At 37.7% G+C, this 126957-nt stretch overlaps 9 protein-coding genes across 15 annotated transcripts; 4 read left to right on the forward strand and 5 right to left on the reverse strand.

Annotated features, from left to right (window-relative positions):
- Window positions 1-904: 904 nt before the first annotated feature.
- On the forward strand, window positions 905-5627 carry LOC306874399 (actin, cytoplasmic 1). The gene is made up of 6 exons (XM_079424417.1): window positions 905-2097; window positions 3016-3140; window positions 3614-3853; window positions 4180-4618; window positions 4711-4892; window positions 4989-5627. The coding sequence occupies exons 2-6, from the start codon at window positions 3018-3020 to the stop codon at window positions 5130-5132; spliced, it is 1128 nt and encodes a 375-aa protein (XP_079280543.1). The 5' UTR covers window positions 905-2097; window positions 3016-3017; the 3' UTR covers window positions 5133-5627.
- A 902-nt stretch (window positions 5628-6529) lies between these two features.
- On the forward strand, window positions 6530-13201 carry LOC306873813 (F-box/LRR-repeat protein 18-like). Of its 3 annotated transcripts, XM_079423305.1 has the most exons (6): window positions 6584-6757; window positions 7061-7258; window positions 7848-9424; window positions 10175-10393; window positions 10508-10705; window positions 12537-13201. In XM_079423305.1, exons 1-5 carry the CDS (start codon window positions 6737-6739, stop codon window positions 10656-10658), a joined length of 2166 nt encoding a protein of 721 aa, XP_079279431.1. In that variant the 5' UTR covers window positions 6584-6736; the 3' UTR covers window positions 10659-10705; window positions 12537-13201. The 3 variants fall into 3 exon arrangements, 2 of the variants coding, with proteins under 2 accessions (XP_079279430.1, XP_079279431.1); XM_079423304.1 differs by lacking the exon at window positions 12537-13201 and having other exon boundaries at window positions 6530-6757; window positions 10508-10986; XR_013784528.1 differs by lacking the exon at window positions 12537-13201 and having other exon boundaries at window positions 10219-10393; window positions 10508-10986.
- Window positions 13202-20914: 7713 nt separating this feature from the next.
- Window positions 20915-31226, reverse strand: LOC306874007 (equilibrative nucleoside transporter 4-like). Of its 2 annotated transcripts, none has more exons than XM_079423664.1 (11): window positions 31070-31226; window positions 29693-29818; window positions 28965-29096; window positions 28732-28845; window positions 28472-28600; window positions 28310-28384; window positions 27229-27392; window positions 26187-26319; window positions 25027-25214; window positions 24698-24938; window positions 20915-22191 (listed from the first exon to the last, which is right to left on the reverse strand). In XM_079423664.1, exons 2-11 carry the CDS (start codon window positions 29814-29816, stop codon window positions 22040-22042), a joined length of 1452 nt encoding a protein of 483 aa, XP_079279790.1. In that variant the 5' UTR covers window positions 29817-29818; window positions 31070-31226; the 3' UTR covers window positions 20915-22039. The 2 variants fall into 2 exon arrangements, with proteins under 2 accessions (XP_079279790.1, XP_079279789.1); XM_079423663.1 differs by having other exon boundaries at window positions 27229-27497.
- Window positions 31227-33626: 2400 nt separating this feature from the next.
- Window positions 33627-38535, forward strand: LOC306873644 (pentatricopeptide repeat-containing protein 1, mitochondrial-like). The gene is made up of 8 exons (XM_079423081.1): window positions 33627-34204; window positions 34838-34978; window positions 35092-35310; window positions 35439-35540; window positions 36298-36996; window positions 37416-37532; window positions 37687-37869; window positions 38242-38535. The coding sequence occupies exons 1-8, from the start codon at window positions 33758-33760 to the stop codon at window positions 38413-38415; spliced, it is 2082 nt and encodes a 693-aa protein (XP_079279207.1). The 5' UTR covers window positions 33627-33757; the 3' UTR covers window positions 38416-38535.
- A 2092-nt stretch (window positions 38536-40627) lies between these two features.
- Window positions 40628-52237, forward strand: LOC306873808 (uncharacterized protein). The gene is made up of 21 exons (XM_079423296.1): window positions 40628-41114; window positions 41212-41333; window positions 41663-41768; window positions 41850-41943; window positions 43288-43444; window positions 43537-43726; window positions 44259-44381; window positions 44472-44525; window positions 44601-44720; window positions 44893-45051; window positions 45441-45494; window positions 45598-45640; window positions 47152-47365; window positions 48058-48137; window positions 48533-48640; window positions 48742-48822; window positions 50411-50515; window positions 50819-50940; window positions 51020-51142; window positions 51479-51527; window positions 51644-52237. Coding segments are annotated over exons 1-21 (2169 nt in total). The 5' UTR covers window positions 40628-41112; the 3' UTR covers window positions 51707-52237.
- On the reverse strand, window positions 51728-56773 carry LOC306873807 (guanine nucleotide exchange protein smcr8b-like). The gene is made up of 2 exons (XM_079423295.1): window positions 54062-56773; window positions 51728-52689 (listed from the first exon to the last, which is right to left on the reverse strand). The coding sequence occupies exons 1-2, from the start codon at window positions 56620-56622 to the stop codon at window positions 52272-52274; spliced, it is 2979 nt and encodes a 992-aa protein (XP_079279421.1). The 5' UTR covers window positions 56623-56773; the 3' UTR covers window positions 51728-52271.
- Window positions 56774-58176: 1403 nt separating this feature from the next.
- Window positions 58177-69556, reverse strand: mief2 (mitochondrial elongation factor 2). Of its 4 annotated transcripts, none has more exons than XM_079423297.1 (6): window positions 69427-69556; window positions 68889-68996; window positions 67377-67531; window positions 64736-64892; window positions 60539-60864; window positions 58177-59859 (listed from the first exon to the last, which is right to left on the reverse strand). In XM_079423297.1, exons 3-6 carry the CDS (start codon window positions 67509-67511, stop codon window positions 59080-59082), a joined length of 1398 nt encoding a protein of 465 aa, XP_079279423.1. In that variant the 5' UTR covers window positions 67512-67531; window positions 68889-68996; window positions 69427-69556; the 3' UTR covers window positions 58177-59079. The 4 variants fall into 4 exon arrangements, with proteins under 4 accessions (XP_079279423.1, XP_079279425.1, XP_079279426.1 ...); XM_079423299.1 differs by having other exon boundaries at window positions 68889-69012; window positions 69427-69542; XM_079423300.1 differs by having other exon boundaries at window positions 69510-69540.
- Window positions 69557-70778: 1222 nt separating this feature from the next.
- LOC306873810 (RNA demethylase ALKBH5) lies at window positions 70779-77203 on the reverse strand. The gene is made up of 4 exons (XM_079423301.1): window positions 76019-77203; window positions 74698-74778; window positions 74474-74599; window positions 70779-72348 (listed from the first exon to the last, which is right to left on the reverse strand). The coding sequence occupies exons 1-4, from the start codon at window positions 76678-76680 to the stop codon at window positions 72171-72173; spliced, it is 1047 nt and encodes a 348-aa protein (XP_079279427.1). The 5' UTR covers window positions 76681-77203; the 3' UTR covers window positions 70779-72170.
- Window positions 77204-78513: 1310 nt separating this feature from the next.
- Window positions 78514-120845, reverse strand: myo15ab (myosin XVAb; the record flags this gene model as incomplete). The annotated part of the gene is made up of 66 exons (XM_079424304.1): window positions 78514-78615; window positions 78692-78832; window positions 79524-79657; window positions 79756-79889; window positions 81040-81173; window positions 81979-82139; window positions 83338-83434; window positions 83529-83606; window positions 84052-84146; window positions 84250-84380; window positions 84475-84557; window positions 84688-84761; window positions 84870-84942; window positions 85371-85443; window positions 85559-85677; window positions 85923-86128; window positions 86462-86536; window positions 87313-87424; window positions 87534-87675; window positions 87756-87874; window positions 87949-88064; window positions 88168-88243; window positions 88904-88963; window positions 89073-89188; window positions 91271-91376; window positions 91713-91806; window positions 91904-92069; window positions 92190-92274; window positions 93182-93529; window positions 94288-94352; window positions 94446-94517; window positions 95794-95905; window positions 96403-96491; window positions 97618-97733; window positions 97817-98011; window positions 98217-98289; window positions 99762-99940; window positions 100625-100860; window positions 100948-101043; window positions 101148-101278; window positions 102332-102413; window positions 102632-102685; window positions 102781-102865; window positions 103335-103510; window positions 104145-104262; window positions 104400-104524; window positions 104666-104711; window positions 104855-105009; window positions 105612-105689; window positions 105849-105974; window positions 106057-106188; window positions 106722-106817; window positions 107018-107141; window positions 107256-107314; window positions 108392-108505; window positions 108623-108784; window positions 109267-109380; window positions 109486-109549; window positions 109863-109966; window positions 111910-112006; window positions 112104-112178; window positions 113291-113400; window positions 113772-113835; window positions 113928-114010; window positions 114579-120409; window positions 120497-120845. The coding sequence occupies 66 exons, from the start codon at window positions 120843-120845 to the stop codon at window positions 78514-78516; spliced, it is 13437 nt and encodes a 4478-aa protein (XP_079280430.1).
- Between the last annotated feature and the right edge of the window lie 6112 nt (window positions 120846-126957).

Consider the following 126957-nt stretch of genomic DNA (forward strand, 5'->3'; position numbering starts at 1 on the left):
AGAGATTGAAAGCTGTACCTATTCCATACATTAGGAATGTGAAGCACTTTGTGATGTAGCAATAGACTGTAACAATGACTCATTCACCTCTGTGACTAAGCTTCTGGCTCATTGAGCTATAGGTATAATATTAAGATTACACTGTTGAGTTCACTGTGGAAACCGGTACATGGATAGTCAAAACTCAATATTAATACCGTTGCATGCCTAGGCACATGTTTGGTTTGGGGTGCGGGTGTATGGGTGTCACTACTGTTAGAAAAATCATTCCAAAATCTTGATGACAAGCCGCTTTTATCACTAGATAAATCACACACTAGACGGTTGACCAAACACTATACTGCGGTGACACACCGTAAATATAACTAGCTCCTGAATAGTTCATTAACATAAAACACATTTTTGTTGTCTTTTCAATTCCACACTGATAAGCCATAAAATGCAGAGCACCCCAGCCAAGACATGTTGCCACGCGTCTCAGATTGCCCATGCACACATATAATACTGATTATCACAACAAAATATGGCCTATAAACTCATAGAGGATTAACATGGTTTCCACTGTAACATCATAATAAATGAATATGGGGTCTCATTTAAGTAGTATAAGAAGATTTTAGAATGGCATTTAATTTCTATTCTGATGACATTTGGGGCTAATACCACATTATCAATTTTACTTTAAATGCCAAATGGTAACTATAGTTATGGGGAAATTTGGGCTTCAAGGCGGCCGCATTTAATATTTAGGAAACACTTAAGATGCATACTGCTATTTGAAATATGAATAGCCTATGTTTTTAATGCAAAGTAACAAAGCATGTAACATGTGAGCACTCCCACTCCCAAGATTTTTCTAATGCATGGCAATGCAGCAGCGTGAAACGGTTATGACGTATTACGCAAAAGCCGGGTTGACAGGAAGTGTCCGGTTCAGGCGAGCAGCATACTATTGTTTTGTATCCCCTGCTTTGTAGAAAACCCGATTAGCTCAAATATTTCAAAATGAGTTGATTTTATACACTTCCGAGCCACGATGTATACAGGACACATAGGTCTGAATAAGAAATCGTCTACATTTTATTCATTTCTGAATGACTGCTGAAGCATCCGCAGCCTGCAAGCTTTTACATTCACAGCATTGCAAAAGACAAACTGATGCAAAGCATTGTGCACAAAAGCGACCTGTGATTCCGTGAAGCAGTGCAACAGATGACAGATTAATACGGTTTAATACTGATTTACATGTTCATGAGATATATCTGTACTTTAAATGGGAGCCACGCCCACGTCATCTAATACAAACTAATAAAATGAGTTACTTGCATAGACGAACAATAAATGTCCTTTTATGAATCGCTTTGAACTAGATTATGTCAAAAATAATTGTAATGTAATCAGCTCAGGCTATGTGGTCAAATAATGCTCCTCTGTTGCCAATAATGAATGTGACACCCATATAGACTACTACACTATTGTCATTAATAGTGACATGCATTAAAATACTAATCATGCATTAAAATATAATGATTAAAAAATGTATTAAAACAAGAACAGTATGTCGCAGTAGGCTGCAGCGTTCTGTCTGTGGTCTCTGCAACCTGATTAAAGGCTTATTTAAATGTGTTTGATGCATTGCTGGAGGTTCAGTGAACTAGTAAGTGATTTATTCAGTCGCTGTATAAAATGTATTACAATCTAAGCAGTCCAGCTCTCTACACTGAATCACAACATAATGTCACTGCGTCCCATGCCAAATTATAATATTTTACTCAGTATAATAATATATGTGGCTATGTGGAATGAAATGACTTTTCCTGCCTTTGTTTTTCAAATAAATTTGCCTGCTTGATTAGCTCGCCATACATTATTTCAATTCAGAACTTGAATCTCAAGCAACTAGCTTGAAACTCGCCAAGTGGACGACGGCTGGCCAATCAGATCGCTCGATGCCGAAAGTTTACCTTATATGGAAGGAGCCGGCCGCAGCGCCGGGTATAAAAGCTGCGACCCACCTCAGGCACAGTATTGTGAGTTTTCAGTGCACGCTGAGAAGATCTTCACTTCCCTTGTTAACAATAACCTACTAATACACAGGTGAGACTGGCCTTTTATCACTAATAAATGCTGTTCAGTATTATAGTAAGCATTCTAATGACGCTGGTTTAACGTTAGTTTATTACTGCTGAAGTTACGCAGAGTATAATATATTGGTATGTGACTTGAGTTTTAATTCTGGATGGAGTAACGATAAACGGTGTAATTTACTGCGGGTTTTACAGCTCTAACTTTGAAGGCTAACGTTAAATTGCGTTAAATTATTTATTTTTTTTCACCTCTCGGTGGTATCAACCGGTAGCTTTTTAGCAGGACGGATTTAACGTTTAAGCTTCTTTCTGTAGCCGAAGGGGTTTAATCTATTCCTTTGGGTCTAAGGTGTTTTAATTGACTGTTAATGCAGTTAAATGTGGATTTAGTGGTGTTCGCAGTCTGAATGGTGGGTGTGGCTACGCAGTAACCGGCATCTCCTGCATCTGATCCGTTCAAGAGAGGTCTAGCTGTTAAACGATTAACGTTAAAGTTTATTATTCAGGACTGTTAAAGTTAAGCTGTAGCTAATGGTATTTCACAGGCTTGTCGTTCACCGCCACTAAATAAGATTGCAGCAGTCATGTGCTGAAACCTCTGCGCTTCACATCCTCTTTATAAAGGTTAATTTAGCAAGCATCAGGATTATAATGGTGTTCGTCTGGTAAAGCGCTTATCTCGGCCTTTGAAACTGGGAGTGGTCGCGTCCGTTGCTCTGACTCCACGCGCTGAATCTGCAGCATTGAGCTGCTCGATTATTGCCATATAAGGCAATAGTGAGTCTGCCTGACCACTTCCTTTGTCTCAAACCGCTTGGTTTAATCTCTGCGCCGCCTACTGGCCGTCGTCAAAAGCGCTACACACCACCGCCTACAAGAGATACTGGCGATTGATTTAAGAATTTCGCTGTTTTTATTCTTTTTACAGCCATGGATGAGGAAATCGCTGCCCTGGTCGTTGACAACGGCTCCGGTATGTGCAAAGCCGGTTTTGCTGGAGATGATGCCCCTCGTGCTGTCTTCCCCTCCATTGTTGGCCGACCCAGGCATCAGGTATATAACATTAATTCCCTGACGACAGTTTAAGTGTTAAGATGTGTCATCAAAAGCCTAGAAGAGATTTTACTATTACGGGTTATTCTTTTGAATGTCAAGTTATATTTACATAGTATCTTATACAATACAGATTTGCAAAACTGCTTTACTATGAGATGCAGCAAAGTGTTAATTTTGAAAAACCTAAACCACAGCTTCTCTACAGCTAAATGTAGTTCAATGTTGACTTTAATTCGGTTCAATAAGTGTCAGTTTTGCAAGTTCATCAATTATAAAATTGCTTTAAAGAAGCCTCTACAGAAGGCTGTAGCATCACTATTCAGTTCAAGTTTTCATCGAATACTGTTAATGCAGTGCTAACTCAAGTTTTCTGAAGCCATGGCCTTTTAAACCTATTTTACATATAGATTCTGAATATTCCTCCTTTGCATGGGCTTGGTGCCTAATCTTTAAACTCTTCTTTCCTCCAGGGAGTGATGGTTGGCATGGGACAGAAGGACTCCTATGTTGGAGATGAGGCTCAGAGCAAGAGAGGTATCCTGACCCTTAAATATCCCATTGAGCACGGTATTGTGACCAACTGGGATGATATGGAGAAGATCTGGCATCACACTTTCTACAACGAGCTGCGTGTTGCCCCTGAGGAGCACCCTGTCCTGCTGACAGAGGCTCCCCTCAATCCCAAAGCCAATAGGGAGAAGATGACACAGGTGCGTCTTAATCAAATCATCGTACAACTCCTACAGCTCTTGTCTCTTTCCTCTTTGTTCACTTCCTTTCTATCCATTTCCTCTCAGGCTCTCTGTCCTCTGCCATGATCTCCTGATAGGAGGTTCAAAAGGTTTATCCCTCTTTGAAATGTATTTCCTGCATGGTAGCTTCTAACACTTTACTTTTCTAACACCATCTTGAGTGTGAGAAGTTATAGCATGGTGTGCCAAGGAGGCTTTGCTCCCTTAACCATGCAGTGCCTTTTGGTTTAGATGTGTTCACTGGAAACGTCAAGAGATCTGACTCTATACACTTGTTTCTACAGATCATGTTTGAGACCTTCAATACCCCTGCCATGTATGTGGCCATCCAGGCTGTGCTGTCCCTGTACGCTTCTGGTCGTACTACTGGTATCGTGATGGACTCCGGTGATGGTGTGACCCACACCGTACCCATCTACGAGGGTTATGCTCTTCCCCATGCCATCCTGCGTTTGGATCTGGCTGGTCGTGACCTGACAGACTACCTGATGAAGATCCTGACCGAGCGTGGCTACAGCTTCACCACCACGGCTGAGAGAGAAATTGTCCGTGACATCAAGGAGAAGCTGTGCTACGTGGCCCTGGACTTCGAGCAGGAGATGGGAACCGCTGCCTCCTCTTCCTCCCTGGAGAAGAGCTACGAGTTGCCTGATGGGCAGGTCATCACCATTGGCAATGAGCGTTTCCGTTGCCCTGAGGCTCTCTTCCAGCCTTCCTTCCTTGGTGAGTTTATACTGTTCATTAAAATGCAAAGGTTTTGTGCTCCGTACTGCTGAATTTACGGAGACTAACTTATTTTTGTTTCTATCATGCAGGTATGGAATCTTGCGGTATCCATGAGACTACCTTCAACTCCATTATGAAGTGTGATGTGGACATCCGTAAGGACCTGTATGCCAACACAGTGCTGTCTGGAGGTACCACCATGTACCCTGGCATTGCTGACCGTATGCAGAAGGAGATCACCTCCCTTGCTCCTTCCACCATGAAGATCAAGGTGATGCACCGTGGCTTTTTTTTTTTTTTATTTTATTGTGGGTCTCATATTAGCTTGCGGTTAGTAAGGTGAGCTAACATGTCTCTTCTCTTGTAGATCATTGCTCCCCCTGAGCGCAAATACTCTGTCTGGATCGGTGGCTCCATCCTGGCCTCCCTGTCCACCTTCCAGCAGATGTGGATCAGCAAGCAGGAGTACGATGAGTCTGGCCCTTCCATCGTCCACAGGAAGTGCTTCTAAACAGAACTGTTGCCACCATAAATGGCCATGCAGTAGGATTCAATCGACCAACCTAAACCTCTCAAACAAGATGACATCAGCATGGCTTCTGCTCTGTATGGCGCACTGACTCAGGATGCGGAAACTGGAAAGGGAGGTAGTTGTCTTGCAGGGGGAGGAGCTTTCCCCGAGAGGACTTCAATGTACATTTCTTCTTTTTAGTCATTCCAGAAGCGTCTACCACTTCGCCCTCATCACTGTGGGCATACATGACCTTTGTTATAGTGTTTATGTAAATTATGTACTTGCTGTTTTTTGTTTTTCTTTTTTGTACTTCAGCCTTAAACCTGGCCCAGTTTGTTGCAATGATGGGGAAAGCTTTACCTTTTAAACGTGAAGATCTTGCAGGACTCCCTTAGGGTATGTGAATGAGGGACGTCCCTTGCGTATGTAAGCCAGGGTGTCTCTGTACACTGACAAGTAAACCCAAATAAAACGTGCACATATAAAACCACACACTGTCTCTGTCTTCAGTTGCCTAAACACTTTCTCAGGTTTTAATCTCGTTAAAGTCAATCATTTTAATAGGATAGTATTAGTATAGATAACTGAGGATCTTAACCTCAGTTACCAGCTGGTGTCTATGGGAGCAAATTGATGACACAATGGCCTTTTGTTCAAACCTGCATCAGCAGATGCCAAGTCTATTTATTAGCATGTTAATGCCACAATTCCTTTTATAACCAGACTCTTAGAAACTTGAGGCATGATCTGGGTTGCTACAAGTGGGCATTAAAGTCCTAAATTTAGGTTTCATAGAATTAAGTCAAATGGCTTGACTATACAAGAACTATTAGTAAAGTTAAACGTTACATTCTTTGCACTTTAAGTGGTCCTAGTTTTTTCACTCGAGTAAAGTGCCATTATCTAGTTTAATGTTTTGCCTTTTTGAAGTTACTCCACACTGCAAGAAATCATGAGTTAAATTGGGTTATAACGGTTTGTTTTTCTCTCCTGAGGTGAAAGAAAAATGCACCTTATGTACTACAGACTGATCTACTCACAAAAGCATGAAGATTAGTGTCCATTAATAACCAAGTGAGCAAATCTTTAATTTTGTTCCATATGGTGAACAAACGTACATCACGTTAATGTTCACTACTGCGGTATTCAAATAGATTCCAATTCAATTTGTGATTGTTCAATTTATGAGATACCGCGTCTATTATGCTCCTATATGCTCATTATTCATATACTTTCTAATCAGCTCCATGAATTTAATTTTCATAATTATAAGATTAAATACGAAACTATAAGTGTATTTGTCTACTCGGTGTTTCAAGTTTAGACACTAGTGTTTGACTTGTTTGATGTTAACTGACATTTAATGCTCTGAAAGTTAAACCAAAATAAAGGCCACATCCGGGGACCTTTTAACTAGTTGCATCGTACCGGAAGTAGGTACGTCTTTCAAACGTTCCGGTGGTGCTACTTCTGGCTGCCGCTATATGTCTGCCTACAGTGGCAGTCACAGTTTCAATGGATAAATTATATATTTGTTGAGATGGCAACAATTTTTTGTTTATCACTGAAGTACATATCCAAACAGATTTCCCTAAAGCGTCATGGATAATCAAATTGAAACGGTAAGTTACATCTCAGAGCTGACCATTCATTAGTTTGCTTCTGCAAAAATTTTATTTAACGTTTTGAAAAGATTAGGATATTTATTTTTAAATATCTGGACACGAAGATATGCAGTCTTCGTTAGGAACAGATTAGCAGAGCATGATAATTATAATTCCTGTCCTAATACTATATTACTGACGTTTTTACTTCTGTAAAATAGTTTTAAATACTGTACGCGCTACTAACAGGCGTTTAGATGGAAGAATAAACTGACTTGTGTTCAGAAAGCTGAATAACTGTTTCTTCTTGCTGCTCTCCAGGCTCTGTGCTGCTCAGACAGCATTTCCCAGACCTCTGTCACTATCTCAGACTTCTCAGATGAGATTTTACTCAATATCCTGCGATTCATTCCAAGCCATGACCTGATGCTCAGTGTGAGTCAAGTGTGCCGGAAACTTCAAACTCTCTGTCAGGACAAGAGCTTGAGAGCCCATGTACACCTGCAGAAAGAATACACAGTAAGCTTGAAACACACACACACACACTTGTACTGTCTCTCATGAACTTCTGACAAACAACGGTTTGATTAGGGTGAAGGGGTACATTTTTCCCAAAAACCTTATATTCCATTTGAGGTTCCAGAACCTCTGAACAGTTATCCATCTTGTCTCTTGTGCATTATAATGTTTTGATGCCTGATCAGGGTTCAACAGTTCTTGCATGTTTGGACCAGTATTTTTTAGCTTGTATTGCCAGCATTTGTATTGTTAAATCAAAATCATACATTGATTGCATCATAAATGTATATTTTTGGTGAATTTAAATGTACACATTTATGTTTACATTTATAATATTGCTTTGCTGATTTTTAAATGTATAATTTGTATGTTTGTTATTTAATATATATTTCAACAATTAATATATTATAATAATTAATAAGTTATCAGTTATTGTACAATTGATAACATTTGCTATACAGTTTATAAACATGTTAATTATTTTTGTACATAGCTAGTTAGATAATTTTACCTTTCTGACAGGTTTTAAAAGGTTGACAAACAGAATTGGACCTGAAAATCTTACCTTTGTATTGCTTCCTATTCACAGGCAAACGACGATGCTGTGAAGCAGCTCCTGAAGAACCTTTCCAGCGACATCCAGACTTTAAACCTGAGCGGCTGCTACTGGCTGTCCGGCTCTATGGTGGATCAGGTCACCCGCTGTAAGGCTCTGGTCAGCCTGGACCTTTCAGGCTGTCGATTGACTTCAGTTCGCCTCTCGCATCTGCTGACCTCTCTTCGTTCTCTACGCTCATTGGCATTGGATGTGGGGCCGGGGTTTGACCTCCATCAGCTGAGCGGAGAGGGCAAGTCTGCTTTGGCACGACTGCAGGAGCTCAAGCAGACGTTGTTGACTCCCTCGTACGGAGTGGTGCCATGCTGCAGTGCCCTACGCCGCCTGCACCTCTATCTAGAGGCCAGCGAGGGCTGGAGGGAAGCGGGTGGTTGCGCACAGCTGATGGTGGGCCAGAGCAGCGTGCCGCACTATCAGAACCTGCGTTGGTTCTCTGCACACCTAGCACCTGGTGAAGTCAATCGCACTCTGTTGGCGCTCTACTTGGCTGTTTTCAGTATGAGAGTCCCGGAGGGTCTTACAGTACTGGTATTGTCTGTGCCAGGCCCCGCGCCGCCAAGGCCGGTTGCAATGACGGCGCTAATGGAGAGCATGGCGTCGACGATGGGAAACACCGTTAGTGCTCTCCAGCTTCCACGTACGTGGTTGGATGGTGCTATACTTGCGCGGGTCTTGGCTCATGGCTGCCCCTCTTACCTAAATGTCTCACGCTGTTCATCTCCAGGGTTCAACCCTCTACATGTGCTCCTTAGTGCGGGTCGTGACCTCAAACCCTTAAAGAGTCTCAACTTGCGTGGATGTGGCCGAGGGCCTCTCGCCGAGAGCTGTGGGAAGGGTGAAGAGGAGATGGATGCAGAGAGTGTCAAAGCGCTTACTGAATGTTGCCCGCATCTTATTCACCTTAATTTATCTGCCACGCACTACCACCATGCTCTTCCCGCTGGGCAAGATGGACACTTGTGTGGTGCTTTAGGGCATCTCGCTACCTTGTGCTCTTTGGCACTTCCGGTGTGTGCCTTGGCACAGTCCCCTCCAGCACCTGTGAACATTCAAGACTCCACCACAGACCACTCCTCAAGATCACTACTTCTCGGGCTTAAAAAGAGCAGCCGCATCGGTGTACCCACATATCGACCCGCAACCGAGGTCAACGTGGGTCAGGGAGAAGAGCGGCAGGATAGAGGCTTGTGCATTCAGTCTCTGCTTCAAGGTTGCCCGCATCTAGTGGAGCTGGAGCTGATTGGCGCAGGGTTTTCCTCTGCCATGCCACGCAATGAGCCAGCCATCCGCAAGGATCCCGCTGCATGCCCCTGGTCCTACAATGTCGGAGATGGTGAGTTAGCTGCTTTGGGAGGGATGACATTTTTGCGCAAGCTTACCCTCGCTCACTTGCCGGGAGTTCTGAAGGGGACAGGACTGATCGAGCTGGTTCAGGGGTGCAAGGACCTTTGTTCGTTATCATTGGCAAATCTTGGATCTTTAAAGACCATGAACTACACGCAGGCACTGCTGGAGGCTCTTTCCTACTGTACACAACTCAGGGACTTAAGGTGAACACATATGCCACTACACACTCCATGCACAAAATGTAGTCAACAATCTAATCGTAGACTTGTTGCAATATATATATAATTTTTTTCACTAACCATGCCACAAATAATTTCATGTTAAAACTGTAACTCACCAGTAGAGAGCAGCATCATAATGACAGAATTGCTGTACATCCTGTATGTTTAAGTGGTTACATTTAATTCTTACATTAATGTATGCTAAACATTAAACATAAATATACATAAACATAAATGTATTGCTAAATAAAAGTATTAATTTCTTTTTTTTCTTCCCACCCGCCCAAAAATATTTTGAATGGTATAGTGTATAATGTTACAAAAGCTTTTTATTTCAGATAAATGCTTATCTTTGGATCTTTCTATTCATCAAAGAATCCTGAAAAAAATTTACTCAGCTGTTTTAAATATTTAAAAAATCAGCCAATCAGAATGAGTTCTGAAGGATCATGTGACACTGAAGACTGAAACGGGAAGCAGTTATTTTAAATAGTAAAAATATTCCACAATATTACTGTTTTGGTTGTATTTTGGATCAAATAAAAGCAGGCTTGGTGAACAGAAGAGAATTAGTTAAAAAACAATACAAACCTTACTGTTCAAAAACTTTTGACTGTTAGTGTAAGTAATAATAATAATACATTTATTATTAATCATTTTTAGCAGACTATTTTAGCCCTATAACTCCTGCTTTTATTTACTGTTTGTATGTGTGCGTGTGTGAAACTGCAGGCTGGAGCAGCCCTATTTTAATGCGAACGCTGCATTTTTTGAAGCACTCAGTCAGTGTCACCAGCTGCGGCGTCTGTGTTTGGTTTCTCGACATGGGACCTTCCAGCCCGCCGCTGTGGCGGCCTTCATGCAGAGCTGCACTGACGTCATCATGTGTCACATGTTCATGGGTGGTACCCTGGTGGCCTGTAAAACACTGCAGAAAACCCTGCTGGACAGGTTAGTTGCTTTAATGAATTCTTAATAATAAAGACTTTCTTAATGAGTGAATAATTTCAGGAAGTAACCTGTTGTATGTCAAATATTTACCGGTCCTTTCTCTTCCTCCTGCAGTTTTTCAATATCTCGTCCAGCCCTCAGTGTGGTGATTTACCCTTTACTGCACGAGGATCTGGCCCATGTGATCAGAGGTATGCCACTTTGCCATCTGGACGAGATCACACTTTTCAAAAGCCGCGTCGCTGAAGAGCCCATGAAACAGTGACGTGAGGTGAAATCAGAAAATGGAAATCATGTGTTGGATTAACCTGGGTAATGCTCGACCTGTGCTATTTTGTGTGAGAGTGGTCAGAATTATGCATTGTAGGGATTCTCCTTTTGTTTATTTAATAAAAAAAATATATTAGCAATCTGGTGAAAGGATTCCAGGAAAACCATTTGTTTGGACTTAAAAGATCATTGAGCTAAATGGACAATCACAACTTTAAATAAGGTCATTGTTTCCCAGTAAAGATGCAGTGTAAACAAACTCTTTACCAGGTTGAACTGCCATCTTTGTATATGTGCCAAAATAAAACCTTGTTCATATCTTCATTCTTTGTGTTCACTGAGATATTCTCTGTCTCTTAGTTTGAGATGCTATAGCCACAGTTTAAACTCAGGCCATCTGAACCTAATGAGCAGTTCAGCTTTTACGACCACATTGTTGGGCCTTTAGATTATCAGACATCTGTTGTTTCTCACAGGTAAGAAGAGTGAGAGTTCATTAGAGAATTTGAGATGTCTGATTGGTGAGCATAATGTTCTTTTGAGTCATCTTTACAGTGAATAGGTTAATACGGTTCACAAAACTGCTTTCAATGTGTTGCTTCTTCTCTCATGAGCACATCAAGGAACGACAAACGATAGTGAGTTGTAATTTGCTGACAGGAGTCTGATTGTTTAGAGTTTCAAACAAACTTTTGATATAAAGCCTTTAAGTCTTACAAATAAAGCATTCACAGATTAATATTGTTAAATATCGTGAAATTGTATATATGCCATTAATTACTCACCCTCATGTCGTTCCAAACCCGTGAGACCTTCATTTATTTTCAGAACACAAATTAAGATATTTTTGATTCAATCCGAGAGCTTTCTGACCCTGCATAGACAGCAACACAACTACCACGTTCAAGGCCCAAAAAGGTTGTAAAGACATCGTCAAAATAGTGTATGTGACATCAGTGGTTCAACCGTCATTTTATGAAGCCATGACAAAGAAAACAAAAATAAAAATCTTCTCTTCCGTGTCATTCTTCAATGCAAATTCATGAGAGTACCACGACGCAAAAAATTGACTAAATGTTCGTTTTTGGGTGAACTAACTACTTTAAAGCCATTCACCTTATCATTTCTCAGTAACATTAGTTTTTCTTGGTTGCTAACACGCAATTCATGAAAGATTGATAATTTTCTCACAACTTTAAACAATCTTAAAACAACAAACCTCTAACTTCAAAGTCAAAATCAAATATTTTAGTCGAAAAACATATTCTCTTTTAACTTAAACTTTCAAATACTTCTACTAAATGAAAATGGTGGGAAACGTTTTCTTCTTCTTGCAAGACCATAACTCTGATCAATCTTGGATGTTGACTAATGCTTGTGTCTCCAGCTGTTGGGATGGTCTCAGCTGATCAGTTTGAGGTTGTCTCATTACAGTGAAGTGAGATCATGAGTAGTGTAACAGACCTTCTCATTGGTTGAAGACCAGACGCAGTGCCACGTTGTGGCTCGTCTGCGAAGGCCTAGTCATGCTGGCCAAAAGAGCACTGCAGTTTTCCAACCTTCAAATGATAGGAAGGAGCAGATTTTCCTGTTGCTGTTGTGCAAACCTCCATGACCATGAATTTTATTCTTTATTGTTTAGTGGTTTAAGATAAGACTCCAGTATTATATTAGTTCCAGTGTTTAATGTCTAAACTGAAGGTGTTATGTTATTTACATTGTCACATTATTTTCTCTTCATTGAATAGGTTTATAGCTACTTGCTCTTGCTCGAAATTTTGAGGTAAATACAGTTATGCTATTTATATGTGATTTAAATGTTATAAAATATATGCTATATGTAAAATATGTATTGTGTCTCTTGATCTTGCAGAGAACTTGATCCAGCATCTCCTCCTCTTCATCATGCTGCTGCTTCTTCATGTGCTGATGCTGTCGCTTCTCTCCGGTGGTTCAGCCAGGGTTCAATCACAGGGATGGTACCCGGTAATAATAACATAAACGATAACGTGACAGTGCCTAGTCATTTCTGGACTGCATACTGCTGCTTAGACAACAATACCAAATGTAAGATCTCAAAAGGGTTTGTTGGAGAGAAGGAGAACATTCCTCCCAAAGAAAAAACTGTGAATAATTTAAAGACTGAGTTGGCAATGCTTTATAATGTTACAGCATTTGAATTGTTTGATAAATCTACACATCCCCCAACGAAAAAAACTAAGCGATTCAGAAAATGAATTTAAGCTAAAGCACCAGTGAGCTATTGTCTGCAAAGGAAACTTTATCAAATGTTTTCTTTGGTTTTATTGTTATTTCTGACTAAATTATTATAATTGTTAGCGGAATCATGAAGAAAATCCTGCTCATGCTTCAAAACGGTGTACTAACATGTCTGTGAAAACCCTTAAGAACTCCAGTTTTCCAAAAAATATTTCAATTCTTAGATGTTCGACTGTAATTAATAATTGAAACAATTACAATATGTATAAATGGAGTGCATCATGTATTAAACTAATATGAAATAAAGATTGATTTTTTTATTTATAAAATTTTTTGACTAGTTGTGAAAAAAAAACTTTTTTGGCCCCTTTGCCTAATCAATGTAAATATATTGAAATACACAAACAAACATTAGATACTCAACAAGTAATAAAGAGTAAGATGTAAAAGGCCAAAGTCAACTCTACAAAAGGCAAGGATACACTGGTGTTGCAGAGAGATGGGCGAGTATTTCTAACCTCCTGCTTTGTCATTCAGCAGTGCTTTAAGTCACTGAAATTTACGACTTGACAAGAAACTCTAAAAATAAATAAATAAAAAGACTACTTAATTTAGAAACCACACACATAAGCAGTTAATTTAATAAACAGCATATTAAACACAGAGAAATAGATTAATGTATACTCAAAGGGAGATTGCTAGTCTGTTCTCACACAAATAAATGTGTTGTGTAGCAGGAAAAACTGAAAGATAAATTCTGCATGTGAATATAGATGCACATTTGTTTTTGTTTTTTCTTCTATCCAGCACTCAAGTTTATCTTTTTTCTTATGTTTAATATTATATTTCAGATTGATGACGATAATAATAAAGGACCACATGTGAGGGGACTGTGAATATGCAAATACGTGGAGGCCGTCAAGCTCTAAATGGAGACAGTAACCGCTCTGGATACCACAAAAGTCTCCTGCACCAGTCTACCAGGCAAACTCACAGAGGTGTGCTGATGCCACCTTCACTCTCACCAATGCTGCTCCACAAGACAGTTATTTTAACAGTGTTTTATGGTGGGATTCTTTCACATACATTGCTAGCATACATTTCAGAGTAATTGATTATCCAAACACTGTAAAAATAGTTCGATATATTATTTGTTGCACTGCCCTTTTATACCTTTCATGTTATAAATATTTGTTCTGCAATCTGAGAAACAAAAATATTGAGTGAATGTGGTCAATTTTTTTGCAAAATAATGGAAAATCACCAACAAGATTTTTCTGAATCAGTTCTGAATCAATTTTTCTGAATCTTATTTGTATGCATGTGGCACCCTATGTTTTAATACTTTGTGCAACCTTCTTTGATAACAGGAGGTGAGATGCTGTGAGATACTGTATAGTGCAAAGCTGAAGGAGCTGTAAAGAAGAATGGTAGTAATGAGTTAGTAATGTATTTTGCTGGGATTAAGAACAACAATGGATTCGGTCTAAAAGTGTTTGCTGTACTTAAAACTTCATCCTACAGAAAATCCTTAAGAAGTCTTTAATTTTAATCAAGATTTAATTCTCTAACTCTTTCAATTCTTAGATCAGATGTTTGACTGTTATAATAATTGAAACAATTATAATTGGGATAAATGGAGCGCATCATATATTACACTAATATGAAATAAAGTTTTTTTTTCGGTCTTATTCAAAATATGTTTGGCCCCTTTGCCACTTTATTGAACAGAGATTAATTAGATTATATCTTGTTTCACACATTTCCGTTATGGCTAACTGCTAAGCCACAACCCTGACACAGATTGTATCTCGATTTACCCAAAGTTTGAGATCATTTTCAAATCATAAAGTTATATTATTACAAAAATGTTCACTGAAAAAACAATATATGCCAGACACGTGACACAAGTGAAAACTTTTACACACATTTGGTGTTTATAAATTTGTCCCACCCAGTCAATGTGAGTTTAATGTAAAATATTGACAACTGAAAACATTGTAAACACATAACAAAAACTCTGGAAACATTGTATCACAATTCAAAATCTGATGTTGATTTTTCCGTCAGGTGACAGAAAACAACGCACCACAGATTGACAGCTGTGAACTTGGTAAACCTCCAAATTTAAACTTTTTAAATATCATAAATGCAGCAAGATAAAATGAGACACAGCAGAGAGAAATATTACAAATTCTGTTCATTTATTTGCATTGATTCCTTTAGGAAAACTGCCAGTAGATCTCATTGGAGTGAAAAACTAAATTAGGCACAATTTCAACCAAGACTACCAGAAAGAAAATATGATACTAACAGTGTGCTTGTTTAACCTTTACTTCATGAGATATAGTATATTACCAGATACAGTATAAGGAGGAGACAAATAACTCATAGAAAAATGAATAAAAAAACACAACAGTCAGTATATGGCAGATGTAGAAAAGTCGAAAAGTTGTCAGGAGCATCACCATCTTATCTGGACTAACTGGAAAACTTTTAGCCTGATGTGTCATTAAATCCTAAACTTGGAAAACACCTGTGAAGAATTTTTGTCTTTCCTCATTCAAGCAGACTTACATTTACATTTAGTCATTTAGCAAACGCTTTTGTCCAAAATGACTTACAAATTAAGACAATGGAAGCAATCAAAATCAACCAAAGACCAATGATATGCAAGTGCTACAAGTCTCAGTTAGCTTAACGCAGTACACATAGCAAGGTTTTGGGTTTTTTATTATATAAAAAGATTGAATAGAAAGCCAGTGTTTGTAGTTTTTTTTTTTTTATGAATTAGAGAGTGCTAGATTTAGAGGGTCAAATAAAGATGGAAGAGATTTTAGCCGATTCTTGGACTTTTAGGACTCAGCTGCTCGGATTGAGTTGGGCAGGTCATTCCACCAGGAGGGAACATTTAATTTAAAAGTCTGTGAAAGTGATTTTGTGCCTCTTTGGGATGGTACAATAAAGCGACGTTCACTTGCAGAACACAAGTTTCTAGAGGGCACATACAGTAAGTCTGAAGTAATGAAAGGGGTGCAGAGCCAGAGGTGGTTTTGTAGGCGAACATTAGTGCCTTGAATTTTATGTGAGCAGCTATTGGTAGCCAGTGCAAATTGATGAACAGAGGTGTGACATGCATTCTTTTCGGCTCATAAAAATGAATCTTGCTGCCGCGTTCTGGATTAATTGTAAAGGTCTGATAGAACTGTCTGGAAGACCTGCCAACAGAGCATTGCAATAGTCCAGCCTGGACAGAACAAGAGCCTGAACAAGGAGTTGTGAAGCGTGTGCCGAAAGAAAGGGCCTGATCTTCTTGATGTTGAATAAAGCAAATCTGCAGGATCGGGCAGTTTTAGCAATGTGGTCTGAGAAAGTCAGCTGATCATCAATCATAACTCCAAGGTTTCTGGCTGTTTTTGAAGGAGTTATGGTTGATGTGCCTAACTGGAAGGTGAAATTTTGATGAAACGATGGGTTGGAACCACAAGCAGTTCTATCTATTTACTGTACATAGAATAGTGAAAGTTCTCTCATATAAAGTACTGCTGTTCTTTACTGTATACTGTATGTGTGGGTATATAAAAGCCCTGTAGATGACCAAGTAGGCCAACATCCCTCATGGTCATTTCATGCACAAGAACATGGTCAACTAGTGCTTTGTATTTTATCAGGAGCTTTTGACCTTTGTCCTCTTCATATTTCTTTTCCCCTGCTCTTCCTTTTTCCTCTTTGTCTCCCACCACTAGGATTCATTTTCCAAAGCACATAATCACCTATGGGCCTATTTATATTATCCTGCGATTCGGACTGGTGTGTCATCAGTTTTGCTACTTAATGTTTACACGTGGATAAATGTGTGCTAATTGAGTTCACATTGTGATGACTTCAGTAACAGTTAATTACATTTTGTAAAATGTGGACATTTTGTGTAGAGTTTTGCAGAAAGCATTGAGAAAATTGGAATGTGTGGGAAAAAAGTGTTTATAGAATGAATGAATAAATAAATGGTTTGGGAAACTGGGCCAACTGACTCAGTTATAGTGTGTTAGCAAGAAAAACTGTAACATGTTTTGATATATGACCATTTTTAGAATCAATGCCATATCATACAATTTTATGAATTAAAAAATTAACTGGATCACTGGCTGTGGCATTCAGCTTATAAAATACTGAACTTCTGCTGACAAAACTTGAAGTGAAATTGGTGGGAAAAGGTTTTCTTCTAATTGCAAGACTGGAACTCTGAAAAAATATTGGATGTTGAGTAATGTTTGTGTCTTCAGCAGTTTTTTGAATGTAGTGATGGTCTCAGCAGATCAATTGGAGGTTGTCTCATTACGAGACTGAGTAGTGTAGACCTGCTCATTGGTTGAAGACCAGACGCAGTGCTACGTTGTGGCTCATCTGCAAAAGCCTAGTCATGCTGTGTGAACGCTGGCCAAAAGAGCACTGCAGTTGTCCAGCCTTTAAATGGCATGATAGGAAGGTGCGGATTTTCCTGTTGCTGGTAAGCGCAAACCTGCATGACCAGATATTTTATTCTTTATTGTTTAGTGGTTTACTATTAGACTCCAGTATTATATTTGATTACGAAACTGAAGGTGTTATGTTATTTACATTGTCACATTATTTTCTCTTCAATGAATATGTTAATAGTTACTTGCTCTTTGATTGTACGGCTATAAATTTTGAGATACATACAGTTATGCTAGTTATATGTGATTTAAACATTACAAAATATATGCTATATGTACACTATGAATTGTGGCTCTTGATCTTTCAGAGAACTTGATCCATCATCTCTCATCTTTTTCATCATGATGGTCCTTCTTCATGTGCTGATGCTGTTGCTTCTCTCCGGTGGTTCGGCCAGAGTTGTGCAGAATTTTGAGAGTGAATGTGGTAAATTTTTTGCAAATGGAAAATCGCCAACGAGATTTCCTGATCCACAATACAGGCAGATCTGCCAAACTCTAAATAATGTTTTTTATTATGCCACATTCTATGGCACTACCAAGAAGATTCCCGTGTTCTCAGCCTACAAGTTTGAAGGACTACACAACTGCACAAGACAAAATGCGTGGTACATTGAACCTCAAGTAAGTGAAATATTACTCTAAATGGTAAGTAATTGTACTATATTACAGTGTAGGGATTTATTATTTTTGGTTGGAGTCATTACAAATTTACTAGTAACAGTAACATATTTGCTGTTTATCCTTTTAGACTAAAATTATTCACAGCTAACCTTTAAAGTAAAATAATGTAAAAAATATTATAAGCTGCAGTCCCTAACTTTTTTTGGTTAAAAATGATCTGAAATCAATATTTGAGCAAGTACATAACCAGCCAGTGTTTAAAACTATAGCCTTACTTTAGCCCGATTCACAATGGTTAGCTTATAATAATGTTTTCTAATTTGAGTGGTACGGGTAGGTTTTCGCGGGAAATTCGAACATGGCACTATGGCAAGCCGTTTTGACTTTTATTCCTTCTGAGGATATGAATTCTTGATATCAACAATTCAATTTTTACTAGTAACAATGTTAATTCTTGATATCAACAATGACATCATCACTCGTAGAAATTGAATTCTTGATATCAGCAATTAAATTTCTACTAGTAAAGTCGCTGGATTTTATTTATTTTTGAATATAATTGTATTTAGGCTACATGGACGAGTTATCATATTGCGTGCCCAAATTCGTGCCGGCGTTTCTCTTTGTTTAAAAGCGGGTGCGGATTTTTTTTTTTTACTGTACATTTTGATGTAGTATAACACCGCCACGTTTGATGAGCCGACATATTTGCACTCTCTGCCCAATTCGGCTCGGATTTTTTTGACCATTGGTACCAAACGTGATACACACTGGGCCATTCCACCAAATGGGTGCCATTTGTGTCCCCAGGACATTATAGGTACAAAGATACATAAAAATTAACTATAATATACATTTTATTATTAAGCAAAGTGTCCTGCACATTAATCTAACTGCAAATTTAAAATATATAATTAAAAAAATTATTAAAAACTACCTAAAAAATATAGCATTTGTTCATGTCCCCAGTGTCTAACGCTACAATTTAACATGAAATATAATGTTTAAAATCCTTCAGAAATAATTTATATTTTGCATTTTTGTGTACCTCCATATCCCATCTGTGCTTTAAATACATTTATTTCAAAACAAATGTATAATATTTTGGATAAAATACACATTTTAGTCAAGTCCCCGGGTTTTCACTCAGTCCTGTTACCCTAACACATTTCCCCCTCAAAAAAACTGGGGAAAATCCACAAGACACATTTTCAAGATAATATTGCAACATCTGGATCTTCTGAATGCAATGAAATGATCGGAAGCATGTGCTCTTATTTTCTTTTCTGTATATATGATGATTTTGTAACGCTGGCTGGGAGCGTCATTATAAATATACTTTCCTGTTACCTAAATTATTTATTATGTTACTTGTTTATTTTAAAAATACAAATCTTTGGTGAATCACTATAATTTGCTGAGTATTCTCATAATATTAGCATGTACTCCATGTGGCTAGATTATATGTATTTGCTAAATTCTCAATCCTGTTACTTTCAGTCCTGTTACTCATATACTCATATATCCTATACGTATATATAGTAACTGAGTAATAATAACAGGAGTGAGTAGTCCTCAGATTTATTCATGTAAATATTAGGCTACATCCATATTAATCTAGATAAATTTGAAAATGCATCTTTTTCTCAAAGTTTTGGTCTTCTATCCACACTGAGACAATGCTTCAGAGAAAACCTATGGTTGCTCCTGCATTGTTTTATATTACATTCCTGCAAGTATGACAGAAAATGTACTTGAAATTTCTGTCCTGTGGCAATTATGTATTAGACTCATATATGGAATGGCGTTAAATATTACAATGATTCAGAGTCGACTCTTTCTTTTGAGAGACAATAACTTTATACATGGGGCACTTTCAGATTTAAAACTTTGCAGGATGTTTTCATTCACTTAGATCTGTGTTACACACTGCATGAAAGGTCATTTTCAAAAATCCATAATAGGGGCACTTTAACACTTCAGTCTACAGAGTCTGCGCCACATATTAGTATGATTTTGTTTTCTCCACTGAGGTGAACTGTCCTTAAGCTAATGTTTTTTATTGATTTACTATTGCAGCTTGATGACAATAATGCATCACCAGCCATGAAACTAGAGAAAGATGTGAAAATACAAGGACTTGGAGTACATCAAGCTCTCAATGAAGACTATGCAAAGTCTAGCTATGACAGAGGTCATCTGGCGCCAGTCTACCAGGTACAGTCACAGAGCTGTGCTGATGCCACCTTCACTCTCACCAATGCTGCTCCACAAAACCTCTCTTTCAACCGAGGTCAGTGGAAGGTACTAGAAAAAAAGATTGCCAAAGAGCTGTCCGATCAATGTCTACCAAATAGGTATTCTGTGTACATTGTGACAGGGGTGGTACCAGGTACTAAAAACATAAGCAGTAACGTGACAGTGCCTAGTCATTTCTGGACTGCATACTGCTGCTTAGACAACAATACCAAATGTCAGATCTCAAAAGGGTTTATTGGAGAGAATGAGAACATTCCTCCCAAAGAAAAAACTGTGAATAATTTAAAGACTGAGTTGGCAATGCTTTATAATGTTACAGCATTTGAATTGTTTGATAAATCTACACATCCATCCATTTGAGACCATTTAAGTTTGTTGGATAGATCAGAAAACAATGAAAATAAGCTCTTAAATAAAGCGCCAGTGAGCTATTGTCTGAAAGAGAAACTTTATCAAATGTCTTCTTTGGTGTTCTTGTTATTTCTGACTAAATAATTAGCTGAATCATAAAGAAAATCCTTAAGAACTCCAGTTTTAATTCTCAAATTATTTAAATACTTCGATGTTTGACTGTAATTAATAATTTAAACAATTATATTGTGTATAAATGGAGTGCATCAAATGTTGGAATAAAATGATGAAATAAATTTTCATTGAAATTGATTTGTTTTTTGACTCTTTATTGAATAGACATCCATTACATTATAACTCATGTTTCGTACATTTCCATTATGGCTAGCTAAGCCACCACATTTTGACATGGATTAAATCTCGATTTACCCAAAGTTTGAGATCACTGTGAGATCATAAAGTTACATTATTACAAAAAGTCCATTCAAAGTATGCCAGACACATGTAAAAACATTTACATTTAGTGTTTAGAAACTTGTCCCATTCAGTCAATATGAGTTTGATTCAAAATTAATATATTTAGACTGAAATCATTCTAAATACATTTAAAAAATCACTGCAAGATCCGTGGCATCAAATCTTAGACTCTTAGGTGCCATTCGTACAGAATTTGTTTTACCATTACACTGCTTGTTTTTTTTTAATGTAAACTCTCTAGACCGATGTATTTGACTACTGCACTTGCGTTCTAAAAACATGCAGCTAAAGATAGAAAAGTTAAAGTTTTAAAAAACGTGATTTTCCCCATTCCACTGCCCAAGTCTGACATGATCTGTGTGAACTGTAAATCTTTCCACCTTCAGATTTACCTGCTCATAATATCAAAAAGCAAACAGTATAGTATAGTCAATTTCACATGTCAGTCAAACAACACTATTTGTTAACTTGGTTTTAGGTGAAAGTGGAGAGTCATAATTTGAAACAAGACACCAACACGACTATATCAACCAGTCAGAACTATAACGCATACCTTACAGTAAATTACACATGGTGGCCGTACATTTAAACATGACAGGAACAGTCTTACATCGATTTATTTAACAAGGTGATGGTGATTCAGACAGTCTTGAATAATACTCTAATGGATATCTCAACACATTTTATATGAGCCAACACCCCTGGTGAACAAATAAGCATATGTAGCTGCTCACCAACATATGTTATGTTTTGGATGCTGGTCCCCACAATGAAATTCTAAAATGCTGGTGTCCCAAACTGGGATTCTTCACTTGCTTAAACAGCAGACTTTCCTCGCAAAAACCAGACTGGACCAGTCTGCAAACTCCGGTCTAAGCTGGTGTTTTCAGCAGGGATAGTCTCTGGAAATGTTCTTTATTTTTACATTAACAACTACATTACCAAAACAGTGTGCATGTGAGACAGACACTCAGTGGCCGGGCATATAGCTCTGTAATGTGAGTGTGTTGTTGAGTTTCAGCGTATGAGTCGAATGTGCCTGTGAGGTCAGGCTGTATGTTGAGTAAGACACAGCAGAGCCGAGCATCAATCCCGCCATATATGATACGGTCATAGTGTTCCCTGTTAAAAAAAAAAATCAAATTTCTATATATCAGTTGCTTCTCCTAGACAGAAATGAGATTATACAGAAATAAAGTTATGTATGCATTATAAAATTATATTTTAAAGTTACAGTGCATCTGGAAAGTATTTACAGCGCTTCATTTTTTACACATTTTATGTTACAGCCTTATTCCAAAATGGATTAAATACATTATTTTCCTTAACATTCTACAAACAATACCCCATAATGACAACATGAAAGAAGTTTGTTTGAAATCTTTGCAAATTTATTTAAAAAAAAAAAAAAGTATTTAAAGCCTATGCTCAATACTTTGTTGAAGCACCTTTGGCACCAATTACAGCCTAAAGTCTTTTGGGGTATGATGCGACTAGCGTTGATCATCATCATTTGGCAATTATCTGCCATTCTTCTCCTCGCCTCTTCACCTCTCAAGCTCTGTCAGGTTGGATCGGGGCCACTCAAGGACATTCACCGAGTTGTCTATAAGCCACTCTTGATGTGCGTTTAGGTTCATTGTCCTGTTAGAAGGTAAACCTTCTGCCTTGTCTGAGGTTCTGAATGCTCTGGACTAGGTTTTCATTAAGGCTCTCTCAATATTTTGGTGCATTGAACTTTTCTTCTATTCTGACGAGTCCCTCAGTCCTTGCTGCTGAAAAACAGTCCCATAGCATGAGGCTGCTACCAGCATACTTTACTTTTGGGATGGTAGTCTGCAGGTGATGAGCAGAGCCTGGTTTCCTTCAAACATGATGCTTAGAATTGAGGTTCATCAGACCAGAGAATCGTGTCTCTCACAGTCTAAGGGTCCTTTAGGTGCAGTTGCACAAATTCTAAGGGGGTTTTCATGGGTCTTCACTGAGGAGAGGACTGTTGGCCACAGTGCCATAAAGCCCAGATTGGTGGAGTGTTGCAGTGATGTTTGTCCTTAGGTTTCTCCTATCTCCACGTATGATCATGGAGCTCAACTAGAGGGACCATCAGCTTCTTGGTCACCAGTCTAGACAAGGCCCTTCTCCATCAATTGCTCAGTTTGGCCAGGAGGCCAGCTCTATGAAGAGTTGATCGTAGCTCCATTTGTTTCAATGGGTCTACGATGTACTTAAGCTTACGATGCTTGTGGGAATCGCAGCACTGGTTGTTTCAAACTTCTTCCATTAAGGGTAACAGAGACTACTTACTTCTGTGAACCTTCAATGCTGCATACATTTTTCTGTACCCTTCCCCAGATCTGTGCCTCGATACAATACAGTCTCGGAGGTCTACAGACAATTCCTTGGACTTCATGGCTTGGTTTGTGTTCTGACATGCAATGTTAACTGTGGGACCTTATATAGACAAGTGTGTGCCTTTCCAAATCATGTCCAATCAACTGAATTTACCACAGGTGAACTCCAATCAAGTTGTAGAAATGTCTCAAGGATGATCAGTGAAAACAGAATGTACTGTGAATACTTATTATTTTTTTGTTTTTTATTTTTAATAAATTTGCAAATATTTCAAACAAACTTATTTCACATTGTCATTATGGGGTATTGTTTGTAGAATTTTGAGGAAAATAATGAATTTGATCCATTTTGGAATAAGGCTGCAACGGAACAAAATGTGGAAAAACTGTGAATACTTTCCGGATGCACTGTAGGCCTACACTATGTGTAATTGTCCTCTAGCGGTTGAAACATAAAACTGTCAGTTGCTTGCAGAGGATGGGCTTTCGGCTCTGCTCTACAGTGTGGATGGATCTGATGATATGAGACGTACACATCTACCCAGGTAATCATCTTATCACAGGGAATGTCACTAATGATATCAAAACTCTCCCCTATGCAAATAAATGTATAAATTAACAACGAAAAAAGGTGGATATTTTAACAATAGGCCAAGTCTTGAATTACCACACCGCATGACAAGCGCTATTAGCTGGACCTCTTTATTTGAGGACATGAGTCAGGATGTAAGGTTTTTTTTGGTGATGAGGGACTTAAAATAAGGGGAAATATCTAAAACCATAATTTTGATTTGCTTTTCATTTGAAACTTTGTTGACTTTTGTGGTGATTGTGACAGAAAATACAGGCACAATTTCTTAAAATTATTAAAAACTAAAACTAAAAAATACAATACAAAGCTCATCAGAGTAACAGGTGAAATATGAATACAGGACCTTTAGGAAACTGACTTTAAATTTAAATTTCTGACAGTGTTACCAAAATATTAGGTATTTATTTATGATCTGAGAACAGGTGGTTTTTAACTTTGATAAGGTAAAGAAAGCATCAAAAGAAATAGAGTATTTGTATTAAGAAAATTCTAGTGATTATCTCAAACTAATTTCAGAGTGTTTGATGTTTAGAAAATTTTAAACTAAACAAATCTTTACTACAGGAATTCAGCACTTGCATTCATATATTTTTCTCAAAGCATAACTGATAACACTTACAGCCCTAAATCTCCTGAATAACAAATGTTTTGTCTAGATAATAACTTGTCTGTCAGCCATACTCACCTGCAACTTCTCGCTGCTGAAGTGGCACCTTGCCGGCTGCCTGTATCATTGGTACAGAGCCAAGGTATCCGTTACTGATTCCCAGCATCAAGGACAGGCCGCAGGGCCAGACTGGGTGAGCCAGCAGGGGGTGCTGCACGGGTGACACGCACATCACAAACAGGGGCAGGAAGAGAACGCGCAAACATGAACACACCAGCAGCTGCACACTACCCCACTCATACGGACATGCTGCCAAGATCTAAAGAGAGAAATAAAGAGCTTTGAACATTTGCCATTTTTAAATCATAATATGTGCTTGTACATGAAATCAAACTATTTGATTTCACCTTGCCCACAAAGTCTGCCATGTTGAACAGAGCCATGGTGAGAATAGGCAGCCATTCTCCCAGTGTATCGTTGCGTAACTCTGACTCCAAACCAGGGAACAGACACAGGGTGATGAAATATGTCACCAAAATTGAGAGCATATAGGGCCAGATCACCCGCGCAACAGCACACCTTCGACCCAGCAGCTCTGTAAAAAAAGGCATCATATATGTCAAAAACACTTAAAATGTCCTAAAATTAAATGTTCATTGAACTTAAAGCAACAGTTCGCCAAAAATGGACATTTGCTTACCTTTTGGCCTCCCAAAACGTAAATGATTTTGTTTCTTCATCAGAACAGATTTGGAGAAATGTAGCATTGCATCACTTGCTCACCAATGGATGTGAATGGATGCTGTCAGAATGAGTCCAAACAGCTGATTAAAACATCACAATAATCCACACAACTCCAGTCCATAAATTAATGTCTTAAGTGAAAAGCTGCATATTTGTAAGAAACAATAAAACTATTGAGGTGTTAACTTTGAACCGTCACCTCTGAAAATATTTAGTCCATAATTGATAATAATCATAACTTATAATCATTGCTTGTAAACGGTGCTTGATCTTTTTCCTATATAGATCGCAGAGGAGAATGACACTATTTCGACAAACTATTTCCCCGTCTAAATACTGTAAAGCTGATATAAAGCCACCCAGCTTTATATCAAGCCGATGTAAAGCTGCTTTGACACAATTTGCATTGTTAAAAGCCCTATACAAATAATATTGACTTGACTTGATCTGTGCATTTTTCTCTCTGATTCTTTTCACTGGAGACAGCAGTATTATAGAGGACTCAAAGTTAAAAATGCCTTTCTTTTTCAACAAACATGCAGCTTTTCACAGTATGTTAATTAATGGACTGGAGTGGTGTGGATTACTTGTGGATTGTGATGTTTTTATCAGCTCTTTGGACTCTCATTCTGACGGCACCCATTCACTGCAGAGGATCCATTGATCCAAGTGATATAATGCAAAATTTCTCTAAAATTTCTTGGATGCCCAGAGGGTGAGAAAATTCTCAGTATATTTTTTTGATTTTTGTGTGAACTATAACTTTATTTTGTAGTATGTTCACTGCGGGCTACACGCGTTTGTGATTAAACCTATAGCTTACCCTTCACGCTCATCCAACTCCTTTTGGTGTCTGGTTTGGGCACATCAAATCTGATGTATATTCCGTCTCCATGGGAACTGCTACCCAGATTAACTGCATCAGCTTCGTCAACTGTGCTTGACGCCACTCCATCCTAATTTGTGGAAAAGCCATGAGTCAATGTCAATTTTATCTTTGAGCAAATCATCCTAAACAGTGGCTGTCTAAAAATCAGTTTGAGCTGTCTACTGCTTACAACAAATTTGGGGGAAATTTTAAATTTTATATTGATATGGAACCATTTTCTACCAAAATGTTTTAGAAATTAATAAAAAATATTAATAATTAGCATTTCCCTTGGCTACGCTTGATGAAAAGAAGTACACTTTAGCATATATATTTTTAAAAGAATACTTAAAATAAAATACTTAAAGGTATTGCAATTTTCCATTTTTTAATTTTTCATTTACTTCAGATGTGCTTTAGTAGTTTAGCAGATTTAGTCACACATGACAAAAAGTTATTAAAACATAATGTTTTAAAATATACTTTAGAGTAAAACTTTTAATTTGACATTATTACACAGTGCACTTTTTAAATGTACCTACGTGTGTTAAGAAACATACCCAATAAAGTGTACTGGTTTTATTTAATTAATAATATATTCTCTCCGAGTGCCGAAATTTACTTTTAAGATGTCCAGTACACTACAAGTGTACATTCAGTACAATTAAGAACAATTCTTTTTCACAAGGGTATGTCTATGACCTTGGATAAAGTGTTTTTGCTAAGGTTTGTAATCCTGTGCCTTGTGTCAGAAGTGTGTATACACATCCAAAAGTGCTATTTAAGTAGGAAGCTTATTAAGTTTTGAAAATCAAATTATCACACCCATTTTGTTGCCATGGTTAACAGACACCTTTTCCTACAACATAAGAGGGAAAATAGTTAGCCACAGACCCACAGAAACCTTTCAAAACCTGTCAGTAACATATGGATAAAGAACCCAAACCCAAAAAGTCCCAAAAGTCAAGTGGAAACCTTTATTTCTATGTGAAATTACCTCCTCCTCTGCACTGCTGTCGTAATGTATCTGATAGCCACTGTGCTTTTTGGTCATAACATTATTAATCTGTCCTTTGAGCCAGCTGTGGCGAGCTCTGTCGGTGTGATAACGGACAAAGTGAGTCCGTCGCACCACCACGTGTAACAGGAAACAGAGCGTCTCTATTGAGACAGAGAACAGGAAGAAGATTATGGTGTTGTTCTTCTCGTCTTCCACCAGCAGCTTTGTAAAAATGCGACTCAGAGAGACAATAACTCCGGCAGTGCCTGAAACAACCATAATTGACAGAAAAACAACATCAAACAAACATTACATATGATGAATAAAAACTGGGGGAATTCATATTTTGGAAAAAAAAAAATCACTAATTACCTTATTACCACATATAACCATAATGCAAAAATACAATTCTCATTACTGTAATGTAAAAATGTTACTTAAATTATATCTATAATTTATTAATAAAATAGAATCTGTATTTGTTGTACTGCCATTAATTTTGACCCAAAAATGAAAATTTGCCCTCTATTCATAATATTGCTTTCTCCAGTGATAAAATAGTGTAATCTGAATCAGTAGAGAAATATGCACCGATCAAGCACAGTTTAGAAGTCAAAACAGTCCTAAGCAAATTTGTTATTGGATTTTGATGTGGAAAGACAACAGGGGACGCCACTGTTAACTTTATAACTTTATTTTGTAGATACTTGTGGATTATTGTGATCTTTTTATCAGCTGTTTATTCTCTCATTCTGACGGCACCCATTCACTGCAGAGGATCCATTAGTGAGTAAGTGATGTAATGCTAAATTTCTCCAAATCTGTTCCGATGAAGAAATAAACTCATCTACATCTTAGATGTCCTGTGGATAAGGACATTTTTAGCAAACTTTAATTTTTGGGTGAACTGTTCCTTTAATTACTATATTAATTACTATTACTAAATTACTGAGAAGCTTCTATGAATTAAAAAAATGCATTACGGTAATGAGAATGGGATACAATAATGTGAAGTGAAGATTACATTTATTCTAATATAATGGTTATAATTTCAGTCATGTGGTGAAGTTTGGCTCACTCTCTCCAGTCATCACGCCCTGTGTGTACCTCTTGGGCAGCATCCCAGTGTAACCATAGAAACTGGACTGCTGCACTGTAAAGGTCAAAAGGACAATGTTAACAGATCACAAAAGCACAATGTAGGCCAATGAAAAGAGCATGATTGCTTGTATATATTCACCTGTGCATCCAAATGCAACAATAGCAATTGCAACCAGAGTAAGAGCATAGGACTGCTGAGTGTCAAACAGCTCCAACCAGACATCAAATACACTCACAAACACCAAAGGTCCCAATGCAAATAGATATCCTATTAATGCAACACAGGATATTTAGTGATTTTGCAATTGAATAATAACATGTGTGCGTATACATAGAAAATGGTGCGAAAGAGCTTGTGAATTTTATTATTATTTTGAACCAGTTTTTGCATGTTCTCACCCACACAGATGCGAGTGTTTAAGCTCAGTCTCTCCACAAGTGCGTTGTTCACAATGACAGCACTGAGAGCCACCAGAATATACGTCAAACTCATGTCGAACACAATAGAGGTACCTGACAATGGAAGAGAAGTGTTTTGACTGGGCAATGCATAGTTGTCACTTATCCACCTACACCTCTGTGAATTTAATTTAGTCTTTCCTGTGATGTGCGACAGGTTGGTTGCATCACACCTGTGAATTTGCGGTGAAGGTAGTCCACATCGGTGATGAAACTATTGTATGGCAGCAGAAAGCCAACACCAGCCAACAGCATGGCAAAGTAGATGCCATGGTAGCGATCATCAGGAATGGATTCCTCTGAGTCTGAAAATAAGACATGAGCTTATATGAATAGCAAGCAGAAAGACAAAGCAGCTAAGGCCTGTTATCTATAAATAAAAATCAACTCTTTTGTGTTGAGCACGATGGTGTCTTACGCTAATGCAGGGTTTCCCAAAATAGGATTTGCAAACCCCAGGGGGTTTGTAAGGAAACTACATGGAGTTTGTGACTTGACAAAAAAGCAAATAATGCGAAAAATTTTAAAATTCTAACAATTGAAATCAAAGTTACCAAAACAGATTAAATATTTTGATTGTTTATTATAAATATTACAAACCAGCATCGGAGAACCATGAATGTATGTGGTGTTGAATAATTGAAATATTCACTTAAATTCTCAGAGGGAACTTTAAGCACATATTATCGGGAATTTAATTGAATTTTGGGAAATTCAAGCATCATGTCCACATCCATATCAATGATAACCTCATGCATGCATCATGCAATATATACGCACTCACCGCATTTGGTAAGTGCAATTTAATGCATTATTACGTATGTGAAATTTTTGTATGGCCCTGATTAGTATATTCGGTTATTGCTTGATATTAACTGTGTTGTACATATCTGTAACTCACCCTGAGCACTGTGAGGTTTTATCCTACCCGTCTTCTCCTCGTCTGGCAGCTGACTAAAGCTGCAATTCGTGATCACAGGCTTCTCGCTACCCTGCCGATTCCTGCTCCACTCCTCGGAGAACATATCTGGGAAAAAATGTCAGAATTCACACATGGGAAAATTCATGCAGTCAAGAGACAGATGAATTAATTGGGGTTGTCACGTATGCTTATACCATAACTAATAATAACAAACATAAATAATCACATAATAAATGTATGTGTATGAGTGTGTATAGATGCTAATATGTGACCCTGGAGCACAAAACCAGTCTTAAGTGGCTGGGGTATATTTGTAGCAACAGCCAACAATATGTATGGGTCAAAATGATCAATTATCAAAATTATCCATTTTTATTTTATGCCAAAAATCATTAGGATATTAAGTAAAGATCATGCTCCATGAAGATATTTAGTAAATTCCTTACCGTAAATATACCAAAACTTCATTTTTGATTAGTAATACGCATTGCTAAGAACTTCATTTGGACAACTTTAAAGGCGATTTTGTCAATATTTTGATTTTTTTTGCACCCTCAGATTCCAGATTTTCAAATAGTTGTATCTCGGCCAAATATTGTCCTATCCTAACAAACCATACATCAATGGAAAGCTTATTTATTCAGCTGATGTATAAATCTCAGTTTCGAAAGATTGACACTTAAGACAGAGTCACATATAGAGAGGACTTACAAACGTTTGTCTCTATCAGATGTAAATATTTCATTCATATTTCATGTTGCACATTATAATGCACTGATATCTAAATTCACTTGAATATTGACATTATAAATACACCTAACCTGAGAAATATTAACTGGAGTAAAAAGTGTGACAACTTGCCCCAGTATCTCCACAATGCTTATGCTGTGCAGGAAAATTCAGTTCTTTTGTTTTATGCAAGCAAGCATTGCAGTGGTTCTCTATTTGTTCCTACGCCTGTTTTCCTTTGAAGCATCTGGCCATGAATGTGTTGTTTCTTTCCTACCAGTTGACTTTGTACGCGCGCGGTTTAAATTTTACTGCATGTTATGAAACAGAGTCAGTTTAGTCTTAGGTGATAAGCGCGAGACTAACACTGACACGTCGAGGTCACCTGACAGATCCAACAAAGCTATTTTCAGAAATATGGAGCCTCAACATCAAGCATGTAGTGTAATTTTTACGGCGGGGAAATAAAATTGAGATACTGTATCACATTGCTGTTGGAAAGACGGATCATTTGTCTTGTGGTAATTTGGCATGTCTCTATATTCGCAAGACACGTACAGTATGATAATAACTGAGCATCAATCAGAGCTGTCGCGCGCTCTCGTGAATGGATAGCAGGTCTCTTACCTGATGTGTCAATCTCATTCACTTCCTCACTCGCGAATAATCTTTAATTACGATCCAGGGTCTCGTTTTCAAGCGATGTTATTTGATGATGCTCGTTTTCTGCTCCTTCATTCCCTCTCGAGGCTCCCCGCCCTCCTGCGCAAGCCACGGAATCATCACGCGCTTACTGTCACACTTTCTAATCTAAAAATTACAGATTCTTTCAGTGTTGTCACATGAAAAGATATAATAAAATATTTACAAAAATGTGAGGGGTGTACTCACTTCTGTGAGATACTGTATATATATATATATATATATATATATATATGTACATGCATACACGCACACTACAGTTTGATCTTGCTATTATTATTATTATTTTTTTTTATTTAATTTATTTATTTATAAGAAAAAAAAATCATTGTTTTCTGTAATCTTTCCACGGACCCCCTTGCACTCTTTTGCAGCCTCCTCAAGGTCCCCGAACCCCAGTTTTGAAAATCCCTGATTTAAAATGTTCTTCACACTATGAAAAAAATGGTTCCTTTAAGAACTGTTCACTGGATTGTTCTTTGGGGAACCAAAAACACTTCTTCGATGGCATCACTTCAATCTTGTGAAATCTTTATTTTTAAGAGTGCAAGGTTAGGCTTGAACTAGGTTTGAAATTCACATGCAAAACCACACATTTGTATAAATGGATTTTTGACAATTGAAGTGAGATCCAGCCACTGTGGCAAGCCACGGTCTCTACTATTAAATGTAAATCATGACTGGAAAATCATTTCAGCTAACCATATGCAGGTTACCCACCACCAGCTTGTATTTCAAGGAATGGTGTTAAATGGTTTTCTTTCCTTCAAAAGGTAACATTTCTCTTCTTTTGTCATTTGAAGTTCTGTTTTCACATTCTGATTTCTTGCTTCAGAGCAGAAAGACCTCGGGAGATTCTGGAAGAAATGCAAAGCTGAACCCTTAAATTATCTATTACCCTCATTTAGGTCATATAGTTATCATCCTAGTTAAAAAATCAAATAAAATCAACAAGAAGCATAATTTAAAAAGGAGATTAAAAATATAAGAAGGCAAACAAGTGCACACAGACATAAAAGCAATTTTGGATGAATTGGAAGATAATTGTAGAAACATAATTGTGTGTGAAAACAAGTGGGATTGTGTCTTTTATTCCTACATGCTCAACAGGAAAGAACCACATATAAAGTGTCATCTCCATGGAAACATTGTGTGTGAGATCTCTCAGGAGATGCTGACGAAACAAAGCCCTTCATCCTCATATCTTCTCTGCAGTATGTGGGTGGGTGCGCTCAGCAGTCTTAGGGGGCTACACACAGTTAGCAATCCTACATTGCAGTCTGTCATAGAAGATAAAGAGAGAAAAAACTACTGACACGATACACACATACACACAGGCACAGCTCAGTATCTCACTATTACATTAGTTTTGTTTTGAAATGTACTTACATAAGCAGCAGTGGGGAAGGCCAGAGAAGTTAACCAGAAGTGAATTTAAATGTCATGAATAATCATTTCACATACTGCAGCAAAGTGTCTGATAGGCTACATGTCTGTGCAATTATATGCCTTTATATATCAGAAATTATAAAAACATACTTGAGTGGGTCAGAAAAGCATTCTTACATTCAAACAATTGCATTTAATATCAATTTAGACTGCAGTACTTCATTCAACTGCAAATGTATTAAGTGTCCAAAATGAGATTATATTCTTGTAATTGTTTTTCTTATTATTTGTGTGAGGAGTATATGTTTTAAAAGTTTAAAAGAACATCAGACAGCTATTCTTTTTAAATACTTTGTATGTGGGGAGAAAGATTGAGAAATTTGGTGAATGAATTTGAAATTTGAGGAATTAAATTTAGCAGATTTTTGAGATTATAAAGAATGAAAATACAGAGCAAAGATCTAAATGTGCCTTGATCGTCATGAGTTTTATTTTTAAGACAAATAACCCATCTTTTCACTAATATCTCACTCAAGATAATGAAAAGGGTCCAATATTGATAAAGGAACATTGTGGGAATACAAATGTGTTTACTGAAATACTATATGGCCTGTTTTTTTTTGTTTTTTTTTTTACATTATCAAAGCATTTTGCAGCAATATAGTGAAATTAGCCTATTTGTTTTACCTTCAGATTTGCCAATATAGGCAAGCTTTATTTTATTATTTTTATAAAAATGTGCAAACCGGCCTCACAATAACGCTTATAGAAACAAATTCAGTTTTGAAGAGTGGGATTTTTCTAGCATAGTGTCTAAAATCACTTGTTATTGTCAAATGAAGTTAATTCCAAAACATAATTTCAATATTAGTCACTAGATGGCAGTTCTATGATAGCGGTGACGAACACACGATAAGTCCTACTAATCGATCCCGCTCATCTTCATTTTTATTTTATTTCGTTAGATAAAATTGAGAATTGTTTAATTAAATTGTACGATTAAATCAAAATTTGTCTTATTGTAAAAGCTTATATACTATTATATTGAATAGAGTAAATAAATAGCTCGATCATAAGATTATCTATTAGTAATGTCTTCCGGTAAGGCATCATGGCGACTTCCAGTAGAAACATCACGTGAGGAGTTCTAGCAACTGTTTCTACCGCATTTTATGTTTTGAAAGCTTGATATGAATGAACTAATTGGTTTTTAATTCAATATTGATGGCCAAAATGTTGCGTTCTACACTTCTGAGGGGTATTTTCACACGGAACTCGTGTGTTAATGCTATAAAGTGCGCTGCCGCTTCCTCAAATGCGCGCAGATTAGCTGTCTGTCCTTCTGAGCTGCATCAAGGACCCTTGAGGTTCTTTAGCGAATCAGCTACTTTGACATCTTCAAGGTGGACTGACAGCAACAATACCAAGCCAAGCGCATCTGAGCATGTGCACGAGGAGGAAGATATAAGTGTGTTTGGTGATTATTCCAGAAAGTTTTCCTCCAGACGATCCTTCCGCAAAACATCCCCAGAGCAGCAGCTGGATCTGAAACACAGAGATGCGGATGAAGATGATGCGCAGCTGCTGGAAAAGTTCAAGTCCAGAACGGGTCGGAAAAATACGACATACTGGTATTTCCTCCAGTGCAAACGGCTCATCAAAGAGGACAAAGTACGTTGTCAAAAATATCTTTACTATGGCAGTGATGGGATCAGACTTACTGCATATCCCTTGTGTAAAAAACAGCGCACTTATTGTATTCAATGTCTTAAAATAATTGTTTATCTTTCGTTGAGATTTAAAGTACGCTTATTTTGATGTGCTGACTAACATACTGATGTTATGGTTTAAGTGTAGTGTGTTGATCAATGTTACATTTTAAGTTAAATTACAAATATATTAAAATACATCATTTACAATACAAATCAATTTAAAATATATTTTAGTTTACTATAAGTGCCTGTCATTACATTTGGCAGTACACTTTAAACATATTTCAAAGATAATCTAAGTAATTATGTAATTACATATGTACTCAAGTCCTCCTTAAGTGGGTTGAAAAAAAAGTTAATCTAATTGCATTTAATATAAATTTAAACTAGAATAAATTTTCACAAAATTTCAATGCAATTGTCAAAATAATTATATATTAGTAGACACAAAAGTATATTATTTTAGTAATAAGTACTCTATTGTGCTATTACCATTTTATTGTATACAAGTGCCATATAAATGCAAGTGTATATCTGTTCTATATAAACTAATACACATTTTAATTAATTAAAAATTTTGTTGTGTGTGTAGCTGGCCGAGGCATTGGTTCTCTTTGAGGCTGATATGCTCAAAGGCGAGAGGTTACGACCTGAGGAGTACAATTACACTGTGCTCATCGGCGGATGTGGACGTGTCGGCTACCTAAAGAAAGCCTTCCAGCTCTACAGTAATGTAAGGTGACAATGCATTTGCACATGTCATTATTTATATTAGGTGCTGCTGCTAACGATGCATGAATGACACACTTGATCTTTGAATAACCCTGCTTGAATATTATCACTCAGATGAAGAAGCGAGGGATCGAGCCATCTGATGCTACATACACCGCGCTGTTCAACGCTTGTGCGGAGTCACCATGGAAACAATCAGGGCTGGAACAGGCATTGAAGCTCAAGCAAGAGCTTCTCAAGAAGAACATCACTCTCAGTGCCATTTCCCAGCATGCTTTGCTCAAAACAGTTGCTTTTGCTGGAGATCTGAAGTCGTGCTTTCAAATTCTGCGGGTATTACTAATTTTGACATTATAACTACTGTCAAAATACCCAGTGATGTGATGATTTATTGTATTTTTATGCTTTTTGCGCTAACACCACTGTAATATCATTTGGTTTGTGTGTAAATGCATGTATAGGAGATGCTTCAAAATGGACAAGCCATCACACAAGAGACATTTCATTATCTGCTGATGAGCTGTGTGAAGGACAAGCAGCATGGATTCAGACGTGCTTTACAGGTACATAAACACCTACTGACTAGAAACCAACATCAATTTAAAAAGTTCATTTAGCCAAAATCTGAAACCTAAAATAAAGTTTAGGTTAATAAATTTGGGTAATTTGACTCTTTGTGTTGTGTTTCTAAGGTGCTAAAATAAACCAGTGAATTTCTTTGAAAGTCAACAAACTGCCCGTTGATATTTCATCTGAACAGATTTCACATATTGCTACACTTACATCATTTTTGGTGTCATGCTAAGTTTCATATTATATATTAGATATAAATTTCAGCAATTTAAAGTATTTTTTATTTGTTGATAATATTTGAAATATTTTTTTAATATTATTTCATTTTCAGCCAATTTCAGCCAAAATTTATATCCATATTACTCACACGCACCATCTTTCAAGTTCTTAAAGGGATCGTTAACCCAAAAATGAAGACATCTGCATGCATGTTTGAGTTTCCTTGTTTAATTAGAAAATGTAAAACTGTTCTCAAGACTTGGTTTAAATCACTTGATCCATATGAATTCATGTAATAATGCCTTTATGACTTTTTTGGATCTTTTAAATTTGGGTTACCTGGACTTTCAATGGAGGGATAGGAACCTCTTAGCTTTCATCAAGAAAATGTCTCAATTTTGTTTAGAAGATTAATATTATGGCTCTTATTTGTTAGAAATGGCATGAGAGTGAGGGAATGGTGACAAATTTTCATTTTTGGGTGAACAATCCCTTGAAGTATTTCTTTTATTGTCATTTGTTCTGTAGGTGTGGCACCAGATGCTTAGCATTGGAATAAAACCAGACACTCAGAATTACAACATACTCCTGCGGGTGGCACGGGATTGTGGGATAGGTGATCCTGGTTTGGCTTCTGCGCTACTACTGAAGAGAACAGAGGAAGTGACCCCAAAACTCACAAGTGGAAGGAAAAGCCATAGGACAAAAGTGAAAGAGGAGATGTCGTGTCAGCCTTTAGATATGGATGCATTTGAGAGTGAGCTGTTTGTAGACACACAGAGCCATGGACAAGCCAAAGAGGCTGATTTCTGCCTTCCAAAGGAAAAAGATCAGTGCGAAATTGACGCATCTCAAAATGAGACTCAAATGCTGACTGTATCACCAAATGGCTCTCTGACTTGTCAGCCACAAAGTTCCCGTCTCCCAAACCTTCTGGATCCCAGCACTTGCCACTCAGGTGTGGTTGCCTTGGGACCTGTGAACAGTGCTTCGGATAGACTTGCTCTGATTGGAAACCTTGAAGGTTTTTTGGAGAAAATGGCCAAAGATGGACTGGAGCCCAACATCAAAACCATCACACTATTGGCTGATGTCATGGAACCCGGCAGCCAATCAGTGCAGAGTTTGATTAATGTGGCCAAAAAGAGTGCTGTCACGCTGGATGAGACATTCTTTAACATTATGATCAGAAGGGTGGCCAAAGCTGGAGACTTGAACGGGGCTAAGGTTAGAAATGCATTTAATCATCTGTTCATTAAGTTCCAGTTCCAGTTTGATTCCCAGCGAATCTCTCTGGACTGGAGTTTCATCAGCCCTAATTCAATGAGCATAACTAAACCACACACTACAAATATCATTATCATACTGATAAAGAAAAATCTGCATTAAGTATTGGTGATCACTAACAATGACAACAAAGAATGGGCTAATGAGCATGGGCACCATCATAGAGAAAAAGTGATTGTGTCAGTTGGCACGGGATCAGCGGATGTTAAAACAGATTCTTAAATTTGAATGAAATGTAAGTTAAGGGGTGAAAGCATCTGCCAAATGCACAGGTGAATAATAAATACAATTACATAAAGTGCCTGCCAAATGCATAAATGTAAATATGTAAAAATTATAACTGATTTCTTTCTTTTTAGGCTGTAAAAGCCCTTATGGTTAACAAAGGGCTGGTTGCGAATGCACAGACGTTCTGTAGTATTGCTCTGGCTTGCCGTAGACAAAAAGATGCAATGCAACTGCTTACTGAAATGGAGGTATGAAAACCAATCCTTTTATTATTCATTTTCACTGTTACTATACTTAAGGTTTCTTCTGATTACTATTATCAACTATTTCCAACTTCTAAATATTTGAAGGTGCTTTTTTTTTTTTTTTTTTTACACCAATTCATTCTTTTGGTTTTTTCAGTCTTGTGGACTTGTGCCGAACACTCATGTTTACAGTGCCCTGATCAGCCAGGCAGTAAAGCGTTTGGACTATGCTTATCTGCACGAACTTCTTCAACACATGCACAAACTGCAAGTGCCGCCCAATGATGTCATCATCAGACAGCTGGAGTTTGCAGCTCAGTATCCTTCTTCCTATGACAAGGTTAGAAACCGAAACTGAAAATATAAGACAATCTGAAATCAAGCAAGATGTAAGATTCAAGATTTTTATTTGTCACATACACCGTTATATACAGAATACAAAGTGAAATATAAAAGTGTAAGTATAAATAATAGATAAAATAGTAAGGTAAAAATATATAATAAAAATGAAATATAATGAATTAATAAAATAACATACTGTAAGAAGTTTTAATTCAATTATAAGGAGTTATTAAATTAATTTAAAAGCACATCTAGGTTCAGAAAAATCAAATGCATGTACTTTGTGAGTGTTTGTCACGTCATTGCGCTATGAGCAGGATTGTAATGGACTACTATGGATTAATTATGCCTTTTATCTTTCATTCTTCAGTTAAAATCACGAAACACATACCTGGACAAGATTGACGGCTTCCGTGGTTTTTACAAACAATGGCTGGAGTTCATGCCTGGCCAGGAAACACCACATCCCTGGGAAAAATATCGATCCCCAAAACCAGAAACAAAAAAAGATGGAGTCACCTCACAACATCAAGTTTCTGAATAAATCAAATTCCTGTATTTTGTACGAGTAAATTTGTGTGACACAGTTTCTTGAGCTTAACTGAGAATTTCTGAGGCATATTTTGCATATGTCTTGAACTAAATGCTTTATATATATATATATATCTATATATATATCTTAAATGCTTGTATTTTTGTGTTGTCTCATTCTTTAAAAAATAAAATTCCAAAATTACCAATTGAAACAATGACACAAACTTTTATTTATGCTACACAAATTTGCGAATTAGCAAGATATTTCAGTTGGGTTTGCTTCCTACCTTTGAAAGGAATAAAGGAAACATTGGACATCAGGTCGCTGTCGTTGTATTTTATCTGAATTGCAATAAACAGCTGTAGAAGTAGTTATTAGAATGATATAAGACTAAATAATTACTTGCAAATCTAGGTAATTTCCGTCTGAACAGTAACTGTACATCCAGGTATTTTTTCATCAAACATGATTATAACAAAGCAGTTTGTTTATTTATTAAACTGCCATCAGAATATGTAACATGTATGTCCCCTGGGACTGTTTGACCCTCAGAAAAGACTGAATTAAAGGTTATTTTTTTAAAAATAGACCACCTGGTACCCAGACAGCAACATAGTTTTGGCCCAGATCCAGCCCACATCTGGCCCGTGTGAAATCCATGCGGGACAGATGTGGGCCGGATCTGGGACGACACTGCTTGCTGTCTGGGTAGGATTCCACAGTTAGTATAAAAACTGGTGCAACTGTTCTTTAATTATGGCCAATAGGTGTGGTGAAACTTACAAGAAATTGGAGTTGCATGATCACTGGTCAAGAGCTGATAAGTATGATGTATAAAAACTGAGACGTGATCACCAGAGACAGATCAGAAGAAACGGCTGTCATTTTGACTTTGTTGCTTCACTCAATAAAGTCTGGAACTCTGCCTCTTCATTCACAAGACAGAAAATATTTTTCTCAGTACACTGTGTGAGCCTGCATGTTTCACTTCAACGCTTCTGTGAAAACAATCAAAGCACAAGCTAGTCCTTATCACTTTGTAGTACAATTAAAAATGATTAATGAGATGTTTTGACATATTTAAAAAGAGACTGCCATCCTTACAAAAAAAGCAAGTGAAATAACTGTAGCAAGTGTTTGAAGACGAGCCAAAAAGAACATCTGTAACTGACATAATTGGTTATGAACTGTATAAGAGCGGAAGCCGCGACTGGGTTTATCAGAAGTTCAGCTGCTATCTAGGCTTTGCAGTCATCTGGAACTCTGTGACTTGAGTGATTTTTTTCAAAGAAAGAAGAGACGTTTTCCATGGCAGCCATTAAAGAGAAACCAAATAATGTGGAGAAAAGTCTTCCTCGTCTTCAGAATGCAGTATTCCGAAAGTCAAAATAAGACTTTAACAAAGCCGAGATGACATTTGTCCCATCTGAATCTCCTCAGTTCAAACCTCCATGCATTTTTGTTATCAGTTGTTGACCAATTATCATAAAGCTACATTTTTCCAAGTGTCACCTCTCCTGCCTTCCACAATAAAATATCACTCCTCTTAGCCTTTTTTTCTAATAGGGGAGTTTTGCTAGTTGGTCTGTTTATAAAAATAGCCTTTTATTTAACCCTGGTGTATATATATTTAATATAACCACACAGTGGTTTAGATTTCTTTTACTTCCACGTCCTCATCATCACCCATCTGTTCTTGAGTGCAAATCATCTTTAAATCACAGTCACTGTCAAATTGGCTCCAAGGCCTTCAAAAGGTTTCTGGCTTTAACCCAAACTACTTCTACATTTGTTTATTATACCTTGAACAAAAATATTCCAACACTTCTACAATTGTTTATTATTGCATGTTAGACAAAAAGATTCCAGTCTGATTTGGAGTCTTCTGCTCTTGAGTTATAGAGCAACACGAAGGTAAGCGCATTTTTATCACGAAAGACATATTTTCTGTTATGTTGTCAACCCAAAAAGTTTGCTGGTTGCAGTAACGTTGCTTATCACGCACTATCATTAACGTTGCTTACAGCGCGAGTTTAAAACCGCTTTAAATAAATCCCGTTATAATGAAGCTGTTGGAATTTGTGCAGCCTAACAAAACAGCGATGACTCATCTGAACGCCTGTGATTGGTCATAAGCTCAACATAGTCGTGTGTGATTGGTTATAAGCTCAACACACTCGTGTGTGATTGGTTATAAACTCAACGCTGTAAAAACGAGTACAAAGAAAACGGTGGCATATTGCGCATATTATTAATTCAATGCCGCAATCGACACTTTTCATTGCATTTTATTTTCACTTTTATTCGCGACAGCCGTAATATATTTAGTTTAATTGTGTAAAAATGTTGTCCGATTTGGCACCATTTTTGGCCCAGCACAGCTTACTTATTAGTCTTTTTCTGATAATCTTTTTCGGTACTTTTTCTGTATTTGTCATGATTTGATGCGTTTTCCTGTTGTATTGTTCTCCTGTCTGGGAAGTTGATTAATTTAATAATTTATTTAGTCACTATTTCGTTGTCATGTGTGTTATCTGATTTATTGGGTGGATTTTTCTTGGAGTGGGCGTGTCTTGGAGAGTTTTTGGGCTGGAAATCGTCCCAATCTGGCAACGCTGACAACATTTCCGGTTTCCGAGTCACGTGATCCAGCTAAAGCGCCAAACTTTGAACGCGCGCGCGCACGGACGGTTCATTCGATAAAACATGTAAGTTTCAAAACAATTCGAACCAAATTAATTTGAAAGATTTTCACATGAAACGTATTGGAGGTTATTTCTTCTCATTGTCTGTCATGTTTTGTAGGACGGAGCACAACATACCTATAATCATTTTGAGCGATGATGAAGATGATGATGAAGGTGACTTTTTGAGGTCCCACAACGATTCCTCTGTGCTTATCGTTGAAAATGAGAGGAACGAAGCAGGTAATATGCGTTATATTTGTATTTAAACATGACATGAACAAAACTAAATGTTCCCATGGTGCACATTATCATAAAACAGCCAGGTTTGTGGACCATATGTATCATATAGCAATATTGTCTTGTACATGTGCTGTAGAAATGCCGTGTGTGTGTTTATTTTTGTGTGTAACTATGGTAATGACACCCCCCCCCCCCCCCCCCCCCCCCCCCCCTTATATCATGGGAGTACCTCTTTAAAGTTCATCAGAGTACCATAAATACTATGGTATATGAATATAGTAATCCTTCAGTAGCACTGTCATATCTCTGTTTCTCTTTGTTGATCTCAGATGCATCTAAACATATTGAAGAGTTGGATGAAGACTTGGCCATCACATACGCCCAAACTGCAACAGTGCTTCCACATGCAAGATATGACTGCACCCTGGCATTCTGGTCAGTAAAACAGTGCTTGTGTAAAGGACTTGTGTTGTGTCTGTGAGTGTTTATGTGCCTTTGTGTGCTTGCTTGTTCTAGTCGAGCAGAGCAGGACGTATCAGGACCTCTACAAGATAATGCAAAGCACTGTGATCAGTGTTTCTGCTACATCTGTGACAAACTGGCATCCATGGTGAGTTCACTGGCTTCTAACCTAAATGTAACCTAGGGTTTACGTTAGTGGAAACTTATATGCAAATCAGGTTGATCAGAAAGGGAAAAAAAGCTAATTACATTTTTGCATAGAAGAGGTGAATCTTTTTTTGGGACCATTAGGATGTTTTGTGACTTACTTTAAAAATCAACAAAGAAACTTTTCGCTTATTGTTTTATGTATATTGTGAATTCGGCATACTACTCTTTTGGCGTACTGTTCTTTTTTTTTTTTGCGTACTATTTATAGTAGGGAAGTATTTTAATTTCGGACACAGTGCCAGCTTCCACTGTTATGCAGTTTATCTTCTTGCTTTCTTTGTAAGGGTGACAGACTGCAAACTAGTGATAAATATCATTGTTTATTGTACCACAAAGTGACTGGTGCAACCTTGTGCTCTGATAGATTCTTATTATAAAGGATCTACTGAAATGAAACTGGAAATTCACTTGTAAAATTTAAAGTCAGCCCACATAATGATGATCTGGGGTCATGATCCAGGGTTGTATCTCACAGCTGAAACATGCCTCAGAGAGCTACAGTTTTAACATACTGTCATATGACCTCCTACATTTATTATATATGTACGCTTTCCGGTTAAACTTTGTCCACATTGATCTGTCAACATCTCAAAATAGACTTAAAATATGTGAATAATTTTTAATTGAAAACATTGTATGTGACTCCCAGGATTCTCCCCAGGATTACTGACCTTGACTACAGAAAGAGGCATTGTTTACACCGCGTTTGCTGATTAAACTTAAAACATGAGAGAGAGAGAGAGAGAGAGAGAGACAGAAGAGAGAAAAAAAGAACAAAATATCGAAGTCTTCTACAGAGCGTGTGATCAAATTAAGGGGCCTGTGCTCATAAATTATCTGAGGCCTTGCATTTGAGTGACTTGAGTGATTAACTTCTCCATGCTTAAGAATCTAACCCTTACATGTACTGCATGACCTCTGTTGGGCAGCAACCTTCTTGAAACCTTTGTCCTTCTCCACTAATTCCTCTGTCATAAGCATCATATATTGAGTAGCTAAAGGGTATATACAATGAAGATATTGATTTACACACTTGATTAATGCATATGTCAAAAGCAAAATGTATCTTTCATGATACAAATTTATGTAAGAATCTATGTAACTATGAATTTTTTTTTTTACCCCCGCCCCCAAGCTAAGTTTGCCTAACATGCATATAGATTTACTTGAACTAATCTTTCCTGAAGACCGTTTCTTCACATGGTGTGAAGTCTTTGTTTACTTACTGATTTAATACATACCAGGCTAAAAACAAGCCCATATTTGTGTTTGTTTTTAACAGTGCGAGCTCTGGACCATCCCTGGGATTTGCCACTGTAATGCCCATAAGCACAGCGTCTACTGGAAAGCCCTCCGCAACAAGAGTCTGATGGGATTTCTGCATGAGTTGAACTTCAACTTTGACCCACTGGATATGGATTCAGACCTACGATGTGCAGGTATGTTTTCTCACTTGACTAAACTGCAGATTTATTGTCTCTTAGTCCCTTTGCCAGCTTAAATCTTTGAAACATTTGTGTTTATCTGGTAGAAACTTCACTGCAGAAGTTTGCTGGTACTTTGGCAATGAAGTATGCAACTTTTTTGTTGGGGTTTGAGAGTCCCAACCATTCAGCGAGCTGTCGGTGCAGCTGTCACCGCAACATTAACAGTGCTACACAGAGTCAAACCATCGGATGTAAAGGATGCTATAAACATCACTTTAAGATGCTGGAGTATGAGTGAGTGGTTCTCCCTTTACATTATTTTCAAAAGTTGCCATTTGTATTTTGCTAGTTAAATTATCATAAAATGTATTAATTATATGGAGGCACTGGTGTGCTCTCTTACTCTTAAAATACTCAATTTTTGCTCATACAGATAAGAGTAATGCATCTTTTGAATCTGTAAAGACTCTACGTTTATTTGTGTGCACTCACAATAACAACGAAATGTTGCGCTTTTGTAAAATAATGAAAGCAAACAGATGCTCTTTCTGCCGTCTGCGTATATTTTGTTACCTAAGGCTTTGTTTTTAAAATGGGGAAATTAGTTTGGCTGTACTGCTCAGACAACTTGCAAAATAGTAAAACCAACATAAAAAAGAATCATAAGATCGTGAATCATGATTTTCTTGAAAAAAAAGAGAAATTATATTTTTGCCATATCGCCCGCCTCTAATCAATAATAATAGTAATTTTTGCCAAAAATCAGTAATTATAATAACATATAAAGTGCTTGATATGCTAAAATTGTTCTTTATTGATTTTGCAGTTACACTGTCGTGAGTCAACATATCAAAATGTTTTTGAATGAAGCAAAGAAAGAGAATCCAAAGGCTTGTGTTGTGATGCTGCTAGGGGCTATTAAGCTTTTCGTCAACCACATGACTCCTGGGTAATGTATTTTACGCTATTGCGCATTCTGACCAGTCTTTACCATGTAATGTATAATTACAGCTCTTAGTGTGTTATATCTCCCTTGCAGAAATATACATGCTGCTAACACGGTCTCTGAAACTGTTTCAATGCTCCTGTGGAGGTAATGCTACAAACAAAAGTTATTTTGTGTGTTTATTTGGGTTTTGCCTTTTCTTAAACTGTATTTGTCTTCCAGATTTATGACAAAGGTGTGGATGCTTTTAGTTGGCTTTGATTTTTCTGGCTCTTTTATAAAGCAGCTGGAATCTTTCTACCAGAAGCTTCCTCTTCCTTCAAACTGCGCATTGCCAAAGAGGTAACATCACTTGCATTTGGAAAAGCTTCTTGATGAATTTCATCCAAAAAGGAAATTCTAATCATCATTGGCTCCCTTTATGTTGTTGCCTAGTTTAAAGAATTTGCTTGCTAATACACTAATTGTTCAGTTGTGACCAGCAATTGATTTTTTAAATTTTTTTTGGCTGCAGTCTGAGTGTGCTACCTTGGGATGATCCCTTGCTCTCTGCTGTGATGAAAGGTCAGAACATCACTGGAGAGAGGCAGGCCAAAGGTCGAAGGCATCAAGTCTTATTTGAACCTCTGGTCGTGATTCAAGCGAGAGTCTGTAAACTTCAACAGCAAAACAAGTAATGCTCTTTCCTTAGTGAATTTTTATGCTTTATTTACTATATTAAAGTGCTCTTCATTTACCTAAATCATATGTGCAATAGATCATATATGCCTGCGAAGAATCCGCACAAATCTCAGCAGTTGTTGAATTCAAATTTTGGTAATTAGCATATTTAAAACAAAAGTGTTTTTTCACTAGGATTAATTAAAAAAAAAGTATTACAATGACCAATAATAGCTTACCAATATGTTTTATACATTCTTCCCTATTTAAATACATTCCAGAGATTTCCCTTGTAACAGCACAGAAAAATAGTTTGTAGATTCTGTGTGCACTAGTGATTATTATTTGTTATTTTGTAAGATTATTAAAGTTACTCTTAATTGTAATCTACATGCTTGATAGGTACCGTGAGCTGGCTCGGTATCTCAAAGTTGTCAAAAGCATCAATAATCCCACGTGAGTTACAGCTGCATGTCATGAATATATTGTGTTATATACTCAGATTATTATTACTATTTATGGTCCCTTCTTTCATTGTATTTCTGTCTGTGGGATTTAGGCTGCAGAGAATGAAAGACTTGATTCCCCTCTACCTGTGCAAGGTAAATTGAAATAAAGCCATTTCCTTCATTGCTTTTTACATTAATACATTGCATTTTGACAATTCTACACTCCTTTTCAAGCATTTAAAAAAAGTTTACCAAAAAATGAAAATTTGGTTATTTCCTCACCCTCACGGCATCCAAGATGTAGATGAGTTTTTTTTTTTATTTCCATTGGAACTTGGAGATATTTAGCAGTCCAAACAGATGATAAAAACATCACAATCCACAAGTAATCCACATCAGTCCAGCCCATCAATGAACCTCATATTAAGTATAAAACTGTAGTGAAACAAAATGTTTTTAAGCTTTAGAGCTGGAAGCAACAGTTTAAAGTATCTCGTCTGATTCATGAGAGAAATATGAGAGATCAAGCTTTATTTACAAGCGAAAACAGTCCAACACCGTTCTAAACGAGTGTCTGCAGAGTTGGATGTCAGCGGACAACAGGAGATGGACTCTTTCACTGTAGTGTTGTTATCGATTATGCACTTGAAGTGATGGTTTAAAGTTAAAACGTCTTGATGGATTTGTTTCTTAGAAGCATGCAGCTTTTTACTTCGCAAGATGTTTATAATGGCCTGGAGTGGATTACCTGTGGATTATTGTAAGGTTTTTATTAGCTGTTTTAGACTCTTATTCTGACAGCACCCATTCACTGCAGAAAGTCCATTGATGTAATACTGAATTTCTCCAAATCTGTTGAGATTAAGAACTGAAACTCATCTACATTTCGGTTGTCTTGAAGGTGAGTATGTTCTCAGCCAACTTTAATTTTTGAGTAAACTATTGTAGTTATGACTCCCTGGAGTTTTCTAATTTATTGATGCAAGGGATTTGTGGCCAGTATGCAAGGACCTGTTTCCTAAAATATAGGGCCAGATTTACTATGAGCTTGTGTCAGCGCAAACCCTCATTCGGCGTTAAACTACTGTCAGGATTTACTAAAGACACACAGTGGGAAATTAGCGCTGAAAAGGCGTGGACAGTTATTTTTATTGAATATGCATTTGTAGGAGTTTCCCTTTCGATCGATAAATTTATGGGAGAAGATTATTTAAATGAATCACGCAACATGATTTACTAAGATTTGCGCTTGTCAATTTACTGATATTTGCAGCATTATTTATGTCCCAAAAAAGCATGTCTTAAAGCAGGTGGTAATTTGCGCTGCTCTTGGTAGATTGCGCTGGTCATTATGGAAATGAGATATGTCTGTGTTATGTCTTTAATGTGCACCTTGTCAGTAAATCACCCACAGAATTTTCCCCTCCCATCTGTGCTTTTATGGAATTGCGCTCTAACGCTAATTTGCCCTCTTTAGTAAATCCCATAATCTTTATAAAAAAAAATACATTTATTTTCCTCTCAAAAAAAGAGGAAATGCGGTGGTTGTGGTCTCCTTTGTGTGATAAATTATGCATAATGTTTGCATATAATCAATCAATGGAAAAGTTAATGAAAGTGATGGTGAAAATGCCACTTTTTGAGTGTTATGTTTGTGTGTTTAGGATGGTGACTACAGTGGTGCAGTCTGCCACATGTTATCACTAATGCCCGGTGCCACGTGTCTCGCCTCCCGTCTCACACCTCAACAGTTCAGAGCTTATCTCAGAATGCTCACTTCAGGCCACGCCCCTGATGTAGCACAAGAATTTGATGCTGGAAATGGCCATATGGTCATACCTGATCCTTTACTGAGCACTAAGTGGACACCAATCGAAGGTAGAGAATTGACAGCACTTGTCAGAAACATACACAGAAATAAAGTCTGATTCCGGCCAGTAGGATCAGATCATACGAGCTAATCACCATTGTGTTGCAAAGGCACTTACAGGAATAGTTGTTTTTTTTTTTTCTTTTCAAACTAAATCATAGCACTTTCATTGTGAGAAAAATGTAAGAAACACTGACAACTCCTAATACAGTTTATGTACGTTAAAGTATTCGGTTGTATTCAACTGGTTTGTTGAGGGAACAGGACTAACTTGGGGACCAATGTGACCGCACACCTGCTAACAAATAGGTATTGACATTTTAATACGTTAATATTGTAGGGCTATTTTTTACAAAGTAGGAATAGGAAAGCCAGAGAAAATTAAAAGGTCTGCCATCTTTGTTAATATCAACCTATAAGGAAAAACATGGCCATTTAATATGCTGTTTGACATAAATATACTTTTCCTGTGTTTAATCCTTAATCCTAATAAATGAGGAAAATTCAGTTGTACGTTTGCACACTCGTTTCTCAGATCAGTAGTGAGTGCAGAAAGAACTTCAGGATTGAAAGTGCTGCTGATTTGCAGCTTGACAGTCACTGATCACATAAATTTCAGATTATTATTTTTTTTTTTAATGAGCAGTGGCATTCAAATGTAATCCTTAATGTGCGATTTGTTTCTGTACTTTCATTGAAGGTTCAAATTCATTCAAGATGATGGAGGTACTGAAGTTTGCACTGAGGGTTCTGGACTGTAACAGCATTGTTTTTGCTGATGTAGGTAAAATGGTATATACTGTTATTTTATGTTACTTAATATTTCATGTGCAAATGCTCAGTTGACTTCTGTGTCACATTTGAATTCAATACTTTTACCTTACCATTTTATTTATATATCACTGGCCACCAAAATATTTTTTATTTAGTTTATTAATCAAAACGTCAATTTGTGTATTTAGCGTACTGAATGTGGCAAACAGCTCGTGTCATTGTGATACAGTATCAAACACCAGTTAGACGCTACCTATCATAAAGTTATTGTGATTTGTTTTTTTCTTAACTCTTCATGTGGGTTGGCTTAGTACTCATTTGCAACTAGAGTGTGCAGTATGTGCTGTCAGTGTCTTTTCAAGGTCTGGCTGCGTTTATAATGGATGTCTCCATGTTTTTAGTCAGAAACGTGGGTGTATCTGATCAGCGTAGTCAGTTCCAATTTTACTACTCCAGATGGTGTTCCTGTTGGTGTATTTTATGCCGAGCCTGATGTCACCTATCAAACGGTGAGAGGAGTGTTTATTTAGTGCCTGTCTGGATGGGGAGCGGATTGGAAAACATACTGAGATGTTATGATGGAAACTGACAGTTGTTTGTTTCTGCTCAGGTGACCAGAGATGCCGCCAGTGTAATTCTTGAGGAGCTGACGACGACTTCCCGTGTACAGATCCCCAAAACCTTTGAGAGTGTGAGTTTTAATTAATTAAATCTTTGCAATTTTTTTTGTCTAAACCTTGGGTTTTTAATGACTAATATTTATGTGAGAAATGACAATATCCAGGGTTCGTACGGTCATGAAAAACCTGGCAAAGTTATGGAATTATAAAACTGCATTTTCCAGGCCTAGAAAAATAAATAAAACCAGAAAGTTTTGGGAAAGTCATGGAAATCTATTTCACAAATCTCTATATGATTGTTTAATCAGGTCCTGGATTATGCAGTGTTGCGCAAATATCACGTAAAATGAGGGAAATTCCTGCAAACATTTATTCAGTTTAGCATGTAGGTTAGATGAGTTAATAAATCCACACAGACGGTCTCGAGTGATTCAGCAGTACCGCGTCTTCTCTCTTTGACTTTCTCTTAAAGTCAACACCTCTTGTCTGCTCTACAAAAGCTGCTGCACGCTGCGATACAACACTTTCGCTTGCGTTTCGGTACAGTTCACAATCGTCACTTGCCTAATCGGGTCATTGTTGCATTGTCACAAAAGTGTATTATTTGCACGTCTTTTTAAGCCATTCGGTAGTTGGGCGCTCCAGAGGCAGCTTTTTTGTGCACTTAGTCGCATCCAAAGCATGCATATAAAGCCGAAACAGCTTCCAAAACTAAATTCAGGTCCTGAGTTTAACTGAATTAAACAAGTAACAATATTCAGTTATCTGATATGTTCTCTGTGTGGAGTAATGTCTAGCACAATCGCATCTTTTATTTATTAAAATAAATGAATGGCTCCCTCGTCTTCATCCTGGTTTGTGTGTGTCATCATCGATTGCAAGATTCAGAATTCAGAAGTAATGGATATAACTGATACGACACATTCCCTGCTTTTAATATCTGAAGAATTAATGCAACAGGACACAGCTGATCACTTAGAAAGACCTGTGAGGCAACTGTTCACATCAGATAAGAGGGATGAACTCTAAAAGTGCTGAACTTCTTAGCTGGTTAAACATCTGTGTGTTGAATCACCCAATAATAAAATGTGACATTCTGCAGTTTTGTCTCATATTCATCTTTTAATCATATTTGTAAATGTCTTGACTCCACAGCCAACAGAGCAATTTTGTCTTTACTGTTCCAATACTTTTGAGGGCACTCTATCTTTAAAGCAGGGTGTCTAATGCCCATTATAATTCCAATATGTCTGTCTGTCTGTCATGTTTCATTTTATGTTACAATGTCCTCATAGTTAGTTATTATTTTGGAATACTTGGAAAATATACTTTGTATTTTAATAAATTGAAGTTAGGTGTAACATGTTAGGTGTTTGTTCATTCCTTCGCTCGTTTCCACTTGAAGCGACACACACATTTTCAATTGTTTTACTTCAGTGAAAGGTTAGGTTTTTGAATAAAAAGATTAAAAGGATAAACAATGCAGGTTCATTTTTACAGGCTTCTTTATTCTTTGTCATATACGATGTCTGTTTATTTGATTTAATTTTTACCCATGCTTCTGAATATGCCTGACAGTTTAAATAATACTTGGTTAGATATTCAAACTTTTTGGTCTTTGGTGTAGCATGTAATGTTGATTTACTCTCTTCTCATTAGGGTTATCCTGACCAGGCTAGATTGCTGTTGGCCACTCAGGCTTTGGTACTGCGCATTTTCCACTCACAGCTCAAGCCCATCCTCAGCGTCGTCATGTCTTTCAGGGTGCTTATTTTCTCAAGTTTTTAGTCAACGTGGGCAAGTTCAAACTTTCCATTTACAGCTATTAGGGCTGGGAGATATATCAAACGCGATGATCATGCACATTTCGTCAGTAAAGCCGTTTCTGTGACTAGCGGTAAATCTGCATCACATGACAATCGCATGCGATGTATTGCCCAGCCCTAACAGCTATAAACAAAAAATAAGAAATGCTGAAGTGTTAGTATTGTATAATCTCGTGTTAAATTCAGTAGTCCTGATTATGCACAGGTTCTTTTGTGTAATTGTTTGTACATTTGCCTTCAGTTCAACCGCTGGGCGCTCCGTTGGTTCTTCTACAGTCTGCTGGTGAGGCCAGATGTGCTGCACTACCTCCTTTGCTGTCTTCTGGAGGAACTCTCTGATGAGCGATACCAGCTCCTACAGAGGTAAAGGTGTGCGCTTGCACACATTAGCCAAAACAAAGAACTTCGTGTTATGCATGTACATGCTCTATATCTGTTTCAGAAAATGGAGTGAAACCGAACATTCCCTGGTTGCGTACTTCCTCTGCATGTACTTCTGGGAAAGTAGCGTGGTTCTGGACATGAACACCTATCCCACCAATAGCTTGCTTGCCACTTGGAATGAGTAAGAAGCAGCAGTCATCACTATAGTATAGTTTTAAGTCATGTAATTCATGCTCTTTATTACATAATCATCTAGATATCACAAACATATTTTAGCAAGGTGTTATAGATGCATGAATATTAACAGGCGATTTCTAATATAATGTTGGATTGCATTGGATGTTTTGGATATTCCTGATTTACATTGTCCAGAGGGATATCAAAAGAATGATTGGGGATAAAACAGGATTGCCACTATAAAGCAATTTATCAAATGGATAATTTTGTTGTAATTTAAGTACATATTATATAAAAATTAATTGTCAGTGATTTGCGAATGCACTCTTTTTGATTTCAGATCGCACAACCCTTGGCAACTAAGCTTGAAACTGTATCTTGAGTGCAATGTAAGAATCTTTTCCATTAATTCATGTCTTGGTGTAATGTGAACTTACAAAGGTATATTTATTTAAATCTTAATAACTTGTGTTTTAAAGGTGAACTGCTCTTCTCTCTCTTGCAGGTGGCCAAACTTACTCCAGAAAAACGTAAAATCTTGTATCTAATCCAACAGCAAGGAAAATAAGTCTGACCAACATCCTGTTTTAAAAACAAATAGTTTTAATGTACATACAGAGTGGATTTAATGTTTTCATAGGTTATAAGTGGCATGGCGGTTCAGATTTTTTTTTTCCCCCTTTGTCCAGGCTTTTGTTTTCCTTTGTCGGGGAATTTACCAGTATTTTGCAATATTATGTGCAATTACAAGACTCTGATCAATATCTGGTGGATGTTAAATACAAACAATTATATTCCGCAACAGAACAATATACAGCTTTTTTGACCATCAGCCATGTTGTAAATAAATGACAGTTTCAAATGCAACACTGATATAAAGCTGTTCAATTTTGCTTTGTTGTAGATCTTGTAAAGTAACATTTCTCTGGAATCTTTGCGCACGAGATTAGACCGCAATATTACTGTAAATATTCACTTCAACTTCCTTTGTCAACAAGATGCGGATGATGCATGCGAATAATGTAAATATACTGTTATTGCTGGGCAAAAGCAAATATTCATTTGAAGGCAATAAAAGCAAAGCAAAACTACTGTATAGAACAAATCATTGCTAGTTTGTATGAATGACACTTTCAGAGTTTGAAAATAGAGTTTGTGGTGTAGCTGAATCTGAGGCATTTGGGTGGAACCTCCATGAAGTGCAGTTTGATGAGTTCAGATAAATAGTTTAGGATTTTCTTATCATCTTTGTGAATTTCAGAATGAAAACATTGCATCCATGTACTTTCCCGAGGCCTTCTGGGTGTATGGAAACCTTGTGAAAATGTTAAAAGGAATGCTGTGGTGACGAGCTTGCTTTGCACACTTTGAGCAAACATGAAGTAGGTGTTTCCACGTTTAAAGTGGCTCCTTGGTTCCACCAGCGGGTTGAGAAGAGTACCGCTGTAGGCTGGGCAGCGCAGTGTCTTTTGATCCACATCTAGAATGCTGATGTATCGGCTGTAATGGCCCAGGCAGTGAGGCATATTTGTGTAAGTAAAACAGCACATCCTGAGTAAATATAAAAAAATAAATTAAAAAACTGTCAAGATGGCTTCATCTTAGCTAACCGCCCAAGTGGTTTTTATCTTAATGATAGTTAAAATTGTACCAAAAGGGTAAAGAAGAAAACATTGAATGTTTGTTACATAGCAGAGGCACTCAACCCTGCACCTGAAGGTCTGCTTGACAAGTTATTAAATATTGACCTTCCATTCTGGATCCAAGCCTCTGCTCCATTTTAACAGCCATTTATAAGCACAGAGCTGTGGGTCCCCAGGAACACGTTTGAAAACATTGCTTTAAAGGATAGTTCACCCAAAACTGAGAATTCTGTCATTAATTACTCACCCTCATGTCTTTCCAAACCTGTAAGACTTTTGTTCATCTTTGGAACACAAATTAAGATATTTTTGATGAAATCCGATCTAAGAGCTTTCTGACCCTTCATAGACAACAATGAAAGGTAAGTAATGTCATTACTACCAAGAAAGGTAGTAATGACATTGTTAATATAGTCCATATGACATCAGTGGTTCAATTGTTATGTTATGAAGCTACAAGAATACTTCTTGTGTGCAGAGAAAGCAAAAATAATGACTATATTTTGAATTTGTTCTCCAAAGATGTTAAGGGTTTGGAACAACGTGAGGGTGAGCTTTCATTTTTGGGTGAACCATCTCTTTAGGCCGGGGTTCCTCAAATCTTTCCCTGGAGGGCCAATCTGCTGTAGAGTTTAGCTCCAACCCTGATCAAACTCACCTACCTGTGATTTTCTAATGATCTTGAAGACTGATTAGCATGCTCAGGTGTGTTTGATAAGGGTTCGAGCTCAACTCTTCAGGAGTGGGCCAGATTTGAGGATGCCTGCTTTGGGCTGAAGAAACGTGGGGCAATTTTGGGCAATGTTGCCATCAATTGGCGATCAGGTGAGACTATAGGTGAGATATTTTAATGATTCAAAAAAGATTGATCCCTATCTGGCCAACAAAGATTTCAGGTATGGAAATAAAGAAATTAAGTACTACAGCCAACAAAGAATGAATGTTAGCACTGTGTGGGGTTTGATTTTGTGATCTGAAAAAGTGTTTTGACTCAAAAACAGTGATATACAGTGCCCTCCAAAAGTATTGGAAATCTGAAATGTTAATCTCTCCTCTCATATTCATCTTTTGATGTCAAACACAAATGTTTACAGTCTACAGCAAAAATAAAGGAATTGGCCTTACTGTTCCAATACTTTTGGAGGGCACTGTATGTCCGACTTAACCAGATACCTTCCTGCAGAGTTTACCCACAAAATATATGAACTAGCTAATCAAGAAACTTGTTTCCATTTGAAAACAGGAAGTCAAACAAGTTTAAGATACATAGTAAATGTTACCTGTTAAAGCCGATAAGTTTCCAGTTGAGCAGGTCGGTTAGCTGCAGCGGCGTTGAAGTCCAAGGTTGAATGCCGTCTCTGTATCTACTCGGATGTGGCATGTACACAGACAGTGCTGTAACCAGCCGCCTCACTGCAGCCTCCTCGCTTCCTAGTACTACCAAAGTTCGGCCACTCAGAAGGCTAAACACTGCATGCACTGCGAAGGGAAACTGTCGCAAGAACTGCAACGCTGCTCGCCCTACTCTGCCACGTCTCCGTCTGGTCCCACCTTCTCTCTTATTCCTTGAAAGACAAGTAGGTAAAGTGCATTCGGAGGTTGTAGAGGCAGTGGTGCTCCGATAGCTGAAGTAGTCTGACAAATCATCAGGTACTATACGGCAGGGCTCATCTAACAACGAAAGAGGGATTAATTCTGATGCAAGACAAACATCTTGGGAGCTTGACCGACCAAGGGTCAAAGTCATAGGACAGTCAGGTGGGGTTAAGGTGACCGCAGGATAAAAATCTTGTGGCTCCTCAAAACAGGTGTCTCCATGAACTTCATTTCCCACATTGTAAACACACTCAACTCTTTTGCCCTCTTGATTGTGAGATGTGTCTTTCTCATCAGTCTCTTGCTCTGGGCTTTCCTCATCAATTGCACAATGGTATGAAGCACGCAGGTCTTCTGGTAGGATTGATTCCGTTGTGCAAAGCACCTCAATGCTATCTTCACTGCAAGTCCGTATGGTAGTTACCCTCCCTTGCCTTAGACCTTCCAGCACGGCTATAGTGGACAAAGGTGGAGGTCTTTGCAGTGCTGTATCCATTAGTATATTTGAACCCTGGGATCTGAAGGACTTCTCTGTCCCTAAGATCTCAATACTATCTCCACTACTAATACTGGTCTTCATCAAAGCTGAAACGCACATTTCCACATTTTCTTGGCAATCCGAAGCTGAAACTACGCCCCCATTTTCCTTTTCGGTCTCTACTGTGGAGGATGTTAGGGGTCGGTTATCCTCGGCTGGGGTATTTACAGAGCTGGGAATAGCCAGAGATTGGCTAGATCCACCCAACTCTAGTTTGATTGGCACCATTTCAACGCAGGAGACATATGACTCAAGACTGACAGGTTCACTTAGAATTGATGGTGCAGGAAGAAAAGAAGGTTGTTGGACTGAAATGGCTATTCCAATCTGTAACCCCACGTCCTCTTCCAAGTCAGATGGATCCTCAAATAAGAAATTGGTAGATTTGAGGTTGCGGAGAAGATTGCGGCAGAGTTGTTGTGAGTAGAGATGGCAGGTGTCTCCTCTGAATGTCCTCTCAATGGAGTTCATTTGCTGTAGAGCCTGTTGGTGGAAGTAGTCATCACACAACTCCTCGAGAGATTTCAGACGCTTGTCAAATCGGCAAGATGAAATGGAGTTAATCAGCTTCAGAGAATGTGAGGGTGTGTCCGTGCAAGGAAAAACATTACATTCTAGCACTGGCCCAGCAAGCTGACTGTGCCTTAAATCATCCAGGTCAAACTTGAAAGAATGAGGGAGGTCATCTGCTTCATAAGGAGAATATTCAGAGTCTCTAAGCTTCCTGGTTCGGTAGCAAGTGACCTGTTTTAGAAGGCTTTTGTATTCCTGAATGGATTTTTCTACACTGGCCAGTTCCTCACCTTTGTTAAGCGTTGGGTAAGATCCTTTATCCTGCTTGTTCTTCCTTCTCCCTCCAAATTGTTCATCTCTATCATGTGTTAAACATGACCTATTCCCTTTTTCACAATCTACTTCAGCCTTTCTTGAAATCTCACATCTGTCTTTCTGTTGTAATTTCATTTCATCTTTGTGAGATTTCTCTTTCAGTTTCACATCTAATGTAGGTATACCATTCAACATGCGTTCCCTTTCATTAGTGCACATTACAGATGCATTATTTAACTCTCTTTCTATTTCTCTAAGTAACACGACTCTTGTATACTCCAAATCTCTGAGTTTTATCTCCAGTTCATTTGCAAAGTTCTTCCTGTTCCCCGTTTTTAGACATTCAGAGACTTTGGAGAACTCTGCGGAAAGCTGCTGGAATTGCTGTATGATTTTATTCTCATCAGACGACACATAGGCAATGCAGAGAGGTCGCACAAACCCTCGAGCCTCCAGGTCATAGAGCGTAAGGTGGTGCACATATGCAAACGCTCCTTCTCTGGAATCCCCTAAAACTACCTTTGAGTCTTCTACAAAGTTCAGTTTCAAAGAGCCACCTCCTGCCAGGCCGGTGAGCGAGGTCTGATAGTCCACTGACATGATCCGAAGGGAGAAGTGGTTCAGATCAAATGTCCCACAAGCCTTGGTTTCAGGAGGAACCGTAAGCAAAGGCTGGGGCCCAACTTGCTCCGAAAACTCTGCTAAAAGGATAAAGTCCTTTGTAAAATGAGCTCCAGACGTCTTGGACCATGGGGTGGTGTCCCCAGTGTAGGGATACATGGGGACCGACAGCTCCTCTGGAAGTACGGATGGGTCTTTGACTATTTCACTGAAATCGGTTTCTTTAGTGAAAGCCACCAAGTCTGGAGAACTAATCATGGTGGTAAAAAGTTTCAAACGAACCGAACAGGGGTGTAAAAAGTATTGTGAAATTATACTTTAGTTAAAGAACTGCGTCAAAACATTTCCACATTTAATCATGATTTTCATAATGTCTTCACTATTAACACCACAGATGACACCTGTCCCGTTACATGAAATGTTAAACTTCATTGATTCAGCAGCATCTGAGTTTATAGTTATAGATATTTAAGTTAAGATTGTCCATTTTTCACCAATTAAAATTCACAGGACAAATGGACCAATGTAGAAAAATTTAAAGGATTTCACTGGTTTCAAATTAAATAAAACTGCAAGACGTCCATTTGAAAGACTTTACTCTTCTGTGTTTTTATTTATTTATATATATATATATATATATATATATTTTTTTTTTTAAAGATTTAAGCGATGATAACCTATTATGTATTTGGCACCCTGAAGTCTAAAATTGCAATTAATAAAAATTATTGATGTATTTAATCGTGAAACTATAATAAAAAGCACTGAAATATTAATTACACACAATAACGCCTGAGGAAACTTGTCACTCACATACTTTACACCCCTGAAACCGGCATCTTCACAGTGCTGTCCTGGTCCTGATCCAGTGCAGGAGGGCTAGTTTTACCACGTATTTCCAGTAAACTGGGATCTATCGCCGCATTAAAAGAGAATAACAACGCCTTCAAAACCACAACAAGCATGAAATGATCAAATTCACACCGATTTAAAAATGACATGCCTGACGCACTACACAGACCATGACAAACGCAATGTCATGAACACCACGTTAAATCAGATTAATACACGTATAAATGAACTGGCCGGTGCTCGCTGGCGGATTCAAACTAATAATCCTTTGCTCTTTTTTATTTAAGTTAATTTATGTCGTTGTTTAGAAGTAAACAAACATTACAGCGCTTTCCGGACAGCTGTAACAGAAGCAGCTTTTGCCATAGTTAGCCATGTGACACCTCCTCTGGTTGGGTTGGGGGGAGTGATCATAACCAGCGCAATCTCTACTTGTTTCCGCCTCAAACCAATTCCTCAAAATAAGCGTGGAAGAAAATTAAATTTACTTTTTTTTTTTTTTTTGGTCTCGTAAATGTCAACAGTCATCAGGCAATGACAATATTATTATTGTCATTTTTCTAAACGTATAAATTCAAATACATTTATTTTAGTAAACAAACTTTAATCAGCCAATCCTTTTACTGCCACTTTAGTACTAAAATTCATTTTAAAATTAAAGGATAATATTCTTAGAATAGGAACTCTGTACAAGTAAGCCTCTTTTCATATTTGACCTTATTTTGACATTAAAAATCCCCTTTTCTTTAGGACATTCCATAAAATGCAGTGACCTAAAGGATTATTAGAAGTAAATGTTTAGTTCATTTTTTCTGTCAAATTATTATAAACATTTACTGTTCATGGTATTTTTTGCAGAAACTTATTACATTTATATAAAGGAAGTGGCCTGTTAACTGCTGGTTTATGTCCAGCGGTTATGCCATATCTCTTTTATTACCATGACCTCTCATAAACCATGACTTGTGTTTATTGTATTTTCACATGATAGCAGCAAAATAAAAACTGAAAGAGTAACTAGAGCATACAGAAACACTTTGAATGATAAGCATAAAAGTAACACCACAAACAATTGTGAACAATCTTTATTTAGACACACATCCCAATAGCAAACAAGAATTCATATAAGAACTCATGTAACCCTATCAGCTGTGTAGGATTGGTGTGAAATTTGATCCTACCAATATTTTTTTTGTTTCTGCTATTTGTTAACCAAACTTGTTGGCAAGTTACCATAAGATGCATACAGGGAAACCTGCTTTACATATTAACTTTAATTATTTCTGTCTTTTCTTAGCCATTAAAGTTGGTATTGACATAGAATGTGAGCAAAACAACACTTATAAAGGTTTAGATAACCCTCAATACACATTTCCCCCCAGTCAAACACACTCAGTAGTTTTGCTACTTTGTACATAACAGACAAATGTATAGAAAAATATTTAACAAATTCAATGCATTACTGCTTTATTGTCTTAATACGGAGTATTTGCTCAATACATTGGCTATGATTACTGCCATTGCTCCAAAAAGCAAAATAATAGAACATATACTCATGGTCAACACAGAGCTCAGAACAGGCTCTTAAAGAAAATACATCTAAAGGCTAAACCATGAAATCTTTCTCTCACTTCTTTAAAATCAAGCAAAATGCATGTCCAGTTAATTGCTGCATAGTTAAATGAAGCTTCAAAATCCCCTTAAAGGAGTAGGTAAGTGGAAATACACATATAGGGGACAGTGAACAGAAACCTTATAGAAAAGATATGTAATATTCCATTCATTGTTTAAAGGTGCATTAATGCCAGTTGTTTTGATAAATGTATTTCTCTGTGCGTATAGGAGGTGTAGGAGATGAGTGAATCAGATCAGTAGAATCTCAGGTTCAGTTACAGCACAGTACAGCATGAAGCCCATCTCATCAATGTCGTCCTCAGTAAAGCCCTGAAACAGATTCACATTAGGTTTGAAGTAACTAGGCAAGATTCCCATTTCCAGATATCCGATTAGCTCCGTGATCGCCTGCAGGAACCTATCAGCAAACACGGACTCCGACCAATCTTTTTCTTTTTCGCTCATGTGTAGAATGACATTGCTAAGATGGCTACCGTTGAGCTTGCGAAGCGAAGGGCAGTTGCGGCACACCGCCTTCAGCATTTTTAGGCCCTTCCTTCTAACCCCCGAGTCTGCTTTGTCAAGCGCTGCTAGTCTAGTCGTTTCACTGGTGTATAGGCTCTGATACCAGACGTAGTCAAATGACCCGGTGATCTCTCCTTGTGCTGTTAGCGTCATCTTGCCAAGGCGCACGGTTGGCAACACTGTTATATAGAAGCGTTCTCCACTGTCATAACTGCTTTGGGTTAATCCTTGAATCTCCAGTTTGAGCTCAGGAGACCCAAGCACCGGTCGCACCTCGCACTCCAGGGTTCCGGTCAGCGATGGCCAGTTCATCGATTCCATCACAGTCTTGCCTAGTTGCTCAGAAACGAGCCGCGATGACAAGTATCCACCCAGCAAATGTCGGTCCCAGTAACTCCGCCCCCTTGGGAAGTACTCAAGGTTTTCACGCCGAACCATGCAATACTGAGGGTGACCCAAAAATGTGTCCTCTCCAGCAATAGGCGTCCACAGACTGGACTCCAACTGTATGGAACACATTTGTAAGCAAGTTTAAATACAGCCTCAAGAAAAATTTCAGGGCCAAGCAAATGGCCATTGTAAGGTCCAAAGATTCAACTGGTGATAGTTGTGATATTAAGGGTGGTCTGAATATGATCTAAACCAATTTTGGTCAACCGAATCATAGAAAGAGTCAATTAAAAGTGTAAATTAATTAAAAATGGACCTAGACTTTTTTTTAAATTTTTTTTTATAAATACTGTTGAATGACGTATCGATGATAATAATATATATATATATATATATATATATATACACAAACACACATATATACACACACCCCATATCATTATATTATATAAACTGAACCCAGGGAACAAACAATTTAATTTGATCATATTCAGACCTATGGTCAACCACTGGTGTAAAGGCTTATGGAAGATTTTTGAATTTTAGTTTTTTATTTTATTATATTATAATTAATTTATATTGTATATAGTTTTATAATATAATAATATCTGATGAAATCTGCATGACAGGAATTCTGAAGAACAAACAACATACATTATCTGTAATAAAACGGCAGGATAGCTCTGGATATCATGGATCTCTATGGGTCTTTGAGATGTACAGGATAGCAACTATTGTATAGTCAGGACAATTCTTTTACACATGCAAGTAAACAAGTGGTCCACAAAGATACCTGTAGGGGCACGATCAGACAGGTGTGGTCAGCTTTAACCACTTGCAGGTCGTCAAGCAGTGACCCCGCCAGCGTCATGTCTCCCAGTGGCATGTCTGGGTGTTTGGAGTGCAGGAAGGCCTGGATCTCTGTGGCTATTTCTAACGCTCGCTGCTGTGCGACAGACACCTCCTCCGCTGTCAGACACACTCGTGTTCTGTAGTACTGCTGCAGATGCTCCGCAAACGTCATCACACACAGATCCATGCGTTTCCGTCGCTGAGGTGGTTCAGTGTCACAGCGCTGGGGCTCAGGTGAGGGCAGGGGGATTGGTTGGGACAGCTCCGCTGAACACACAATAAAGAGTTTCTACTGAAAACAGCATTCACAACCCATTTTACAACCATAACATGACGAAACGGGATGTTCAGTGACAACAATGCCTAAATAAGACAATTTTCCCAAAATGGGACAATAATATATATTCCATTCTATTCCATTCCATTAATTGCAATATGAATTCTGGTTAACATTGACCAGCTCGAGTTCTGATGAAAGATCTTTTTTGTTTGTACTAGCATGCACTGATGAATTGAGCAGGATAATTAGATTAGATTAGATTAGATTCAACTTTATTGTCATTTATGCAGAGTACAAGTACAGAGCTAATGAAATGCAGTTAGCATCTAACCAGAAGTGCAAGAATATAGTGTTTTATATACATATAAGTGCAGAGTAAGTGAAGATATGATTTACAGAATATACAGTGGAATTGCTATATACAGTATTGTACAGTATTGAGCAGAGTATATACAGAATATAAATAGGAATGCAATGTAGGGATTGTATGTACATTATGAACAGAGCAATGTAGGATTATATACATTATGAACAGCAGAAACGTGAGAACAGTGGTAATAAATAAATACAGCTGGATGAGTGTGCAAAATATTGATAGGACAATGTATTCTATGCAAAATAGCAGTAGTGCAATATTTTATAGAAATATTTTACTGTGCTTTGTGTAGTAACAACTTTATACAGTTTATAGTGTGATAACTTGTACAGTCTGTGCAAAATAAGAGTAGTGCAAATGCATGTGTGTAAAGTACTGTGACCAGTGCAGTAATAAGCAGGTGCAGGTTAGATTGGTGGTGTGGCGTTCAGAAGTGTCACAGCCTCGGGGAAGAAGCTCTTCCTGAGCCTACTAGTGCGAGAGCGTAGGCACCTGTAACGCCTGCCGGATGGAAGGAGGGTGAAAAGTCCATGGTTAGGGTGAGAGGCATCCTTGATGATGTTTCTTGCCCTGCCCAGACAGCGCTTATAATAAATGTTCTCAATGGAAGTTAACTGGGTGCCGGTGATCCGTTGAGCAGTTTTCACCACCCGCTGGAGTGCTTTGCGGTCAGATGCGGAGCAATTGCTGTACCATACTGAGATGCAGTTCGTGAGTATGCTCTCAATGGTACAGCGGTAGAATTCCACAAGGATCCTGGGATTCAGGTGAACTTTCTTAAGGCTCCTTAAGAAGTAAAGGCGCTGCTGTGCCTTTTTGACCAGAGTAGAGGTGTTATGGGACCAGGTGAGGTCATCAGAGATGTGGATGCCAAGGAACTTGAAACTCGACACACGCTCCACTTCAGCTCCGTTGATGTAGATGGGTGTGTGTGCATGACTCCTAGTCCGCCTGAAGTCCACAATGATCTCCTTTGTCTTCTGGGTGTTTAGCTGTAGATTGTTGGTGGCACACCACACAGCCAGGTGCTGCACCTCATCCCTGTAGGCTGATTCATCGTCATCCTTGATCAGACCTACCACCGTGGTGTCATCTGCAAATTTAATTATGGTGTTGGAGCCATAAACAGGAACACAGTCATGGGTGAAGAGGGAGTACAGGAGAGGGCTCAGTACGCAGCCCTGTGGCACGCCGGTGTTCAGGGTGATGATGGAGGAGGAGAGGTTATCTAACTTGACGGAATGAGGTCTGTTAGTCAGAAAATCTAGAATCCAATTGCAGATGGGTGTGCTGATTCCAAGCTGGCTGAGCTTGGAGATCAGCTTGGAGGGGATTACTGTATTAAATGCAGAACTGAAGTCTATGAACAGCATTCTCACATGTGTGTTTTGACTGTCCAGGTGGGTGAGGGCAGAGTGAAGCGCTGTTGAGATGGCGTCCTCTGTTGACCTATTGGGGCGATAGGCAAATTGGAATGGGTCCAGTGTAGCAGGGAGACAGGATTTTAAGTGGGATGCAACCAGTTTCTCAAAACACTTGGCAATGATGGGGGTGAGTGCAACAGGACGGAAGTCGTTAGGGACCGAGGCAGTGGAATGTTTCGGTACTGGTACGATGGTGGAGGTTTTGAAGATAGTGGGGACAGTTGTTTGGGCCAGGGACAGATTGAAAATGTCCGTGAAGACCTCAGCTAGCTGCTCCGCACAGGCTTTAAGCACACGACCAGGTATTCCGTCAGGGCCAGCTGCCTTCCGTGCATTCACCTTGCACAGAGTGGAGTAAACATCTGATGTGGAGAGAGTGAGAGGCAGTTCACTGGGTTGATGCTCAGCTTTGAGTGAGATCTCCTTATTATTTTGATCAAAACGAGCATAAAAGTGATTGAGCTCGTCTGGGAGGGAGGCAGAGCTGGAGGGGGGCACAGAGTTAGGTGGTTTGTAATCTGTGATAGATTGTATGCCTTGCCACATACGTCGGGGGTCTGAAGAATTGAAGTGTTCTTCAATCTTCTGTTTGTGTGTGAGTTTGGCCTGGCGGATACCCTTCCTCAGGTTGGCTCTGGCTGAGCTGTAAGCCTCCTGGTCTCCAGACCTGAAGGCTGCATCTCTTGCTTTGAGCAGGAGGCGAACCTCTCTGTTCATCCAGGGCTTCTGATTGGGGAAAATTTTTATTTTTTTGTGTGTGGTCACTCTGCTCACACAGCTGTTGATGTGCTCCATGACAGAGTTGGTATAAATGTCAATGTTAATCTGAGAGTTTGTGGTGGCCTGGACAGCAAACTCACTCCAGTCTGTGTGCTGGAATTTATGTTGAAGAGTGGAGTCAGCACCTTCCAGCCAGATTTTAACAGTCCTTGTTGTAGGTTTCACACGTTTGATGACTGGGGTATACTTGGGGAGCAGGAACAAAGAGAGGTGATCAGACTGACCCAGGTGGGGGAGGGGTGTGACTTTGTAGGCATCACTCACATTAGTGTAAACGTGGTCCAATGTTTTATGTCCCCTTGTAGTGCAGGAGACATTTTGATGAAATTTAGGGAGAACAGATCTAAAAGTGCAGTGATTGAAGTCCCCAGCAACGATAAAGGCTCCATCCGGGTGCAGGGTTTGTAATTTGCTAATAGTAGCACAAAGTTCTTTCATAGCCACGTTAGCATTAGCGTCCGGAGGTACATAAACTGCAGCAGCAACAATGCAAGTGAACTCACGTGGTAGATAGAAAGGCCTGCACTTGATAATCAGGAACTCCAGCTCAGCAGAGCAGTAGGTATCAACAATGACAGAGTCTTTGCACCATGATTTATTTACATAAATGCATACTCCGCCACCCTTGTTTTTACCAGAGGTTGCTGCTACTCTGTCAGCCCTGAAGAGAGAGCGTCCATCCAAATGCACCACGCTGTTTGGAACATCGTTGCAGAGCCATGTTTCAGTGAAGAACATAACATTACAGTCCATAAGCCATTTCTGTGTGAGGGTCCAGATCTTTAGTTCGTCCATCTTGTTCAACAGAGACCGTACATTGGCAAGGAAGATGCTGGGCAGAGCTGGTCGATGTGGGTTTAGCCTTAGCTTAGCACGCAGCCCTCCACGCTTTCCCCGTCTTTGTTTACGGTCTCGACGCCGACGCCGAGCACTTCCGGTCGGTACGAGTGATCCGCTTGTCCGCGGTGATCTCAGTAGCTCCGGCGGGAGTTCGCTGAAGTCGAAAGGATGATCTAAAACTATGTTGGAACACTGTTTGTTGATGTCCAAAAGTGACTGTTTACTATAGCTGTAGTTCGCATAACTGAATCGCGCGAACACGAGTGAAATAACCAGGTAAATTAACACTATTTTCCTAAATCTGGTAAGACGCTGAGCCTCGCGATGTGTTCGCGCCGCCATCTTGGATCATTGGATCATTGGATAATCCTAATAGGGTTAGTTTTGATTTATTGTTGCAACAAGTTTTCCAAATGAAAGTATTTCCCAAGAATGTACCTTTCTTGGTTGCGGCAGCAATCTGTTTCATGACCACTCCTTCTATACCCTTGTGCAGTAGTTTGGGGGAGGCACTGACCAAGCTTAACTCCTCCCAGCTGTCCGTCATCTTCTTTTCAGGCTTCTCATCAGGAGGCCTACCAGCACGTTCTATCAGCTACAACATCACAGGAAAAGGAGGAAGAAGATATGAGACAAAAAAAATAAAAATGAACAAGCAATTAAAATAAGCTCTAATAGAGTATAACAGTTGGGTTCTAGAAGCAAAAATTCCACGTTTTACAAATAGGGGAATTGATTTTTAACGATAATTTATAAACACAGACCTACTGTGAGCTACGAGGTCCACAGTAATCAGTAGCTGTTTCCATCCACCTATTTTTATGCGTATATATATTCTAAAAATACACATAAAAAAAACTTATGCACACAATTGAGTAGAATAAACTTTTAAGATAAGAAAAAAAGCACAAACTACGATGGAAACACATTTACAGAATAAATTCCACCATGCACATCAAAAAAAGTCATGTGACTTTGCACGATGGGACGGGATAACTTGACTAACCAGTGGACCGATCTCGTCGCACAGCATCTGAAATGTTGTTTTGGCCATTCTGAAATGCCCAAGCAAAGTTTGTCATCAAATGCCTCGTTTCCACCGAGCGGTACGGGTCAGTACAGTACGGTACGGTTTGGGACCGAACACCCTGATTCAGCTTGCATTTCCAATGCCAACAGTACCCTTTACTTGATATGCATGGTGTATGTCGGAAAGAAGCGATCGACAATAAAGCACGACAATAAGCACAACTCATTTTATGTCATAAAGTATAAGAGGAAATAAAGACAAAAGCAAACAATTCAGTCAAATGTATGCTACAAGTCAGCGCTGTAACTACGGTAAAGTTCAAAATAAATATAAAGTTAAACTTTGTGCTCAGTCACATGAGATTCATGAGACCACGAATGCCTGTTAAATATACACAAAATGAATTGTATCTCATGTTTAATCACTACAGAGACATCAGAGTCAGCGGCAAATGTCGGAAAGACAAGCCGAGCATAAGGCTGCTCGAGCCGGATACATGAGCACTGAGCGTCCGGTGATCGCCTAGAGCTCCGAAATCGGCATAGCAAATTTTCTAATAAGCGCTATATATTTATAAATAAACTGCAGATTTGAGTTTTAAACAACTAGGGTAAACGTACCTATTAAGCTCACCAAAATCTACACGGAGACATTTTTTGTGCACAAGATATTGGTTTCAGTACAAAAATTTATGTTCTCTCTCACACAAAAATATTTAAATTTTAACTGACAAAAGCATTTTAATTAAGATATACATCATTAAATTCAAAACGTCTGGCTGTGCTTAATTGGTACATTTTTGTACCCTTTAAGCACACCCCTGTTCCCATTAAGCTCACATTAAGCATGAAGGATTTTTTTTAAAGAATAGTTGTAAAAATATATATTTTTTGAAGGTACAAAGTCAATCACAAAAAAACAGAACACTAAAATCAAGCAACAAGGCATTCAAGTCGATCAGTTATATATTCATGGTGAAGTGTCATCTAAGCACATATCAACATTTATACTAGTCCACTTTCAGCTAAATAACATTCAAAAATCAAGTAAAACAAACCAATAAAACATTTAATTCATGGGGATGAACATAGAAACCAGCCTCATTATGAAACCTCTCTTTAAATGGATGTAAACGTATCTATAGTCTCTTAAGGCTGGAATACACTACATGGTTTTTGCCCTGATTTTCCACAGATTTACTGTCTGGAAACGTTGATGCTAGTTGCCAAAGATCAGAGCCAGTCTGCAGATTTGAGTCGACTGATTCCATAGAAAATCGATTAACTTAACTTAGTGACAACCATCAGTTAATATTTAAAGTCTGTTTATGAAGTATTTACACAGACGTTCAATGTGGAAGAGCTTAAAAAGGGCACACTGAGCTTAATTGGAGCAGCAACTATTTTTTTGATATATTTCATGCAATATTTATTAAAATGACAGGATTTTGCTAAATAAATAGTCTAGGTCATGTATTAAGTTCATAAATATTTTCATATGAACAACTATTATTAACAATATCTATGAAATTATACTTTTTCTTACTGATGTCACACTGAAGCTGTGTGATTTTCATAGTAGTGTACCCTTTAAGCTCACCTTAAAATAAAATTAAATCTTGAAAAATTACAGCAGTGTAAAATGACAGACCGGGAATAAACTGTCAATTTATAATATTATGGATGTAAAAGTACAAGCCAGTAATGCCTGTGAAGTAATATGTTAGCGTAGCACACAATCTTATACAGCTAGTCAGCTAACTGTGTTCTGTAGCGTCTGCGCTTTGTTGCTAAAACTATCTTTAATGTGTGTGTTTATATATAAAACATTGTTTTGTGTTTATCCATTACTTTTATTTTTAATGTTACTCATAACGCTAGTGCAATGTAATTGTAGTTCTTTCCAATCACTTAAAAAAAAAAATCTATGGGAAAACCAGTGCGGTTGACAATGTGGACAGGCACAGTTGACCTCTTTAAACAATATTATATCGACCAATCAGAACTGTGTAGAGTGTAACAGTGTAATACTAAAATAATGAATAATCACCCGTTTCACAGCTAACGTGGCAATGCCCAGCACCGCAGCTCCACCGACCCCCAGCACCAGCCGAGCATTGGACAACAGGAAGTCAATGACAGCAGCAATTCCATCTTCCCCTCGCCTTTTACCGGAATAATACATCACTTCCTCTGTAAGAGTGTCTGAAAAATTCAATAGAGAACTACGTGACCATTTGATTTCACGTGCACTTCCTCATATATCAGTTTTTAGACCTATACAGTGGGGAAAAAAAATATTTGATCCCCTGCTGATTTTGTACGTTTGCCCACTGACAAAGAAATGATCAGTCTGTAATTTTAATGGTAGGTTTATTTAACAGTGAGAGACAGAATAACAAATAACAAAAATCCAGAAAATGCATAAAAAAAAGTTCTAAATTTATTAGTGAAATAAGTATTTGACCCCTTCGCAAAACATGACTTAGTCCTTGGTGGCAATCACAGAGGTCAGACGTTTCTTGTGTGCAAACCTGGTGGCCAACTACATCTCAGGAGGGATTTTGTCCCACTTCTCTTTGCAGATCCTCTCCAAGTCATTAAGGTTTCGACGCTGACGTTTGACAATTCGAACCTTCAGCTCCCTGAGGGGATCAAATACTTATGACTCATTAAAATGCAAATCAATTTATAACTTTTTTGAAATGCGTTTTTCTGGATTTTTTTGTTGTTATTCTGTCTCTCACTGTTCAAATAAACCTACCATTAAAATTATAGACTGATCATTTCTTTGTCAGTGGGCAAACGTACAAAATCAGCAGGGGATCAAATAATCCCACTGTATCATGATATATTAACGGTACTAAAAATACCATTTGTTTACCATCAATAGTAACCATCAGTCTGCTAAATGACTAAAAGTAAAGAGTGTAAAGACCATCGACTCTACCGGGCTAGGACACCGGCAAAGGATATAAGTATCGCTTTTTATTTTTATTTTATTAATTTATTTTTTTCCCTTTTTAGGTTTACTATTGAAATGTTGTTGTATGCATTTGTCAATTTTATTTAATTTCTGTATTTTCTTAAATGGGTGTGTATAGAGTATTTACAGAGTGTTAACTTTTAGTTTTAGTTACTTTTTCTTATTTGTAAGTCGCTTTGGATAAAAGCGTCTGCTAAATGACTAAAAGTAAAAAGTAAAAGTATCACAGTACTATAACTTAAAGTGCTATTATGGTTTTAACCATCTGATACCATTAATGTATCATGACAGTACTCTGTCATGAAGGTTAAGACACACAGTTCTCACATGTGCTGCGTGACAGACCAGGCGACTGAAGCCTCACCTGCCACTCTCTCTCTCTCTCAGAAATAGCCATGGATTTTCATGAACTGACCCAGGAGGGGGCTTTACCAGGTCTAATTTTAGACCCATGTGGCCTAGTAACTCTCCACTTATTCATATGATAATTTTGAGATCTTGACAGAGTACAGTTTCCATCTGTGACATACAGGTTACACTAGAAAGACATGGGAGAATACAGTTTCTCATAAATACCTTTTACGCGTAATACTTTTTATTCCAAAAGGATTCACAGATTCAGTTGCTGTCCAAGAACTACATTCCAAAGGTATTTTCCAAAAAGCACAGCATGTTCGTAGCCAGCTAAAAAAAAAAAAAACTACAATCTTTATATGGTTATTAGCTAAAAAGTACACTACACATTAAGTTAATACACATTAAATGACAGGAGGCCTGCGTACAGATGGACTTTAAAACCTAGATAACATTAATTGTGTTTTCAGATAAGACAGTTTGTTTAAATCTGTCATGTTTACAGACGTGCCGTTTAACACGTATAACAATACATGACGGTTTTCCATGCTAAATATTACACTGAACCACATATAACTACCAAATATTCGAATAATTCATTCCTGTAGTTCAAAACTAACGTTAAACCGAATCAAACAATAGTGCTTCGCTTTGTTATTAGCGTTTGCTAACTTCACCAGCTGTCGACGCAGAAAAATAACACGCTTATCGATGTTACACAACAAACCGTTTATAATCACGAGTTAAACAGCTAACTTACCTTTATAAACTAGTGTCAATTCAGAGCCATTAGAGTAGAGTATCAAATTGAGTATTTTGTCTAGCACACACTCGCCCTCTCACCTATAACAAACACCTCATACGTCACACTATCCCGCTGATTGACGTACAGATGGACCAATGAGAGGACAGTATCTACGTCACAACTTCACGATTTCTATGGAATTTCTATGCATGGACAAAAATGAAAAAGCATATATTGTATATTAATTTGACGGGGCTGCTACATATTGCACGTTTTTTCCCCATAAAATGGTATGGTTTAGTGTTACATAAAGAGGCACACAATCACTTTCACGGACTTTTTCATTAACTGATCCCATCTGGTGGAATGACCTTCCCAACTCAATCCGAGCAGCTGAATCCTTACCCATCTTCAAGAATCGGCCAAAAACTCTTTATTTGACCCTCTAACTCTAGCACTCGCTATTCTAATTTTATTTTTAAAAAAAACACACATTTGACCTTCTATCAATTGCATATTTATTCTCTAACTGTTAGCTTTTCTTGTAAAACTAACATTAGCTTTATTTTTTTCTATTCTATCTACTTGTTTCTTATAAAAACAACAACAAAAACCACTAGGTTTCCTTTTTCTATATTCTATCTACTCGTTTTCTTTAAAAAAAAAACTTTTTATACTTGTAATAGCACTTGCATGTTGTTGCATGTTTGTTGGTTTTGATTGCTTCTATTGTCCTCATTTGTAAGTCGCTTTGGATAAAAGCGTCTGCTAAATGACTAAATAAATAAAAATATTCTTATACTGTGACAGTTATTTTATTGCTTGTGTAATGCAAACGGGGTCACATTGTTCATTGTAGGAAATGAACAATGAACATTGTAGGAAATGAAGATTATATTTCTTAAAAATATAATAAATCTGTTGTTTCATTTGCATGGCGAAACAAAGAACCCTTAATAAAATAATTTGTACATTAATACTTGATTGTATTTTGTGCTAATACATTATTTAAAATGTATTCCATATTATCCAGTTTAACAAAAGTGTTAAATTTTGATGACTGATTTATTTATATGTAAACTAGATTACATTTACATATTTATTAAAATTATGATAAAATCATAATGAGTACACTGGTTGTACATGTTGTGCGGTTTCATCGCCCTTCTATGAACTGTAAACAGTAATGTCCCCCTCAAGATTTATATGTAAAACAATAACTAGCCACAAGCAACCAACCTAATATAGTTTTCAATAAAGAATCTGGTGGAGAATTCTCTTATACCATCTAGTGGACAATCACCCCTCTTTTCACTTACAACTTGAAGAAATAACCTAAGGGACATTTACTGGGTAAACAGTGGGTTACATTGAGGTAAATAGTTTATCCAACAATTCAAGATGGCAGAGATCCAGCCACACTAAATATTTACATTTTATTTCTGAACTGAATAAAACAGTGCATAGCGTAAATTATAAGACTTGGAGCAAAAATTTAAAACTTTTCTTATGCCTGTTAAAATAAATGTAGACAGAAAATGATGTTCCTGCTCCATATTAATGGACAATGCAAACTTAACTAAAGAAAAATGCAAAAAGTAACATGTAATAAAGGAGTTTTAGGAAAGACTGAATAAGATTGTTTTGGTATTTAAAACATATGAATAATCTCAATTTCAATAGAACCAGAAAAATAAAGAACGAACATAGAATCTTCCAAGAACACACAGAACATCTCCCTTTAATCTTTTATGCAATCTAATCTACTCCATTTCATTTAAACAAAAATAGTCTCATCTGTCAGCCTTTTAAAAACACAGTATATATAGAGTCTCGTGTAGTCAAATGCACTTTTCTGTTGAACCCCTGCAATGCGAAAGACATTTTATCATCTACATTTTTTTCACTTCCATTCAACCTCAGAAACAAATAAATTAATAAAACACAAATTGTTGCCATTATGACAATCTTATACAGGTCTCAAATGTCAGCTGTAATGTTGGCAAGAATTAATTCTTTCCTTCAGAAATAAAGAGCCAAAATAAATACACCATGGTTGTCAAATCAGAAGTTGTTATAATGGCAACAGCACATGGGGGAGAAAAGAAATAAGCATTGAGAACAGAAAGAACAACATTCACATGAAGAGATGACTAATGTAACTTTTTATCCCATTTTAGAAACTAATATTGTACATGTCAAAGTTTCTAGGCCTTAGATTTGATCTTGTACTGATAAGCCACTGTATGCAAATCAAATACATTTGATCATATTACATATAACATCAGTCTATCAGCAAGTTCAATTTGCCTTTTATTTTCCCCTCTTGCTTTTTCTGACTTAAAAACAGTTTGATTGCCTGTGATTTCCAGAATGTATCCAACAAAACTCTTCAAGCCCAAAAAATATTTCTGTTCAAAAGGAGCAGTTCTCAAAAATCCAATACACATTTTTATTTGATATTGTTGAAGTTAACTGGGGTGCAAACTGATGAATCATGACTGAATTCAACTAGTCAGCTAACATGTCTTTTTATTCCATACGTTTCCTTTAAACACACAACAAAATATAGTAGATCTTAATGATATGTCTGAATAGATAGATAAAGCCTCTTTATAAGTAAAGCAGCCGCTGCCTAATGTCCTTGAATCCACCCACACTGGAAGCATCTCTTTTACTGAGTCACTCTGTTGGCTTCCAGTCCCCTCGAGCAAACGTCAAGGCGTCTGAGGAGATCAGCATTGAGTCCTGACTGCGTCTCAGTGACGTCTCATTTTGACTCGTCGAGCAGGTGCGTGGTCAGGTGTGTATCGTAAGCCTGGCTCTCTCTCGTCAGCTCTCCTCCATGAGTTCTCTGAACTGTCTCCGTCGTGACGTCTCTGTCGGGAGGAGAGGGAACGCCTCTGCAGCTCTTTGTCCATCTCTAAAACACGAGGCCTTTAAGAGAGAAGAGCAAAAAGCTTTTAGCAAACCGTATGTGTGGATTGCAGCCACTTTGTGTGTCTTAAAGGGAACAAAAGATGCCAAATTTGTTTTGTTTTTTAAATCCCCATAAATAATAAGCTCTTTCTCAGATGAAGCTGTTCACAGATTCTTGGCAGCGTGACGTAGTTTTGGCAGGCCCCTCCCACAACTGTTGATTGACACTGGCGTTTTATCACAGACCCAGCCTGAGAGAGCTGTCAACAGTCTGCCATTAGCTGGGTTTCCATCCAAAGTTACGAATTTAACTTATGCGCAAAATTGAAATAATTGCATAAAACATTGTGAATAAGCTTAAAAAAAGTTTTTGCGAATTAAGGGATTTTTATTCGAAATTTGGCATTTCCATCACTCATTTTCTAATGTGATACTTCAAAATGCGCATAAAAACAATGTGATGGAAACATAGCTTATTGTTTCAACGCCGGAGCAGGGAATGTCTCAAGAATGTCTCCTAAGCGATTGAGGTGTTTTGTTATTTGATGTAATAATGAATAGCAGTCGTCATTTACTCCCGACATCTGAGCCGCTGAAGACGCAGTGGATTACTTTTGCCTTTGAAGAGAATACGCCCCCCGATCTTCCTAAATGCGTTTGTTCGCACAAATCATTTGAGATCCAGCTTCACCTACAGAAGCGAATAAAAGTTTTTTTTAATGAATCTTTGCAAATCCGCCTTGCTTAATAACGTGCTAGTTAGCAAGTTTCACGACGAATGCGCTAAAGTTTACAGTCTCAGAGAATGACTCGGAAGAGAGGGGAGGGGTGAACAGTAGCTCATTAGCATTTTTAAAGGGACATGCACTGAAATGGCTCGCTGTCAACAGAGCTGATTTTGACAGGGTAAAAAGGGTGTTGTTTTATACTACCATTGAGAAATTTTAACCAAAGTATGTTATAGACTTTTCATGAAGACCCTAAAGAATCATATCAACTTGTGGAAAACGGGCATCTGTTGTCCCCTTTAAAGGACCAGTTCAAGCAGAAATGGAAATTATCATTTACTCACCCTGTTGTTCCAAACATGGATGCGGTTACTTTTTTCCATGAACACAAAAAGGATCTTAACGCAGCTCTATTTTTAATGACAGTTCATAGTGACCCCAGCATAAAGGTTCTGCTGACTACTAAGACAGTACTAGAAATACTCTACAATTTATTTGAATTTATTTGATCACAAATACAGTAAAACCAATAATATTATGAAATATTATTACAATTTAGAATAAATTGTAGTTTATTTTAATATTTAAAAACGTAAATTATTCCTGTGATGCAAAGATGAATTTTTAGCATCATTACTCCAGTCTTCGGTGTCACATGATCCTTCAGAAATCATTCTAATATGCTGATTTGCTGCTCAAGAAACATGTCTTTTTATTATCAATGTTGAAAATAGTTGCTGCCTAATATTTTTTAGGTAAACTGTGATCCATTTTCCCCAAAATGAAATAAAAGAGTTCAAAGCAACAGCATTGATTTAAAAATGAAATATTAATTGCCACTTTTGATCACTTTAATGCATCTGCGATGGAATAAAATTATTAATCTGGTGAATAATAAGGATTTTAAGATAGTAGTACAGAGACAGAGTATAATGGTCATGTGATCTCAAGATGGCGGCCAGCATTAGGGTGGTCTATGTAGAACAAAACAGCCTTTTCACACTCATACTCATACTAGTGTACATCATTTTAAACATTTTTCATATTTACTGTAGTTGTAAAACTATTTTAGGTAAATAAATTAACTTTGTTTCACCTTTAATATTATAAACTAGGCTTTTCTAATTTATGAAGAAAATCTGAAGAAACTAGAAATTTCAGCCAGATTGCTGGAAGAAGTCCCTGTTCAATTCTCCTCAACAAGCCAAACGATTTTAGCTATTACTTATGTCTACACCACAAACAGAGTGGTGTGAGTTACATACCAAAGTTTACTTAACAGTGCGATAAAACAATAGGTAGTGACAGATCTGTACTGTGACGTGCATGAGAGTAAAATCAAAAAAGCAAAAATATGTAGGGTGTGGACTTGATAGAGGCAGATGTGAATGAGGTTTGAAAGACTTCACAAGTACCTGTGTGCAGCATCTGGGTCGACCTTACGGTGTGAGCGTTTGGCTTTGAGTTTGTGTTGTCTCTCAGAAGAGTGGATGGATGGGCTCAGAGAGCTGGAGTTCAAACGAGGGGCATCCGGCCTCGTTCTACAATAAAGCAAGAGCGGATATCAGAGCAGTGTACACACCCACACATGACTCCAGACCTTTCAAGAACAACTCTGACTCAAAACCAGAGAACTCACTTTCTCAGAATGATGACAGCTCTCCTCTCCTTGATGTCCTGTGGGCGGATGCAGTGCGTGATGTCGTCGGCTGCATAGCCACTACAACCAATCAAAGCAGAACTATATTTCATTACATTTTAGCACAATTACAAAGTACAAAATAATATGTTTTTAGATCATAGCTTATAATAAAAAGCTAATAAATCATAAAATTTAAAAAAGGATTAAATATTTTACTAAATAGGTTAAAGGGCTACAGCTGAAAAAAAGGGAAGGGAATTCCTTTGCATGGACTTCCAGATTAATGAACAGTTTTTATTCTAAGGCCATCCATACTCTCAGTCAACACACATAATGTCTCATTTTGTCTATAGTTTATTACGAGCACCATCTCATTTATGTAATTGTGCAATTTATACCACAAGCCTCAGTGCAATTCTATTTATTGTTTGTGTATGTACTTATGTTAGTATGCGTGGTATGTTGTGTTGGAGAGCATATTCAATTTTGTTGTATTTTAAATGCAATGACGATAAAGGCAATTCATTTCAATTCAATGGTAATGCCTTAAATTATTGTGGCAGTATCATGGTACAGTGGTTGCAATACTGGAGTATTTTGAAATATACTATGGTACTAAAATGTATGTTAAATAAAACCATAAAACAACATTTGCTACTTAAAATTAAGCGTTAAGTGAAAAAATATTAAAATATTAAAGTTATTTCAGCTAACATTTCTTATATTCTTATAGTTTACCTTGCTGTAGTAAAACTACTAGAACTGAATTGAAAAGAAAACTACAAAGACATTTAAAACAACCAATAAAAATTAGAACAAAATTACTACAACTTTAAAATGAAAACGGAAAACATAAAAATTTAAACTGATCCGAAACAAAATTCTAAATAATAGTAACAATATCTCAGTGATAATAAAATAATACTTGAACCATTGCACGTAAAATGATCTTATAAAGGTTATGGTACCAGTACTACTTTTTTGTGCCATATTTATCTTTTGAAGTACCATGTAAACACCATAGTATATGAATATAATAATTACAGGGCACCACAGCATAAATCAAGGTATCATTGTTATACCATATCACACATCCAACTCAACTTGCAAAACTGTACCAGAGCCTACTTTGATGGGATTTGGGCATGCAGCAGCATAATAGTTCTATAATAATTGCATGGTACCACGGCACATTTAAAAACACCATACTATTACTATACAGACACTTTTTTAGTTAGGATATATACATGCCGTTTAAAAGAATCCCATAGAAACAGCATGTTCTGGAAATGAAGTGTGACAAAGCACTAGTACCGACCTGAGGACGGTGACGCTGCCGCGCGCGACGGGCAGGTAGAGCACCGGCTCGGACACACGGATGGGCTTGAACTGGAACTTGCAGCCGAAGCAGAGCGCGCTGTCGCTGAAGAACGACACCGACACGATCGGGCGCTCGAAGATGTGGATGGGGTCCACGTGGGACACGATGCAGCCCCCGGGCTGATAGTCATTGATCACGGCGCTATTAACGAAGCCCTCCGGTATGACGCCGTGCGTCACGAGGCGATCGATGACCAGCTCGTGCACCCACTCCGGTATCTCGTCCACCTCGCCTCTGGGGTACAGCCGCTCCTGTCCAGGCCCGCGCTTCTCCAGCTGCGAGCCGTAAGTGTAGCCTTCGCCGAAAAAGTACTTGTTCCGCAGCGGCGCCCGGTCCACCGTGTGCTCCCGGTAGAGCCCCTTGTCTCCCTTGGCGACCACCTCGTCTATCTTGGCCTCGATGCGAACGCACTCCTCCTGCGTGAAGATATTCGCTTGCTTGACGCTGCTCTTGACTTTCAGCGCCTCCGCGTCGCGCCGCTCCTCGTCGTCGTCCGAGTCGCGGTATTTACGCTTCTCTCCGTTACTGTGCTCGAAAACTTTATCCCTGTGCGGCGTCATCGACTTCAGCTTCTCCCGTAAATCCGTAAAACCGGCCATTTTCAAGAGATAAGTCCGAAAAACTGAGCAGAAATGTAGTTTGACCCGAATTCGCCTCAGGTCCCCATGTTATTATGTTAGTGTCGGTCACTGAAGTCGTGCGCGACGTGACCGAAGGCCCGGTGCCGCCTGCTTCCTCTTCCCTCCGCTCAGCAAATTAAACCAACCAAAGTTTCCACGAGCAACCCAACCGAATCGGTAACGAAAGCAGTGAGTGTGCTGTCAATCACAGGCGGCGTTTTCCTGCGTTCAGTGCCACAACATTAGCATCTAACGTTAGCACAGCTACGCCACCACTAGCTTCCAGTGGACACAGGCTCACTGCTGCATGTTGTTTAAAACGCACGCACTGCGACCGCCGAGCTGATCAGCCTATTTTAACGTATCCAAGAAATAGTAGTTAATATGCTGCTGAAAGAATCCACAAAGCCATGGAGAGAACATAAACTCGTGGAACCAAAACTGTTTGGCGAACTGCGCATGCGCGTCAAGCCTTGCTCGTGGGTCTGGTCAAGTGACAGCCAATGAGCGACGCGATCAGCTGTCAGCAAAACCCCTGCGGCCATAAAAAGCATATCATCATTATTATTAAACAGACATTATTGCATTTTTATAATTATTAGTATGTTTTTATTAAAATGTTGTTAGATATCAACTTTTATAAAACTATAACTTTCTTTTATAACAAAACTATTTTCAAACGTCACCTCAATAATAACTATAATAAGTGTATATTATCCATGCAAAAGGTTTATTGTAGTATATATATATATATTTTTTTCATTCATCTTTATGCATTTAGAAATGTTTTAAGCTGTATCTCTGATTACATAAAAAAAAAAAATTACATTGACATTTTTTAGTCATGGAAAATGTCATGTTCATTTTTGTTTTGAATTAGTTAACTACTCTAAAATAATTTTTAAATTAGTTAACTACTCTAAAATAATTTTTAAATTAGTTAACTACTCTAAAATAATTTTGTCATTAAAAAGGTTATGTAAAAATAATTGATGTGCAAATTTTGCAAGACAGCTAAAACCCCATAATTTACAAGAGATCATGATGTCCCCTGCCTCAGATCTGAAGGGATTTCTTAGTAATCTAATTTCTCAGAATAAACAAAATAAATTGAAAAACAAGAAGCTTTTACAGTTAACAATTTTCTGTATTTTAATTATATTCATTAATTAGATCTTAGATCTCAGAGGTGATATTCATATTCCTGTTTCTCCAAAATACTGTGAAAATTATAGACATTTAAAGTAAGCAAATTTATTAATTTAGGTTTCAATCAATACATTTATTTAGAAAACTGTAAAAAAAAAAAAAAATTCAAATATAATGTCCTTGATCTCATATGTTAATAGCTAAATATACAAAGTTTGACTGTGAAAAAATGTCATTACATCACTTTGAAAACCAGCATTTCATTGTAAGTCTGTGTGAGAGAATGTGATTGAAAAAAGATTACATTCATGATGTTCTCCTGAGTAACATCTCTCTTCATTCAAACTTATATGTGCATGTGGTAAAGGTTTAATATAAAAACATTTCAATACTTTCACATCTACAGTACCAAATTACAATTTTGCATAATAATAATAATCCATCTGTATAAATATTATGCATTTAATACAAAAATAATGCTTTTATTCATTGTGTGTCTTCTATACATAACATGTGAACAAATACACATGATTAGTGCAAACGTTGCATTGAGAGGTTTGGTTTAGTCATGATGAGACAATCAGTGAATGCAAAATAATCTGATTATAGAGAAAGCATAGTATTTGATCATATACAGACGGTGTGTATCTGTATATGGTTTTGTTACAGCATAGTGATTTCACTGGGTGGCAGCGTCAGCCTCTTCTCTCGGACAGAGAGCATATTCTCAATATGCATGGCGATAACCCGACACAGCTCCAGACCCTACAAACAACATATATGCTCATGAATCACTCATTCATACATTTACACTGATCTGATGGTGTTGAATGTGTGTTACCTGTTCCAGCTGTAACTGTGTGACTCTGTGGTTGGTTAAGTCCCCTATCAGGATGTCTACATAAGGGTAACTGGATCCAGCGCTGGGCCGCTGTGTGTGAGCAGACTGAATCAGCTTCAGCTGGAACTTCACCTGCACCTCCTGCCATCAGAAAATCAATTTGGAAAACTGAAAACATTACAGGGTTTCTGCAGGTTTGATGAAGGTAAATTTAAGACTTTTAAAGAACGTTTTAAGACTCATTGAAGATAATTTAAGGTATAAATCAAAGGGGACAAGTTGTTTGAAAATACAACTTTTAACTAACCAATCTTTTAATTACTTTTCAATTAATTTCACATACACACACACACACACACACACGCGCGCAAAACTCAGTTTAACTAGAATATGCAATTAACTTTTACAGTTTATAATTTTTAAAAAGTACATATATCTGCCAATGGGTTTAGAAAAAAAAAAACAGTTTAATTCAAAGGGAAAACAAGTTTTCATACCACATTGACATGTAAGTTCTTGTTTTAAGCACAAACTCACTTAATTTTGTTCAATGTCTCAAAAAACAAGACTTAAATTCTTCTTTTTGCATACCAAGTAAATGTATCTTGCCTTAAGAATGTTTAGATACTTTTATTGGAAAACAAGACAAAAACACTGAGGAAAATATTAATTTTTTGAAATGTATGCAACATTTAATGCCATGACTTTATGAATTTCATACTCTGCTCCAATTTAAGACCTTTCAAGGCCTTGTTTTGTGGAGGGGCATGACACTTTTAGGACCTATAGAAACCCTGCATTAGCGTTAGAAGACTGTGTTTGCGATACGCACATGAGTGTCTTTGTGCAGGAAGTGCAGTCCGTTCTGATTGACAGAGAGGATGCACGGTGCAGAGATGGTGCTGTTGCTGCTGCTTTGGATGTAAAAGAAGGATGATCCAAACATGGGAAATGCACATACCAAACCTGAAGTAAACACACAAACACAATTCAACAAACCTTGCTTTTAATCATGGTAATACTTGATTATAAAATGGTAAAATGTGAGTGAGGGTATAAAATACCCAGGAACTGGGATCTGGCCTGGTGAGGGTTCAGGCTTTGGACGGCATGTACATGTTGGGCAACCAGTTGCATCCACTGCTGAGGCCCCTGTCTGCCAAAGATCTCAACTGGGATGTATTCTGTCAACTCATGACTACAGAAAGAACATTTTTCGAGTCAATATGCTGACACTGAATAGATGTGAAAAGTTTTTTAACTAGAAACATCCCAAAGGAAAATAGTGCCTAGAATTGTCCATTTCATAGGGTAGGATTTCAACTTTGTGTCAGATGTTACTTAAAAATTCTTCAAGAAAATAAACTACTGTCCAAAAGTTTTTGTTTGAAAGAAGTTAATACTTTTTTTGAGCTAAGATGTAGTAAATTGATCAAAAGCGACAGTATAAAGGCATTATATAATAATGAGATATAATGATAATATAATAATGAGAGGCATTACATAATAATGAGAAGAGTTTCTTGAGCAGCAAATCAGCATATTAGATTGATTTCTGGAGGATCATGTGACACCGAAGACTGGAGAAATGATGCTGTAAATTCAGCTTTGCATCACAGAAATAAACTACATTTTACAATATATTCAATAAAAAAACTGTTTTTTTAATTACAATGATATTTCACAATATGTGACCCTGGACCACAAAACCAGTCATAAGTGTCAATTTTTCTAAACTGAGAGTTCTACATCATCTGAAAGCTGAATAAATAAGCTTTCCATTGATGTATGGTTTGTTAGGACAGGACAATATCTGGCCAAGATACAACTATTCTAAAATCTGGGATATAATCTGCAAAAAATCTAAATACTGAGAAAATCGCCTTTAAAGTTGTCCAAATGAAGTTCTTAGCAATGCATATTACTAATCAAAAATTAAGTTTTGATATATTTACGGTAGCAAATTCACTAAATTTCTTCATGGAACATGATCTTTACTTAATATCCTAATGATTTTTGGCATAAAAGAAAAATTGATAATTTTGACCTATACAATGTTTTTTTGGCTATTACTACAAATATACCCCAGCGACTTAAGACCAATTAGATCAATTGCTGACATACAATAAAATGTCGATAACATATCTCCGATAACTCGGTCTTTGAGAAATGTTTGAGTTGATTCTGAAATGTCTTCAGTTATTGATGCTGTGGGGTAATAAACACCAAAGTTTATTCAGATTCTCATTCTGATTTCCAGATATCACTCATAGGGTGTAAATTAGGTCAAACTACATGAATATGTAAAAGTACATAAAGAATGAAGAATGTCTAAAATTGAAACATACATAGTAGGCGTGTAGAGACTGTCTTTGGCTCTGTGTTGAAGAGCAGCAAGTTTGGCAAACTGGTTAAACTGCTGTTCACTGATCTTTCCCTGAGGTACGACATTCAACAGACCCTTCAGGTAGTCTGGCAGAACCTGTGCAAATACAAACACACAATTATCAAGGAACAATATAGGTTTAGATACATTATAATTAAGATATGATTGTGTTATGTATTGTGTATGCGTTATGTATATATTATTGTCACACAAAATGTGCTCCAGTAAATTATTTTATTCAAAAGTTTGGGGCCAGTAAGATTTTTAAAATGTTTTTAAAATATTAAACTTACCAAGGGTGCATTTATTTGATTAAAAATACAGTAAAACAGTAATATTGTGAAATATTAATACAATTTAAAAGAACTAATCTCTATTTGTATATATTTTAAAATGTAATTTATGATGCAAAGCTGAATTACTCCAGTCTTCTGTGTTACATGATCTTTCAGAAATCATTCTAATTTGCTGATTTGCTCCTCGAGAAACATTTCTTATTATTATAAATGTTGAAAATAGTTGTGCTGCTTAATATTTTTGTGGAAATCCTGATTTTGTTTCAGGATTTATCTGAAATAAAAATCTTTTGTAACATTATAAATGTCTTCACTGTCAATTTAATGCATCCTTGGTGAATAAGAATAGGAAATTCTTACTTAAAAATCATACTGACACCAAATGTTAATGTATATGTAATGTATTTCTTAACATTGTGTCCTGACCAGATGCAATTCCAGGAAGCTTTTATTCTGTCCTCTATGAATGAATGAATGATGAATGAATGATGCATTTATCAGTATGATCATGGAGGAGATAGGATTTCTGGTTTGATGTTTTAGTGCATTGTATCTGGTTAGGACACATGTGAGTAATGGCATGTGATAGGACAGACATGTCTTGCCTGGTTATAGTGCATGGTGACACAGAGCTCGTTGTCGAACTTGAGCGGATGGGCCCAGATGACTCGTCTGAACCAGAAGCTGTAGTTGGGATCAATCTGCTCCGCCTCTGTTGCGATGTCTAATATGTACTCTCTCTTATTGAGGGGCCGCACATTCTGACCTGGATGACATCACCAAAAATATGAGTGAATAAATCTGGTAGGGTATGTTCGGAATGGCATACTGTTGTTCTCGAAGCATTTTATTTTATTATTTATTATTTATATTGGGAAAACGTATCTTTATATTGTCTAATATAATATAACTTAAAACTTTATATTGTCTACTTATCCATCATTTACTAAAATAAACAAATATAGCATACAATGCAATGCTCTCGAGCTGATCTTTCATTTCTAGTGTGACTAATGAACCAGATGTAAAAGCAGCTGTAACTTTTTAATGTGTTCTTGTTGACTCATTATTTAATCTAATAAAAGTTAACAATTACATGCAATATGAGGTCAAGAAATAATAAAAATTGAAACTTTTTTTGTATGCTATGCATACCGCATAATAGTTTTTTTGGGGGTTTTTGCCTTTTTTTGCATTATTTAGTGTATAGTTCGCTAATATTCCATTCCGAACATAGCCTTTAGGCCCATTCACACAACTATAACAAAGAATAATAATAAAAACATTGACAGCCAATCAGAATCCATGCTGCTTTAAAGAGTGTGAGCATTAAAGTGGCAGACGACAAAACTGTAGTGCATGCTTATAATGAACAGAACATTATCATGTGTTGATGCTAACACATTATACACTACTAGTCAAAAGCTTTTGTAACACTATAAAAAGCTTTTGTAACATTTTACACTATACCATTCAAAAGCTTGGAGTCAGTATATAGAAATTATAGAAATTCATACTTTTATTTAGAACTATACTTGTATCAAAAGTGATCATAAAGACATTTATGTTACAAAATATTTCTATTTCAGATAAATGCTGTTCTTCTCTTCTATTCATCAAAGAAACCTGAACAATTCTACTCAGCTGTTTTCAACATAATAATAAATGTTTTTTGAGCAGCAAATCAGAATGGAGAAATGATGCTAAAAATTCAGCTTTGAATCATAGAAATAAATTACATTTTAAAATATATTCCAATACAAAAACAGTTATTTTAAATAGTAAAAATATTTCAAAATGTATTTGCTCTACTTTGGATCAAATAAATGCAGGCTTGGTGAGCAGAAGAGACTTTTTTACTAAATAATCTTACTGTTCATAAACTTGTCTGGTAGTGTAGTTATCGTTATTGTTATCTTTATAGTTATGGGCCTTGATAGAGGTGTAAGGACATCATTCTGTACCTCTGTTGATCACTATGAAAATTGTGTACTCATTCATTGCCTCCAGCCTTTGTAACACCATCTCATAACACAACTCCTCTATGACATCCAGTGCAACCTGCAGACAAAGCAACTTCAACTTCTATCTCAACTTACAAATATAATCACATGCAATAAAAGATGTAAACTGCCACACAAGAAAAGAGACATACTGAGCAGGTTTTGATCTTCAAATGTCTCTCAATTCCTCCAGGAAATAGAAACAACTGTCGCTTTGAGCTTCGACCAGCCTGAAAACACATACAAGAACATAATTAGACTCTAAATTATATCACATACACTACTGAGTTGGTATGATTTTTTTATATTTTTGAAAGAAATTTCCAAGGCAGATACAGTGAAAAGAGTAATAATGTGAAATATTTTATGTGTGATACTTTTTATTTATTCATTACGCCAGACTATAGTCACATGATCCTTTAGAATTCATTCTAATATGCTGATTGACAGCTCAAGAAACATTTCTTGTCATTATAAATGTTGAAAATAGTTTTGCTCCTTGACCATAATCATTTTTTTTTAGGATTCTTCGATCAACAGAAAGTTTAAATCATTGTTTTAAATTGCCCCAAATCATATGGACCCCAAATTTGTAAAAAGTAAGTTGTTAGAGCGAATATGTGTAACAGGGGTGTGGAGGTATGTACGGTCTTGTGTTTATGTGTATTTATTGACCATTATGGCTTTGAGCTCCATACTACTGGGGTAAACACTCCTGCCACCGAACTGAAACGTCTTTCTCAGATTCTGCTCACAAGCTTTAGCAATTCCTGTAGATAACACATTAAATAATATTAGATCGTACTTCATAAAAATAGTGTTTTAATTTGGATACTAACATATGTTAAATGTGTACATGTGATGTATAATTACCATGGAAAAGCACTTCTGGACTTCTGCAGACGTCTCGTAGGAACTTGAGTAAGAATGGTTTGAGCACTTCAGAGCAGCGGTAAAATGCTGTCAGAATGTAGAGTAACCGCCAGCCCTTCTGACAGCTGTCACTGCAACACAACACAAGTAAACACTCACAGTTTCACACAGAGTCCTATTCAAACAAGCAAAAACAAAAATAGAATAAAGTAGTGTGTATCTCACGGTTTAGAGCTGGTATTGGCTGTAATCTGTTTGAGGACTTGACAGTACGCCTCATCCTTCATCAGTCCATATTCACCCGTTAACTACAAAAACAATGATGTATTTTAGTAAAATTATAGCCAAAAGTAAAATGAATTATTAAACACAACCGGGGGTCTATGTGCATTATGGCAACATTACAGCTGGTCACATGGATGAGAGGCTGTGCTTTACCTTCAGGAAGGTGCAAACCACAAACTGCTCCGATTGACCCCTGAGAGGATGATCTCCCATGAACTTCATTATGGCTACACCAAAAACACAAACAAATAAATACATTGAGATATGATGCATAACAAAAAATAATAAACAAAAATAAAGCAGATGGAGTGGCTGTGATATATCTCTTATCTCACCTAGGAAAATTTCAGAAGCAACCCGGTTCATGTTGGGGTCAGTGAAGTCTATGAGGGACTCTAGGATAGGGTTCTGAAGAAAACAAGTGTTTATGTATAATTCGTTCAAATGTTATGCACTTATGCTCACTAAGGCTGCATTTATGCAATCAAAAATACAGAAATGTTTTGAAATACTACCACAATTTAAAATAACATTTTAAGTTGATTTGGTGCTCAAGAAACATTTCTTAATATTATCAATGTTGAAAATAGTTTTTGCTGTTTAATATTTTTTTTGTGTAAAACCTGATACATTTTTTTTCAAGCTTTCTTAATGAATAGAAAATTAAAAAGAACAGCATTTATTTGAAATAGAAATGTAACACTGTAAATGTCTTTACTGTCACTTTACTGTCTGCTAAATATAATTACTCATTTCTTGAAAAAAAAGAAAGTGGTGAAGAAGAATATGTATTTGCATGTATTTATATGTTTATGTATGCACAGTGGGCACAGTACCTTGCTGAATTTCACCATCTCTGCAGGGTCTTTATTTCCTTTACCTTTTTTGGACTTATCTCTAAACGAATCACTAGTCACATAAAAAATTGCAACATTTAGATTTAGTCACTGTCAGATTTCGAAAAAAAAAAGGATGAATAAATGAATGAAAAAGGTATTATAATAGTGGTTAACATAACTTTTACCTCTTGCTTCCATCTGACGTTCTGAAATGTTTCCTGGCAAACTCCACCATGTTGTACTGGCTGTTCAAAAGAACATTCCCCTCAGCTTCAGAATCACCGAAATCCCCGAATCCATCAGACTAACAATCACAAAACAGAGACATTAACAAGTATCTAATATTAGTAATATACCTTCAGACCAATAACAGTCTTAAAAAACAGAAAATTCACAATTTTTATTTTCAAAGATTAATAAAGGTTTAATTTCAGCACTTTTATAGTCACCACATTTGCAATCATTATATGACATAATATATTGACATTATATAAGACATCAAACACCTTGTCAGAGAGATATATATGATGTGATGCTGTGTATATATACCTCTAGTGATGGGTCCAGCTCATGTGCAGCTGCAGTGGAAGCCACAGCGAGAGCGATAGCTCCTGATGCTGCCACTCGGCCCTGTCTATCTCTCGGTTCGTCTCTCCTCTCTGCTGGGAGACTCAGGAAATCAGGAGCAGCTACAGGAACCACGCAATCCATGGGGAACGCTCCACTCCGACCCTGCACCGCCCCGTATCGCCACCCTGGAAAAACATTCATATACGATGATTTGTCCTGCTTACACTGTAATTTCTTATTTTTTTTATCTAATCAGTCTTTCTAATTACAAATTTCAGACTTATTACACAGTTAAATGTTTCTTAGTAATATTTTGTGAAATTTACTAGCAATTTCTGATTGAAAATCGATTTTCAGTGTACAACAGCTTGTTATTTCTGTATTTCGCTTTTTATTAGTATTAAAAAATAAATGCATGGATTTAATAAATATCTAATTTCATTACATTACAAAATATCTCTAATTTCAAGTGTATTTCCACAATTTAAAGTGAGCATTTTGTATGTTAATTGTCGAACCAAAATCTGGTGTGCCTCTCTTCAGCTCCTCGAGGTAGATGACCTTTTTCTTCACCACGCAGCCGTAACGCTGACCTGAAACACAGACACACATACACACATGAACATGTCACAGTTCTCCTCTAAAATGCATACACAGCGGTTTATGTATTGCTGTGATCATGCACTGTACGGCCCCCTCACAGATTTCCTGGAGTAAAAAGGACGAGCCTTCCCAAGGTTAACTGCAGCTCATCTGATGGAATGCAAATATTATGAGCTCCATTCTAGAGATTTTCCTGCAGAGGCATTTCATTTACTGACTTTAAATGAAACAAAATCACTGACTGTATACAGAAAAGTTTTGGGTCCCATATGTCTCTTACGCTCAACGAGGCTGAATTGATTTCATCGAAAAGTTGCAATTTTAAATAACTTTTCTATTTTATATTTTTTAAATATAACTTATTCCTGTAATAAGGCAAAGCTGAATTTTCAACATAATTTCTTCACGATGCCATTTTTTGTCTAAATGGTTCCATAAAGAACCTTTAACATCTGAAGATCCTTTCTGTTTCACAAAAGGTTCTTTGTGGCGAAAGAACGTTCTTCAGATTATAAAAAGGTAAGAAAGAGATGGTTCGTTAAAGAACCTTTGACTGAATAGTTCTTTGTGGAACCAAAAATGGTTCTTCTATGGCATCCCTTTTGAAGCACCTTTATTTTTAAGAGTGTGGGACTAGTTGTACTCCACAATGTCTTGTATTTGGGTGTCAATATTTCCCCCACTACAAACTTTCATGCATGACATCACTTATTGTGGGAAAGATCTACAGATTTGAATGGGTGTATGCGAGTGCACTCCTTCTCACCCTCCTCTAACCCATCCATGGCTTGAAGACGAATGATATCTCCTTTATGGAAGCTGAGAAGAGCTCTGTCCTCTGTGATGAAGTTCCTCTCTGCTACAACATACTCAGAATCCTGTGGAGGAAGTCAGAAATATGACGTTGCATGTTTAAAATCAAAGCCTTTGACAGAGTAAAGGCACCATAAGAAATGTCGAGAAGAGAAATCAAAGCCCGTTCTGTACCTTCTTAAGATGAGAGATGAAGAGATCAATCATATGTTTGATCTGAGGTGCTTTGGCCGAGAACAGGATCAATTTCTCATTCATCAGATTAAACTCCAGCATGTTTTGAGAGGGGATGGTCACAAACAGGATGTCTGTGTAGCTGCGGGGGAACAGGAGAGTTTAGATGCTTTAGAAGGTGTACTGCTGACAGATGGTTAAATGGCTGGGAGGATGACGCACCTGTACGGACGGAGCACTCGGAAGTAGTCTGGAGCTGCAGTGCTGCTTTTTACTGTCTTGAGAAGTTTGATACCAGAGTGAGACACTGCCAACACCTGCACTCCAGTACCCACACTTCCCTGCAAACACACACACTGGTGACATATCGGCCCACTGCATTCACACTAACAGTCTACCAGGAAACAGAACTCACAGATGCAGGAAACAGGCGAGAAAAATAAATCTCCCATGACTCCCTGGCAGCTGTAATCACAGCTTTCTTCACACTTTCATCCTGAACATCTGTGTTCGGCTCGATGCCATATTGTGCTATGAAACAAACACATGATCAGTGTAGTCATCATAAAAGATAAACTGAAATAATTTCATATTGAACAGAATTTGTAAAATTGTTAATTAGTTCCTTCCTCACCAAACAAGGATTTCATCTTCTGCCTCTCCTCTTTAGTAATGCGCACACAGGCTTCTGTGAATGTGTCATAAACAATCTGAAAAACACAATTTAAATACAAGAAATAAATGACAAAATTACGGAATGAAGAATGAAGGCAAGATAAAAGCAACGTATTTACAAAACTGTAAAATATTAAACAAAAGTTCATTAATACTTTAAAAAATTCATACTTTTATTTAACAAGGATCCATATATTGACGGCCACAAATGACAGTAAAGAAATGTATAATATTTCTATTTCAAATAATTGCTGTTTTTTCAAAATTCTATTAATCAAAGAATCCAGAAAAAAACCAGCACAACTATTTTCAACACTGAAAATAAGAAATGTTTCGGGAGCACCAAATCATCATATTAGAATGACTTCTGAAGGATCATGTGACACTGAAGACAGGAGTAATGATGCTGAAAATACAGCTTTGCATCACAGGAAGAAATTACGTTTTAAAACATGTTCACATGTAAAACAGTTGTTTTAATTTGCACTAATATTTAACAATATTACTGTTTTTACTTTATTTTGAGCATGAGAGACGTCTTTCAAAAACAGTGAAAAATCTTACCAACACCACAATTTTGAACAGTATTACATTTTATAAAATTATTTTTTTTATTTACAGGATAATACAAATATTTCTATATTGTATTTCTACAAATTTTAGTTTTATTTAGTACTGGGTTTAGTATCTCGCACCTGTTTGAATATGAGGTCCAGCACTAGAGGATGGTTCCAAGGGTCTTTAGGATAGAAGACCTACAGCAATTTGTACAGCAGCGTTAGTTCTTAAACTGTGCTGTGTTCATGATGATCCACAAAATGATGAACTACACACTCATAAACAAATGATGCATTGAACACACACCTCCTTCCTGAGGTATATCTTCCAGGGGACGTTTGTGTAGGTGTAATGCTCCTCTGTGCTGCTCCTGTGCAGCTGTGTTTGGATGCTCTCAGATTCCACTGGAAGATCTCTGGACACTGGTGTGTGTGAGAGAGATGGAGAAAGATGGTTGAGGACAAATGCATTATATATATGCATGCTGCTGTTTTCCTCAGAGTCTGCATTAATTTGATCAAAAATGAAGTAAAAACAGTAAAATTGTGAACAAATTTACAATTTAAAATAACTGTTTTCTATTTTGAATATAGTTTCAAATATAGTTTAATCCTGCGATGGCAGGATGCTGAATTTTCTGCATAATTACTCCATGATGATTTGTTGCTAAAGAAACATTTATTATTATTATCAATGCTGAAAACAGTTGTGCTGCTTAATATTTATGTGGAAACCGTGACATATATATATATATATATATATATATATATATATATATATATATATATATATATATACAGTGCCTGTATATTGGCTGTGGAGTCAAGACATTTACAAATATGATTAAAAGATGAATATGAGACAAAACTACAGAATGTCACATTTTATATAAGTATTGGGACAGTTGCCTCACAGGTGTTTCTAAGTGATCAGCTGTGTCCTGTTACATTCATTCTTCAGATATTAAAAGCAGGGAACGTGTCGTATCAGTTATATCCATTACTTCTGCATTCTGAATCTTGCATTCGATGATGACACAAACCAGGATGAAGACGAGGGAGCTGACTTTGAGAGAAAAGCAAGCAATTTGGATGCTAAAAGAAAAGAGGAAGTCAATTAGATCTCTAGCAAAAACAAAGGGCATGGAGAAATCAAGAGTTTGGAAACCACCAGCGACACCAGCAATGACCTGATCAGCTGAGAAAACAACAGTAGTTGATGACAGACAAATCATAAAAGCTGTGAAAATGAATCCTAAAAGATGTGTCTGTAAAATCACCAACAACTTCCAGAAAGCTGGGGTGATGCTCTGACAATTTACTGTCCTCAGGAGACTTTGACACAGAATTACAGATGATACACAGCAAGATACAAACCTCTGACCAGCACCAAAAATAGAAAGGCAAGATTAGAGTTTGCAAAAAAGCACAAAGGTGAGCCAGAAGAGTTTTGGAACTGTGTTTATGGACCGATGAGACAAAGATGAACCTTTATCTAAGTGATGGGAAAGCAAAAATGTGGAGAAAAAAAGGGAACTGAAATGATCCCAAGCACACAGCCTCATCTGTAAAGCATGGTGGAGGTGGTGTCGTGGCATGGGCATGCATGGCAAGTGCTTCATATTGCATCAGGACAATGACCCAAATCACCCTGCCAGTTCAGTCAAGGAATTTATAAGGGCAAATAAATGGGAAGTCTTAGATTGCCCAAGTCAATCTCCAGATTTAAATCTGATTGAACATGAATTTCACCAGCTGGAGAGGAGAGTAAAAGCAGAAACTCCCCAAAACAAGCAACAATTGGGATTGGCTGCATTAAAGGCTGGGAAAGCATTTCAAAGATGAGAGCAAGAGTCTGGTGATGTCTATGGGTCACAGACTCACTGCTGTGATTGTGTGCAAGGGATCTGCAACTAAAGAATAGCTTTTAATCTTTTATATCTGCCTTATGTTCAACTGTCCCAATACTTATGCTCACATCAATGAGTGGGATGAACTCTAAAAGTGCTGTTCTTTTTATTTGGTAAAACATATATGTGCTGAATCACCCAATAATAAAATGTGACATTCTGTAGTTTTGTCTCATATTCATCTTTTAATCAGATTTGCCAACAGAGCAATTTTGTCTTCACTTCACTGTTCCAATACTTATGGAGGGCACCATATATATATATATATATATATATATATTAAGATTCTTTGATTAATAGACAGTTCAAAAGAAACATTTATTTGAAATATCCTTGCTGAATAAAAGTATTAATTTCTTATTGACCCCAAACTTCTGAACAGTTTATCTTAAAAAAAAAAGTAATGTTACAGTGTTACAGTGATGGTATCAAATGGTTATACTATGATATTCTGATATATACCATGGCACTGTATCATTATCATAGTTACAATAGTATTTACATGGTACTTCACAGAATACCATGGTAGTCTTCAAACAATATGTCATAATACCATGGTGTTTTTGTGAGTTAGGTGTGTCTGTGAGTTGTTTACCTGGTGGAGGTAAAGTTAGAGGTGCCTCTGGTGCTTTCTTCTTGCTGCTTTTAGTTGGTTTGAGGCCTCCATCTCTGGACACAGCAGCTGGAGTGGGAGCCTTTCTCTACACAAACAGTTATAACACACATAGCAAGATAAAATATTAATAAAAGTTTGCGTATTGTGCACAATATGACCAGGAATGTGTATAAAGGCCCATTTTAATTTAATGCTGACATTAAGTCATTGTAATTAATACATTTAAATAAATGTATAGTTCGTTTTAAACATGACAAAAAACATTGTGAGATTTAAATGCGACTCCATGGAGAGTTTGGACCAAGTTCCGGAGTATAACTTTATGTCCAATGACAAATTATTAATTACTGGCAGCTAGCAATGTTTAATCGCTCAAAAATTGTTTAATTGGTTAGTACAGACGTGATAGAGGTAGACATACCTGTGGAGGAGGTGGATTGTCCTTCTTTGTTTTTAGGATCTGCATTGCCTCATCATGTGGGTTCATCTTCTTTGCAAAAGTTTTACCTTCTCGCCTGTCATCAAACACATGCCATTGGAGTTAATAAGAATGGAAATAAAATTATCTGATGTATGAAACATAGGCACATATAGTATACACAGGTAACTCACCTCTGTATCTGTGGCACAGGTTCTGGGGACGGTGTTTGATATTGCTTAATGATATCTTTAATGTTGTGGCTGGGAATGATGTGCTCAGAGTTAGAGACCGAATATTTCACCACCTCTGAGCCAGGAGCTGGAGCAGAATGCATGGGACCTGTGATGGCAACAGGTGCTGAGAGAGAAAGAAAAAAAGGGTTGGAATATGCAAAAGTGACATAAAATGCATATGTTTCAATTGTTGGACATAATTAGTTTCGAATACACAGATATATGATTGAATGCAATGACACACCATGTCTTTTGGCAGGCCTGCTGTCAAGTTTAATTGGTGCAGCAGGGGCTTGTTTCTTCCCTAATGTCCCATTAGATGAAACAGCCTGAAATGAATTTAGCGAAAGGTAATAAATCATCATCAAAGCAAAAAACAAAGCTGTTTATATATTAAAACATACTCAGCAGTTAAACAGATGCACAGACTGAATAAATATAAGTGAATAAAAAATTAACTATAGATAATTAAAATGCAATTAGAAGCACTTTAGTTGCATACTAATATGAAAGTGACTAATAATTTTAAAAATAAATAAAAGCATACAAATTCTAAGTATACAATACAACAAACAACATTTAATTGCACAAACTGATTTTACACTATTGTAAGTTTATACACTACTGTTTAAAAAGTTGTCTGTTAGATAAAAAATTCTAAAGTTCACCAATGCTGCATTAACTTGATCTAAAATGCAGTAAAAAGAGTAAAATTGTGAAATTGTATTGCAATTTTAAATAGCTGCTTTCGATTTTAATATATTTTAAGATGTAATTTATCCTTGTGATGGAAAAGCTGAATTTTCAGCATCATTACGCCAGTCTTCAGTGTCACAATCCCTCAGAAATCATTCTGATTTGCTCATTTCTTATTATTATTATCACTTCTTTTTATTATTAATGTTGAAAACAGTTTTGCTGCTAGCTTAATATTTTTGTGGAAAACTTGATTTATTTGCACCCCCCCCTTTTGTCACAACTTAATGCTTACACAGATATAATGCTTATATACTGTATATATATACTGTATATATATATATATATATATATATATACACACACACACATTAAATTCTATTTATATTCAATTTATCAACTAATACATGTTATGTGAAAAATCAATAAGGAACATCATAAGCAATTTGTGAAAGGAGTCAACAACATTGCTAGTACACAAGGTCAAGTGTAAACTAGATTTACAGTATAAACTATTAGATTATATCAATACTTGGGCACCTTTGTGGTGGTCGTGCTCCGTGGCTGTGGTGTTGGGGGGCTGCTCTTCTTCTCCTGGAGCTCCTGTTGCTCCTCTAAGGTGCTGGGAGTGGTGTTGATGGAGGTGGAGGGGATGGTGGGGTGGGGGGTCAGCGGAGGGCTTGTGTACATGGACAGGGGAGGTAGGGCGTAAGGGCTGGGGGGGAGGTTAGCGTAGGGGCTGGGAGGGACGGCGGGGTACGGGCTGGGTGGCAGAGTGCTATAGGGAGTGGGTGGAGGGCTGGTTGGGGGGCTGGTGAGGGGAGACATTGGTGGACTGGACACTGGACTGGTCACCATAGCCATCGCCTGCATGGTCATCTGCTGAGCCTGAGGATGTCAAGAGTGTCGACAGATGCAGGGTGATGTAAAGTGCTTTTGATGTAGTCTTAGCTTTTGTCTTTTAGTGAAATTGTGTTTTTTGATTTTGTAAATATTTTGTCATGTTTTATTATGCCATTGTATTGATTTTCTTTAAATTTGTATTTTCCTATTTGATACAGTAAAGCTGCTTTGACACAATCTGTATAGTTAAAAACGCTATAGAAATAAAGGTGATTTGACTTGACTTGCAGTCTGAATGTCAAGGCATATAATTTAACACTAAAAAATAATAAAAATAAATACAATTTAAAATAAAAAACTAAACCAATGCTATTTTAGTATCACTGATATGCTATTATAGTTTTTGTTGATATTTTTATATTTTCTGTCTTAAATATGTCTATATTGTTTTTTTTGTTTTTTTTAGTAGTCTTAGTAAATTTAGTTTTGGTTTAGTACTTCAAGTCTTGGCAACTAGTTGAAATTAAAACAATGATAAAGTTTTTTTTGTAATATTTTAATCTTTCAATTAATGATTATTTTAAGTACTAAAAATTATTTATGTTTTTATATTATTTAGTTAACAGTGATAACCCTGAACTAAACTAAACTAAACTAAACTAAACTAAACTAAACTAAACTAAACTAAACTAAACTAAACTAAACTAAACTAAACTAAACTAAACTAAACTAAACTAAACTAAACTAAACGGAATAAAGTAAATCTGTCTGGTTATAAAGCTGTTAAATAAAGACTTTATTACCATAATGACGGCTTGCTGGTTGATGATGGTTTGTTGCTGTTGGGCCAGGACAGTTTGCTGCGGGTCTGACAGGCAGAATTAAAAGACATAATAATGAATACTTGTCCATCACTTCATTTCAATCCCTGTAAAGCTGAAGGTATTTGAATTAGAAATACCTGGCCCTGGGGGCATCGCTGGCATACTGGGCATTACTGAAGCACCTGGTATGGGTGGCAGAACTCTCACTGCTACAGAATAGAGAGAGCAGAAAAATATTACACATACACAGCCATCACACCATTAATATATGTCTGTGAGCATTCATAATTCAAGTCTAGCTCAAAATATCAGCATAGCTGGTCATCAGGCTGGGATGCTGGTGTCCCTACCAGGCTTCTTAAGCTTACTAGCTGCTTGACCAGATTCATTATTCAAGTCAAATGTATTTGTATAGCGCTTTTTACAATACACATAGTCTCAAAATAGCTTTACAGAAAACATGGAATAATTCACCTAAAAATAAAAATTTGCTGAAAATGTTCTCAACTTCAGGCCATCCAAGATATAGATGAGTTTGTTTCTTCATTGCAACAGATTTGGAGAAATCTGTCATTATATCTCTGCTTTACATTACAACATTGCTGTGAATGGGTGCCGTCAGAATCCAAACAGCTGATCAAAAACATCACAGTGAGTAATCCACATAACTTCAGTCCATCAATTAACATTTTGGGAAATGAAAAGCTGTGTGTTTCCATCATTAAAATGGGTTTAAGTTCAAACTGTTGTTTGTAAACAAATATCTCTTTTATATTTTGATGTGAGAGACAACAGGGGATGGACATTCACTGGAGGAAGCGTTGTTATTATTATTCGTTTTTTTTTCTTACCAACATGCATCTTTTCACCCCACAAGATGTTAACTGATGGACTGGAGATGTGTGGATTACTTGTGGATTATTGTGATGTTTTTATCAGCTGTTTGGACTCTTGTTCTGACGGCACCCATTCACTGCAGAGGATCCATTGGTGAGCAAGTGATGTGATACTAAATTTCTTCAAAGCTGTTCTGAAGAATATACATCTTGGATGGCCAGAGGGTGAAGTAAATTTTCAGCAAATGTTCAGTTTTGTTTGAACTAGTCCTTTCATGTTTATAATATCTTAATATCTTCATGCCTTACAGTAGCATTCAGCAGATTAGAGCTGGGCGATAAAATAGTTTACATTTTTTGATACAAGCAGTCAAGCAGTTGAGATTCGCATACTTGGGATGAGATGGGCATACTTATATATCCAAATTAATGTAAAGATGTGGGTGATAACATAGTTACATTTTGACAAAAATATCAGGGAGTTTAGATTTGCTATATAGTACAGTATATACAGTGTGTATGCAGATATAGTTGGATAGGTTTTCCTGGCAGTCCAGCTCCAAAACCAGCATAAACCTGAACAAGCAAAGAAATGATTGCTTGTTTAAGCTGGACTTTTCAGCAGAGAGCATTAAATGAGTGTGTGAACCTCCAGGCTGAAGAGCGGGTGAGACATTGACCCTTGCAGGAGACTGTGCTTCATCGCCACCTACACCTCCTCCACCTTTCATCCTACCAGACAAAACTGATGCATCAAGGTCCTACAAGAAAAAGAATAATCCAGTTAGTTACTGACAACATGCTTAAATGTTCTAAAGCAAAAAAAAAAAACAACCTTTAATAATATAATAATTCATAGTATAATGCAAGGTACTGTGGCTCCAACCATACAGAGGAGTGAGTCAGTTCATGGTTTCACACATATTAAACTGTTTTTGAATCTATGTCTGTAACAGATATTAGAGAAATCTAATTGATTTAACTGGTGTGTGCCGCATACAGCATGACTCTGGGTCTCTGTCTCTCTCTCCCTGTGTGGGATAAGCATCATTAAAAAATTACAGCCTCATTTGCTTACTTATTTCCTAGTGCTGTGTGTAAAACGATCATAGGAATCCCAGCCAGATACACACACAGATCCACAACATTCACATAAATGAGACTCTGTGAATTACAGTAAGACTGTAAAGCAATCTTCCATACTCTCACTCTCTCTTATTCACATTTGTGTGTGTGAGGCAATCAGATGACACCGTACCCCAGTTCCATCAGACAGAACTGGGTCAAACAGGCTGTCCAAATACCGGTCCATCCCTCTCTGAGTGCCATCATAGGGTGGTTCTGAGTCTGACAAAGACAGAAAGAGACAGAAGAGAGAGAGAAAGTGAAAAAAAGAAGGACAAAGTGGGAATGTGAAGAGGAATTCATATTTAATAATGTAAAAAAGCAACATCTTTCTACTGTATTCCAGTAAAATTATTTAAACATGCTTTAAACATAATAAATTTACATAAGGAGCAAATAAATCCCATAAGATGAACTACTGTTTAAAAGTATCAGCAGACACTTTAAACTGATCAAAAGTCATTCATAATATTACAAAATATTTATATTTCAAATAAATACTGTGCTTGTCAACATTCTATTGGACCAACAAATTCTAAGGGTCAGAGAAAAATGGTAATCAAAAAAAGAAAGGACATTTGTTAGTTAACCCAAAAATCTCATCAAACCAAGTGAAGACAGGTACACAAGTAGAACAAACTACTGCCCAAGCAAGTTAATAATGATCAATGACCTGTGCATTCACCTCTCAGACCCCTTTAAACCTGTATAATGTTACCCCTCCTCAGGACAGGCACACAGAGAGGTTACAAGAACACTATCAGGGTTAGTTTAGTTGTATGTAATCTAACCATTCTGTGTGTATCTGATTCTACTTTACATGCAGGGCTGTAGATCTGCAACTACTGATTAAAGCAAGCGCTGTAGTTTAGTGTTTCTTGAGGTTATGCTCGGTTATTCACTGGTGGGCCATAGGCCTACAGGTGCAATAACAATCGCCAGCCAATTAGATTGGGAAGGGTCAAAGACAATATGTCCTTCCACTTAGGGACTGATGTATGTTGCTCTTTTGGGGCAGTCGTGGCCTAATGGATAGCGAGTTGGACTTGTAACCTGAAGGTCGTGGGTTCGAGTCTCAGGTCCAGCAGGGATTGTAGGTGGGGGGAGTGAATAACCAACTCTCTCTCCACCCTCAATACCACGACTGAGGTGAGACCCTTGAGCAAGGCACCGAACCCCCAACTGCTCCCTGGGTGCCGCAGCATTGGCTGCCCACTGCTCTGGGTGTATGTTCACTACTGTGTGTACACTCTGATGGGTTAAATGCAGAGCACAAATTCCGGGTATGGGTCACCATACTTGGCCACACACCACTTCCCTTTCCCTTTTAAAAGGCTGAAAAGGCTACCCAGATTGTAGTGGCCTTCAGAAATTGGTAGACTGTTGGTTGCAACGGCGCTTGTTCGGTTGGCATATGAGAGTGGTCCATCCTCATCCTCTTCAAATCCACTGCCAAAGAGACTTCTGCGTATAAACATATGTATTAAATGTTATGACAAAGCACTACAACGGAAACATGCCTGAGAATGACTAAATATTCTGCGTACATGCTTGCGTTAGGTCGTGCTTTGCTGGGGTCTTCAGTAGAGATGATGAAGTACGTTTTCTGTTTGGGGAAGTCTGGCAGCAGCTCCAGGTCACACACCAGATCCAGAACGTAATCGTGACCCTCTAACTCCACCCACTGTGCCGGCTCCTTCATCAGAACCGACCAACCCCATCGGCTCTCAGTGGACACGCCCCTACAGGATGACCGATACCGTGATTATAAGTCAATTATGGTTATAAACTACACTTTTTTCTGTGAAATCTGTCAGTTCAAATCTGTGACTTTCAGCAACTAGCATTAACTCATCCAGACTGCGAATCTATGCAAAAGATTTGTGGTGTATTCCCGCTCTAAGATGCTGTGTTTTCTCTCTGAAAATTCAGCAGGAAAAAAATCACCTGTGTTGTAATACGTCTCCAGCAAGTCCCTCTCCATTCGTCCAGGAATGGACAGGACACAGGAAAGATACATCTACAAAGAAATAATCAAATAATACTGGCTCGAATCAAATAAACACAAGTCTCTCTGATATTGTTGTCTCTAGAAACAGCTCGGGTTCCTCCTTAGGTCGAAATCTATGCTTTTTGCTTTTTATGGTCTTCCAGGTAAAAAGCACGAATCTGATTGCTTAGAAAAGTAACAGTATAGCATTTATCAACTTAAACAGACTTGAGGATCCAAATTTGCTATAAAATACAGATAAAAACCTAATTTGGATACACTCTTGCCATCCCAGATCACTACTTTCTTTCTTTAGATGAACAAAAACAAACATTTCTAGAGAAATAATCCATCTCTGTGAGTCCCTATAATGCAAGTGAGTGAGTTTTTCGAAATGTTGGCATGCCAAAAATCATAACTGCAATCTATAAGATCCCAGTGGAAAAGCTAATGTCACTAGAGCTACAGTGAGCAATTGATGTGTTGCTATATACTGTATATATATATATATATATATATACATATATATATATATATATATATATATGTGTGTGCTTTATGGAGCATCAGTCCATGCACTTGCATAATGGCATGAGCGTAAGTAAATGATGAGAGAATATTCATTTTTGGGTGAACTACCCCTGAAATATTTCTCATTTTTTATTTAACACTTCATGATCAACACACGGGGAAAATCTCCAATAAGGGGTTATTAATATATTTAGCTAATAATGGTTATGTAATTCTAAGAGAGTTGATGGGTGGAAACAGTAGTCAAGATAATGCAGACTGACCGTCTTATCTGTACCAGCGCGCACACACACACATTCCACACACACACACTATCATATATCGACTAATCTGCTCCAGCCCAAACAAGCGAGGACAGAGAGACAGTGTAACTGGATGAGAAGAGGAGTGAAATAAAGCAGAGAGACAGAGAGTGGGAGCGAGATTAGATGAAAGAGGAGAGGCTGAAAGAAAGATATAGGGAATGACAGAAGAAGAGATTAAAGAGATGAGAAGAAAGAATGGACAGATGACACTAGCCCTGATTTGCATCCTGACCTGATAATAACATGCATTATATGACACAGACAGAAGAGAGGGAAAGGAAATTGAGGAGAGAGATGGGGGTGGGGGGCAGCAGCACCACCTACATTTCATTAAGAAGCACTGGGCTCTATGTTGCACAATTTTATGCAGTTATTTTAAAGTTATTTTTTAATTAGTCTGAAAAGGAAAAGATGACGACAATCAAAAATAATCAGTAATTTAAAATGCATTTTCTCAGTTTGTTAAAAGAACAGTTCAACTAAAAATGAACATTTGTTGAAATTTATTTTTTTATTTGGTTTAAATTTGTTTTTGGCAGCAAATTGACTAATTTTCATTTTTGGGTTAACAATTACTTTAACCGTGCTGTTTTGTTCAATGGTCATGGTGCATATTTATTCCCTTCTTTTTGTCATACATGTAAGAGCAAATGATCAGGATCTTACCATCAAAACAGTGCACCTGGAGCACCATGTGTGCTTTTTTGCGGGTGGCAGTCCACTCAAGCAGGGATAGAGGGTATGTTCGAGATGCTTCAGGGACTAGGTAGGATTTCTGCATGGCTTGGATGAGTTTGTGTTGGCACAATGCCTTAAAGCCATTCAGAGCATAGTCTGACACAAATCTGATAGAGACAGAGGGAGAGACAGTTCATTAACTGATTTGTCACTAAATCTCACATTGGAACAAGACTTGTTTGTACTCATTTCATTCATAACTGAAATTGTGTGAAATGGATTGATTTGAGGTCAGTAACATTTAAAAACACAAAAAACAAAAATAATTACTTTTTATTTAGTAAGGATACATTAAAGTGGTCAAGTCTTTTCTATTTTAAATAAATGCTGTTCTTTTGAACTTTTTGTTTAACAAAGAATCCCTCAAAAATATATCAAAGTGCCCAAAAATTATTAAGCATCAAAATGGTTTTTAATATAGCATTAAAAATATGTATTATTAATGTTTATTATTTTTTTATATAAATATTTATTATCAATTTAATAACAAAATATGCTGATTTGGTTTTTGAGCACCAGATCAGCATATTAGAATGATTTCTAAATGATTGTGTGACACTGAAAACTGGAGAAATTCAGCATTGCAATCACAAGAATAAATTACATTTCAGAAAACAGTTATTTTAAATTGTAATAATATTTCACAATATCGTAGTGTTTTATTGTATTTTTGATCAAATAAATGCAGTCATGGTAAGAATAACAGACTTCCTTCAAAAACTTGTAAAAAAATGTTACCAACCCCAAACATTTGAACAGTAGTGTATGTGTTTGTATGCGTATTCTCTCACTTTAACAGATATTTCTCCATCTTCTCAGATGGGGCAAAGGAACTTAAACAGGCGGCCATCAACAACCACCCTCTCTCTGCATTTCTGGTGTTTTCATTCCGCCACACCTGATTGGCTATCTGCGCTAGGATCTCATCTCTGATTGGTGGAGTGGCAAGGCCTCTCTGAATGATGTAATTTCCAAAAAGGTTTTCTTGAGCTCCATTCAGGTTTGGATCTCCCATGAAACGCAAAATCTATCAAACACAGATATGAAAATTCAACAACAAAACTGCAGAGAAGTGCTGAAAATGAGACTGGGTTTAGGGTTAATGTAATGTTACCAGTATAAACACATCAAGAGCATCCTGTTTCAGATCATCTTCTAGTCGGGTCAGTGAGTTCTCCAGCGGTGCTGTTAGCATCCCAAACTGCAATTCCTACACACAAATTAGGCTAAATTTACTGCATTATGTGCTTAATGTGAGTGAATTGTGAGTATTATGCATGTGTGTGTGTGTGTGTTATTAGGTAGGACACTTACCCTGAAATGTGTGCGTATATATTTGGTCATCAAATGGTTGTTGATGTCCAGTGGAAGAGTGAGCTGGGGGTTTGTTTGTATTCTTGGAGCCTGAACCAGAGCCAAGCAGTCTGAATGACGCTCCCTACCAGCTAACAAGAAAAAAACGCCAAAACATAGGTTTAATATTATTTATTATTTTTGCATGATGTCAGTGTATCAAATGTGATTTCCCCCATAAACATAAATGAGGAATGTGACATGTTGAGATAAAACTGTAACATCACAAACTTGATAGCTTTGTTGACTATAATGAGGAATGTAAAGTGGTTGGTACTGCATTGATAGGTAGTGCTATTTTATTAATGAGATACTATAATAGTTTTTATTATTATTCATTTGAATTTGAATGATGCATTTATATAGCGCTTTACTGTATATTGCTGTACACCCAAAGAACTTTACAATCATGTGGGGGGGGGGGGGGGGGGGGGGGGGATGATGCAACGGCATCATCCAACGACTTGGATGATGCAACGGCAGCCACAGCACAACGGCTCCAGTGCGCTCACCACACACCAGCTACAGGTGGAAGGGAGAGAAAGTCATAGAGCCAATCAAGTGTATGGGGATTATTAGGAGGCCATGATAGACAAGGGCCAGTAGAGGGAATTTGGCCAGGACACTGGAAGTGCCATGGGATTTTTAATGACTGCAGAGAGTCAGGACCTCGGTTTAACGTCTCATCTGAAAGATGGTGCTTTTTGGCAGTATAGTGTCCCCGTCACTATACCGGGGCGTTAGGACCCACACAGACCACAGGGTGAGCACCCCCTGCTGGCCTCATTAACACCTCTTCCAACAGCAACCTAGTTTTCACCAGAGGTCTCCCATCCAGGTACTGACCAGGCTCAACCCTGCTTAGCTTCAGTGGGCAACCAGTCTTGGGATGCAGGGTGATATGGCTGTGTTTGAATTAGACTTTTTATATTTTGTGTTTTCATTTTAATTGAGATTTTGTTGGTTATTTGTTTTATTTACTTATTTTTTTATTAAATGTGCTGGGCAAAAATTATGCTACGTGCCAAAGTTTGAAGGTTTTTAACAAAGCTTGAGCAATAATAATGGTAATTTTTGCTTGACTTAGCAAATATCATTAGTAATAAGGAAAATAGCTTTTCACACACTGGGAAATTGTGATTGACCTGCTGTGGCCTGTAACAATCCTCCCAACTCTGCAGGAATAACCAGCTGAGTCACATTTACCACCTCCCTGCTTATTCGCTCCTATAGAGGAAACACATTACAAAAACTCATTAGGAAAAGTGGAAAATGTTTAAGTGGCTGGGTTTTCAAAGTCTGAAATTTGAAGAACACTGAGTTTTGTCAGCTTGAAAGTTTAATATTTTAAAATATGAACTTGATAATACTGCAAAGAGACACTAGGGTGATAAAATAAACATAATCGGTCCTTATCTAATAATGAGCATAGACTGTTCTTTTACCTGTTCAATCCTTCTCCTCTCCTCCTCTGCTCTTCTCGCTAAGAGGAGGTTGACCTGTAACAAAACAAAGAGCCAACATAAAAAATGTGAAAAACCTAAATCTGAGCTTCACAGTTAGTGAAGTAACTGTTCATTATTAGGTAACATACCCTGATGTATCTTTTGCGATTGACAATGAGTTGAACCATTGCACGGTGCCTGATCAGGTTTATACGCATTCGCAGAAACCGCCGCCTTTAAGACAGTAAGAGTCATTTCAATTACATTTAAATGATGTTTTGTTGATCTTATTGTAACATTTTTTTTTTTTTTCTACAAAAATAGTGGTCAAATCAAGCTTTGGAACATGGTTCCAAGTTAATCAGCTCAACCAGGCTCTCATAAATTTAATAAACTTGGTCTACCATTACTAACAAGGTTGTCCAAGATGGTCAGGTCTGCCAGATTAACATCAACCTTACCAGTTGATCAAGCACCTAAACTAGGTCAAAATTAGGCCAACTAGAAACCTTGTGAAAGCAGCTCCAATCAAAAGCTAGTGCGAACTAGATTTCCCCGTAGGGTTCAGATTCCTGAACTGCACAATATCACCTGGATTCATAGTCAGTATTTGGATTCTCTAGCTGTAAATCATATTGCAGAGTTAACCACAAACATTTGTAAAGTTGTGGCATTGAAGAGTTAGAAGCAGTAGGTAGTTTACCTGGCCAGAAAGCCCTTGCAGTGAGCCTGAAGTTTTGACATGTCCGCACGGAACTTGAGGAATTTCTTCCGGACAAAATACATCCGTACATAACGCTGAAGGGTCAATGCAGCTACATGCATCATACGATCACGTTTACTCTCCAATAACTGATACACATTCTCCTTTAGAAAGAGCTGAGAGTAAAAAAACAAAACAAAAAACAAACACATTTATTGTTTTTGTTAATAATCTGAAATAAAATATATATATTTTAAATATTTTATTTTATTTCACTTAATGTTTATTTTTAATTATTATGTGTTAATGGTTGTAGCTTTAAATAACCCTGCATTCCACAATTTAAAATGACGTTTTATTTATTTATAAAGGCAGAATTTTGGTGTCTTTAGGGGCTGTTCACACAGAACAATTTTTCCATTCTAATGCTACTTTTCCATTGGTTTTCAATGTAAACACGCGTTAGACAGACATGTACAACCTGCCGTGTTTTTGAGACGCTGTGTCAAGTTAAAAGAATTTCAACTTTTACACACAGCGCAGATCATCAATGTCAGCTCTAAAACAGTGGACCAATCAGAAGACCCTGGAGGCGGGGCAAGCATTGCAAGATTTTGTTTATAGTAGCAAGTTGGCATGCAAACTGTTGATTTGACAGCAACATGGCGGAGGAGGCATTCTGCGTTACACTTTTTAAAAAACATTCCTGAGCACTCTGTCTAACATTTTTAGATGCAAAGACGCATTTTGTGTGAACGGCCCCTTAGAACTTATTTATTGCTTATTGTGTTTTATTGTCATTCTGCTTACCTTTGACACACCCACTTGATAATCTCCTTTGTTGATTGGGCAGAGCTTCATTAACATAATGACACAGTTATCTCCATCTGGAGGTGGCGGCTTCTTCATTCCTAGCAGGGCTTTGTACCTGGAAACACATTGGCAGAGATAATTTATTCTAACATGCTGTATTCTATACACTGGCACATGTCTATTTATAGCACTAGACTAGATTACACACAGTACCACACATAAGTAACAAGCACCAGCTGTAGAGTAGGATACCTGTTTAAGAATTTATGGAACGGTACTCTGATTGGATAGCCCTCCTTCCTGATGCGGATTGTGTCCAAGATTCCTGAATATCTGAGCTGAGTAGCAATCAACTCAGGGTCAAATATACCAGGTTCCTGAATGGACATGCAAATACATTTAATTCATTTATGCATTAGAGTGGTAACAGAAACTCAGTACATATAGCAAAAACTGTGCTCAAATACTTAAACTCTGTGCACCAGTAATAGTGATGCTTGCCTAATGTCTTCTCATACCTTGTTATTATTTGGCTTTATGCAACGCACAAAATATGGGTTGCACCTGAAAAAAAGTGAGGAATACAGGTTATTTAACTGGCTAAAAAAACACAATTAGAAGAAACAACAAATAAATGTATGCATGTGTATGTTCTGATATGAGTTTGTAATACTGTATAACTCTATGCGTGCTTGAGTGTTTAAGACCTCTCCATCTTGTCTAGAAGCTCCAGTAGTGATTGCTGGAACTTGGCGGCCACAGTAGAGGGCTGATATCTCCGAGTCATTGTGCTGTTCCTATTCATTGCTCCTTTCTGCTGATTCACCATCTCAGCATGCTTTATGAAGAGATTGGACACCATCTAGAAAACACACCCACATATGCATATTAGAAAAATACACTCAGATTCATACTGCAGGTTTCATAAAATACACCTAGTATGCACATGAAGAAATTGTGGCTTCTTTTTCTCAGCATCTTGTTTTTTTTAAATTCCTGTAGAAAAGCAAAAATAGCCTATGCTCCTGCACACACACACACACACACACACACACACATGTTGGTTTTTGTGGTTTATGGGGACTCTCCATAGGCGTAATGGTTTTTATACTGAACAAACTGTGTGTGCTATTGCCCTACACCAACCCTACACCTAAACGTAGCCCTCACAGGAGACTTTGTGCATTTTTAGATTTTCAAAAAAACACCATTTAGTATGTTTTTTAAGCCTTTTGAATTACGGGGACATAGGCAGTGTCCTCATAAACCACCTTCATATTGTAATACCTCTGTCATACCCATGTCATTATACAAATTTGTGTCCTCATAAACCACATAAACATGCACACAAAAACACACACACACACACACACACACACACACACACACACACACACACACACGCACACACACACACACAAACAGGACATGCACAGATGCATGCATGGGGATACATTGACTCACTCGGTTCTGGCTCTGCATAAACAGATCCAATACTTCCTGCCGAACCTGATCATAGTTCTTATCCAGGAATTTATGGACCTAAAATCAGTTTGTGAGATTCTGTTTTCACAAGCTGTTATCATTAAAGCCTCAGTTACAAATGGTAAATTAATTAAAAGTTACTTAATTCATTGGCCTCTGATTTTGGCATTAATTGTGTAATTAAAATACTGCATATGCAATTAGTATGTCTGTTACCTGGTAAGTTACACGACCAGCATAGTGATAGACAGTGAACTCTGGCAGTGGCATTTTTGGCTTGGAGTAAAGGGGGTTGTTTCCATGATGATAGTGGCACTTCTGAAGGAAGGTGTTGTCAGTGGCCTGTCAGCAAATGTTAGAACATGTAGTTAATATACTTTTTTTTCATTTATCCCAGTTCAACATTAAAATATAATTGTGCAACCTGTGGAAAGCAGCTCTGGTCATCAAGGATGCGGAGTATCCCATGGGGCTTTGCGGCGATAAGGTCTATACATGCCTGGTTGTCAGTGAAGGTCAGTTCTTTCCAGTTGATTTGCTCTCGAATGTACTCTTCCTATAGAGACATACAGAAAGAGAGTGTGTAATTTAATGTTTGAAATCAATATTTCATAGAAATCACAGTATGTTTGGGGTCAGTAAGATTTAAAAAAAATATATATATATTTTATTCAGAACTGATGCATTCAATTGATCAAAACTGACAGCAAAGACATTTATAATGATATGAAAGATTATAAAAGAAATAAATTACGCAGCACAACTGATTTCATTGTTGATGATAATAAGAAAGGTACTTTAGTACCAAATCAGCATATTAGAATGATTCTGAAGGATCACGTGGCACTGAAAACTAGAGTAATAATGCTGAAAATTAAGCTTTGAATCACAGAAATAAATTTTAATTTGAAAATATATTAAGATAATAACAGCTATTGTAAATTCTAATAATGCTTTACAACATTGCTGTTTTTACTGTATTTTTATTTATTTAATTTACAAATAAATGCAGCCTCGATGAGCACAAGAGACACTAAAACATCTTACAACCCCAAACCTTTGAACAGTATTGTGCATATTAATTCTCACCTGTTCCTGTTTGAAAATGATTTTGCTGAAGAAGAACTGCAGGCTCTCATTAGCATAGTTGATACAGAGCTGCTCAAAGCTGTTGAACGTCAAGCTCTGGAAAACACGTATCAAGATGACATGGAGATATATGCAGTTAATCAATGATACTTCTGCTCATCTCAATGGCAAATATTATTTTGTATATTTAGAAGGGTCTAAATTCCCCAAAATAAAAAAACTGCACAATTAACCTTAAAGGTAATAAATGTGTCAAAAATGTGTTTTTATGTGTGTTTGGGAGTGTCACTGTATACCTCAAACCCATATATATCCAGTAAAGATATGGACAGCGCCTCGTTCCTGGGGTAGACCCGCCCATTTATACGCTCTGTCAGCCATTGAAAGAGCAAGGAATAAAGGATCTTGGCAACTGCATCTCTGTATTTGGAGTGGAGAAAAACATACTTGAAATTAAATTAGGAAATTAGGATTTCATGTGTGAAATGAAAACAATATTGCAAATAACTAGAAAATGTGTTTTGTAATGTGTACCTGGCATCCACAGCACTTTCTACTGAGAGGGGAGTGTATATCTTCTCTTTCATTGCCTCCTGTGACAAAACCAAATAACACGCCGTTTATCTACTGGATATGTTTAAATAAATATTCAATCTTATAAACATAAAAGAAAGCTCAAAAGCCAAATTATGTGTGAAGACAACCACAAAAAATGTACTAAAATGTGTATCTAACCAGCGTGTGATCTGCTTAAGCCATATTTTTGTGGTACTTTATGCTTCTTCACTGGGCACTTTGCTTTACTTTGCACAGTGTTTTAAAATAGATCTTTTGATTATATGTCTAGAAATACCTAAATTTTATGACTCATCTTGCCCGGAAGTCAGGGATCAGGCTTGGATACAATTTCACCCTCACACACACTCTATGTCACTCACACAGTCACAGTCAGCGTGTGCAATTGATACAGTGTTATGTGACAGCTGATCCAAGTAAGTGGAGGTGTAAACACAAACCTGTGAGCTCTGGATAACAGAGCTTTACTTATTAAATGAGCAAGATGCTCAACATGACACACACCACAAACACACGGGCAATCGAACTGTATTCATGTAACACTTCACATGTAAAGCAAACATAAAAAAAATGCTAGAAATAACAAAATGTGTTTGGGTGTATGATGGACACTCAAATGTTCCATTTTCTATAAATATAAAATATGTGTATAACACTATAATATAATAATACAACCGTTATCTTGTCTGTCCTTGCTAACCTTCATTGATCTTTATGTGATGTAATGTTAAGGTATCCTGGCAGTGAGTGAGCTATTAGGTGTTAAGATTACTCAAGCCCTGAGCAACCCCTGATTAGATTACTGTGGTTTCCACAGAGCTGAACTCAGAATAATTAAATTAGGTTACTGGAACTCATTAAGAGCAACCTGTTTACATGTCATTACAATGTCTCCTTTTCTCTCACCCTTTTTCTCTTTCTTTCTGCCCCAAGTGTTCACCAATGTATCAGAAGATTGGCTAGAGGTCAGTGCATATGCAAGGTGGACAATGTGAGTCTGAGACTGGTTTCCACATCAAATCTGTTATATTTAAATTAAAAGTTGCCCAAAATACTGCATGCTGTTGTACAGTGCACATTATGGATGTATGTACCGTCACTTTGAAGGTGATGGCTTTTTGCAGACCCTCTGGGGAAATCTGCAACAGATCGGCTACTGCACGAATCTCCTGAGTGCTCACCACACCAGCTGTCTCCTGCACTTCTGTCTGAGACAGAGAATCCAAAGCACACGGTCCACAAGATTGATTACACTGCTCATGTAAGTGTGCTATATTTGCATAAAACTACTGAAAGAATTTTTCAAATGTTTAAGTGTACAATACCTCCACTCTATGGAAAAAGACATTGCCCAAGTGCAGTATGGATGACAGCACTCTGAATATGCTGCTCTGGTCTTCAGGACTGAAGTGGAGAATGTCCATGGCACTCTGTAGCCTCCTGAAGTCCTCCCCATCATCCTTCCCAGTGATCTCACAGTTACCACCCTAACATGACATGATACCATGACTATAATGACAAATAATGAAGACAATAAAACCGCCAGTAGGTGGCAGCAAATCCTTGTTTAAAAATTATTTCTTGAATCGTTCAAATCAAACGATTCGTTCAAATGCCCACGTTTTTTTTCTTCTTCTTTCATTGCTTGAATTATAAGGGCATTCTAACTGCATTCTAATAGGCTTCATCGCACAGTGAATGCTTTTGGACTCTGTGTTTTTGCAAAGTCGGTGATTCAGTAATGTCTGCTCTGCTATTGTCTCTCAATCCCTCACAGTCTCACATACAGCTCAATAACATATGTCAGTGGAATGTTTTAAATTATAATCAAGGAAAAATCATACCTTTCTGTTGTCTTCTTTTTAAAGAACTTTAAAAGTTGGGCTTGAACCATTTTGTGTGAAAAATGATGAAAACAATTGATTTGTATTGATGTCTATGGTGTGTCTTGGTAAATGCCTCTATTTACCTGGTTCAAGTAGTAGTAGGTTTCAGCCTCTTGTAGGTAGAAGGCCCGTTTCATGTGCGTAGGAAGTCCAGCCAGCATCTCATAAAAGATGTGGTAGTTTCTCTCATCTTTGGCCTGCAGACACATGCAGACACAGAACAGTTTAGGTCCCAAAATGTCAGTTATTAATACATGGCTCCTTTAGCCTTTTCCCAGTTAAATGGGCAAGAAACAACAGACCTGAAAAACGATCCTGGACTTCTCCAGTAGATACTGCGAGGTTATGGCACCACTGATCACCCCTCTGATACCAACGACAATACACACAGATTGGTCAAGTGTATGAACTTTCCTTGGCCTTCTCAATTCTCTTTCCATCTGCTTCCTCTCCTTAACTTTCAGAGGTTAAATAACGACCTTACTGCCCTACTTTCACATAAGGTCAGATCTAGTTCCCTTGTCGTCTCTCAAGAAACAGTTTCAGGCTTGAGAGACATTAAAGAGTTAGAAAGGCACATTACAATGGACTTGTAATGTAATGTAACATTCAAACACTCTACTTTAAATAGCTATAAACATAAGAACATAAGCAATATGCAACCGAAATAAATACTCACTCCTCCAAAAAGATTTCCACAAATTTTCCAAAGCGACTGGAGTTATCATTTCGGACCGTCTTAGCATTTCCAAATGACTCCAACAGAGGAGTTGCCTCAAGAATCTGGATATAAAGAAATTGAAACTTATTTCCAAAAGTATTCAGTAATATTTACTAGGTTAGAGTTTTAGGTTATCAACAAAATGTTTACCTCAATCTGTACAGAGGAAAGCATTAAATAGAAAAACAAAAATACAGATAATACATTAATTTACAAACACTGCATAAATGTACACAGATTCAACCAAATTTTTGTTTCAGAAATGTACTCATTCTATAATAAGCAAGTATTTGTCACTTGTGGTTTATGACATGCTTACAATATAAATCAAAATCAACATCATTTGTTGGACCTGGAACAACTTGCCTACCAATGACACATAATTCTAACCCTATCCCTAACAATGTTATTTTTGTATTATTCATCTACTATTATAGTATGTATTAATAGTTAATTGATAATTAGGTTATCAATATTTAAATCAGTGTAGGATCATATCAGAGACCGAATCAGACAAATTTAAGATTCGATCAGAATAGCAGCCAAAATTCCACAGAGGCCCAAGAAAACAGGACAATGCCATAAATCTGTCCAGATCCTAGCGGCAGCCCGTCTGAAGAAAGCCTAACCAGCAAGCCTCTTTCACAAAACAGCTTGCAACATTAAGACAAAAGAATACTTATTGATAAGTCCAACTCAGGAAGGAGATTTGTCAAATTTGGGGGCAAGTAATCAAGATTAATGGTCAAAGAGATGCACTTTTAATAACTATAGAATGACTTTAAGGATTTATATTCGTGTTTGGTATGTATGAGTTTGGAAATTCATGCTTTAAATGTTTATTCCAATCAATTCTTTGTCAAATGTATCATAGTCTTGTTATAGAAATCATGTCCAAAATTATACTTTAGAAGAGCGGGAAAATTCGTACCATGTGACTGATGCAGGATTTATGATGGGGAAGAAACAGAGCAACACCCCTAGCTAAGATCATTTCTAATTGGTCAAGACATCCATTGAGACGGGTCGGAAAGCCGAGTTTAAAAACTCAGCACACCATCAAATCTTCGCTCTCTTCTCTGGTTGCTTCAACTTTTGCCACCGCGTTTTGATGCTGCTTTTAGCACTCTTTGAGTATGCTCTGGCCTACATGTCAGCTGCTACTTAATACCACGATGAGAAGAAAAACCACCTAGTCTCGTTACATCCTTTTAATTTAATTTCTGTTCTTTCCGTGCTAAGTTAAGTTTGCCAACGCCATGTCTCCTAGTGTCTCCTGAGATAAATTTACCTGTTTCCTTTAAATTACATATTACCTTTACATCAGCATTTATTTATTGTTTATTTTTAGCTTTTGTTCAATTTTATTTTAAATTATTTTATGTGCTTTTTCTATTTAGGATTTTTTATTTCAGTTTTAGTCATTTTTAGTTCACTTTAATTTCTTTGATTTCAATTAGTTGCCAAGGCAATATTTTTCAGCTTTATTTTAAACTATTTTATTTTGAGTCTAGATATTCTACTAAGTAACTTTGCAACTACATGCCAACTTACCCTCATTAGAGTATTAATAATCTGTTACGGTTAAGGCCAGTAGAATAAGTTGACAACAGAATGTCTAAAGTGGACTATTAAAATAACAATACTGATCCCTAACACAAACTCTAACCATTGACTATGCCAACATATAGCGCCGAGTTTGAGTCTCGGCTCGTGGATTTTTCCCGATCCCATCCCCCTCTCTCTCCCACTTTACTTCTAGCCAAACTTTACTGTCCAATCAAAATAAAAGCAAAAAGCAAAAAAATAAAAATCTTAAAAAAAAAGGAATGGTGTCCATGCCCCAACTCCGTTCCTTTCCTTATCCCTAAAAATTGATGTGACGGTAATGTTGTTCTAGGACAAACAAGGACAGTGATCTAGGAACATGTCCCATCTGCCAAAATGTATATGAGTGATCCTTGTCTATGATGAAAACTCAGTGTTTAATTTATTTTCTATATACATGTACCTGTTGTGTAATGTTCCTCTTATGGTGAATAGCAGTGAGGTACCTCAGAACCAGTTTGGTTGCCTCTGTCTTTCCAGAACCACTTTCCCCACTACAATACAAACACTTCACTAATACAACATTACATAGACATGCAATTATACTTCCACATCCTCTACAAATGACACACTCACATACTTTCATCTGACCTGATAATGACGCACTGGTTTCGCTTGATGTCCATCATTGTAGTGTAGGCAATGTTTGCAATGGCAAAGAGATGACTAGAAACAAACGTGTATAAGAAGGCAGGTTTACATACTGTACATTTCTGGCAATAAAAGTATTGTAAAAGGATGAAAGATAAAATCTTCATAATTTTCTTCCTGCTTCTTTGTTAGACTTTTAATTAACACTACTGTTAAACAATTTGGGGTTGATAAGGCAAGACTGCAATACAATAAAATTGTGTAATATTTTATAAAACATAATTTATAATTATATGAAACATAATTACAATTTAAAAACCATTTTAAACGTAATTTATTTGTGTGATGCAAAGCTGAATTTTCATCAGCATTACGCCAGTCTTCAGTGTCACATGATCCTTCAGAAATCATTCTAATATGTTGATTTGGTGCTCAAGAAATATTTCTTCTTATTATCAATGTTTATGTTTTTTGAGAATGAATGAATGAACGATGCATTTATATAGCGCTTTTATTGTGTTTTACCGTACACCCAAAGCACTTTACAATCATGTGGGGGTCTCTCCTCAACCACCACGAGTGTGCAGCATGCACTTGGATGATGCGACGGCAGCCACACTACAACGGTGCCAGTACACTCACCACACACCAGCTACAGGTGGAGAGGAGAGAGAGTCATAGAGCCAGTCAAGTGGATGGGGATTACTAGGAGGCCATGACTGATAAGGGTCAGTGGAGGGAATTTGGCCAGGTTACACCCTTACTCTTTATGAGAAGTACCATGGGATTTTTAATGACCACAGAGAGTCAGGACCTCGGTTTAATGTCTCATCTGAAAGACGGTGCTTTTTACTGTATAGTGTCCCCGTCACTATACTGGGGTGTTAGGACCCACACAGACCACAGGGTGAGCACCCCCTGCTGGCCTCACTAACACCTCTTCCAACAGCAACCTAGTTTTCACCGGAGGTCACCCATCCAGGTACTGACCAGGCTCAACCCTGCTTAGCTTCAGTGGGAATATGAGGGCATATCATCTGCCTAAGGGGGTAAGTTTCTAAAAAAAAATACATTTGTGGTAAAATATGGGCTGTAACAAAGGATATAGGAACTTTTTTTGGTTAGGAATGTTGTGATTGTTGAAAAAAAATGTTTGGTTAGGAATTGTTGTGATTGTTCAGACTCACGGTGGGTTATCTCCCAAGCCATGGCCCTCGTACTGCAGAACCATATCTGTGCCATAGATGTTAAATAGTTGGTATGGATTCACAGACACCAAAATACTGCCAATGTATGTCTGCTTAGAAGATAAGGGAGAAATTAATAATGTAGTTAGATTCACAAGAGATTTAAATTATAATATGCTATTGAGAAAAACTTTTTAAAACAACTTTGTTCAAAACTTTTTTTTTTTTTTTACTTTATTAGAAAGTGTTTCTCTGAAGAATTCTGCAGAGATAATGGGCTGTGTGGTCACTGATAGCACAAGTACATGAGCAAGTCTGATTTGTGCATATTCTTCTACATTATGACATAATTTAGCAGATGTGCAAATTTAAATTGTATGTGAATCCAAGATTTACCATATCTTTGTACACAATAATTAGAACTAGCAGACATCTTTGAGATGCGTGTGTATGCTTACTGCAACATGATTGCAAGACTCACATAGATAAGCGCTTGATCAAAGCGAGTTTTCAGGTTTATCAATACTGCTGCCTCAGTAAACTCTCTGGAAAAAATAGAAAAAATAGAGGAAGAATGATTTATTTCATATCTAATAATCATCTTTACATTTGCATATGTATTTTTATGCTGACATACTCCATTTGTGTCATGTCCTCAGCTCCATCCCCTTCCCTTTTCACCCTGTAGCTGACAGTAGGCAGGCTTCTTATAGAATACATCTGTTTGAAAAATGCAACATATATGCAAACTGAGAACATTCAAAGAAATCTAAGAAGACATTTTCAGCTCATGCAATTACATTAGATAATATAGCTGATGAATTAGGTAAAGTTATCTTTTCAAAGGTAACATGAGATCAGTTATAATCAGCCTTGTAAATCTCATCTGACATCCGATGTAGTTGCAGACTGGAGCTAAAACCTGATGAAGATAGATGAGCTTGGCTGGACCTTTTATTAAGGCTCAAGGATAACAGACTTGTTAAATTTGATAACTGCATCACTGTCAAGCTGACAACATTACTTAGTATTAAGCTTAGTGAAATTAAACCTGATTATTTATAATTCCTTCCTAATATAAACTTTCAGATATATATTTAGCGAAATGTATAAAAAGCCACAAGCAAAATCATGAATTTATTGAGAATAAAAAAATGAAAGCATGATACAATTAGTGTCTCTAGGGCAGGAACTTCTGTTTTTTTTTTTTTTTTGGTAACTTCTGTTACCATTTGTTAAATAAATAAGTCAACAATTACTGTTAGCTTTATGTCTTAAAGTGATTTACCTTGTCATACCACTGTCCTTTTGGCTCCCCTTCACGATCTGGTACCCACTGCAGCTCTATTTCCCCTGGCCTAAGACCAGCAGGTGGTGGGGTAAGAAATTCCATCATTTTTTCATCTCGGTACATAGACCATTTAATGAGGTTCTGTACTGTGTCATGAGGCAAGACTCTTTCTGAAGCCCAATGGTCCTCTGCAGTTTGCCCCTCTCTGTCATTCTGAGCCCAGTGATCTTCTGGACCTGGACCTTTTCGCTGTGGTGGAACTACAGCATAACGGCCATCTGGTCCAATAACCACCTGCCCAGAGGATGTCAAATAGTTGGAGATCCCTGAAGGTAGTTGATAAGAGGCTTTCTTCAGGTCAGCATTCTTTATAGCATCCATTAAATGTGGTGAAGTAGGGACTTCAAATCCTCGAGCAAGGACTGATCCATCAGGTAATCTGTATGTGGCCTGGCGGAGATTTTGATTTAGAAGTGCCTGTGATAAATTTGGATTTTTATGGCTTCGAGGATCTGCTGAAATAATAGATCCATCCGGTAACTGGTATGTAGCCTTGCGAAGATTTTCATTCTGCAAGGCATTTGAAATGTTTGGACTCCTTGGTTTATACAAAGCTTGTGAAATAACAGATCCATCTGGAAGCCTATAGGAGACATTTTTCAAATCTTCATTTCTCAGTGCGGTGGAGAGAGTTGGGGTTGTAGGTTTATAACTTGCATCAGCACTTATTATGGAACCATCAGGTAACCTGTAGGTAGCACTGCGAATATCCCGATTCTGAAGTGCGCTTGCCAAATTTGGAGACTTAGGTTGATAAGCTGGACCAGTTATAACTGAGCCATCAGGTAAACGATAACTGGCATTTCTCATTTGTTGGTTTTGAAGTGCCTGTGATAAATTTGGGGAAGTAGATGTGGGCTGCCCATAGTTCGTTGTTATTAATGTGCCATCCGGCAATCTGTAAGCTGCATTTCGAATGTTTTGGTTCTGCAGTGCACTAGCCAGATTTGGAGATGTTGGTTCCATTTGCTGATCGGCCATTATTATTGTCCCATCTGGCAGTCTATATGATGCCTTTCTAAGTTGCTGATTCTGAAGTGCATGTGACAGGTTTGGTGAGGTTGACTGTTGTTGTCCTGCTGTTACAAGAGTTCCATCTGGAAGTCTATAAGTTGCATTCCTCAGATTTGGATTCTGCAAGGCACTGGACAGGTTTGGAGAAGAAGGTTGCTGTAAATGAGAGTCTGGGTATATTATCGATCCATCTGGAAGTCTGTAAGAGGCATTTCTTATGTTTTGGTTCCGCAAAGCATTTGAGAGGTTTGGTGAGAAAGATTGTTGCTGTCGTGGGTCTACTATGGACCCAGCAGGAAGTCTATATGAAGCATTCTGGAGCTGAGAATTTCCAATTGCATCTGAAAGTATTGGAGAAGAGTGTACATTTGCTACCTGATTACCATATACTAATGACCCATCAGGCAAGCGGTAAGTGGCACCACGGAGTTGGGGGTTGTGCAATGCATCAGACAGAAAAGGAGATTTCCTAGGATCCTGCCTATAACCTGGCACAGTTGCATAAGGGGAGATCATTCCCTGGACAGGTGCTCGGTATGATGCTTTACGAATGTTTTTGTTCTGCAAAGCCGTTGAAAGAACTGGAGATCCCATTGGACCATAGCCAGGGGGAACAAGGGATCCCCTGCGATGTAAATGTGTTCGGTAAGAAGCATTGCGGACATTTGGATTTTGAAGAGCATTGGAAAGAAGGGAGCCAGCACCTGGCTCTTCAATGTAATCATAGCCTGTCTCTACTTGAGCATAGGGTGAATGTGGCCTTTGAAGAGATGATCGGTATGAAGCATTGCGAAGCTGTGGATTGTGAATTGCACTGGTGAGCAAAGGTGATGCTGGTTGACCTGGAAATTGTTCAAATGCTTCCATTTGAGGAACATATGGGGAAGAAATAAGTGTTTGTTCAGGGATCTCACCAAACTGAGCCACTTCAGGAACATAAGGTAAACCTGGTCTTTGCATGGGCGAAATGTAAGAAGCCTCTCGGAGCTGAGCATTTTGTAAGGCATTTGACAAAAGTGGAGATGCCATCTGTTCTGTATGCTGATCCAGTACAACCCTTTCAGGATTATATGGTGAGGGTATTGGCTGCAATTGGGAGACATTCATAGCATTGCTTAGATTAGGGGTTTGCAGGGCAAAGGAGGGAACTGGTGAAGGTGGTTGACCAGGAAACTGTGGAACATTAATGATCTCAGGAGCATAAGGCGACATGGGCTGTTGGATGGGTGAAATGTAGGATGCATTCCTGACACTTTGGTTTTGGAGGGCACTGGTAAGCATTGGTGACTGAGGAACACCACTAATCTGATCAAATTCTACAGGGATTGGCTCTACGCTGACAGGCAAAGGAGATGCAAATGAAGATTCATACATCGGAGGACCAGAAAGCACAGAAGTAGGCACAGCCCTAGGGTAAGTGAGACGCATAGGTAATGGGGAGCCATGTTTAATAGATGGATGAGGAGAGCCTGGTCTGGAGAGATGTCTAACAGAAGGCTGAGGTGATGGAGGGGGCATGTGTTTTTGAGAAAGTTGTGGTGAAGGGGGCATCATTCCAGGTGAACGCCTCAGTGACTGTCTGGCCATGAGTGGACGGCCACGACCAATGGGTCTCTGTGGGTTTCTCATCGGACCAGGTGTTCCTGGAAGATTGAAACGACTTTGTTCCCTTATGCCCATCCCAGTGTGTTGACCTGAGAGTTGTGGGGAGGCTGGGAAGTCCTGTGGCATCATGGACCTGTTACTATGTATGGATGGTCTAAATGGCCGTACATTTTGTGTTGGAGTTCCAGAATGACCCCCTCTGCCTGGATATGGTTTCACAGCTCCCATGGGGATGTTTGGACGGCCCCTTCCTCGTAGTCGACCTCCAGGGGACCCAAAAGGTGGAGAATCCGTCATAAGGCGAGTGGACCTGCGGGAAAGGGTAGGAGAGGGGGATCTATGTTGCAATGGTGGTTGTTGGGAGTCTGGTTCTACAGTAAAACTTCTTCGAGAGGGAGTAGGTGATACTCTTTGAGGCATTAATGGAGACTGTGGTCTGTGAAGATCCCTCTGCTGAACACTGGCCATGGCTCGCATACCCATCTGAGTGGAAGATGGAGGACTCATTCGCCTAAGTGGAGATGGGGAGGCTTGAAATTTCTTGGCACCAAATGGACGATGAACTTGTGAGGGTGAGGAGGGTGGACTGGGTCTCCTAATTGAGGGACGAGGAGACTGTGGTGGGCTCCTCCTCCGAACAGATGCACGAGGTGAAGCTGGAGGACTGGTATAGAGAGATGGAGCTCGTGAGGGCATACGGCCAGGCACTGGCTGGGGAGATGGTGGTGCCTCTCTAAAGGATGCCTGAGGCTGCAAGCGTCTAGGGACTGTTGGTGAAGCAGGTGGACCTTCTCTAAATGGAACCTGAGGCTGCAAGCGTCTATGGACTGTTGGTGAAGCAGGTGGACCTTCTCTAAACGGAACCTGAGGCTGCAAACGTCTAGGGACTGTTGGTGAAGCAGGTGGACCTTCTCTAAACGGAACCTGAGGCTGCAAACGTCTAGGGACTGTTGGTGATGCGGGTGGCCCTTCTCTAAATGAACGTCTAGAAAGTGTTGGAGAAACAGGTGGGCTCATTTTGCGTCCAATTGGAGATGGAGAGTGTTGAACATGACTTATTGGAGAGGGCATACCTCTGGCTAGTCTTGGGGATGGAGGTGCTCCCATGCCTCCAATGCCACGCAGAGAGGGCTGTGGGGATGGGCTTCTTCTCATAGGGAGTGGAGCAGCAGGATGCATGGATAGCTGCGGGGAGGCATGGGGGCTCGGTCTGCGTATTGGTATGGGGGAACCTCTAACTTCCATTACCGGCTCTCCAAAACTTGACATATGTTCCATGGGTGCCATGGAAGCCATGGGAGCCATGGGTGACATAGGCATATGCAGAGGGGAGGCCATCCCTGCCATAGACCTCCTGCTTGGTGTGGGAGATGGTGGAAATCCACCAGTTTGAGCCATGTGTGACATGTGTTGATTGACAAATCTCTGGGGATTATTTGCTTGCTTAATTAGCATGGCTGTTGGTGTGGGCACTTGAGGTATTGTGGGATGAAACATTTCTTGAGGATGAACTGTCTGCAAAAAACCATCATCCATTGAGGCTCCAGGTATATATGGATAATTTTCATATTGTATGTCTGACATTTCCTCAAAATCATATTGTGGAGGCAAAGGAGGAAGTTCGACATCAATCCTTTCTTTACCAAAAAGCTTGACCTGGGGTCTTGGGAGTCTGAACTCCAGGTCTCCGTGAGGGGGCATAGATTCCATCGAGAAATCTCCATAGTTCTCACCATACATTCCATAAGCTTCTTCACCTTCCATAATATCTTGCATAGGATAACTATATGGATCATACATAATGTAGGAAGATTGCAGATATGGGTCAACATCTGTTTCACTGTAGTTAACCTGATAGTCCTGAAAATAAAGATCCTCATAAGCATCCCCATAAGCATCCATATATGGATCATATGAAATTTCAACTTCATATGGGTCACTATAGAAGCCCTGAGGGTCATCATAATATCCAAACTGAGTCTGGGCATATGGATTCATTTCATTCCCATACAGATCATAGCTGTTCTCCATTGGATACTGATTATCATCATAGTACTCCATGCCATCATCGAAATAAGGATCCAGTGGATACTGTTGACTATAGTAGCCCATTTCCTGTGGGTAATTGCCCATCTGCTCCTGAGCTCCATAAGGATCACCGTAGTCCATACTATCATCATAATATTCACCCTCATCCTGAATGGCTGCGTGTGGGTCATAGTATCCATCCTGCAACTCATAATAGCCTTGATCATGTGATTGCATATCATAATAGTTATTTGGTTCTTCATATTGAGTGTATTGCTGTGGAAATGAAGAATGTCCCTGAACATGGGCATACTGTTCACTATACCTGTTAGAGCGGCTCTGAATTGACTGTCTGTGGAATGCACCCATATCCATCCTGCTCTGGTTATTATAATCATATCCTCCAGTGTCATGTTCATATCCATAATTGTGATAACCAGGAGGAGCTCGGATGCTAGCTTGGCGACTGCCAGCAGGAAATGGATATTTTTTGTCCTTTTTCCGGCCCCAGTCATCACGGTCCCTTCCACTCTGACGCCCCTTAACGGAGAGGAACCTCTTGGTCAGCCAGTTTGTTGCCCCAGCAATTTTACCTAATAATTGCCCCCTATCTTTAAAACCAGACTCATCCCCTGAATTCTTTTTTCCAAAAAGCCCTTTAAAAAATCCTGGCTTCTTCTCCGCTTCTTTAGCATTTCCACCTAATTTGATAAGCATATAGGTTGGCGTTGGTCCTGACGGCTCTTTTTTTTCCTTCTCTTTTTTCTTTTTCTTGCTGTTTTTGAAACGCATCATAAACTTTGGAGCATTTCTCAAGAGAGATTTTCTCCTTTTTTTCTTAAGCAAGCGATTCTTCCTTTTTCCAAGTCCAAGAAACATATTGGAAGTGCTCTTAAGACGCTTCTTTGAGCTCTTCCTCTTCTTAAATCCAGAGAACCTCATAAAGAGTTTTGAGGTGTTTTTGAGTCCTCTTTTCTTTTTGTCTTCAGGTGGTGGCTTAGGTGGAGACTCATCTTTCTTTTTTGCTTTCTTCTTCTTTCCATCTTCCTCAGCTTTAGATTTATGATGATCTTTTGATTTCTTCTTTGGTTTCGGATCTTCCTCTTCACTTTCCTCCTCATCTTCATCATCCTCATCTTCATCAGAATCATCTTCATCTTCATCAGAATCAGGCTGTCTAGATTTGGACTTTCCCTTTGCAGCTTTACCTTTAGCATTTTTTCCACCACGCTTTCTCTTGTCTCCATCTGACTCTTCATCCTCATCCTCATCGCTCAAGTCTTCATCCATCAACTCAGCATCTGAATCCTCCTCAGATTCAATAACCTCTTTCTTTCCCTTCCCTTTATCCTTTCCCTTCTTACCATCGTCTTTCCCTTTACTTTTGGGTGGCTCTTCTTTTCCTTTCTTTTTATCATCCTTTCCTGCCTTCTTGTCATCTTTTGCTCCTTTTTTGTCATCTTTTCCTTTCTTTTCTTCTTCCTTTGGTTTACTTTTTTCTGGCTCTGGTTTTCCTCCTTTCTTGGCTACTGCTTTTAAATCTTTTTTGCCTGGCATTTTATCCTTCTAAAACCAGGCTAGTCTACTGCCTTTCTGTCAAGAGACAAATAAAAATATAATTAAACATTTTCTGAATGAACACACACACACACAAAAGAAACAATTCAAGAACAGAATTGCTTTTTACAAATTACATTATACTCTTATAAATTATACTACTACATTTTTTTTTTACAAAATCAACATGAAATTCTAGATCTTAATAAACACTTCATAATTTTTTCCAAATTCTGCTAACTTAATAATGATAAAGAAAAATAGTCTTACCTGTAGGTGAATCTCTTCTCAGTACTGTCATAGATTAATTCTACACAGAGAGCATATAAATCTCTGTTCACATGGTTCCACAGGCCCCACCAGATGTGGTCTAGAAGAAGGATCCCTCTTGCAGATGTTCTTTGATAGCGATCCTTTGTTGAGGTGCCTCTGTGTGTTTCTATAACCTTACACTCACCCACACACTCCTCTTTTCTTCTTCTGCTGATCATCAAGATAGAGAGTCAAACCTACCTGTACTTATCAGCAAAAGAACCAACAGAAACCAAGAGATAATTCCAACACATGCAGTCATCAACTATGATATGCCATCCATGACTCAGACAAGGGCTGTGTGTCTGTGTAAGTGAGAGGATGTGTCTCAGGTTTTTAGTTCTGTTGCAGCGCTGTAGAAGGAACCTTAATTTGTCAGCTCTACTTGCCTTGGTGTAACTTAAGCTTGGGTCTCATTCCAGCATAAATAATGTAAGCACAGAGGCCTGTTACTACACAAGCTTGCAAACACACACACACACACACACACACACACACACACATGTTGGTGTTTGTGGTTTATGGGGACTCTCCATAGGCGTAATGGTTTTTATACTGAACAAACTGTGTGTGCTATTGCCCTACACCAACCCTACAGCTAAACGTAGCCCTCACAGGAAACTTTGTGCATTTTTAGATTTCCAAAAAAACACCATTTAGTATGTTTTTTAACCCTTTTGAATTACGGGGACATAGGCAGTATCCTCATAAACCACCTTCATATTGTAATACCTCTGTCATACCCATGTCATTATACAAATTTGTGTCCTCATAAACCACATAAACATGCACACACACACACACAAATCTATGGTGGTGAATGCTAGCATGAATAAAAGTGTGTACTGATGTGTGATGCACTACACTTCCTCAAAATTAAAAATAGCACAAACTTAACAAAATTTGGTTACATATGTTTAATCTAAATTTACCTTTAATAATGGTTAAGTGCACAATGACTTTGACTTGTAAACAAAATAAACTATTCAAATACAATATATATATATATATATACCTACACACAGTATGTATGTGTGTGTGTGTGTGTGTGTGTGTGTGTATATATATACACACAGTTTATTTTGATTTACTTTCGACCCACAGAATAATTGACCAGAACCTCATACATTGTCAAAATTGCAATAATTATTCCTCATTTGAAGTTAATTCACTTTCAGTCTTATATACAGCTTGTTGTGCATTGAAAAGTAATGACTCGTTGATTTATAGGTTACTAATTAGCAGTAGCTGAATATTTCATACATTATCACTAACAATCAAAGTGTCACTGGAGCACTCGCATTGGAGTAATTACAAATATTGACGTAAGGTTGTAACCATAGAAGTGACCAGGTCAATGCCAAGAACTGGTGTTACCTGGCATCTAAGAACTACTTAAAAACTGGAGTCCACACTGACACTCTAATTTCAGTAATTAAAAATGTAGTGGCTTCGTCCCCAATTGGAGTAAGTGCAAAGGTGAATAATGATAATTGTCTTAAATGAGGATATGGGTGTTTATGTGGGTGTGTGTACAATGAACACCAAACCGTTAGGTTCCTTTGGTGACCCACTGACACCTATGAGACAGACACACAGAGAGCGAGAGAGAGAGAGAGAGAGAGAGAGAGCACTCACTATATGCCTAGAGGCACTTCTATAAACTCCTATATATTTTTTTCATTATTATTTCATTATTATTTATTTATTTTATTGTAAAGTGTTATTAAAGTTTTGGCAATGTAAAGATTTCTTTCACCATGCCAATAAAGCTATTTGAATCTTGAATCTTCAAAATCTTGAGAGACGAGAGAGAGAGAGAATTCCGGGAGAGCAGCAGCAAGAAAATGAGCTCCTGATTGTTTTATATTTAATGTTGTTTTGAGATAAGACAGACATTCAGTTGTGATGATTTGAAGAGTAGAAAGACTTCCTACCTACATTACTTGAAAGAAGATTTAAAAAAAAGAAAAACAGGAAGAGGACAGCTAGCTGAGAGCGGCCCAAAAGGTTAGAAAGCTAGAAAAGAAAGAGAAGAAAGAAAACTCTGAGTACAGTGAGTACAGATATACCGAGGTCTGCAGTCAACTACCTTTAGTTTGGGGAAAGATTTGAAAAAACAAAACAAAACAACAACTGTTTTTTGGACAAATTAAACTACAGCATATGGGCTAACTATAGTGGATATCTGCATATTCAAAAAACAACAACAACAAACTGCCATCAATTGTCAGAATATTTGAACAATGACAGAATCAATCCCCATAACTTACCCATACAAAGCTACAAATGAGCTCTTAAAGAAAAAACATAAAGAAAAGCTCCTCAAGGACAGACCAGAAACACTGTACTCAGATGTATATAAGAATGGAGAGGTCAGCAACATCATCTTTTACAAAGAAGACCCAGAAGCCTGGCACTCAGCGATTAGACAGCATTACCCCACAGTAATCAGAAAGGGCATCAGTAACGGATGGAAAGTGCAGGTCAAAGAAGAGGACGATTCAGAATCAGATGTCATGATAACAGCGAACCTATACAAAAATGGGACTGTAATGATTCAGGGCAATCTGAAAAAATTTGAAAAGGACTCCCCCCAAATTAAAGGAAAAGCTCAGCTGAACAAGACCAACCCTAATACACTAAAACAGGCAGAAAACACCTCCATCTCCAGCCATCAAGCTGCAAATGAACAATCCAGGGATGACAGTGAGGAGATCTCCCTTCTACACAGCATCATCAGCGACATGAAAGAGAAGTTCAGAGAGATGGAGCTGGAACTGGTGCAGCTGAGAGAAGAAGTGCATGGAGAAGTGCAGCAGAAGAGGATTACAGGAAAGAAATAGCAATGCTAAAGGAAGAAATCAGAGAGAGGAGTACAACAAATAACTGTCTGTAATGAGAGAAGAAGTGAGAGAGCTAAAAGAAGACAGAAGGAAAACAAGTGAAAATGGAAAACAACTGCCAGCTCTGAAGGAGCAACTTACACAGACAAGAGAAGAACTGCAAAGTTTAGAGCAGACTCCTCCCCCAACAACCACAGTCATCAACCCTGGCAGCGCTCCTCCACCTGACTCCTATAGTGTACACAGCCCCAGATCGTACTCCTGATGGACTCGAATGGCAAATTTGTTGATGAAAAGAAACTATTCCCGAGAAGAAACGCCATGAAAATATGGTGCCCAAACACACAGAAGGCCCTGGAGCTCTTGTGTGAAGACCAGCTGGGTTCCCAGAGCCATGTTATCATCCACACCGGCACCAACGACCTAAGAGCCCAACAAGAGAGAGTAGCTACAGTATTCTTGTACTATGTATTATATAAATGTTTGTTCCTTATTCATGTAATGGACAATGCTTTGGCAATACTGTGTAAATCATGCCAATAAAGCTCATTTGAATTTGAGAGAGAGAGAGAGAGAGAGAGAGAGAGCTGCAAAATATGTATTAACCATTCACAATGTTAAACATGATTAACTTGAAACTGGCTTACTTTTGAGCTGGCTGTCTGGTGCAGTCCTAACAACCTGGAGCTCAACACGCTCAAAACAGTGGAGATGATAGTGGACTTCAGGAGAAAACCCCCTGCTCCCCCCCCCACTCACCATCATGAACAGCACTGTGACTGTGTTCGCCAGCTGAGGAAGTTCGATCTGCCACAGGACTTACTGAATCAGTATACTCCGCCATCATTGAATCCATCCTCTGCACTTCAATAACAGTCTAGTTCAGCTCAGCTACCAAATCTGACCTCAGAAGACTACGGAGGGTAGTCCGGACTGCTGAGCGAATCATTGGTACAACCCTCCCCACTCTCCAAGAGCTGTACTTATCCAGAGTGAGCAAAAGAGCTGGTAAAATCACTCTGGACCCCTCACATCCAGAACGCTCCCTCTTTGAACTGTTACCATCTGGTCGACGCTACAGAGCTCTGAGAGCCAGAACGACCAGACACAGGAACAGTTTCTTCCCTCAGGAAATCCATCTCATGAACACTTGACAATAAACGCGGAACACACAACATTATTATACATTATTTATTCACCACACATACTTAGTTTTTTATTTCAAATTTGCACATATCAGACCTGTACACACATAATTGTCTATTATATTGTGTTTTTGCTGTTTTGTACATTGCCTGTTTGTATATTTGTATATTATTCTTTTATTATCTGTGTCCTGTCCTGTTGCTGTCTTTCTGTTGCACTGTGGAGCTTCTGTCACTATAACAAATTCCTCATATGTGTAAATATACCTGGCTAATAAAGCTCATTCTGATTCTGATTCTGATTAATACTAAAATCCCGAGAGATTATAAAATATATGCTAGTGCAGTCTACAGTCATATTTACCATGACTGAACTGACTTCATACATTCATTAAAGATCACGCCTGACACCAGTTAGTAAATGTCAATGCAAAAAGATCTACAATGCAAAAATGGCTCAGAAAATTAAAGGTGGTTCTAAGGAATCCAATGAATGCAATGTAAAACAATTCACACATTTAGAAGTCACTTAGTGGTTTTAAAAAAAAAATTGAGGGCACCATACCTTTAAGTAATCACTTTGCTGTAAAATTGAAATGTTTTTCAGTGTGTTATACTGCCACCATATGGAGTATTACGGTATATGCGCAGACAGGAATAATGTCACAAACCACATTTGTTACTCTCTCATATTTAAAATTGTAGTTTTTTACTCATATCAAAGAATATATAGAGTTGTTTGTTCAGACTACAAACATCTCAACTGCAAACACCAAAACCTGATTTATTTTATTAGTCATTTGAAATTCTGTTCATCTAATCAATCACATGCAAATAGTTTTCATAGGCAAATTATAATTTTTTTATTTTTTTTATAATTTCTTATACATTGCATCCATTCATGCATCCATCTACTCTAGTCTAAACTATTCTCGTTTGACATGTAGGTTGTAGGGGATGCTGAAGCCTATCCAAGCATTAAAATCGATTTTTTTCTAAACTATTCTATATTTTATGTGATCCATACTGCTGATCTATAGCTACTGAGAATTATGAATGTGTAAAAATCACTGATGACTATGCACAATTAAAATGGCATAAGGACGTTATTAAAATTAATAATTTATTTAGGCTATTATTGTTATCATTTTCTATAGCTGGATAAAAGTCATACCGCGCAGGTGAAAAAATGGAGGATAAAGTGATCTGATCTAGACTGTTAACTGTTGGGAAAAGGCTTTTGAATCTTAAACACTATTTACTTCAGTTGTTATTTTTAGTAATTGGCTAGTAATATTTATAAAATATTTGCTGTAAATAATTAAATTGTCTATTAAATGTTAAATTTGCCTTATAAATTTAAGTTTACTAAAAATTAATCTGCAGAAATTATAGTTTTTTAAGGCGTCAAGTGGAAAGCCTATTATTGCAAATTTGACCAAACCTCATCTATGTTAGGCAGCTGGTGACAAATCAGCAACAATTATGCAGTACAAAGCAGAACTTCTACAAAAAAACGTGCTTAATTTTCATTGAGAGTGATGTACTGGTCAACTAGTTTTCTGTCACATACAATGTGAGAGACACTCAGTAGTTCACACATTCTTGTGTGCTTTTCAAGTTGTCATGAGGGATTACAGTAAGTTAACTCAGGAACATACTACATCAGAAGATTTAGATCCAGTCGGTGTCTTCTACCCGTCCTCCTTCAATTGTTTGTTGCCTGTGCACAGCCACAAATTTGTCCCCAACAAAAATCTTGTTAAACCCCCCCAGACAGCAAGCAGTGTTGGCCCATATCCGGCCCAC

This window comes from Barbus barbus (assembly GCF_936440315.1).
Source record: "Barbus barbus genome assembly, chromosome: 8".
NCBI classification, from domain to species: domain Eukaryota; kingdom Metazoa; phylum Chordata; class Actinopteri; order Cypriniformes; family Cyprinidae; genus Barbus; species Barbus barbus.

Bases quoted from the DNA above. Each gene is read 5' to 3' on its own strand.
- LOC306874399 (XM_079424417.1), top strand. From the start codon at position 3,018: ATGGATGAGGAAATCGCTGCCCTGGTCGTTGACAACGGCTCCGGTATG. The intron at 3,141-3,613 runs GTATATAACATT...TCTTTCCTCCAG, and splicing joins TTGGCCGACCCAGGCATCAG to GGAGTGATGGTTGGCATGGG. The intron at 3,854-4,179 runs GTGCGTCTTAAT...TTGTTTCTACAG, and splicing joins ATAGGGAGAAGATGACACAG to ATCATGTTTGAGACCTTCAA.
- LOC306873813 (XM_079423304.1), top strand. From the start codon at position 6,737: ATGGATAATCAAATTGAAACG. The intron at 9,425-10,174 runs GTGAACACATAT...GTGAAACTGCAG, and splicing joins ACACAACTCAGGGACTTAAG to GCTGGAGCAGCCCTATTTTA. The intron at 10,394-10,507 runs GTTAGTTGCTTT...TTCCTCCTGCAG, and splicing joins CAGAAAACCCTGCTGGACAG to TTTTTCAATATCTCGTCCAG.
- LOC306874007 (XM_079423663.1), bottom strand. From the start codon at position 29,816: ATGTTCTCCGAGGAGTGGAGCAGGAATCGGCAGGGTAGCGAGAAGCCT. The intron at 26,320-27,228 runs GTAATTTCACAT...TCCACAAATTAG, and splicing joins ACAGCAGTGCAGAGGAGGAG to GATGGAGTGGCGTCAAGCAC. The intron at 24,939-25,026 runs GTGAAATCAAAT...TTCTCTCTTTAG, and splicing joins TGGCAGACTTTGTGGGCAAG to ATCTTGGCAGCATGTCCGTA.
- LOC306873644 (XM_079423081.1), top strand. From the start codon at position 33,758: ATGGCCAAAATGTTGCGTTCTACACTTCTGAGGGGTATTTTCACACGG. The intron at 35,311-35,438 runs GTATTACTAATT...ATGCATGTATAG, and splicing joins CGTGCTTTCAAATTCTGCGG to GAGATGCTTCAAAATGGACA. The intron at 37,870-38,241 runs GTTAGAAACCGA...TTCATTCTTCAG, and splicing joins ATCCTTCTTCCTATGACAAG to TTAAAATCACGAAACACATA.
- LOC306873808 (XM_079423296.1), top strand. The intron at 41,769-41,849 runs GTCAGTAAAACA...TGCTTGTTCTAG, and splicing joins GACTGCACCCTGGCATTCTG to TCGAGCAGAGCAGGACGTAT. The intron at 45,495-45,597 runs GTGAGTTACAGC...TGTGGGATTTAG, and splicing joins AAAAGCATCAATAATCCCAC to GCTGCAGAGAATGAAAGACT.
- LOC306873807 (XM_079423295.1), bottom strand. From the start codon at position 56,622: ATGATTAGTTCTCCAGACTTGGTGGCTTTCACTAAAGAAACCGATTTC. The intron at 52,690-54,061 runs GTAACATTTACT...ATATTTACTCAG, and splicing joins AAACTTATCGGCTTTAACAG to GATGTGCTGTTTTACTTACA.
- mief2 (XM_079423297.1), bottom strand. From the start codon at position 67,511: ATGTATTATTCCGGTAAAAGGCGAGGGGAAGATGGAATTGCTGCTGTC. The intron at 64,893-67,376 runs GTGATTATTCAT...GTGATGTTGTAG, and splicing joins CCACGTTAGCTGTGAAACGG to CTGATAGAACGTGCTGGTAG. The intron at 59,860-60,538 runs GTATCTTTGTGG...TGTTCCATACAG, and splicing joins GTCTGATCGTGCCCCTACAG to TTGGAGTCCAGTCTGTGGAC.
- LOC306873810 (XM_079423301.1), bottom strand. From the start codon at position 76,680: ATGGCCGGTTTTACGGATTTACGGGAGAAGCTGAAGTCGATGACGCCG. The intron at 74,600-74,697 runs GTGAGTTCTCTG...GCTTTATTGTAG, and splicing joins GCTGTCATCATTCTGAGAAA to AACGAGGCCGGATGCCCCTC. The intron at 72,349-74,473 runs GTACTTGTGAAG...TCTCTCTTAAAG, and splicing joins GACCCAGATGCTGCACACAG to GCCTCGTGTTTTAGAGATGG.